The following is a 144,179-nucleotide window of genomic DNA, read 5'->3' on the forward strand; positions in this document are numbered from 1 at the left end:
CACACATCTCATATGTGTGTTAAAAGGACACACATGTCAATATCTCCTAAGTAAGTTTTATGTTGTTTAGGCATACATAAATCATATGACAGTAATATCCCATATACATCCTTCGAAAAAATAAAAATATTACTGAGTAACATGGTTATGATTGACATGACAATTATTCTACTATGATTGCCATTAAATCGACGCTGAATCCACAAGCACAATCAAAGTGAATTCAATCCCTACATTAATATAATGCAGTTAATTAAATATAACCTAGAGAATATGAATACAATTATGTTTTACAATTGTTGATTTTTTTTTCTCCATCGTGTAAAAAGAAAATTTCCGCTACATTCACACGTTCATTTGCAACATGAGATTGAAATGATGTAAATTTAGCAATACAGCAAACAAATAAATTAAGATCACTCAGAAGACATAACATCAAGGCCTATAACATACATATTTTTTCTACACCCCCGCCTTTGCATTTCAGACAGCAAACAACAATACCCACCAGCGAACCATTATCATACAAACCATAAATCTAGCTATCAAAGTATGAGCACAGACACACATTTCACATAACATTCCAATGACGTGTAGCAACGTTAGCTGTTTGTTGTTTTACTTTTTTCTTGACGTTTGTGACTTCTGTTATTTCTGTCGGTGCTTCTGCTGCTGCTTCTTTGACTTCAACATCTGATTCTTCTTGAATTGTACTATAATTGTACCAATAGAAGAAGAAAAAGAAGATCGCGTGCTCGAGAATTATACATAATTTTATTGTATTTGACTTTTTATAGGAAAATAATGGCATGGCATGCTTATGCATCTGTCCTCTACTTCTCCTCCTTCGATGCCATAAAAATGATACATCTTTGAAAGTTACATTGTTTTTGGTCTGATTGTGTCTTCATGTTGCTTGTTGGCGGCAAAAACAGAAAAAATGAAAAAAAGCTAAGAATTATTCTTTTGTTTAGTTTGAATGATGAAAAAAATACGAATTTCTTTATTTTTTCGCTTCTTGTTTTTACGAGCCGGAAATGAAAAAAGTTTGTGTTTTTTCTTCGCTGTTACTGCAATGAAAGACAATCTAAATAACAATTCAGTAGCAACATAGTTGTTTTGGGGATATATAATTTCATGCGATGATAACCGGTTAAGGGAGTGCTGTGCATCCCATTTCAATTGAAGTTGCGTTGTTATATGCTGTGTATGAAAGGAAAAATTCGTTTGCCTTTAGGCAAATTGGAGGTAAAGTCTAGCGTAGAACTGAAAGGCGAATAATTTTATCAAAATCAAATTGTTATTAAATATTAGTAGCTTACACAACTGATAGAAGGGTGTTATACGTTTGGTTTGGGCCAAAAGTTTGTATTGATAGTATGAATTCAGATAAGAGATTTTAACAATAAGTTTGGGAAAAGAACTAAGTTTGGGAAAAATATTAAGATGAGCAAAGTTTGGATGAAATCGGTTACTCTCATCGAAAGTTATAGTGCACATCATCCGCTCGGATAGACAGGCGCACAGTTGTAAATCGACTCCAAATTGTCTGAACCGAATTTGGTCCAAAGAAACATGGGGTCTAAAACCAATATTTCGATAAGGCACATTTTCACCGTATCAATGTAAATATTCCCTCGTTAGCCATAAGGCTGAGGGTATAAAAATGATTGATATTGACCGAAGTTTTGGGGTAACCCCATTTTTTATTTTTGGGGGATGTTTGGTACGTTTTTTGATCGGAATTAGCTGTAATTTGGTATTGTCAATGTGTAGCCAACCTCTCAAGTATCAAGTTTCGGGGTAGGAAATCGATTAAGATTTAGATATAGCTCCCATATATATTATCGTCCGATTTTATGTAAATTGTGCACCATATGTTTGTTTGTGTGCTAGAATTCGATGAAATACGTTAGGTGAAGATATAGCTCCATACATATTATATTTTATGAAAATGGAGCATAATTTAAAAAAAAATCGATAGAATTTTGTACATCGTACCGAAATAAAATTGCTACAAATCGATTCAGATATGGATATAGCTCCCACATATATTTCAGATATAGAGTCAAAACCTCATACAAAATGTAGGATTTCTATTTATACCTAAAATTTAGGATTTATTAAATACCTAAAATAGCACCCATACACTACTAATAAGAACTCTTATATAAATTTAGGGACTTATTATATGAAGCGTCGTCTACCAACTGCCCTTGTCAATTGAAAGCTCACATCATGTCTTCGCTGAATTTCTTCCGGTGTTGCTGAAGAAAATTGTGCTCTTACTTGTAACTAAAACCCGGTTTTTTATACATAGTAGCAATCAATTATGTTATTAAAGTGGATATCTCTGTTAAGTTCTCCGGTCTTCTTCTCTTCAATGTTAAAGTTCAATTAAAATGAAATTTAGTTTCTGGCAGTGAAAGAAAGAACAAAAAAGTAGAGAATAGAATAAAAATGCAAGTATGTAACAACATCTCGCCCCGGTAGTCATTACCGAGTTATACACACATGAAAAATGCAATTAATTATTCTTTTCTATTTGGTCGTTGTCGTCGTCGCTTTTGTCATGCATGGCAGTCACAATAGAAATGCATCCCTCTATGACTCTGCGTTCGATGCGATGAAAACTCTTAACAGTAGAAATGAAATTCTTTGACATAAAATATCCTAGTTTAATGACACACAATTCAACGCCAGTGAGAGTTGCAGCCGGAGCTGCAGCAACAGCAGCACATAAAAATCTTCAACATCTTAATGCAGTCAGAAAACAAAGTGGCTGTTAAGTTGGGTGCTGCCACTGCTGTTGATTATACCCTGAAGGAAATGTGGGGTGTTGTATCGCCTTTGTCTACTATTGTGGCGACATGTCTCCATATTTTCTACAACTTGTCTACATATCATGTAATAAGAAGAAGCATTTGTTATGTTAACAACCAACTGAGCATGGTTATGCTTCTTCTTTTTTTCTTTAATTATAAATATGTTGGCGGCAATAGACAGATATTTTGTTAAAAACGCGAGTTTAAAGTTATTAATGGTAATAATTAAATTAATTAATTGGTGAAAAATTTTTTGAGCAAAAGAAATTATAAAAAATTTACAAGTGACATATGTGACCTTTAGTCTATATATACAAACTATTGACTTACTACTGACCGTGTCCACATATGCGACGCTGTGTCTATATCTAAAAACTACTGACTTACTACTGACCAAGTCACTAGTTCATTTCCAATGACAAGCACATGTTAAATGTCAATAGTAAAATGCATTGTGTTGGGTATAGTCGGTCAACAGTATTGGTGACGATGTCAATAGTAAGTCAATACTGATTTACTGTAGACATTTCCTACAGGGTAATGTCCAATATCCAATGTGAGTGTGTGTGTATGTATGTGTTGTAATCACAAATAACCGGCTCTCCAATCGACCCAAGCTTCTACTCATATCAATGGTTATTAATTCTATTGTTTATTAGCAGCTTGTGGCAATGTTGCTGTGGTTGTTGTTCTTGTTTGTCGGTTAGGTTTGTTGCATGGTGTCTTCATGGTGCTCCTCCACTGATAATGACATTCTATTCAGTCGAAGGTACCAGATTTTTTTGTTTTGTTTTGTTCTCTTCATCTTCTCAATTCATATGTTAATAAAAGTGTCATTTTGTGTTTTTCATCTCTGCCATGTTGAGCATTGTTTCTGAGCTGTCACATTTAATTGTGTCATAAATTCATGAGTTTCATTCGAATTTTCCATTTGAATCTGTATTTTGTTAATCTATATTATATTGGATTCTTTGAATATTTACACCTGCTGTGTTGTGGCGTTCTTTGTGTAGTTGTCAATCGATTTCTTGATGACCCAGAAAATGACAAAAGATTTAACGTAACTTTGTATATGGACTCTTTCGTTATCTATTGGAAATAGGTAAAATATGAGTTTAATTGGAACATAAAAAATCGTAAATTTTATCTTCCAAATAGAGTTAACTTAATTTATTACTTTGATTTAGATGCGTTGTTGGGTTGTTTCATTAGAAACCTTTGAACTGAGTATGAACATGTTAATGGGAATATTTCAATATAAGAGAAAAATTATATGATATTGGAAAATCCCGCAAATTGAAAGACAGCTGATTTTCGATAACCACATTTTTATAAAAAGTTCTTATTATGTAAAATACCTCCTATCGAGTTTCAAGGCAATACCTCAAAATTTTTGTCGGATATGTATTATTGATCAGATTCGATCAAATTCTATATCGATTTACCCATGACCGTCTGTCTATTAAAATTGCGATAGATCTCTCAATATTTAATACGGAATAGCTATGTTATACAAATTACAATCGAATTGACAGAAATTTGGTAATTCGGATTATTAAAGGGTAAAGTTTTATTCGCAGAAAATGTTCAAAATAGATTACGAGGTCTTATCAACAGATATAATCCACCAGAGTGTTTCAAATCATCGAGCACTTTTAAAATGCAATTTCGTAGTAAAATACATTCATCGATATCTTCAGTTTTGGGGAAGAAGGAAAAAGTCGGCAAAGGCAAGGTCTGTTGAATACGTTGCTTGAGGTATGACAACGGTCTTGTTTTACCAAAAACTGAAACATCGAAGTGCGAGCTAGTGCGTTATCAGGGTGCAATATACGAGTGGCGCATAACTTCAATGTAGAAAACCTTCACATTTGACCGAACTTGACGCTCTTTTCCCGGTTATCCTCCGCTTGACTGCGGCTTTTGTCTAAATGTTGACTGTCGATTATACTATGAACAGAACACAAGTTCAAAGGTTCTGTTCATAGTAGAATCGACAAATGCTACAGTCAATATTTCAAATGTGGCTTTGTCAATTTTTAGTTCGAATAGTTAAAAATCGACTAGAACCCCAAAACAATACTAACCTTCTACGAAAATAACATAAGAAAATCAAACATACGTTACTCACAAAATGTAAAAAAAAAAAAATTCAAAGGACCAATAAGCCGTATGTTTTTAAAATATTTTTTTCAAAGGACCAATAAGGCGTATTTTTTTAAATATTTTTTTCAAAGCACCAATAAGTCGTAGATTTTTAAAATAATTTTTTTCAAGGGACCAGTAAGCCGTCGATTTCGAAAAAGATTTTTTTCAAGGGACCAGTAAGCCGTAGATTTCGAAAAAGATTTTTTTCAAAGGACCAACAATGCGTAGATTTTTAAAATAATTTTTTTTTCAAAGAACCAACAATGCGTAAATTTTTATTATTTTTACTAGTTTAGGTTCTTTTGTGGTTCTATTAAAATATTGTCCCAGTTGTAGATATTATTATGCATTCCAGGGTATAAAAGAAACTTGGCGTAATTTTTTCAATATCTATCAATATTGTGATATATCCCATATATAAAATTACCTTCCCATTTCCCAAGTGTATGCAATGTGGTAATTAGATTTACCATAGGATAATGTCAGGCATTTTACATGTAAGTCCATCGGTTTAAGGTATGTCGGTAAGTAAGCAGACAGTGGATGATTTGTTGTTGTTATTCAGATACTTCCTACCCTATATACACTGAACCGAAATAACCAATTCTGATCTTTCTATCAAATATTGAAAATATCCCATGCAATCAATATAATCGTGTCCAAAATATTCCTACCAAAAATAATAATTATTAGACCACGTTGGGATATGTAAGCTCTAAACGAACGTCACCTTTCAGTTTTCGATATATTAAAGATTTTTATTAAGGTTTATATATCCAAGTGAGATTGAAACCTTCATTGCAAAGAAATGTCAGGAGGGTATAAAAAGTCCAGTCCGGCGACCATAACGCAATTTGACTCATTTCCAAATTTCTTTTATCAGCGACATTAAATATCGAAATGGTACATTTGTACCGTTATTGGATGCCATCAGTTAATTTCAAATAATCTCGATTAGTATAGACATTAAAAGTCCCCAGTTTTCTTATAATTGAATTCTATTATAATCTATATAAAACAAGCCGAACGTTGACGAAACACACAAAATATATTCCGCTAGTATTATAGTAAACGAAATAAAATATAAAACGTGATAAATAACCACATATTAGCATATTAAATGTTCTCTTGTTAGGGTTTTATTCTTGACAAAGTGCTGCTGATGTTTACCAAATTGGTTAGCGATCTGACACCATCGTTAACTCTCTGCTAATGAAGAGTTGTTAAGTAATAATAACAACAACAATGAAAAGGTTGGAATGTTTATTTGTCATTCCAATAACAGAATAGAACATTTTTATTTGTAATCGTCGCCATCATCACAGTGGGATCCATGACGAAAAAATGTATCCAAAGATTTGAAATAGATTTTCTGAGAGTTTCACATTTGACAGATTTTAGCAGACTATGCATAGAAAATCTCATATAATTAAGAATTATTATTAAACATTGAAATTCGTTGCGGATTAATGACATTGGTCCGATTTTTATAACTGCTATTAAAATCATCGATTGGATTTTATGAGCATTTCCAAAGAAAAAATGTAAAAAAGTTTTTTTTTAAAGAATCAATATTTCCTAAACCGGTTTAAGAATAATTATAATGCAATTTGGGTGTTTTATAGAATACATTTTGTATGTCAGCACCTCACCCAACCATTGCAGTAGTCACAATTTTACAACTTTCGAAAACTTTCTTTCAGAATCAATCTAATTATAAAGAAAAACTGAAAATCAGAAATGCATTTTACAGAAAGTGACAAGGCTTAGCATTGTGTTTTTGAACGATATAACGGCAATTCAAGATCAAAATGAAAATAAAAATGACAAACAGACACAAATCCATTATAAAAAAACACTGTTTTTTTGTGTTTAAATATTTCCCAAATTTCCCAAATCTCTACCATACTGAAATAGATGACAGATCATGCCAACAACAGCAATATTAGCTTGTTTTTCCAACGAAAACAAAAGAAGGCAAAAAGTCATTTTGATTTCCATTATACGACATGTATCGTCGTATATGTTGGCCGGGTTTTGTGAAGAATATGATAATCATGTCCAAAGACAATGGATGCTGTCGAACCAACAGCAACAACAACCACATCAGACAAAATAAACAACAAAAGTAAACAAAACAAAAATGAAACTATAGAACTGAACTTGAAATTCATTACCAATTCCAACAGACACAAGATCGATTTCTTTGCCTGGTTACTTCTTAGTGGCGGTGGCTGTCGCCGCTACACCATCATCATCAGTTGCCCCGAAATCAAAGATGCTTTAATGCCCACATTTCAAGTGTCAGTGGTACAATGTACCACGCCATACGTGGTCTATAGAGATATGCTCAGATGAGCGTAAGAAGGCATAATCATGATATGGATTTCATGTAGTTTAACACTGTAAGAAAATCCTCAAGAACAAACAGAAGAGGACAGATAACTCAAACATGTATCAATGCTTTGCGAGTCATCTGGTCGCATTGTGGCGAAAAAAGGGCCTGCCAGCCTTCCTGCGTCAATGGCCCGTCCGTCTTTACTCATCTCTCGTTATGGTGTAAGTAGTGGTGTTATTACCACTCTTAAAGACAATAAACAATGCCAACCAAGTAAATCCCATCACACAGGAATGATGATTACGACAGCCTCCATACCAATCCAACACACATGGGAGCCAACAACGACAAAGATCTTCCTCACATTCCTCATTATGATTATGTGATATTGGCATTGAATTTATGGCTGGATGGTTGGCAGTTTGATTGCTGGCAAGCTATACGACAACATACAGATATACAGAGATTGATTCACTAAAGAACGGAAGAGTGGCTATTGGGTGAACATAAGACGTATTGCCGGACAGGCTAAAAGATAAGTTTTATTTTGATTGTGATATTGGCACCTCTTCTACGGCTGTTGATCACCATCAGCATCAAACAATTTACATTTAGAACTTATGTTTGCTTGATCACCACAGTCACGCTACCCAATGAACTTTTTCGTCAGAACATAGTTTATGCTTGATTCTAATACCCCGTACTTAGTATGGAGGGTATAAAATATGGACATTCCGTTTGTAACTCATGGAAATAATCAATTCCGAACCTATAAAGAATATATACTCAGGAAGAAATTTTAATCCGTCCGTCTGCTGTAATCACACAAACTTCCGAAAGAAATGACATGCAATATAATATGTTGCGCAGACGCAAATAGGTTATATTCATTCGGAAATGGACCCTATCGACCCACGGTCCAAAATATATATATTTTTAGAATTTGTCTATTCACCCTTTTCAATTATTTCTGTTAAAAAGATTCTCTAAATGCAATCACATGCCTTATATTTCTCTTGGTTATAATAAAGTTAACCAACCATGCGCCACCATACTCAAAAAGGTAGACAGACATCTTACAATACAATCAATCCAGTCAATCAGAACAAAAAAGGCAGTTATAAACTGTACTGCAAAACATTCCATTTCGAATGATAAACTCTGAACTGAGCTGAGCTGCGCTACGAACAGCGATACGAAAAACACTTTAATACCGAATCAGTCGATGCGATAGTTGGTTAATGCTATTGTAATGGCAATAAGTTAGCCAGGGAACATAGATTGCCTTGAATGTGAGGAAACTTAACTGAAATGATAAAATAGTATAGTCATCATCATCAACGTAGTCATGGGCAGTATTAGTAATGGTAGTGTATACTACTACTCTGTTTATCCGAACACCAAATAGAAATGGAAGCTGCCACTACTCCAGCGCTACTTTGGCAAAAAGGTTCTTTTGTTTGTTTGAAATATCCCGATTGCAGGAATTTTTGTGTTAACCAATGGCTTCTTGATTGGATGTATGACCGACCAGCCCAGAGAGGAATGGAATGAAAAAAAGAAAACAAAAAATGAAAAGGTATGAAACTGTAACTGGATGAGTAGGGTTTGGGGGAAATGGCCAACAGCATTAAATACGGAAGTAATCGATCGATATTGAATCGTGAGGCTTGAGTTTTGTGTACAAAACGAAAAGAACAAATGCAACAAAAACAACACTTCAACATGGTATAATAAGTTAAACGCACAGTATAACAAATGTATATACTCGTATATGATTTTCTGTTGAATGACTCCTGGTGAATGAAATATTTGTAATTGTATGGGACTTGCGTCGTTAGAATTTAAGACTTCTATTTTAGTTAAAAATAAGGATTCTCATAATTATATATTTATATGATTTTTCCGACATAGACTTGAGAGTTGATGGCCAACAACAAATGGTCTATCGGCTTTAATTCTTGAGTCATATTTATTTGGTAAACGTTTAAAATACGAACGCAAATTCGTTATCTAGTGCTCCAATACGAGTTTCTTGCAATCGGGATATTTCAGGTTACTTTTGAGATTAAATGACCGCAATCAAATCAAATGACAAATATTTTTGGGAAACTATACTCCTTCTATCTGGAGTCCTTGTGCGACTTTTTTGTCCTTATTTTCTTGAACCTCCTCATTGACATGAAATCCATATTTGTTCCATAAGCCGAACTTAAACCAGCAAGGAAAGTAGTACAGTCGGATACCCTTCACCACTATATTCTACATATGTATCCTGAAATTGAACGAACTTAAATATGTGATCCGACTAACATCAATCCATACAGATTTTCTTCTGCAACCTGTGCTAAATTGCATTTCGTTTGAGCAGATTATGTAGATCGATTAAAAGCAAATTTGACACACGCTATCCGATATGCTGCACTGTTCAAAATATAATCTCACTCGGATAGCCGTTCATTATTTGCTGTACAATTAACATGAAGTCGGTCGAAAATATAGGGAAGCTATGTCTGTATCTGCACTAATTCTAACAATACTCAAACACGTCATTCTAGTCTCAATTTGATACGTTGTGCAAAATGTATTGCACCATTTATTTAAAATCGGACGAAAACATATATGTGAGCTATATGTAAGTCTGAACCGAGTTCCACCAAACTTGACACACGTAAGGCTTTCAGTACTTTAGTGCACATTTTACGTAAAATCGAAAGAAAATATATATGGGAACCATATCTAAATCTGAACCGATTTTCACGAAACTTATCACACATCATTCTAGTCTTAATTGAGTACGCCATGCAAAATTTCTTGCAAATGGAAATAAAAATAGGGGCTTTGCTGCACAATTTACATAAAATCGGACGAATTTTCACAAATTTCAATAGAGTTTGTCCTTAGGCCAAATAAATGAGCTGTACAATTTAACATTAACAGACGGATAAACATGCATGAACCTACTCAGAAAGTGATTCTATTCATTTCGAGATATTTTTTCACTTGATCGAATTCTTGTCCTTCCGCTTTGCCATGAACCGTCAGTAGGCTCGAGCTTGGACATCATCAGCGCACAATATGACCTAGCTGCCGCAGTTGCTCCATACGACTGACAATGTCGATGTCCGTGTATAGATGGTATAGCCAACCACGATATTCACCGTCGACGTTGATCGGTCCATAGATCATTCTCTGAAAGACTTCAAGAGCTGACTCAGCAGCTTGCACAAGTATCCATGCTTTTGATCTATATATCAACACGTGTAGAATCAGCGTATTGTACTGTGTATGTTTGGTCTGGCGAGAGATGATCCTCTTTCAAAATTGCTTAGTTAGACCATAGTAACTATATGAAAGATGTAGTTTTTTAGATCCACACTTGGTCCACTAAACTTTACTATCATCAGCTTGATCTTCTCAACTTTTACTATTAGATACACTTTGGCAGATTCCTTTTCAATTTATTCAAATGATTTGTATTCAAATGATATCGTCCTTTAGTTGTCATTCCGTTTATAGCACATCGATATATTCGAAGCAGTTCTCATAAAGTATTTATATTTTTGATCACAATAAAATCCTGTGACGATTTAGCAATTTTCACCTGGATGTATGTCGATGTAGTCTTTATATGCAAGTTCCGCTCAACTTTAGGTGGTTTAATGATTCTAGATTCATCCGAAGTAGTTTTAATTTGGCAGTCTGGGTTGATTGTGGTTAGACAACTTTTCTCTTAATTTTCCAACTGAAGTAGCTGTTAGTGTCTGGTGAAAAACATTGAAACACTTGTCCATGTTTTGATGGTTATACTCGCAACCGGTAACAAAGTGTGGTGCAGTGTTCACTGATGTACCTTCTCCTGCTTTAAGTCATTTACGTTGTTCATTTGCCACAATCGCCAAAACGTTAAATTAACATATAATAATAAGCATTTTAACCCATCTCAAAACACTGTACCAGATTATTAGAATCAATAGCAACTCGAAAAATCATCGAAAGCAACACGTACTCGCAATAAATACCACAAAACAATGCCAAAGTCATTTCTGATTAAGTCACGGTCAGTAATGGATTTTCTGTTTCATAATCGAAAGAAGAAGAAATATGGCTGGTGCCCTATCTTCGAAATTTTTCATTTTGCTTACTGGGAAAGGAGTACCTTTTTCATACCGCTTGAATTTCAGGCAATTTGCAATTTAAGAAACCAAAATAAACAATGGCAACAAAGAAGTTTTTCAATTAAAATTTCATTTAAAGATAAAAAACTCTATAAAAATTATTCCGTTTATTTGGTGGGCCCACTACGATTTGTTGCTACCTACTACCAATATGTTTTTAAGATGCATATTTGCTTGTGGTATTGGCTATGTGCATACCCATACATATATATGGTTATATAGATGGTGTTAACGTACACCGTGTTGTAAAGTATATGTACTCATTGTTGGCCTACGGTTTTGTGTATTTTTTTATTTTTTTTTCATAACAAAATACTTTTATTAACTTAACAAAGTTTGAATTTCTCAGAATGCAGGGATGTCGAAATATATGTGTGTACCGAATATAATAGAATGTACATATAATAAAACGTATGTATATACGATTGTAAAGGGTATTTTGGAGAAAACAAGAGTCATTTTATTTTTCACGTGGATAATCTTGTACGAAATATTTTTGTACTTTAGAGGGAGGAGAGAATGATGCCTCCTCTAATGTTTCTTTGAAATAAATTTCTTTTCATAACACAATCCACAGCCTCACAGAAGAGAGGGCGAAATGTTTTTATGTAGAAAACATGACTTTTTAATTCTCTAGTGTTAAAATATACATTTTTTAATTAAGATAATTTATTCGAATTTTTATGTTTACACTTTATAGAGTTACACCCTAATATAAACAAATATTCATAGAATACGGAGAAAAAATTGTTAAAAACAGAATTGGAAGGCGGAGGATGGTAACTTTTCATAAATCAACACTAATAGTTTTAAAACACGATCATTACCACGAACATAACAATGCGTTTACGTTTACCACTGTGTGACGTGTGAGCATGCGGTGTTTGTTGTACTCGAACCAGTTGCAAGCCTACAACTTATCTGTGTATGTCTGTCCACATATTATGTATGTACGTACATATTATAGTCATACACTTGTGTGTGTTTGTTTGCTGTTGGTGTTGTTTGTAATCTACGCTGAGAGTGTGAATGTGAGCCGTGTTAATGTGTTGGCCACAATTCCATATGGCCCATTGGCACGAGAAGAATATGAGATACTATCTTGTCGTTGAATAGGCTTTCCAGAGAATGGAAATGGTTTAGCGTTTAACACCACAATTTGGCTAAAGTTCAAAGTTGTGCTTTTTTTGCTTCTCTCAGACAAAAAAGAATGTATCTATTTCCGTTATTCCAAATATAAATACAGCAGCAGCAGCAGCAAAACAACAATTATAAAACAAAAACCGCAAATGGCTGGTCAATGGTTTATGAGACACGATTTAATTTTTGGCCAAAAGGGTTAGTGGATGGTAGTCGCAAACAATGCGGCCAGTAATTAAAGCAATTGTCAAATTGTGTTCGTCGGTTGGTCGGTGGGTTGGCTGGAGAATGGTAACCACAGTGAGAAAAAAATTAGGTTAATGTTTGATTATGGATATAAGAGTTAGCAAAAGAATAGAAACAAGAATGAAAAAAAAAACATATCCACGATAATTTTCATGCTCTTATTATTGAACTGTCTATTTAAGAGAATAATAATCTGATGAAAATATTAATTGAACTAATTCTGTGGAATGTTTTCCTTTGTTCTAGTACAAAATGATTTAAGTGATTGGATTTGGAAAAGTTCATTTATTTTTCAAGTTTATCTATAATGAATTTTTAATAAAAAAGCGAATGCCAAATCCTAATTCTTGGGATTTAAAAGAAATGTGTCCAAGCTTATTCTAAAAAGTAGTGAATCGATATTAATTTTTCCACGAATTACATGGAAAACTTGTAGAAACTAATCTGGTGCGGTATAAAATAGAACCTGATCCTGTATTTAATTGTCTTTTAACATAATTTATTCAAACTAACATGTTGTGGTATAGCTTTCGTATGAAGATTTTGTTAGTTTTTTTATTTTTATTTTTTTTAATTTTTTTTTTGTTGGAAGGTAACTTCTTGGTAAAGATCCTAACCCACTATAGAAAAACTATTTTTGTATTAAACATTATCTAACATAAAATACGAAACGAAAAAAAAGCCTCAATTTCGAAGATTACATTTTTTATTCTACAAAATTTTCCCAGCTAAAATTGGGAGATATGAGAACGGGCTATATTAGTGGAGGAGAACATATTGCGAGTGCGAATATAATTTGACGCCCAATTTATGACGTCAAATACGATCGCCATCTTCGTTGAACTCATCATCACGCCGGAATTCTGCGAGCCATTGGTGGTTGACTTTACTTTCCATTTCAAATAATGGCGCGGCTAAGAAAACTCTGTTGACATTACAAGTCCTCTTCTTCCGAATAAACCTTTTTTAAAATCGCTCGGGATATTTATATAGAGGCTGTACAAATTCTATACATTGTTTACGGCAATGTACATGCCCGATTGTTTTCCGCTTTCTTTTCTCTTCATTTCATAGCATCGGTTTTTGGTAAAGTTTTCCCAGTATCACGACAATAAAGATTATGTAAATACACATGTTAAAATATCGGTTAGGACCTTCATATAGGAGCTAAACTGTTAAAATATAGACCTATTTTGAAAGTATTCTGCGAAGAACACTAAGAACTCAAAATGCCTAATTACAGCCACTTCTTCACTACGCCAAGGACGATAAAAATACTCAATATAGTGCTGGGCCATATTAAATAATCATAAATTTAAATTTCCTAGGAATATGTTTTCAGTCGCATCTATAGAAAAATTCGGCCAGGATCATTAAGTTACCTAATATAAAGTGGGACAATAAATATGGTGATATGTTGACATTGCTTAGGAGTTGTTGGGCTCAGCCCACTGTAATACAGATCTGCTCAGATTAGCTGCATCGACGTATTAGTTTCAACTTCTAAACCCATGGGTTTTGATGAACAATCCTGTGTTGATTGTGGTACAGTCATTGATCCCAAATTAGCATACTACAACACGAAGTTTTGCCTTAAAAACACACATTCATAAGAAATGTTCAAGTTACATTGTGATCTTTGGCCCCAGAAGCAGGATAGTAAAAACGATCTACTTTTTCCCAAGCAAATGTAGACCAGGAATACAAACAAAAAATATCAAAAACAAAAAACACATTAAATCGTAAAGGAAAATTAACGACTTCTGCGAACAAAGTGACAATGGAGAACATTCTTTTTGTTCCACAAGATCTTAGAAAAGGTTTCCCTAACATAACAAAAAAACATTTTATTTCTTTAGGGAAGAAAGCATTTGCAGCGACCACATAGGATGCCGCATAGTCATTAATAAATTGCAATATTGCCCTGAACAAGAATATTATGTCGCAGACATGCTAAACACCAACGTTAATTATGGACTAGCAAATGTTTTTTAGTTGTTGTGTCCAACGAAATTGGTAGTCAGACACACACACACACAGACACACTCACAAAAACGTTAAGGAGAAGAAGAGAAAAATTGTTTAACAAAAAAAAAAAAACAATAACTGATCGACATGTAGTACAAAAGTTCCAAAGTGAAGTGAAGTAGAAGCCGATAAGAAAGAGGATACCATAATAATTACCACACAGAGTCTATGTTTAAGTACACGAACAGGAGGAACAGGAGTACGATTTTTTTGTTCTTGCTTGCTGGACTTCATTTGTAATTTGAAAACAAACAAAAAATCCTTGCAAAAAGGGAAAATTATAATAAAACAATAACAACATTAATAAGAGCACCAACAAAAATCCATAAGCAACAACATGGAGAGCATGTCATCGTCAATTGAACCCGTCGTTCCACGTACCGCCAATTTGCTAGCCTGCAAACAATGGTGGCGTGTTTGTTTCTTGTACGGCGATCAGCAGAAATATTATCGACAGGTTTACAGCAAGGCTGCGGCACAACGACTGGCCTTATCAGCGGCCAAGTCCGCTTCGATGGGCTTAACAAGTGAGCAAAATAATGAAAATGACAATAACAACAATCCCGAGACAGAGTATGATACGGTGGCCATAGATTTTATCGAGACGCAATTAGACGATGCAGACGACGCTGAAGATGTTGAAGATGCATCCCGAGATAGTATGACAACAATGACGATAACAAACCATATTAATGCGCCATCTAAAACAACTGCCAAAGAACAACAGCATCACCAAACGCCAGTGGCTTTATTTCCCTCAAAATGTGAAACAAATGCCGAAGGCCAAAGCAATAACAACGGCAGCAGTGGTGGCGGCAGTACTTTACGTAAAAGTAAGCGTCTTTTACGCTCTTTACGAGGACATCGAAAGGGCGGTGGCGATACAAATAATGAAACAACAAGTACAAGTACAAACGAAGCAAATAGAGCACCCTCAGCCCACAACTCGGCTCCACGGAATCGCCTGTCCAGTCACAATTTGCGCGATACATTGGAGACACTTAAAACTTTAAGCCTTAATAATCGTCAACAGCAACCAACGACGACGACGACAACAACAACCACATCCACGTTGGACAGTAGCCAATTTGTGGCCGAACCCACTAAACAAAATGCCAAACACACCCTGCTCGATGATCCGTTTCTTTTCGGCATCGATGAAGATCATTTGGGCGATTTGATACGGGGTAAAACGCTTCATAATTACACACCACCAACGGCCATCGAAAATGTATCGAAGTATTTTAATTTATTCTCTGAGGCAGAACAAGATGCTTTGAATAGTTTAAATCCCGAATGTATGGCATTGGAAATGCTAGTCGATGAAGAGAAGCCGGCACTGCCACCAAAACGTGGTGGAACACAAAAATCAACAACAACGACAACAAAATCTACAAATAATGAATTACGACTCAGTGAAAGTGATTTAGAATTTTTAAATTTAAATTTAAGAAATCGTAGTTTACCGCGTCACTTGCTAAAGCCCGCGAAGGATCCTCATGACATTAGTTTTACATTTAAAGAGGAGAGCGAGGAAGAATGTAAGAAAGCGTGTGAACTCAAGGAAATGGAAAATCCGGGTACTATTGTTGACGATGGCGGCAATGATAATGAGTAAGTAAATATGGAATTATGAATAGTTTAAAATTTCATTTGCAATTTATAGTAAAATATTTCGAAGATATATTGGAGCTTTTTATACCCTCTACTATGAGGTGGCCATTTAGGAGAAAGCTGAACACACCGAAAATGAGGTTGAAAAATAAAAAAATATATATGTCCACTGAATACCGAATAGTGGGGATAACGTTATGTGAGGGTAGTGAGTTTTGACACCAGCATTTTTAACGCCTTAAAAATATTCTTTAAAAATTAAAAAAAATCTATTCTTAAAATATCCACGCCTTGTGTAAGACCTTGAGAATATTCTTTAAAAAATATATTCTTAAAATATTCATGCCTTCTGTTAGACCTTGAAAATATTCTTTAAAAAATATATTCTTAAAAAATCTACGCCTTGTGTAAGACCTTGAAAATATTTTTTAAAAAAATCTTTTCCTACAAAATTCCAAGCCTTGCATAAGGTTTTTGCAAATATTCTTTAAAAAATCCACGCCTTGCATAAGGTTTTTGCAAATATCCTTTAAAAATACACGCCTTGCATAAGGTTTTTGCGAAAAGTCTTTAAAAAAATCCACGCCTTGCATAAGGTTTTTGCAAATATTCTTTAAAAAAATCCACGCCTTGCATAAGGTTTTTGCAAATATTCTTTAAAAAATCCACGTCTTGCATAATGCTTTTAAAAAGTATTTTTTAAAAAATCCTCGATTTGTATAAGGCTTTTAAAAATATTCTTCAAAAAAACCTCGATTTGTATAAGGCTTTTAAAAATATTCTTTAAAAAATCCACGCTGTGTAAGGCCTTGGAAAATATTCTTTAAAAAATCCAGATGTAGGGTAAGGTCTTCAAAAAATCCACAACTTGTTAAAGGCCTTGGAATAATATTCTTGATTTGATGCAGCTACAACAAAACCATTATTCCGTTAAGCGAAGATCATTCCGCAGATTTTTAGTTGCTACGGGTTACTGACCTAAATTTAATATTTGAAGAAGAAATTTCCTCTCACAATTTATGACAAACTTTCAAAGATTATAATAATTCTTTTTCTCTTAAATGATCTCAGCATGATAATAATGAATCATAATTTACTAATTATAATTATGGTTTATAAAAACAACAACAGCAATTTACTGAACATTTTACCACCATGGAGAAATCAGTAGTTGGTTCGGAATTACTTTCCTGCTGTTTGGCATTCATGTGAAAAAACAAAACACCTCAGTGTAACATGATATTTATATGCAATGTTAACCCCATCTACAGGGACATAGGGTATAATCTGAAACTTTAAACACAAGCTAAGTTACAGGATGTAGTCAGACAAAGAAATTGTGTTTCACAAGGCATGCGTGTCAGATTTTCAATACTTCTGTTGTGGCAAACAGAATAAAGTTACAAAGCAAAAAATTCGTATGTCACCACACAGATTTAGTTTCAAAGGGTGCGTTTATTTTGTTTTCTGACAAAAAACGCAGGTCTATATTGTCTTTGCCAATAAAAAGACTAACAAAAACTTTGTGGTGGCCTGTTCTTCCTTTCCATGCTCATTTTTATTTCGTTTTTTATTGAAAATTGCTTTCTTTTGTTTAATCAACAAGTCACTTTCATGTAAGTTGTGGTTTGCTTGCAAGTTTTCCAAGCTCACTCATCCGTCGATGAGTAGTTGATGGAAGATATAAAAATTAATCCTCTAGAGATAGTTTTGCAATTTTAACACAAATTGATTTTGACCATAAAAATCATATAACATTTTTAAAGCGATAATTTAGTGTCATTTTTATTTTTCTTAAGTGGATATATTTTTTATTGGTTTCTATTTTTTAAAAATGTAAAAGGCTAGATATTCTTACTGATCTTGTTGTGTAGAAAATATATTAGAAATGTATGCATATAATACAATTTTCACAATGGAATAGAATACATTCTATTTTTCTTGTACTTACTTCTTGCAGTATTCATATGTGTTTATAAATACATATAACATACAAATCGATTTTGTCCCCTTATATTCATACATACGTACACCAAGGGAATTGCATTGTCTGCTCTGAAATTATGATTAAAACCATATGTTTTATGCAAATGCTTCAGCCACAAGAAGAAACAAAAATTATGCATTTCCCCTTTTTCCTAATTTGATTTATAGTTTAGAACGTTATGCATCTTATAATGACAGTCTTTGCTAATTTGCATATCCTATGTAATGGCATTTATGTAAACCAGTTCATATTTTAAATGTATTTTCGATGGCAACAACAACAGTACAATATTTGTGGAGTGCAAAAAAAAAAAAAAACAAAAAAAGGGAAGGGCCCACTATACCTTTTCCATCGTTTTGTTGTGCACAAACATTTTCAATCGTCTATTATGGACAAACATGTTATAACACTAATATTTATAATATTCTCTTTTTTTATTATTCTTGATGGAACCAATGCTTTAAAGATTTCTAAATAGATAAGTAAATATTAACTTCAATAATATTGATATTTTACAAGATTCATAGTTTAAAAAGTAGCAGAAACGCAAAATTAAGTCAATTTTGTCCTCTGAATTGGGTTGCGGTCTGGATGGTAGACAACTCCAAATTGCATTATTCGGTTTTGAAGTTCCACTCAATTGGTTTTATTTTAGAACCAAATTTTCCAAAATATTATCTCAATCGGACAACCGGTAATTATTTGATGCACAATTTGTCCGAAATCTGTATGTAAAATAAGACAAGAATACATAGGAGCTATATCCAAATCTGAAACGATTTTAACAATACTTATAATGCGCCATTCTAGACGTATCAACACCCAATGCAAAATTTCATCTCAAATATATGAGAGCTTTGTATAAAAATCTGAACCGATTTGGACTAAACTTTACTCACCTCATACCAGGCTCAATTTGGTACCCTGCATATTTCTACCCTTCGAAATCATATTTGTACCCTTCACCACACTGTGGTACAGGGTATTTATATATTTGTGAATATGTTTGTAACAGGCAAAAGGAAACGAGATAGACACAAGTTTCTATTTGAAAGCATTCATAGAATCACTTTCTGAGTCGATTTATGCATGTCCGTCCGTCTGTACATGTTAAATTGTAAACAAATTACAGGTCGAATTTACAATCCCAATTGGACGAAATTTGTCACAGCTCATTTATTTGGCCCAGAGACGAACTCTCCCATATATAGTTTCGTCCGATTTGAACATAGGTTGCAGAATAGCATACGTATGGATTGATGTTAGTCGGTTTACATATAGATGAAGATCACATGTCAAAGTTCGTTCAATTGCATGTCAATATTCTTTTGAAAAGGCGAAGTTTGTGCGGATACATGTATAGAATATATCCAAAGTGGTGAAGGGTATCATATAGTCGGACTGGGCCGACCGACAGACAAGCGGGCATAACTTACTCGAATTTGCGGATTCTCTGACGATTATTTCGAGGTACATGGGCTATATTCTACTCCGAAAGTCATAGGGTGTCATATCATGGCTGTACGGCGACCGATCAATACCGCGTTTTTATCGTTAAAAAAGTCGCCGGTTTGAAATCAATAGATTTTTTCCTGATTCATACATTGTCCCTACGAATACTATTATTTATTATTTTAACTGAATTTCTCATAATTTTCAAAATAAAAGAAAAAGAAGGAAACATTATAAAAAGTATAAATATTTTTATTATTTTATGCTGTGATAATATTTAAGAATATTTTCAGGAAAAAATGTTACATTCACAATGCGATAAGTGCCTGCAGGAGCGATTCAATGCTTTTGTCTTACTGGTGTATCGATAACCTGAAATGTATGACAAGGTCAAGGTATCTGCTATAATGTGGCACAGGTCTGAGCAAAAAGCCTTTTTTGCTCAGTACAATCATAAAAATCGAATACTCGAAGTGCCAATTAATATTTGTTTCCTTCTATACTAATCGCTCTGACCTAATGTGTATCGATTTAAAAATCACATTATAAGAAACACATGCAACAATGTATTTTCTTAACATCTTCGCTATATGTGTAGCTTTCCTTTTCCATATAAAGGACCAACAAAGACCATATTGACATAAAACACCACAAACAAATTCCTCGAAAGGGAAGACTAGCATACGTTGGAATGAACATAATCGATTGCAGGGTGTGGCAGCATTAACGGAAAGCAGAAACTAGGAGCCATGCAACTAATTCAGAATGTCTGGATGTTGGAAATGATATACAAAGGGATTGCATTTAATAATTTTACACATACTACATTTAATACCTTGACATGTAAATAAAAACAACGTACGGCACATATATCGATTACTTACATCTTTACATATGTAGAATATAAAAAAAGAAAAAATAATAATAAAAAATTGCTAATGAATTTTTATCTCAACAAAACAACCGATAGCAGAATATTGAATACATTCAGCTACCACAACCATTTTATTAAAATTACATTCGTGTGGTCCAAGATCGTATTACTGTCGCCGACACCTACACGAATGTTCATGTCACCTATCATGTTTGAGATTTGTATCTTTGCTGTTGTTTTTGTTGTTTTCTTTAGTTTATCGCATGTAATTGAAGGCTTAAATAAAAGCGGGCACAAATACACCGACACATACACATCTAAATATATATTCTGAAGATGTTGTCGTTGTTGTTGTGGGTTTACCTTTCCATCTCTTCTATCGCTTTAAATTCACATATCTATGTAGCCACAAAAATAAATAGCCGGATTATTTGTCTAATATTCTCTGAAGCTGTTTGTTGAGTGACATTCACATGACAGTTGGAGGTCTTACGGAAATATTAGAAGTGCTTATGTGGTGGCAAAAGTGTTTGAGTTGGAGAATATGGATTTAACACATTTGTGTAATGTGGAAATGAATGTATATTCGTGTGAAGTTTGTTTCTTAAGTTTTTTGTTGTTGCTTTGTATGACAACTGAAATGTATCGAATTCATGGAATTCTATTTGATGTGAATTAAATTACAGAGGAATTTGTTTTTTTGGTAATTTTGCATGATATGATCGATAAGGGAAAGGAATGGCGTATTCATTGAATTAGCAATATAACGGTAAGCATATATTGTTACCTATTAATAATAATGTGAAATAGACTGTTTATAAAACACATTGTTTCCAAAATAAATTCGACCTCCATGCGTAGCAGAATGAAAACCTGTAGCAATATAGGAAATTATACTTATAGGTATGAGGGCATAATGCATTAACTTGCTGAAATATTTTTTTTTTCTGATATTTTCACCTGATATATTTTTTTGCTAACATCGATTCCGAAGTGCGTTAAGACTACAAGAGTGCAACAAGAGTCCAACAGCATTGTGATTTGATGGTTTAATGAAGCCAATCGTGACCAAGGCTTGCTAAAAGGCTAAAGTCGTCGTATCGAAGAAAATTGAAAAGAGAAGACGAATCAATGTACACCAAGAAAATGCGAACTCTTATAAATTGGTTCAAACCAGCGCCTTTTTACCAGCTAGAACGTGGGATTGATGTGTCATCCGACGTAACATGGCACCCAATGACTTATTTTTATTCCAGCAGATAAAAATGCAAGAGCAATGGGTTTCTTCGCAAGAATATACGATTGAAAATTTAATAATCCATGTTAGGAGGTGTCTCAATCGGTGTTTAACAAATTACTTCGGCAATTGGTATCATCCTTTGAAAATATTGGATAATACTTAGAAAAATACATAAATATTATTTGGCGTATATATTTAATAGAATATGTGTATCAAATGTTGGTAGTGGCTACTTCTCAGATTTTTGATGGCACGTTCGATCCTTTCGACTTGTAACTGACGAATTATTGGTTATAATTCCTGAATCGAAACGGTTCCGTATAAACATAAGATTTCACATATTCCTATAGGACAAAAGTCTAAAAGGGTGATATCACACGAGTGTGGCAATCGATGGACTGAATGTAATATCTCTATTACTTAAAAATTTTCTAGGAATTTCGATACGACAATATTTTTTATCGAACCATTATAATTTTAAATAAATTTGCGGATGGAAAGAATTAAATTTTCAAGCCAGAAATTCAATGAAATTGTATTTTTTCTCTTTTGAGTATTCAGTGTTCATGCAAAGTTGTCTATATTTTTATATTCCAATAAATATCAAAAAGGGTTATAATAAATATAATTAAAATCTATTTATTTATATAAACATAAATAGTGCTGCAACGTATAGTTAATTTGCCCCGACGTTAGTCCGGTCCTTACTGGCTTACCAATATACAATTTCAGCCCGCCGAAAATAGCTCAATATTTTATAAGAATAACAAACTTGAAATCCGAGTATTCCTTTAACGCAGGTTTAAAAATCAAGTTTATAGCTCAATGTCACTGTCACATTATGAACTGCCAATATAGAAAGTCCACTACATCCACTATTTTGAGAGTGGATATTTCTATTCAAAAAAGTGTATCATCTAAAACTATCAATTTGATAGTTTCCTCAATTCTGCGGAAATTTTAATGTTCCCATCAAAATTAGATTAAAGATACATTTAATGTGGTAATTTGATATGCATTATCCCCAAAATGTAGAATATATCAATGTCAGTTGTGACAACCGTTTTCCATTTGTGAAAGGAATTTAAAAAAAGCGTAGTAATATGCGTTTCGTGTTTTTTTTCGATTCAATTCAAATCCTGTTACAATGATTTCCTACATTATTTATGTCGCTCTTTGGTTTTCGTTCTTTCCATATTTGCTCTAGTTTTTGTGTTTTTTCTTTCACATGTGATGATGCGAATAAATTACTGCCACGACAAGATTTGATTTTGGACATTGCAAACTTGACACTCTAGATTTGTATCGGAGTAACTAGACCATAGCCAGCATTTACATATGTATGTCACAGTGTTAAATGCTTTTTGTTTTTTTTTTAGATATTGTCTGCATTTAGAGAATCTCCTTCATGTCCATTTACAGACATTCGTTCGTTTCTTTGCGTTCGCTTTAATTAATTTGCAAAACAAAAAATGTTAACAACCCATTACGATTCCGTGAGCGATGTTAGCCATACGATCAAAATGGGATATCGCGATTTGTGTGTGCAGGAAGGCGATGAGAGCGGGACATCATCCGCATAAATGCATAAACCAGAAGTACAGCATAAATAGAGTTATTAACAAATATTACACCGTTTACAATAGACAATCCCAGATAGACAAGACAACGAATTGATGTGAATAAGGCAGCTGTGCTGCATCATCTACCAACAACCAGAAGAACGCATAAATGGTCAGAAATATAAAAAAAAATAATTCTTCCAAAACAAGAATCTGCACGAAACATCTATGGTGAGAAAAAACAACGAACTTAGGCTTGAAAATTATGAAGAAGCGTGCTTGCTTCCTGGATGGCTAGCTGGCACAAACCAGAGCAGTGGCAGCAGCATCTGTATTTGCACCACTTACACTCATTTTACAGTAGTTGTTGTATAATTCCAGTTCTAATTGCTTTTGACTATTTCCAGTAGTAGTTATTACGACAGAAGCTCTTTACTGCGTTTTTTGTGCTTAAAGTTGCTAACGGCTACCATCCGAGTTGGACCAGCAATGGTCAATGGCCCCATGAGACTGTTACAGGAGATGACGACGACGACAATGTCGTTTAGTTGGATTTCTCAAATTTATTTATAATTCGTTCTGACAATGTGTTGTTATTCGAGACATGTCAATCCTTTCATCATACTTTTAATGTTATTTGGAAGAGTTCATATAAAAAAATTATTTTAATTATTTTATTTATTATTTTATTATTATATTTATAAAAATTCAAATTTATAAAATTTTGCTATTAAAGTGCTTTAAATTGCATTTCAAACGCAGCGTCATTTTTTTTTTGTGTCTACAAAGTATCAATTCTGCCTACAGAATCTACCTTGATAATAGAGCTCTTATTAAAAATATTGAAATTTATGGACTTTTAGGAGATCAACAGAACTGATTTTTTATCTATAACATCGCAGACAAGCAGTATAAAATTCTTTCTGAATAAAAAATCGTTTAGATGTCATATCTCCATAAAAATCTAAGTTGTGCTATTGTTTTCCCTCATTTATTCAATATTTTACTAAGCAGGACAAAACGTTTATAAAGTAATTTTTAAAAAAAAGTTTTACTAACCTAATTTCAAACATGAAATAAGTAGAACAGTATTCTTTAAAAAAATATTTCTGTAATTGTACCTGGTGAAACAAGTGACCATTATAATAAGTTCGTTGCTGGTTTTATTTCTAATCATTAACTCAAGTATACCTTCGTTATTATAATTCATGTTCTCGGCTATGCCTTCGGCATACTTGAAGAAAAATTCCAACTTATTATTCTTTGTTTTGTTTCTTCTGTTTTATTTCTCTTTTGACATACCTTGGTAGGAATTCTTATTTTTTAATGCTGCATTCTGTGTTATGATTGTGTATTCTTAGATTGTTGGCTTAGGGTTTGCAAAGTTATTTCGAAATATTACTCCAATCAGTATTTTTATTGTATTACAGTCATTATTATTTTTAAAGTTGTGTCCTTCACATGCGAATTGGATTCAATTATATGTTTGAGGTGAACCGTCGATTGAAACCATCAATAGATTTTGTATGAATTTTTCGTCCAAATATATCATTAAATTAAAAAAAGAAGTGTGCACATTATGTTTTGTGATTCTCCGGCATGACCGTCCTAACTTGAATCTCTTTGCATTGCTGTATACTGTATATATAAAAGTTTATTGGGCCACACATTATAGTGGTTATTTCTTGTTCGTGTTTTATCAGCATTGCGTGCTGCGATTATTATTTGTTATTCTCTGGATTTTTGTTGTTTATTACCTTTTATCTGTGTTGCTCTAATTGTTAACACGAATATTTAAGCAGACATTGTGTGAAATATATTTTGTTGAAAATTATAATTTCAAACCGGTTATAAAAGTACTCAGTAGTAAATATATTTATGTTTGATGTCATTTCGAATTATATTGATCAATTTAAATATGTTGTTACTATAGAATGAGAAAGGTTGTATAAAATGTTTTACCTCAGGAATGTGGAATGGACATACATCATATAATTGCTAATTTTGTAGGAATCTATAATATACGAAAATCAGCTTTTCAATTGTTGAAAAAAGATTGAATTATTTTTCAGAGCGATATAGCTAACAATCGAGTAATGAAGCCGAGGGTCATAACTTTATTACTCCGGAATTATTAAAGTATATGAGAAAAATTGAATAGTCTTGGATTTATTGATCTGCCATGCAGATCAAATCGCATATTGTATTTGCTTAATCACAATGGTAACTATAACCAGTAAGGAAAGTAGAAATGTCGGACTGGGCCGACTATATTATACCCTTCATCACTTTGGGGATATTCTACATATGTATCCTAACAGACGTCGCATTTTCTAAGAAACATTGAAAGATATATAGGGACTTTGGTGCACCATTTACCTTAAATCGGACGAAACTATTTATGGGAGCTATATCTAAATCTGAACCGATTTTCTCGAAACTTGACACACATCATTCTGGACCTAATTCAGTACTCTATGCCAAATTTCGTGCAAATCGAAAGATATATAGGGACTTTGGTGCACTATTTACCTTAAATCGGACGGAACTATATATGGGAGCTATATCTAAATCTGACCCGATTTTCTCGAAACTTAACACACATCATTCTGGACCTAATTCAGTACTCTGTGCCAAATTTCGTGTAAATCGAAAGATATATAGGGACTTTGGTGCACTATTTACCTTAAATCGGACGGAACTATATATGGGAGCTATATCTAAATCTGACCCGATTTTCTCGAAACTTAGCACACATCATTCTGGACCTAATTCAGTACTCTGTGCCAAATTTCGTGCAAATCGAAAGATATATAGGGACTTTGGTGCACCATTTATGTTAAATCGGACGAAACTATATATGGGAGCTATATCTAAATCTGAACTGATTTTCTCCAATTTCAATAGGGTTCGTCCTTGGACCAATTAAGTGACCTGTGCCAAATTTCATCCAAATCGGATCATAAATGCGACCTGTACATTGTTAACAAAAATACATGGACGGACGGACAGACGGACATGCATAAATCGACTCAGAAAATGATTCTATGCATATTCTCAAAAGGAACCATGGGTCTATCTCGATTTTTTTTTTGCCTGTTGCAAACTTATGCACAAAGACATAATACCCTGTACCACACTGTGGTGAAGGGTATAAAAAGACCAAACGTGTGCTATGTAATGATTTGTCTAAAATAATAATATCAAGCAAAATACTTTTTGTTGATAAACATTTTTGGTTTGGTATCGATTTCGGCCGATATCTTCGAGACCAATAGGTCTTTTGCAGTGATTCTTACAGAAATACGATCTAAATATGTCCACAAACATATTCCATCATACATAATTCATTTTTCATCTTTAGTATGCTGGCTTTAGGCGTTTATATTGGAATTTTGTTAAATTTGTATTGAGGCAAAATACTTATTACACTTACTGTATGTATATTAAAAAAAGCTTCGCTCAAACCAATTGGCGAAGCTCTTTCTCCACTGCGAATGAGGCAACTTAAAAGTATATTCCGTGCACGAAAAAATTGTTTAGAAAAGTCATTATATTTCATATTTGGACCGGTAAGGAAGGCGCTAGCTTGAGCCGATGCTTAGGGTTCGTAATGTGTTTTTCAACATTTTCCGAAAACTTGACCTCCTAAACCTACTTTGAAATGATTCGTCCCCAAAAATTTGGCCCTTTTTCAATAAACGTCTTCCGAAGCACAAAGTGTATAGGGAAATTATATTTTTTTTTTCCTTGCATCAACTAATAATGCTGAGGGGCCATTGCATCAAATAGCAACCATTAGTATTTTTTCTATTCGTGTATTACTTGTTATAACTTTCAATATAACCCTAACAAGACAAAACAATGGCATTATTTAAAATTTCAATGTCAAGTTGATATTTCACGTAATATTTTTCACATACTTGTCAAGAAAGACCAAGGCAAAAATTATATGATCTTTCAACAAACATATCAACACGGCATGAATGATCTATCAAACACCTGCCGTCATTCTACTCTCAACACACACCTCAACAAAACTGCAAATATAGATCTCATAAAAATTGGTATGAAATTGAAACACGAGATACAAAAATAAATTTATTTTTTTACCATTCAATTCAATCTTATTGCTTTTGTATTAAATGTGAACTCATATTTCCTTTAGAAATACAGGTTTTTGTCTTAAGTCTTTTGTTAATGCCGCCATATTATTTCATTTGTGCACACACACACAAACATGCTTTATCAATTACAGTAAAACATTTCCAACAAAATCATAAGCAAGAGATAATTATGTTCGATTTTTTGTTAAGCAAAAAAATAAAATAAAAATTGTGTAAATTTATGACATGTTCAAAATTACATTTAATTAAGCCGGTATTTGATTTTCCGCTTTGCCATAATTGTATCTCTGAGATAATCAACTGGTTTTTCGAAGCAGTTTTCATTTATTCATAGCAGCAAATGTTTTAGTTTACAATTTTCACTTGCAATAATAAAAAAACACACCTGTGGTGATAACATTCATATACATAAATAATAAATTTATCGATGGATAAATAATTTTTAATTAATTACCTTATAAAAATCATTTGAAATTATCTGCGTTGTATGTTTTTGTAGATTTAATGATTAGAAAAAGTTGTGGTTTTTTTATTTTGGTAAACATGCAACTGGTTCTTCTTCTTCTCCTTCTGCTTTGAAGAATGAACAATTTCCTTGATCATGGCATAGGCAGCAGCTGTGTGTGTGTGACAGACAGCTTTCTATGATTTGACTGGTATGGAAACCACGTCAATTGAATTTATTGCCACACCAACCAATTGGATCTCCTATGTTTGTGTATGTGATGGAAAATCAATACCAAGTAGGCTTAATGCGTTGCATTAAATCAGCCAAAAGCTGATGAAGACTATGTCTGTTTAGCTATGCATTAAGCTAAACATGTGAAAATCTTGTACACTTAACGCCTCCTAATGTGCTGCCTGTTAATGTGGCCAGCCAGACGGCCGACCAAACGGCCAATGTGAGAAGGCCACAATTTCTAGCACGGCTTGCGGTAAAAAAACGAGGTGCAGAACAAAGAGAAAAGAAACATGCAAGGAATGCATGAGGCTTTTTTCGTTTTCTTTTCTTACAAACGCTCCTCATGTCTGCCGTGTCTGTTAATGAGGATTTTGTTATGGCTTATAGCCTTAAGAGGCTGCTCCTACTACATGCTCGGCACTATATGTTGATGGGGTGGTGGCCATTCCGACTTGGCAGCAATTCTGTGTGTGTTGTTTTCTTTGTAATAAAACTGTTGTCGGCATTTTGGAGGTTAATAAATTTATTGAACAGCTCAATTCTGGTTGTGCACATTTCCATGAAAATTCTATTACGGGAAATCATTTGCATATTAAGATAAACGTCATGGCCGCCAGAGGTATTTATTCACTTATCGTTGTTAACAGCCATAAAAATAACAACTCGACAAGTGATTTAATCAGCCATGGCTTGATCCGATTGGCAAATAGCTAACTTAAGTGTATAATCTTTAATCTCTTTTGTAAATATATTTAAATAAAATGTTTTTCTAATCATTTATGTTTTTTTCTTCTTCTTTTCTTTACAGGTAAGTTTGTTTAAACTATTTTCCGCGACAGAGGTAATAGTGCTCAATAGCACCAATCAATTTATCATTACGTCCCTATAAAGATAAACATTTTCCCGCAGATCAACAAATACACAACATTGTTTGTTTGGCAATGTGTTGAATGGCCGGTTTATAATCAGATACATGCGTATCTTTAACACCTCACCTGTAATTCGAAACTCTACTTGAAGACGTTTAAATTTGCAACAATGTGGCAAGAAACAGACATAGACAAAACGAGAGAAAATTTTGTTATAGCCTATTTTTTTATTGTATCTTTAATTAGATATGGATCAAAAGTTAATTTAATTTATTATAATTGCCATTATCAGCAACATTTCAAGGTTTGAACTGTCGGAAATTAATTTATGCAAGTATGATATGTTTTGGGTTTTTATTTAATTCAATGAAAATTATTTTAAAGCATTCAATTATATATTTATTTTAATAAGTTTTTAGTGATACTTGTGTGAAGATAATGATCTACGTCATTGTTTCAACTAAATGAACACTTGCAACAAAGTCGAGATCATGAGTGGTGGAAATTTCATTATAGGGATGAAAGCCCTTGACGAGTATCTTGCATGGCAAATTTATTTGAGTTTTAATCGGTCGATTATAACCCGTAAAAAATATGTTATATTATTTAACAAACCAAAAACGATGTTAATTTCAGCCCGGCCGAACTTATTATACCCTCCACCACGAGGGTGAAAATCAAAATATCTAAAATTAATATGGGGCTCCTAAGAGAAAACTCGTGTTATTAGAGGACTTTGAACAGACCGACAAATACGTGAGAAAAATATGATCGAAACTCTCAAAATATCTAATAGTGGGGCTACGGTTATATGGAGCTATAATAAAACGGAGATGAATATTGATTTTATTTGGCAGTGAGATTTGACAGCAAATGACAATACAGAATACCAAGTTACAGCCAATTCGGCTGAAAACGTGTCTCAATTTTTCAAAATACCGACTTGGGTCAATATTAATAATTTTTAGTGCGGAAATGTGGTGATACCGTAATGAGATACTAAAATACCAAAACTCAGTCAATTTGATTTGAAAAACGTGTAAAAAATCCCTATAATACCGAATACTAGGGGGTACCGTTATTTGGGGGATACCCAGAGACTTGGGTCAATACTAATAATTTTGGGGACAGTGATGTGCTATACAATGAGAACCCAAAATTACTGCCAAATTCGGTTGGAAAAGTGTCCAAAATCCCCAAACTACCGAATATTGGAAGGTATCGGTATGATGGGGCTACCCTGGAACTTAGTCAATATTAATAATTTTTGTGCGGAGATGTGCTATATAATGAGAACCCAAAAATACCAAATTACCGCCAATTAGGATGGAAAAAGTGTCCAAAATACCGAATATTGGGGGTAACGTTATTTTTTCGATCGTTCCCACGCCACTCATTCCCGCCCCTGCCGACCGAGGGGGCCACCTCCTCATAACGAGAGGAGCACGTACACCCCATAGTCCGGACTATGGAGGGATATGATAGTAGGAAAACTACCGGCTACAAACATTTTGAACCGGTCATATATGTATTTGCTACACCCATAAGTGGAGCGATATATCCCATTTGCAATATCAAACATTCTAGAAGTACTAGCAATGTCTGTGCAAAATTACAGAGCTATATCTTAAATATTGCGATCTCTATCGTGATTTCAACAGGGGGATGGACATGCATAAATCGACATAGAATTTTAATCTGATCAAGAATATATATACTTTATGGGGTCTTAGATGAATATTTCTAGGTGTTGCAAACGGAATGATAAATTTGATATACACTCAACCTTATGGTGGAGGGTATGAAAATCCATTTAAAAAATCTTACAATCCGGATCTGGAGACAGATCTGTAATATTTAGTGTAAACATTTCAGACTAATCTTTATAACGTATATTTATTTATTAATGTTCGTAGATATGAGGTTTTCTGAGCAAGGATCTGTTATAGTTAGTTGTATTTGGCGTTTTTCCCCACCCATAAAATACATACAAATCATATTTAAGTTCATTTGCAAAAATGTATTGAATGCTGTACGGTTATTTCCTAAAAATAATTGATTTTCGTAGGACGGATATGACACAAAAAATTATACGGACAGCTCATCTCAGAACGAACATATCCATTTCCCTAAAATCTACATCTTCAATACAAACATACATAACATTCTAAGGACATCCAAGTTTGGCTCTGGTGACCAATTAAGGGAACGTATGGAAGTAACAATTAACACCGATGGCGCACACATGGAATATAATAAACCTTTCGAAGTGGATATGCTTAAGGGACATATTCCTTAGTTCTATAACTGTGTCTTTATTTCGCTGAGGTGAGACAAAAAGAGGGCAGGACTTTTTCGTCGTTATAGCCGATATGCCTTTAAAATATCTTTACCAGTTCATGTATTGTGTAGCACAGTGTATTTTGATTCAAATGGTAAAGTTTCAATAAATGAAATACTCTATTTTAATTTATTTCATTGTTTGTCGTCTTTATATATAAGAGACGTTTGGTCATTTCTTACTTTAGTATATATATATATATATATATATATATATTTAATATTTCATATTGGCAACCCTGTTCTCCGTCAAATGGTATACAATTAAATTTCTATCTGTATATAATGTCATATCTCCATTTCTTTTAAATATGACGTATGGAGACAATTTCAAGACCACATAACCAATGACATTAGTTATTTATATTTGCTCTTCTTTTCTTATAATTTCATTATATGTATATTTATCATCAACAACTATCACTTATTCCACCCAATCATCGAATCTTTGATTTCCTGTCCGTAATAAACTAAATTCGTATCGAGTTTTTTGTCCTCAGTTATAGTTGTCTGTTTACGTCGTCATGTCTAATCAGTTTGAAAAGCATAAATTACAATTTCTGTACCATTCTATATTCATGGATATCTAAACATGTAATATTGTTGAAATATTATATTCATATGCGCGTTTAGACCTGGCGTCGTGTACGCATGCGTACCGGTTATACATACGTCCTCACATGTGAAATGCCAGCTCGCACAGCCGCAATGTGAATAAGTTGTCCTTGTTGTTATGTTTCTTTTTTGTGGTGCCTAGCTTCAGTTTACAATAACATCTCATCTTCGACAGAGTCATAAATTTAACTTTCCATTTTCATTTTACGTAGCCATTTTTTTATTTATTATTCAACATTTTGCCGGCGATTTCTAAAATCAACTCCCCATAGTTTGGGGAAGCGAATTGCTATTTTTACCACAAAGATAGGAAAAGTACACCACTGCGCCACGTCGGTCATCTCCACATATGATAATGTGAAATTTATTTTCCATATGTGATGCAAATGAAAGAAAACCAACCATGAAATAGTATCTACTTCCCTGGCCATGGTAAAACTGGAATACTGATTGTGTATGAGTGTGTGAGTTTGTGGATTTGTGTATGGCGGCAATACGCATTTATATTAACATTTGTTTTCATTTCAATATTGGCACATGCTGTGGCACCAGGACACTCACTACGTTCCCTTTAGGCTCCATCGGAGGCTATAGGTAAACTCAAAAGAGAAATAAATAATTCCATAGACTTCTCAACTGGGGTTCTTCCTGCATCTATGAATGCTAAATGTGAGTGTGTAGAAATGCAATTTCCTATACGAATCAACAACAACAACAGCAGCGTTGTATTACCATGTTGAGAGCATAAATTTTTGTTCATCACACTTACAATGGATTTTTGTTCGAGGTCGGTGCCGATTGATTGTGAATTATGTTTTATGGCAACTGATATGCATATTAAATTGCCATAGTAATCCGTTTTTTCCTTTAGCTGAAGAAAAATAAGTCCTAAGCATATATCATAATTCGGATATCGAAAATATTTTTGTGGGGAATTTATTTGGGGGTTTGAAAATTGATTTGGCATAAAAAAATTTGAATTACATTAAGAAGAAATATATTCTAAAAATATAAAATGTTTTGGAAAATAATATTTAAAAGGGTTTTTTCTATTAATTTTTATGAAATTAGAAGAATATGTTCTGCCCTCTATACAATGATGCAGCAAGCAATGCTCTCGAAATAAGAAAATGACCGTAATTTTCCGATTCCAATAGCCTTTTTTCATTTCGATGACTTCAGCCAAACAAATTGTGGTGTATCCGAATGACCCATCATTCCACGTATGGACAGTTAAAAATGTTATGATGTGATCAGATGTGTGGCAGCTCGTTTTTGCACAAATAAATATCCGATCAGATTCCGCTATAAAGATATAGATTCTTGTTTTAACATAGCCCCTATAATTCGAATTATCTAACCTAAGTTGCTGTAATTTTTGATTTCATAGTTATTGATGGAAAAAACTTCATCCAGAAAGTTTTCAATATGGGCTTAGGGTATCATGGGCCTCTATCTTCATTTTCTCACTGATTTGGCTTTGTAATTCCGAGTTATGGAAGAGTGAACAAATCAATGCCAAAATTTTTGGATATATATCGATGTTTCGACCGCACTTTCTAACCGTAATGGCATGCGGTGGTTAAAAAAAATTGGTATAATCACACGTATCGATATCCATTCTTTTAACGGTACCCCCACATCTATTTACTTAAAATTATTTCACTACCCAAAATGTTCAATATTAATCCCCGTTTTAGACCTATAAAAAGCTAGTTCCATGTTTTGGCGTAATTAAGGCTCAAAGTCTACCTTTACTTCAAATCTTAATAGGTTTACTACCAAATAAAGCATAACAACCATCACTCGAATTGCCTTTTAACGGTATGTCGCGTACTACCCTTTGTGCCCCGAATTTTTGTCCGTAATCATAGAACAATTTTCCGTTCAAAGATTTAATGCAACTATCCTAAATAGGATATGAACAAAATTTGACATCGCTACATTCTTGCATTGTTGTATATTATTTCTAAAAAATAAAAGTCCAATATCAAGATAACCAAATGCTAAATCGACGGAAATTTCACTTTTAATTACGCTCTATATTCCTTTTCACAAGAATCACAAAAAATTCTCGTGACAGAACTCGTACAATTCGAATACGAAGCGATTTAAATATTTTGGACTGTATACACAAATCAGTACTGTACACATTATTTTCCCCTCTTCTCTATATTGAAAAGCTCATAAATTTACTAAAAATTTGAATTTTTAATATTTTCGGGTCAGGTCAGGTTTTGACGTATGAAATTCAAAAAATATATATCTACAAGCTACATATTAAATATAAGCTCTAGGTAAATCAACTCTTACCTCTTGTACAATTTCGTAAAAATTGGTACATTATTACGTCGAGAGGGCACTTTTATCTAGAATGATCTGAATTGCTGAGAAATGGTAAACAAATGAATGGTATAGGCCCAAAAAAATTATTTCCAAATATGGTTTTTAAGCGTATTTAAAATCAATGACTACTTCAAAACATGTTAAGTAACTAGAATTTCATTTTTAAAAAAATCTATTCGCCAAGAAACTCATTCCCTCTTGTCATATAAACACTGACCCAAACTTACCGCAGAAAACACTTGTGTTTATTTCAGACCATTGTTTGGACAAAACAAGTGTTTTTCTGGCTATAAATATCTACCTACCTACATACATACACCTATATGTTATGACAACGCATATTTATATTAAGCACAACAGCACCAAACTTACATATTATAGATAGTACAAAAAATATGCATAGCTGCGTACTTCACACGGTCACTCAGACGCAGTGGTGAAGACATGTGGCCTTCTATCCTTCTCTGTCTCCCCCTCTCCATCGGGCAGTGCCAATGAATTGTAATTCTTGGAAAATAAAATGCACATGTTTCATGCTGTTGCACGTTGCAAAATTGCACGTACAATAAATGCTTTTAGGGGCAAGCACTAACATCTAGTATTTTGTCCAAGTCATTTATGTTTGTTTCTTTGTTTGTCCTGCAGCCACATACATACACACATGTATTGTGTATTGGCGTCTTCTCCTTGTTGTTGGTTGTCGTCGTTGTCTTCTTATACTTGGCCATGAATTGCCAATGTATTTCTTCACTTGTTGATGTGTTGTCCAATAGCATTTGTATTCCTCCTTGTCTTTTGTGGTCATGGATGGATGGCTTGGGAGAGGGGGAAAACTTTAATTTGTCGTCTGCCGTCATAAGTCGTCATTAGCATAAGCATTACCACTTGTCAATGTATTTGTGTCGAGATGTATGTATGTACTCGTAAATGCACACTCAGCATAAGCTGTAAAATGCTGACAGAACAAACTGCATCTGCATTGGCATTCAAGAAGACAAATAACATCACATTTAAGTGCATGGCCCTAAGTCGTGTTGGTTATGTGGCTGGATGGCTGACGGGTTGGCTTGCAGATTGGTTGAATGGTTGAGTGTATGGCGAAAATAACGACAGCTGTTGTTGGTGACTAAGCATTAAATTATTGTTATAATATTTTAATGTTTGCAATTTGTCAAATGATGTTGTTATAAAACGGTTAAGAGAGAAATTCCAATATGAACGTTTTTACCTAATGAAATAATATACCTGCAAATTGGCTATGGGGGAAATATGGGGATTTGTAGTATACAAATAGACTAAAAGTCAGCAAATACTGACAGATGGGTCCAACATGATTTATATTAAATTAGAAATCCTGAAGGTAATTATGTAGGTCGGGCTTATCATCAGTAAACGGTAAGGATATAAATTAGAATATCCCTAATACAATTCTCGGCAGATTATTGACATTTCGAAGGAAAGACTGTTTATGCTTTTTTGGTAGATAATAATAATCGTTTGTTTATTCTATAAACCCCACTTTGTGGATAAGATATATTTATATGTGACTATCCGCCTGACAATGTATTTTTGGAAACAACGTGTTGGTTCAGAATCCAATACACAGTGGCGGCCAGAAGTGTTCAGAACAATTTAAAACGATGTTAAATGGTGACTACCCTTATAATTGGGTCAATATTAATAATGTTTAGTATGGAGATGTGCTATAGGACAATAACCCAACATACCAAATTATAGCCAATTCGATTGAAACTTCTGTCGAAAATCGCATAAATGCCGAATATTGGAGGTAGTTTTGTGTGAAGGATTGCCAGAAACGGGGATCAATACTAACAATTATTGGTGCGGAGATATGCTACGCAATGAGAACGCAAAATTTAAAATTACAGCTTATTTGGTTGAAAACGTGTCCAAATACCAAACAAATTTCAGAGCCCTATCTTAAATATTGCGATCTCTATCGTGATTTCGACAGACTGACAGGCATAAATCGACATAGAATTGTATTCTGATCAAGAATATGTATACCTTATTGAGTTTCGGGGGAATATTTCCAGGTGTTGCAAACGGAATGATAAATTTAATATACACTCCTCCTTATGGTGGAGGGTATAATAAGTGAAAACGTGAAGCCGAGGCGCGTGTCTATTACAAAATATAGATCTTCAACGTACCGGTATACGACCTTTATATGGGGTATATATCAACAAATTGATTGAAAATCAACCAACAACTGAACCACAATATGAGAACCATACCTTATCGTACAAACACTACAATTTTCACACCTAAGATTTTTTTTTAATTTCCACTTAAAAACAACTATTTCCATTTTTCTTAAGATCGGCCATGAATCATTGTAGATATTGCCCACTTCACTTACTCCAAATAAAGCATAATGTTGTGTAATCTTCTTCTTTTTGCTGTCACATAACACTTTTTGTTCCTCGTCGTCGTCATCATCATCATCATCATCGCCGTGGTCTTCCTCTCCTTTGTTGTGCCGGACAAAGAAGGTATTCAAATAAATTATAAAAGAAACGTTTTAAGAATTTCAAGTAAAATGTCAAATTGTCAAGCAGTAATGTTGACATATTGCCGCGTACATGAAAACATTTGTTGGAACCACTTTATATTTCCTAGAGGCTCGGTTGGAGGCTATTGGATAAATACACACAACTTACACATACTTATTCGTTTGAAGACTATTTCAGTTTGCCAATGACGAAGGTTTAGTTTTCTAGAATAGAAGATAAATAGAATAGAGAAGGATAAGAGAATAAAGTTGGGGGGTTGGTAAACCTAAAAGAGACACACTTCAAATATACAGATTAAAAACGATTTATGTGTGCTCATGCACTTACACGCATGCGTACACAAATTGCCCGTTTTTGTATATTTTATCAGGGTGCGTAAATACTTTAAATTGAAGAATATACATTCTTGATCGAAATAAAATTCTATGTCGATTTTATGACCATAACCATAACACATTGTCTGCTACAACACCTAGGATGTAGCTGTAGTACAACGATACAGCCCATTTTTTAACCGACTTTTCCAGACAAAGGGGTTGTAATTTGTCATTTCATGTTTTTTGTTGGGTAGAAAGCTAATGTATTAAAGCTTTCAAGATAGGTCCTGGTTTTGGTATGACCCCATACAACAGTAGCGGTCTTTTTTCGGTATGTTGAAGGTCGTAGGTGCAATGTAGCGTATATTTAATATTTCTATAAGTTTCGATTTTTTTTATGGATAGAAATAATCCTGTTGGACTTTCGTCATTAAAAACTCCAATCTTCCACTTCGTTCTATGGAATTGAAAATAATGTTGCTTGAGAGAAACCAAACTCTGCTTACTAAAAAATATATTTTTCAATTACAAACCCGTGCCCTGGATTTTTAGCGGCAAATAAGAAAAAAAACACAACAAATCGCAATGCTACAACAATTTCACTATTCTGACAAAAATCACACATCTTTTGTGATATATTCGAACAAAAGAAGCGACAAACAAACAGAGCACCGCAACCGCAACTTGATGAAGATAAAGAGGAATTTTTCAAAGTGTTAAATTATCACGAGATGATGATCAGCACATCCCATGAATAAACATACAGATGTTGGCTGGTTGGATAGCGGGTTGGTTCGTTGGCCAGCAAACATCACCGACATTTCTCCAATCACACACACTCACAGACAACATACAACCTAACTCCATACGACCGCTTGAATGGACTACAAAGAACACTTGTTGTACAATAACGGCTAAGTGCTATTAACTACCCTGGCAGTTTATATTGCCTCCATGAATTCATTTCAATGAACCATCCAACCAACCACCAGCATTTCTATGGCAATGGTGATGATGACAATATTTTAACATCCGCATCTGTTGCTTGGTTTGGTTTATTCACTTTGTGCCGCCACATTTGTTTTGTGTGGGCCCATTGGAGGACACTATACACTGTTATTTGCGTTTTTTCTTTTTGAATTTCTTTGGTGCAATTTCTGCGGAAAAACTATCTTCGAGAGAGAGGTGTGAAGATTCAATTCAATTTTCAAAGCAAATTGTTGCCATAACAAGACATTATTTCATTGTTGCACGCAAATTATGCACATGCCAAGGCTGTTGGCAAATATGTTAGTTTTTGTTGCTGTTATCCATTGAGCTAATCATATGGGCCTGTCCATAGTCGTGAGAACAGAAGTTGACATTCTTTATTAAGCTGTTTATCAAAAATTATTGATCAGCATTCCAATTGGGAAAATTATTTTAGCAAGAAGTGTACCTATTTGGCTTGGGAACTTTTAATATCACAACAGTCAATATGCAGTAGCCGTTTTATAAAAAAATAGTTTCAAGGTAGACCTAGGTGTTTCTTTAAAAACTATTTGTGGAGAAAACTTTAAACGTCTACTTTTTTAAAAAATAATTTATAAAAAGGCAACTATAATCGTAAAATTTTTGAACAACTATAAGCGTAAAAGTGTACCGTAAATGAGTCACGCCCCTCTTTATATGGGGACAATAACCAGAGATGGACATACATCTAAAATATTCGGCAAACTTATTTTTCAAACAAGTTCAAATGATGACATTCAAAATATGTCACATTAATGGGGCGCCTAGGAGAACACTCATGTTATTATAGGATCTTGACTATACACTAAGGAACTTGAGAAAAAGATGATTACCTAACAGGGGCTAGCGTTTTATGGGGCTATACCAAAACGAGGATCAATATTGATTATTTTGAGTAGTAAAATTTGATAACCAACGACAATACAAATTACAGCCAATTCGGTTAAAAAACGTGTGAGAAATTCCTGAAGTACCGATTATGGTCAATATTATTGAAAAACGTGTCCAAAATCCCCATAGTACCGAATGTTGGGGTACTATGTACTTGGGTAAATATTAATAATTTTTAGTACGTTGATATGCCATACAATGAGAACTCAAAATACCAAATCACAGCAAACTCGCTTAAGAAGTGCCCAAAATCCATAAATACTGAATATTGGGGGTACCGCTGTGTGGGGGCTATCCTAAACTTGGTTCAATATTAATAATTTTTGTTACGTAGATGTGCTCAACAATGCGAACCCAGAATACTGAATTACAGCCAACTCTGTTGAAAAAAACGTGTTTGAAATCCCCAAAATACCGAATATTGGGAGGTACCGTTGTATGGGGAATGTCTGTGCAAAGTTTCATAGCTGTATTTTCCGTGACACGCATAAATCGACATAGCATTTCTGATTAAGAATATATTAGTTTGGGAAAAAGAAATCCTAGGCCGGTCGTCGAAAATGTCGATAAAATCGGAGAAATGATCTAAGTTGACCGGCATGTGAGCAGTCGTAACATCGTAACTGTTTTATACCAATTACACAAAGCTGGATTCAAATAGAAGCCGATGTTTGGTTGACACACCAATTAACAGAAAAAATAGGATAGATCGAATATCCATCTTCGAAGCTTTGGCCAAACGGAATGAGATAGACCCTTTTCTTAAACGGATACGAAAACAATCGTGGTCAAAGAGCGGTGAAGCACCTCAAAAGGTTGGCCTGGAAGGGATTATTTTTTCTGAGTTTTTTCCATACGCTAAATTCTGATCTCTACTTTCAACCATTGGACCGTTTGAAGATAGCAATTGACCAGAAACGGTCAGAATTGGCCAAAAGGAGAGGTGTAGTGTTCCACCAGGATAACTAGGCCACACTCATCTACAGTAATTCGCCAGAAACTTCGGGAGCTTGCATTGCAAAATTTCTTTAATGATAAAAAAATTAGTATCTAAGAAGGATTGTGAAAATCGACTGCAAATATAGAGTAAACTTCTATGAGAGAGGCATCTATGATGAGAGGCATTTAAATAAAGTCCTATAGTTCATATAAAAGCAATGGATATTTTTCCCCCCAAGCTAATATATATTTCATGGTGTCTCCGGTAAATATTTCGAGGTGTTTCAAATGGAATGACAAATTTAATTGAGTAGGGTATAATAATAGTCGGTGGGGAAACATCTTTAAAACCTCAAAAGTACGCAAATGTTACGGAAACTTTATCATATCATAAGGTGCAGTGCAAATTAAATTCGTTTCGTTATTTTAACAATTTTGCGTATTTTTTTTAGAAAAATGGATCAAAAGTAAAAAACATTATATCATCCACATCAACTACAGAATACCCACAAGTATCCTATTTATAAACCATCTGCACATATCCCGATTATATGGAAACACCCATTCTAAATATATATATTTTTTATTTTTATGATGATTATTTACATATTCGACAAAACTAAAAATTTGCAAACTCGAACATATGTATAACGTTATATTCCAAACTTCCCTTTGTGCCGTTACAATATAATGTTAACAACGGCAACTAATATTGGGTTATACGTAATACCAGCTACCAACGCCGGACGACAGACTACAGGTTGTTACCTCCTCTTTTTTTGTTGTTGTCACAATCAGCGAATCTGGTTACGGTCATGAATACAGATTTAACCAGGCACACACACATACATATATCCAATGTTCCACTATTCGTTCGTTCTTCATATAAATGCCTACATAAAGACTACTATCTCAATATAGTTATCTATGTTGAAGAGCATAAAAACGCACGACTGAATTCCTTAACAATTCTTCGAAACAAAAAGACAACAATAAGAACAGCAACACCACGAAAAAAACCGTCATATGTTAACAAGACAACAACATCAAAAGTCATTGTCAATTCAATGGCAACAAGCTGTTGCTGTCGCTGGCATTATTGTCATCATTTCACGGGTCCGCGCTGCTGTCCGTCCGCCATTCAGTCTGCCTTGTGTTATATTTGTTAATGAATTTGTGTGTGATGACTTGTTTGTTGCAATTCCACACGTTGTTGTTGTTGGGTGTATGTGTGGCATCAAGCTGGGCTGTATTTATGCAACGCCAATAACTGACTTGACCAGCATTAATTGGTCGACACAGACTCTTCGTTAAAACCAGAGCATCAACAGTCATGAACATTGTACGCAACAACAACAACAACACCAGCACAACTGTTACAAACAATTAGGATATGTTTCCAATATCTATGTTCTACGTTGTTGCTTCATTCCTAAAATTCTTGTTTACTTTGACGACAACAACAAAAATAGAAAAACAAAAAAAAAACTGAAGTTAACTTTGTGAAATGTTAAAATACTGATAGGGAAAATTGTTTCGAATGATTGGAAAATGCCTTTGTGTGTAGTTTGAGAGTTTTGTAATTAAAACTACTCTTAAATTGACATGTCAAATAGAATCACAAATGCCATTCGACCATTTGCTTTAGGGCTGCAGGCTGACGTGACAGCAAGGATATCTACTCCTTCATGTTTTTTTTTCCATTTTTCGTACAATTTCCATTGATATCAACATCAATAATTTTGTCAGCACTGACTAAAATTGAAATGTTTTTGATATTTAAAAGTTGAAAAACAAAGTTAACAATTGCAATTTGTCTTTAGTTACATGGAAGACAAAAAACAAAGGTCGCTTACTTTTCGAAACACACAATATTCAATTGAGTTGTGTGTGTAGTTTAATTTAACAGTGGCTTGGAAAGTTTATTTTTTTTTGGAAAAAAAATATTACAACATTTTTAATAAAAAGTAGTAGTAGTTCGACCCGTTCGAGCTTTTTATGTGATGTAAATTCTACATTTCATTAAGAAGTCGGGCTTTTATAGGGAGACAATTATAAACTGTCTGCTAGTAAGTAATCGTCTTAGAGGATTACCTACTAGTTATCGACACTGAGGTTGGAAAATTACTCTAGGAACAATAACAAAGCTAACATTAAGCGGGGCCTCTATATGTATTTACAAATATTAACCTTTTTTGAAAATTTTCTGAGGAGAAGTATTTGCTTTACCAGGAACCTGGAATGCAAAATAACAATTACAACCATTTCGTGTAGAAAATAAAGCTAGAACACCGAAAATATGAATCCATTATATAGGGTCTATATCAAAACTGTGACTTTTGATGATCATTTTCTGCACAGAAGTATATCATTCTCTAAAATCCTGAAATGCCAAATTGGAGCCTTTTCGGTATGAAAATGCGACTAAGCCATCAAGATTCTGAACATTTCTGAACCTCGAAGTTTCAAATTAGAGAGCCTTTTCGGTAATGAAAATGCGGCTAAAACCTCAAAATACCACATATTGGTAGGGACGTTTATGTGCGGGCGATGTCAAAACATGAATCATATTCTCAAATACCGAAAATTCCGCGCAGCTATGTCAAAACATGGACCTGCGTTATTAATATTCTGAAAAGATATATTTGAATTTTTTTCGGAGCATTGTTTTAAAAATTATTTACATTTGTTTTAGAAACAGCAACATATTATCAACAAATTAATTTTTATAGTTTGATTAAACCACAGTTTCATATCCAAAAATTTGACAGACTTCAATATCAACTCAGTGTAGGTGTGTTTTGTTTTCCAAGTTTTCATGGAAAGTATATGGATGTATAAAAAGTTGATGTCCTACAGCCATAAAATGAAGCTAGTCGTGATGTTTATATGAGTTTTTTTTTTTTGCTCCAATTCAGCATTGAAACACGTTTCGTTTATTGTCAATTCAAAAATCGTTTATGACAATCCTTGCTGCATGTACCGAACATAGCAAACACATATTTTTTATTGAAACTCCCAAAGTGGAAATAAATAAAAACAAAAACATATGAAATGATTGCGACGAGTGCTACACACACAGAGAGAGACAGAGTAGAGAGAAACAATAAAAATGCCAACAGAATAACATACCTTCATACCACCTCATTTCTATGGTTATAAAACAATAAACATTTATATGTGAAAGTGGTTCCTAATATTCCGTCGCACATATCTTCATAAAACGATGTGCCACACATATAGCAATGCACAGAGGAGCTACCGCCCTCATGTCACACAGAACACAGGAAATTCCTGTACAAAGGATATGAATATGCGTTTCTTGTTGTCATGGTTTTTCGTTATAACTACATTCCTAATTACGGTTCCTTACTCTGTGGCATGTGTTGTAGTAAGTGAAGTTCCATAATGGTTTGTTATCCATAGAACAAAGATCCGAAAACACAACTTGTCTGTGGCATTTTGTTTTTTTGTTTTTCTTTTTTTACTTTTGTTCTGTTTACTTGATCGTTGACAATAAAATGCATAATTGTTGTACCCTATGCCGGTGTGTTCATACACTCAGTTATAGTAGGAACCTTCGGATGAAGGCCTTGTGATATGGCACTCGATGTGAAAATTCCGGGGGTCATCATCTGGACAGTTTCCAGAGGGTATTTGTGACCATGAATGTTTTTCGGAATCAGAGTATCACATGACGTATCTACTTTTATTGAAGGTATTCGTTCCAACTCCATATAATTGATTTAGGATCCGATTGAAATTATTTTGAATATTTTTGGGTGTTGTCTTTTATTTGGATTTCAATATAACAAACCGCGTTGTACCACATATACCTAGGCAGTAAGTTCTCCAGTTTTATATATTACTATTCTCAAATGTACTAATAGCATAAGTGCAATTTGCAGTGCATTGAAATTGCTTCATGACCAAAGAAAAAAATTCTTTTTATATTTCTCCCCTGTAATATGAACAGAGAAAATTCAAAACTGTGTTTGGGTTTTATCTATTCATATTTTTTGCAAAAAAAAAAGGGAGAAAACAACTCCTATAACAAGACAATAAACAAAAGAAGCCAAACCAGTCTCAAAGGTATAATTGCCAAGAACATCATTTTATAACGCACCTGTCGTCGTCTTCGGTGTCTTGCAGTTTAACCCTTAAAAATGCAACTGAACGACGTAAGATGTTAGAAAAGAATGTTTTTTTTCAAAATGTGTTGGTTATTCGAATATTGGTGTTGTTGTTATTCTTATTGATATGTGTGAAATATAACAGAACGATGAAATGACACTATTTGTTTGAGAGAGCGTGAGGGTATTTTAAGCTGCAATGCTATTTGTATTCCATATTATATACTGTCCAGCACGTATATAACGATCACCGGTTAAAACGAACTTTTCTTATAGCGAACTTTTCTTTACTTTTCTTTCGCACTTTTACAAAAAAATGACAGCAGTAATGTGAGATTAATATTAATTAAGGTTAATATTACTTTTGTCATTCCGTTTGTAACTCATTGAAATATTAATTGCCGACCCTATAAACTTAATATATTTCTATGCTCTAGCCATGTCCGCCCGCTGTTCGTTTGTGATAATTACATTATCTTCTGAAGGAATTGAGATAGGGAGCTGACATTATGAATAGGGTTGTCTTTTGACAGTAATTTGGTACTTTGTACTTTGGTACTTTGTATACGTATATTGTAACAAATCTCCCTACCAAAATTTGTTAATATTCGACCTATTTTGGGGATAGTCTACATATAAACCCCTATTATATAATGATTTGTTCCGCGTATAGTTCACATATAGTTCATTATCGAACCGTACGTTCTAGTTTTTTATCTCGAAAAAAAATCAGATAATTATATTAATATAAAAAATGGGGTTATGTAGGGGACTACGCCTAAAAGGGGTTGACTATTAATAATTTTTTGTAGGGAGATGTGTTTCCATATACGGCTACAAAATACAAAATTTCAGGGATTTCGGTTGAAAAACGCGCTCAAGAACGTCAAAATGCCGAAATTTGGGGGGTACTTTTATATGGGAGCTACCAGAAAAATTGACTTATATTTATAATTTTTAGTGGAAATATTTGGTACCCAATAAGAACCCAATGTACCAAATTTCAGCGAATTCGGTTGAAAAACGCACTCAAGCACCACAAAATACCGAAAATTTGGGGTACCCATATGTGGGGGTCTACAAAAAAAAGGACCTATATTCATAATTTTTTGTGGAGTGATTTGAAACCTATTAAGAACTCAAAGTACTAAATTACAGCCAATTCGGTGGAAAAATACGACCAAAACCCCCAAAATACTGAAAATTAAGAGGTACCGTTATATGGGGGCTACCAGAAAAAGTGGACCTATATTTATAATTTTTTGTGGAGACATTTAGCACCCAATAAGAACACAATGTACCAAATTTCAGCGAATTCGGTTGAAAAACGCGCTAAAGAACTCCAAAATACCAAAAATTGGGGGGTACCCTTATATGGGAGCTATGCTTAAACGTGGACCGATATATCCCATCTTCGAACTTGACCTGCCTGCAGACAAAAGTCAACCCTATGCAAAATTTCAGCACTCTATATCAATTCCTTCGGAAGATAGCGTGATTACAACAGACGGACGGACATGGCTAGATCGTCTTAGAATTTTACCCTGATCAAGAATATATATACTTCATAGGGTCGGAAATGAATATTTCGGTGAGTTACAAACGGAATGACAAAATTAATATACCCTCCATACTATGGTGGTGGGTATGAAAATAGAACGTCAGGTTTGAGAATGAATTATATCGGCCCGAATTTAGGATGATGCATCCCGATTTTCGGTATTTTTAATAGTTGGCGAAAAGAAAGGCATTGTGATACAAAACTAAAATATTTGTTGTAGTTCCTTTTAATTGACTCATAAGAGTCGGCGGGTCAGACACGTAGACTTTTTATCGCACTTATTTGGAAAGGAATGTATTCTTACTTTTTCATTTATTTTTTTACCCAACGAATGTAATTTTCTAATTCTTGTAGCCTTTAAAAATACATATAATATTACATACATATCCATGTGTATAAATTCCCAATACGTAGCTCATGTACGATTTATATTCCATACACAAAAGATACATGCATATTGAGAATTGTTTACTAAGAATTACAACGAAGGTAATATAATTTACTCAAGAAAAAAGTACAAATAACTGTAATAAAATTAAGCATAAAATAAACAACCCAAACTGGACAGCAACCTGGGGGATAGGAGTGGAATGACAACAACAGCAGCAGCCATATGTCCCACAAAAGAGTTACAAATGTAGACATTTGGCCAAAAACTAAGTGCTGCGCCACCAGCATCAGCGGCACCACCGCCACCACCACGGGTACGACTGCCAGACACACACTTGGATCCAGTCAAATTGTCTGACACAATTACTTAACAAAGAGTTGGAAATGACTCTGGTGGTCGTTCGGTTGGTTTGTTACTTGCTTGGATGGTTGTTCGATTAATACTTTGTGGGGGCAACTGTGAAATGCAACACCTCCTACATGCATTTTCCGATTTCTATTCTAATCCGTTTTGGAGGGGTTTTCTTGAACAGCATACAAACAAATACCCCAACAATCAAAATAAAATAACAAAAAAAGCATATTTACACGAATCGGTATGGCCTAGATGAATGTATTGTAATGGTAATTCTGGCTGGTTGGTGGGCATGGGAAGGTAGTCTAGTTCCCCTCCCCATATGGACTGAATCCCCAATTGGCCATGTTCATTTCAAGAATTCGGTGTCTGGGAAAGAGAAAAGCAAACTAAGTTCAATGAATTTCAACTGGTATGCTGCTATATTCCGGGGTTAGCCAGCAAGTCACCAAATTCAGTCTTAGCGGAAAATGATCCCAATGCTATTAGATTGCCTCAAACTGTGCGAATTCATGCAGTTTGTGTATTGTTGTTGTTGGTGTTCATGGCATATGATCGAAGTTGTCGTTGTTTTTCCTACAAATTCACCATGAATTTTTCCTCTCCATTTGTAATATGTAACCTGCTGTGAGGCAGTTTTTTTAGTTTTGTTTCAATATTAGAGTTATTTGAAAATAAAATATTTTTTCCATGTGGCCTGTTTGCACGTGCTTGAGTCTTTTTTCCACCAATTTGTTTTTGTTGGACATTTTTTTACAGTTATTAATTTATGTTTGTGTGCGATATACTTTCAAATGGAAACGTTTCAAAAAAACCGAAAAATGGAATAGAAATATTTATGGAGACACATTATCTTAACTCATAGTGTCGCCATGATTTAATGGATATGACAACCGATTACAATGAGTAAATTTTTTAGTTAATGCTAAAAATTTGGAAAGCGAAGTAAAAAATATCAACATACCATTCTTTTAAATTTACACATGTAAGTGAAAATTGAGTTTTTTTCTGAATTTAATTTAATAATTTAATCAAAGGAAATTAAAGCATTGAGGGATACTAAAAGGCGTAAATGGATATAGTTTTAATCCTTTTTTAGAGGAACAATATTTTTTGGAATATGCCGACCATTCGATTTTAGTTTTATTTGACATTCCGTTTGCAACACCTCAAAATACTTTCTATGTTGCCTATCTCTGTAGAACTAAAATATTTAAGATATTTTATGTTATTGATAGAACCATGTTTTGTTTTTAGGTATTTCACCGAAGTATCTATATTTTGACATTATGGATTCTTTGTCCATAAAAAAGCGTCTTTGAAAAAAATTTGAAAATAGGCCCGTAGTAACACTAAGGATATTGAAGTGTTGGTGTCAGTTGGTATTTGGTGTTGTTGGATGAACAATATCTTACATTTTTAGGCAGTTTATCCGCATTTCCCACCAAAGTGGCTGGAAAGGTAATTTTTTGTGTCTGGTATAAATGACCAATTGCCCATACAGATTTAACATTTTTTAAATTTTATTGACGCATTTTTTCGTGACCCACTCGTTAAAGATTAAGAATTCTATCACAAATCTCACAAATACCAAAAATTATTTATGTTCGCCTCCTCTTTGGGGTATTTTTTCTTCCGTGTGTTTGGGTTGTCCCCATATAGGCGCATTCCACCATATTGTCTGTTTATTATTACTAATATGTATCGTCGTGGAAGGTATTGAGATACAAAACCAAAAGACTAGGTTCAAAATTGAACTATATCGGCCATTAAATAGGCATAGCCCCTCATATAATGATAACCCCAAATATTCGCTAAGTCCTACACGATGTAATCAGTATTGGTCCATCTGTAGGTACAACCTCCTGGGACTTACACAAACGATTAACATTTCAAATTGAACCACTGACCCACACACATCAGAGATAGCCTCATATAACTTCGCTCTCTAAAGTGCAGTATTTTGAGGTTATTACACACATGGTTCATCCTACCATGCGTTGTCTATAACCGTCCACGTTTTGGGGTTCTGGAATTTTAGGAAAAATCTCCACTAATAATTGCAGAATTTTGTATTTATTGTACATTTTGGTTACAACAATCGCTTGGTACAATTGTCGGTATAGGTTTAATTTTTGGTTTGTTCCCTATATTTTAATTTAAAGTAACTGCCAGTATTCCAAAGGTATCTAAAGTTCGGTCCGGGCCAACTTAACTTTTTTCACTTTTTATATTTTGGTATTTCGGATTCCTGATAAAGATACGTCATCCCAGAAAATTTTCAATATAGGATCATGTTTAACGTAAAAAAATGTAAAAGTTCCGCTTCATTTTCAGTATGTTGAAGTTATTTAATATTTCATTTTCAACCTACCTACGAAGAATTTACAATGACATAGTCTCAACATTTACGCCACATGGTGGAAGTTATAAAACCTTTCGCCAGACCTAAATTAAGGACGTTTTTATTTTTTATATTACGAAGTAAACAATATCCCACTAAATTCAAAATTCGGTTCGAACTCCGATTAAAACAAAAGATTTTCTGTTTTAAATTCCAGAATGAAAATTTAATTCTAGATGTCTCTCCTATCTGTCATCTGTTTCCAGTATACATATTTGGTAGATTTCTATTCTATTGGTATAATACAATATGACTTATAGAATCATTGCCAAGTTCTCCCTAGAATGAATTTCAGTATATATTTACCGAACCGAGTCCTTTATAATTTTGGTGTACTATGCATTTAATTATTAATGAAATTGGCAGTTTAAATACCTTCGTGTTTAGTTGTTGCATTTTATTGTTTTTGAAATAAAATTCGAAACAACTGTTTCAATTGCATTGTAACTAATGTTGTTTATCCTGTTATCATTAAACGAATGTGTTCGACAGTCCACACCTGAGTTCGAAACCAATTAAAATGGTTAAATTTCAATTTGCGGTTATTCCATTGTGGAATTCTTGTTGTTGTTGTGATTTCACAACATTGCCAATTGTTGTGAATTTCGTTTTTATTTTGGACTTTCTATGGAGGCCGCTGACAAAATGAAATAAAACATAAAACAGCTCCACAATACCGAACTGTATTGTTTTTGTAGCCACACAAAACAACAACTACAAAAACTGCCTGTAACAATATTGACACATCAAAATGTTCGGCGAACTAGAAAAACAAAAGCTAGCATACGAATATTCTGTGGCTGTTTATGCAGGCCACCGCCAAAAATACTCCAAGCTACCATAAACGTGTGGGCAAACATGGCCAGTCATTATTGCGGAAAACGAGATCCCTGTCCATGGCAGCGGGATACAGACAATAAACAATACCAACTCCCATAGATTATGATACTGATGGAAGAGACATCGACATCGAGGGAATGGTGGACATGCGAATTGGTTGTCTGCCCAAATGGAGTATTGTCATTGTGTTGGCAACATTGTATGCGCAGTAGAAATTGTAGCGAATGCATGCAAATAATAGGAGGAATTTCCTAGACTATATTAAATGTTTCATGTTTCGGTCGTAGTTAAGGTGGAATTTGAATTCATTGTTATGGCATTCGCTTTAGACTTCTTCTTTCCGGTAGCTATTATGAGTAAAAGGTACAATAATTGATCGATTTTCTCATTGGGTGCAGGGTATATTCTTTTGTAAAAAGAGGAGGACTGAATTCCCTGCAGGTCGTTATTTCTTTGCATATAGGAACAATCTCACATATTTTCTAAATTTGTAAATTTATAAAGGAGGTCTTTTATCCTTTTGGGGATAAAAGACCTTGAGTGAACGTAATACGAACATAGAAGACAAAATCGCCATAGTTAAATTTTTCGCGTTATGGTGTGAAACGATGTCTTCCTTACTTTGCTTCATAACGAAAACGCCATTGCCCTATACAGGAGACGTTCTTTGTATCAAAATATATAGATGACTTGCAGAATGAAGTGCCCAAACGGTCATTCATCTATTGGATAACATATGTAAATAGATGTCACTGTTCCTCCAAATAAAGTTCATGGTCGAGGAGTAAAAATTAGCTTTGGATGTAAAGGACCTTGGGTGTGTGTAATACGAACCCACACGTTATGGTGTGACGATTTCTTGCTGGTGGCCCTAATAGTTAAATTTTTGAGATGACATATAATTTGAGATCATCTTTAGAGATAGAGTAACACCTCGAAATATTCACCGGGTACCGAGTAATAATTTATGTATCGTATATATTCTTAATCAGATGAAAATTATTTGTTGATTTAGCCTATACAAATCAAGATAAGACTCTCAATAATTAAAACAGACTTTTGAAGTTGTACACATACATAAGCACTACACCTAGGATGTTTAATATTCACGGTAGTAGTTTGGCATTCCTGGTTGTTGGAGGGTCAAACCACACATTTGCAGACCCTTTTCAATAAAAGTTCACATTTTGACATAGCCCTCATATACAAGTCCCACCCAATGTTAAATATTTTCATAATTCTAAGCCCATTTTCTAACCTAAATGACTGCAATATTGCATTCTGGGTCGCTAATTGCTCAAAAACTTCCTCGCAGAAAATTTTCGATTCAAGACTAGCCCCAATTATCGGTGCATCGAAGGTGTTATCCACCTTTTCCCACCCAAGTGGGATTCGTGGTGAATAAGAAGTTTACTCACAAAAGATTTTCACTATGGCAAAATGTTGTGTACGGCCGTATTACCCAAATACGTCGAATCCGTATCTTGAAGCAAATAATACAAACCGCAAAACAAAAGTGAAAATTTATTAAATTAATCCACATATTTTTAGTTTCCATTCGAGATTTCCAGAATGTTTTGTTTTTGTTTTCAACAAAAGAAAAAAATTAAAAATGCGTTCTGTCAAAGTTTAAATTGTTCACCTTGAAATTTTGTACGTTCGACGTATTTCGGTAACATTCTACTTTTGTGGTGAAAAACGTCGAACGAGCTAGTCGAATTTTAGGTAAGGCTGTATGTCTATGTTGACTTGTCTAATTTTCAGAAAATATAAATATGTGACATTGTACTTGTCTAGCTTTTCTAATCTATTTCCAAAAGTTGTACAATAATAAAAGTTAACATTCAAAAGGACACCCATTTTATAAATTATTTTTATATGCTCGCAGTTTACACTGCAATAATATTAGCGTTGCTAAATTCCTTCTACATAAATTAAAGGTACATATTCGACTTCATGCAGTCAGGGTTTAAAATGCAGCATCCAAAAATATTAGCATTAGTCTTACAGAGCTGCTGCTAAAAAATATTGACATTACGACTAAATCAGCAAACGGCTAGCTTTTTTAGTTCGTAGCATCCGTGCTAAGCACGTATTGCACATGCGAGCTTTTTTTGTTATGACTAATCGGTAGTACGACTACATATTCATATTTCGCTGCCGACGAATAATCAGCCGAGGGTTGTTTTTATGTTTGTGTGTTGCCAACGCAAAAATTAAAAAAAGACATTTCATTTTGTGCGTTTTTAATTAATTTAAACTTGTCAAATCATAATCAAAAACTGTAAATAATATTTCTAAAAATTAAATAATATATTAAATTAAACTCTTTAGCAAGTATTGCTAATAGTCCTTGTTCGAAAAAATGAAATTATCATAATCGCGATTTTTAATTCTCTCATATAATTTATAAAATTTCAATGGGCAACACTGAACTCGAAAAATGCTCGGGTTTTGTTTGCTAAAAATCTTGCTAAGCAGCCACAGTCAAAGTGCTTAGTCTTCGTTGTATGCATTGGTTGTTAGTCGCGTTGACAATTATGTTGTAGTTGTTCATTGCTATTTTGTAGCTGCTGACAAAATCAGAAGCTTTAGTTTTGCTTGCTAAAATTATTCGTAATGCATTGCTATTTGTTGCACTTGTGCTTTGCTGTGCTGCATATTTTGAGGATGAATTTAGTTAGCAGTGCGGCAATTTTCTGTGTTTTTGCTACTTTGGCGTTAGCATTTTAAACCCTGCATGCAGTACGTTGCTTCACACAAAATGAACCAATCAAGCTAGTCGATAAACAGAGACTGGCCATGATGTCCGTCCGAACAGCACTAGTTTAACAAAATGCTCACGTTTACAATTTAATTAACTTTCGATTTGTTACGGTCTAACCCTAAAATACTTGCACATTCTGTTAAGGCTCAAATGATTTTCCTTTCATATTGTGAAAATATTGATAATATTGCTTGGATTATTTTTGTACGAGCATATCTGACCTTCATTAATCTCTGGTACATTTTTTTGCTCAAATTTAATTTATTTTCTATATTTTTTATTCTTCTTACAGACCAATCAGTCGAACGCCGCTTACACAGGTGTCGTATCTGCAGAAAATACCAACATTACCGCGTCATTTTTCACCAAGTTCGGCAGTATCAGCAGGGTCTGGTGGGGGACCATCGGCAAGTTCAAACACACCACCACCATTACCCCCGTTGGGAAGTCTAAGACATCTAGGACAAAGTAATGTCTCAACGTCATCAACAGCCGCAGCGTCATCAACTTCGGGGCCAATGCCCAGTAGTTCGTCGGCTGGGGCTTTATTTAATCCTGCCGGTTTACCAACTTCGCCATTGCCAATGCAACGTCAATACCTTCAACAACAACATCAGCAGCAGCAGTTACAACAAACGCCTCATTTGCCACCATTACCACCACACCAGCAGCAGTTACATCCTCATCATCACCACCAGTATCTGCCACCACATCTACAGACACATCAGCAGCCACAGCAAACATCAACTGCATCGCCACATCACCATCAGCAACAACAACAGCAGCAGCACCAGCCATCACAATACTCACCTGCGGCATCTGCATCGTCATCAATCTCTAAGTATTCCTCATCATCGCTCAAGCATCCACCTCATCACCATCAACACCAACAACAGCAGCAGCAACAAACACAACAACAACATCCACACCAACAAACCCATCAGTTATCACCGGCCATATCTTCTCCATCACCGCCCTCTCTGTTACACCACCCATCCGGCGGCTTCCATGCACCCTTTATGGTGGGACAACACCTCGACATCCAACGACAATCACATTCAGATGATGATAGTGGTTGTGCTCTGGAGGAGTATACATGGGTACCGCCGGGACTTAGACCGGACCAGGTATGTTCACAATGTTCTACTATGACCTCTCTTGCTCTGTAATCAGTGTTAGAAAATATCTTTAGTTGAGTTTACTGTGATAATTATATTTGCCCTCCTGACACTGTTTTCTTTTTTCTTCTTTTGCTCTCTCAGCAATCTGTCTATTCATCTTTCACAACGTCATCACCATCAGCAGCATAGCCTAGTTGGATGTTGAAAAAATGGGTGATTGCTGCTATGCAAATGAGTGGTTAGACATAAATCAATTATATTTGACCATAGCCAGGTTTATTTTATTTTGATTCATTTTCAGTTTTTTTTTTCGAAGTCACAACAGAATGAAAGTAGTGCAATGAAATATTGAAAACAGGTCATGTTCGTTATAGGAAAATAGGTTGCTATGACCTAATTATTTGTTTCTTCTTCATTTTACCCACCACCATGAAGTAGAGTAACTTTTAAATTTATTATTACATATGCAACATATTGGAATATTAGACTATATATTCATGATCAGAACAACATTTTGTGTCGATATCTGTTTGTTTTTGAAGTCACGAAACAATACGTAATATTTAACCCAATTTTTTAAATACTTCTACTACTACTACTGGTGCTCAATAATTTTTAATTATCTGACAAATTCTAACTTCGGTGCATAATTTCTTCACTGATTTTTACCGTTAAAATATAAGTTTTTAATAAATAATTCTGCACATGGACGTATTTAGAGTACACCGCCCTAGAACATCATAGGGTGTTTGATATTGTAAAAAGAATATTTTGGTCCAGATATTCCCATAGGCCCATATACAGAAATGCACAATATTCGGCATTTAGCCACCACCATATGGATGGTATATTATTTGTCCGACCCTATAAATCCTACGTACGGTGATGGTAGCCTCATATAACTTTGACTCTAAATTGCAGTTTTTTGCGAATTTCATACACATGTTCACCATACCATGCGTTGTCAATAACGATCCACGTGTTGGGGTTTTGAGATTTTAGGAAAAATCTGCATTAAAAATTGCTGAGTGTCAGAACAACCTAAAAATTATGCACATAAGTCTATTTGGGAATTTTTAATTTCTCAATGGAAATTTTTGGACCAAATAACAAATTAATAAATATAAAAATTTGCCTTCAGAAATTGGATTACATGTTTTCATATATGGATCAATATTCCAAGAATAAATTATTTTCTAATATAAATTGTCCTAATTTTGATGCATTCATTCATTTACATTGTTAGAAATTTAAATCTGAGCCCAAAAGTCAGCCAGGAGTATAGTTATATTTCTGTGTTGGAAAACATTTTAAGCTTTATGTTTTCTGTAATTAGAATTGCTTTAATATTATTTACTGCAGATATTTAATTAACAAATTATCACCAAAAAAATGAACAACCATTATCCTGTTTTTCCAATACTACTCATCCATCATCATCGTTGCCTATACCTGATTGAATATATCAAAGCACCAAGATTTTTTTACGATTACGTTGATTATGGTGAAATACAAATTCACAAAAGGATATAAATTCACCGAAACACCCAATAAAATATCAAAATATCAATTACAGGATTTGTATCTATAAAGAAGAAGCGACCGAAAAAAATGTCGTATTTTTTATTTATTTAGTTCTATTTTTAAATGAAAAAAGATTAAATACTCCCAATAATACCATACACGTTGCACATACTTAGCACTGAAGTGTGGGGTTCCATTACAAAAAAAAAAAAAAAAAAAAAAAAATGCAGAATAACAAACCTGACTCTAAATACAGCTATGAATGAAACCCAGCTGCTGCTCCTGCTGATGATACATGAACTACGTTTTCAGTCAGCTAGTTTCATTCAATCTCCCCAGAAATAAAATAACAAAAAACCAAAAAAAAAAATGAAAATGATTGTAGCATAAATTATTGCCGTGAATTGTCCAATGCTGTAAAATAAATCTTCTGCAATCTTGTTCCCTGTTGCCTTTTTTCCATGATGTTGTTTTTAACTCTTTTTTATGACCGTCGACTCTTCTGTTTTTGGGGTTTATTTTTTATTTTGTCTGGCACTGCCATCAGCAGGGTTGTTGTGGATTTTTTTGGTTTCGTTTCGTTTTATTACCAACATCATGTCAGTCAAATTCGTTTGATATACCCTCATAAAATACGGTTTTAGGGTCTTCTCCCTCCCTGTCTCTCCCATCGTCCGATATATTCATTTGAACAATCAAAAGACTCATTCGTCCGTTCACAGGGCATTTGATTGTGACATACAAAGAACCAACAATATTTAATCAAATTTATATATGAATCATTTAACAGAACCAAAAACAAAACTGTGCAGTTTAATAAAATATTTGAACGAAATGAATCTATGATGCTTTTATAAGGCACGTTCGTGTGTCCGAATTTATTAAATCGTTTAATATATTCCGAACATTGCGATATAATTCGGCAGGGGTATGACCAAAGGCAAATTAATATTGAGACCAGCCTTTTATTATTTTTTGATGGTCCCTTTGTTTTTGCCTTTTTATACGAAATTACCACATGTCTCTGTCGTATATCATGAATTAAATACATTTCATGGACTGGTTTCCAAACATTTGTCCATTATCTCGTTAAAAATATCCGGCAAGGCTTTCGTTTAAAGTTTATACGCAAATTTACCGGCAATTGTCCAGTTAGTATGTCGGATAAAACAATTTGTCACATTGGACATCAAGGAATGTAAATCAGTCATGGTGACATTAAGAAAAGGTAAAGGGAAATAAGTGAATACGGTTGTAACTAGCGATATATGTAAAAGTGTTCTTACACAGATTGTTATTTCAATTACTGATTTAAAAATCCTGTGTAGATATGTGGGAGAAATTTCGTGTAAAAGAGATAATTATAAAGAGAGAAAAACATGTAAGAAGATCTTTAAGATCGTTACCGTGTGGAGGACAATTAAAATAACTTTTATGTGTCAGGACCTTTATATCGGGACTGTCTCATTGTGAATATGCTCTGAGATATTAAATTCCGCGTTACAGATCGGAAAAGTGGGCTAGGAACTTTGACAGACGGAAAAATAAGCGGGAACTTTATATGTTTAAAAAACATAGACATATTTATAAAATTTTTTGAATATACGTTTTTTTTCAACTTTTGTTTGGAATTGCATTGGAATGATAAATTCCAGCCCCTTAGATTGGGAAATGTGTGGGAAACCTTCAAAATAACGAAAATGGGGATGAATTTTTTCCATGAGGACTATGTCCAAACATAGACCTACAGTGAACTTTTTTTTGCAAATATGGTTTTCATTCAGTTTTAGATATTACGTTTCACTACTAACGTTTAAAAAAAATATCAAAGTTTTTGAAATATAAATATTATCATAATTTGTGGGAAATATACCTGAAGAAATTGACGTACACCATAAGTCTAAATATACGTTCCATTTCAAATGGGATACTAGCTATTATTGAAATTTTGAGGTGTTAGGGGCGATTTTTGTCCTATCTGGGCATTTCGATACTAACGTATAAGATGGACAGAAGGTCTATTGTCTGAAACGGAATTGGTTCCGAAACACTTGATTCGATATTTCGATGAAGCATTTTTATCCTAAAGGCTGAAGGTAAAACAGCCCTTATGGTTCACAGAGTGTTTTTATCACATATGTTTCGGATTTAATGTTGATCATTATTCAATTCGCTTCAAATTAAATTTATACGTCTATAAAATATTGAATTATTGATCTAGATTTGAAAAGGTAATTGATTGCGCAAAGTTCGGTTGAAATCGGAAATTTCATTCGCCTGATATTGGATTTATAAATATTGAAAATGTTGACCATTTATGGGGGAGGTACAAGCAAGGAGTGGACCAATGGGTCCCATATCTGGACTTGATATAGGCTAGATAAAGATAATATGTTGTACAAAGTTTGGTTCAAATCGCACATTCCATTCGCCTGAATGGATTTATCAATATTGAAAATGTTGACCATTTGTGGGGGAGGTACCAGAAGGAGAGGACCAATGGATCATATCTTTGGGTCTAGGCAATAATAACTGGCTGTGCAAAATTTGGTTCAAATTGGACATTCCATTCGCCTGATATTGGATTTACAAGTATTGGATATAAATAAATTTTAAACATTTGTGGGGGAGGTACCAGAAGGAGTGGACCAATGGACTTGATCTACCCTTTTAGTTGTTCCTGTTGCCAGGTTGTCTCATGATTTTTATACCAGATAAAGATTTAAGATTGAGCTCTTAAATTGCTAGTACTCCTAGGATGTTTGGAGTTGCAAATGACAAATATCGGTCCACGTTTTGGTGTAGCCCCATATAACGTTACCCCCCAATATTCGGTATTTTGGGGATTTTAGACAGATTTTCCAACCGAATTGGCCGTAATTTTCTATTTTGGGTTCTCATAACGGTGCCACCACATCTCCGCACTAAAATTATTAATATTGACCCAAGTCGATATTCTGAGAATTTTAGACACTTTTTTCAGTCGAATTCAGTATTTTGACTATTTGTATTATGCTTTCAAATTTTGTTTCAAAATTTGCCACCGAAATTACCTCCTTTCAGGGTGACGGGAAGTATACAAAATCGACGAAATAAAGTGGTGGGGAAGATATCTTCCGATGCATTGAGTGCGACGTTCGACATCTTGCCAATATTTTAAGTTTTCTTTATGACCAAATACTTAAAATTATAAATTATTCGCATTTCCTTTATTATGGGGCTTGTATTTTCGAAGCAATCAACATACACAGAAGGCGGGCCAAATTCGAAAATGCGCTATGTCAATTAATATTTAAGCATATACTCAATAAAATATAATTTTTAACTGTAATTTACTATTTGCAGTTCTAGTGGATATGAAACGTCCGTGTAGTTCCAGTTTTAGATTTTCCCTCATGTAACGAGCTATAAAACCGAATTAAAAATAATTTGTCATTTTGGGCATTGTATTCCCTACAAAAATATTCTACATACTTTTCGGTAATATCTGAGATTTAACATCACCGTTTGACCAATACGTTATTTAATAATCCCGCACGTTTTTCATTAGCTGCATTATATTTGCATTATATATAAGAAGGATTTCAGTACAAATTCAAGTCACCTCATACCATTTTTAATACAAAGAATAACAAATTCCCGCTGTAGATAACCGAGTTTTACGACCTTCAATAAAATACCGCCATATTTCTATATATTTTGTTAAATGTATTTCTGGTACAGGTTTCATGTTTTAGTTTTCTAGGAGTATATTAATTCTCTAACCGAAAATTAAATGCCAATGTTATTTAATTATTCAAATTCCACACCTTGGTGTGTCCATTTGGATCATGAAATGTCGAGGGTGTACAAAGTTCGGTCTGCTCGAACTTCATTTATTTTATCTCTTATTGTCTACCTTGACCTCATATTGAATTTTATATGAAATTAACAGCTATTAACTTTCCAATTATTTTCGTTGCAGGTGCGTTTGTATTTCTCACAAATCTCCGATGATAAAGTGCCATATGTCAACAGTCCCGGAGAACAATATCGAGTACGACAATTGTTGCATCAGCTTCCGCCGCACGATAACGAGGTAAGTGTTACAGTAATTTACTAAGACGAAATAATACAAAAAAGTAGAATACATTGCAGTCTCAACAATAAAATATTGTCTCTTAATTAAAGTAATGCCAAACACAATCAATTTTCATCAGTGAATGCACACCTCCATGTGGAGAAATTTTGTGTTTTTATCTTCTTTTTTCGTTTTGTTGTATTGGATTAAACTTTACATTCTATAATAAATTGAAATTGTAATTCCGATTTAGCTCTAGGCCATTAAAATGCAGATTTAGTTTGTTTCAATTACATGTACAACAGGATACAAATAAAAATATTTTAGTATTAATGTTGTTGTAGTTTGAGTTGCCATGGTTGTGGACGTTTTTTAGTCAGACTCAACATTGGCACCATAGATAGCATCACCTGTGACTAACACCCACTTGGAAGATGTGAAAAAGAGACAGTATCCATGTAACAACAAATGACCATGAGAGGGGTTATGATGCTAACAAACTGTGGCATACATATTAAATCTGAATTCTAATTTCAATATGCATATGGGCATGGTGTTGCCAGATTGTTTATATAGAAGAGATTACAATGAAAAAAAACATCTGGAAATATCTCAATTTCTTCAGGAAAATCTGAGATCTTTTGTCACATATTTAAATCCCTATCAAAAATAATGATTTTCTGCAATAGGAATTTTGTGAAACAAAATCCCGAATATCCTCATTCGAAATTACATGGCAAGGTTAAAGAAGTTTCGCACTTTGATGTTGTTGACTTTTTTCTGACCAACTACTTACATTTCTGCTAATGAATTTTTTCCCACAACTAACGAGCATTTTATACAATATTTTGTACGTAAATATGTAAACTCGTTGCTTACATGTGTTAGTGTTTATGTGCATACAAATACATACATAGATGCAGAGCATAACCATATATTACAAATACAAACGTAGATGCAAAGTATAACCACAAAACAAGTTAAACTCTAAAGTGAAGCATAGTAGAAACATGTCTATGTGTGTGTGTGGGTATGTTTGTGCGCAATAGTGAAAAGAAAACAAAAATGAATTCAAAAATTTCCCATATCAGATAACTTCATTGATTGGAATTGCCATGTTGTTAACAAGCAAAACCAGAACACCGAACAGAATTGTAATGGTTGAAGGAGCCAAGCTCCAAACAAGAGTGAACTCAACTGAACTGAACTTGGATGTCTGGTCTGGCTTGTTGGTAAAATCAAACTGACAAACAATTCTCTTAACATCGAGCCTGCCATCACTGTTGGGGCTACCGCCAATGGCAACAATAAAACCAACAACAATAGCTAAGAGAACGCCACTTACATCAGCAGCAAAAGTCCAACAAAAAATGGTATCATATCAATACCACCAATAGGCCAAAAACAACTACAACAACAATGACATCAATGTGGAGCACTGATTTTACTCCATTCCGGAAATGGACGTATGAAAATCTATTGACAGACTTTATAGCACAAAGATATCGACGAACATTTTCGGACAGTGGTTGCGATGACATGTTAAGTTCAGCCATGCCGAACTCTTTATACCCTCCACCATGTATATCCTCTTTATGTAATTGAAAAGTGTGTGCTAGGAAAAGTGTTTTCTTCCCAGTGGTCTATGTATAGACAAGGTTCTTCAAAACTGTTTCTCCCCCTTTCCAGTGCGGCTAAACCCTTCAAAATATAAACCAGTGAGCGGAGCAGTATAGTCAAACGGGGTCTATAGTATGTTAACCTACCCAACCACAACCGAACTCTAATTTTCTGCAGATCTTAATCGATTAGAGGTCAACAGCTCCTCTTTCTTACCCCTCTTTTATTCTACACACAAAAGGCTTGGCGCAGTTGACCCTCTAAATATTGACTTATCTGCGTAAAATTTGTGATGATCGGCTTACAATAGAGTCCTCCGTTATAGAATGAAAATTTTATAATTTTTCACACAAATGTCTGGATCCATTTTAACCCCAAAAATTGGCCGATCTTCATCAAAATTCTATGGTCAGGCCCCTTTCTCTGTGTAAAATTTCGTGATGTTCGGGTCATAATAGTGGCTTCTGGAGCGACAAAAATAAAGGTTTTGGTCCATATCTCCGCTAAATATTAACTGATCATTACCAAAAACAGGGGATCATTACTAATAGGAGTCTTCATTGGCCAGATCACGTCCTACATGAAAAATTTCGTGGAGATTGGTCCATGGTCCTGTATCTTGTTTACAAATTGTAATGGGACACACATATGGGAAATTAGAAAATTCTTTTAAAATTCCATTAAAAAAAATTTGAAAATTTTTTTTGCGAGCACATTTATGATTTTTGGTACATAGATTAAGAAAAATATGCTTATTCGAAATCTGTTCCCGTTCACAAATTCGGATGCTGCGCACAAAAGTTATAGCGGTTTTAAATCTTGTAATTCAAATATAAATTAAATTAATTCCTATTTGTTGTAATTCGCGAATTTCTTCACAAATGGTTAAACAAATTTGTTTTCTTTGCAGTACTAGTCAAATCACATTGAAATATGGTTAAATTGTCGCGAAAAATAAATTGAAACATGAAGACATCTGAAAATAAAATAAATTAATTTTTTAATTAAATCGAAATGTTTTTTGAATTTCCGATTTTTTTAGTATGGTTAAGGGAATACGGTCTTTCCCTTATCTTATAAAATATGCAACTCTTTTTTCTTCAAATTCTTTTAGATGATTGTTAAATATCGGTATATTCATCTGATAACAGTTTCGACTGTAAAAATGACTAAATATATTGCAGTTACAATATATACAAATTATCAATATTTAAATGCATGCAATTCGCGTATTAGTTGAAATCAGTTGATGCGCATGCGGTTTTTGTATAAACCGAATCAATGTCTTTCAATAATTATGAATTTTTCGATGTTTAATTTAGCGGTCAAAGTGTTCCGCTCGATGCACTTTACTGTGCAAAAAACCTAAAAATGATTAAAAATCACGCAACGTGCATACGATTTTTATGCGCATCCGATTTCAGAAATCTCCTATGAAAATACACAAAAGGACACCCATTTTAAAAGGATCGGTTAAGAACCGCGGATGTGCCTCCACAATCGATTTTGGATAAAATACGCATATTATTCGCGTATCGATATATTTCTGACATATTTTCACACAGATTCGCGAATATGATAACACAAGAATGAATGTAGGTAAAATCAATTCGAAGAAAAACGCGATTATTTACGCGAATTTGTCAAAATAAGTTTTTGCAGTTTTTCCCACATTCAAGGTACCTATATCCGCCGGTACCTATATCATTAGATCCGGCACGTAAAAAAACTAAAATCACGCGGGGTTCCACGGAATTTGAATGGACTTTCTTAATTTTAGACTCAAAAAATAAGTTTTTTTTATAAAAATGTACGCACCAAATTTTCGTCTTTGGAACCCAATTACAAAGAAGCTGCGGTGAGCACATTCATGAGATATACACCAAACGAAGCCAAATCGCGAGTTCTACAGTCCTATAATTAGTTTAGTTCATTATCTAGATACGCATCCTAGTTATCAGAAAAATTCAAAAAACTCCGAAAATCTGGCTTCAAAATGTCAGCATTCATTTTGGGTGGATGCAGTGATTATATCGAAAAATCATACATTAGAATCATATTGTCCATGGGGTATTCTGCAACTTAGTCACTGATCACATGTGCATGCGTTGTGTAGTATAGCCACAAATCAGGAACGAACACAAAAAACACGTTGGCTTCAACACATTTTCACCCATTTTTTTATATTACCACCATCACAGCTTCCACCAAACTTATTATTTATTACCAATATTTTAAGATTTTGACAAGATCACTTCATTTTATAGAAATGAATTTAAATTATATGCAATATGTTCATATTTCGCGAGTTATAACCTTGCAAACCTCAGTTTCAAGGAATTTAAAAGAGTTTTGTAATTTCCCATTTCTAGTCGTGATATGACGATCGGTGTACTAAAATTTTGGTCTAGGACTAAACCGAATTGGCTCCAATCCGATATTTTGGATTCTCAGGGTTGGAAATCTCCCTACCATAAAGCGGAACCATCCATTTGGGCACGTATTTCAACCGAATTTACTATAATTTGATATTTTGGGCTTTATGGCACGTCTTCCCCCCAAACAACTTGGTTAATACTGGTCAACTGGTCCGATAGAACGGTACCATAAAATTTTTGGTATTTTGAGGTTTTAAACCACATTTTCCTACCGAAGTAAGTGTAAATTCGCATTGCGGAGTTTAGGAGCCTAACATACATTTATGCAGCAAATTATCAGTACTTGGACATTGACCCCATATAAAACTATCCCCCCTTATTCTATATTTTTTTCAGATTCCTTTTGAATAATACACTTCTTTCCACAAAGTGTTCAATATAGCTTTTTGATGTTTTCATGGCTTCCAAACAAGGGAACAAGGACATTGTGGTATCGGACGAACTTAACGACGTTTTTCTTGTCTATATTGATGTATGTCAGCCTCGAAAAACTCGAAATGTCAAATTACAGCCACTTTGGCAATAAAATGAAGCAACAACTTTTAAAATCCCGATAATGGGCGGATTATGTCCATTCATGAATCGATAGTAATCATGTTCTATATAGATGTATGTCAGCCTCCAAGCACCCGATATTATGAAAATGAAAAAATCTGTGGGGCACTCCAACGTCACCTATAAATGATAGAAAGACTGGACGAATCTGGGCTAATAATTCTACGTATTATTATGGAGAATCATCCGACATTCATCGAATCATCAAAATTACATTGTAAATATTTTTCGTTCGAAGCTGAAGTAGAATTAGTTAATTTTTGTTAGGAAACATTGTGACCAAACCAAAATGTGAGCCGAAAGAACAGATCTTCGATTTTCAACGATACTCATATAACTATAAAATTTTTACAAAAATTCAACAATCCATATCAATTACTTCGTCTAAATCTCCATAGAAGTTTGACTATAGGTCATACAAACAGGATTTGTCTGCCTCACATTGTAATCTTTCAACAAAAATGCCTCTTCGAAATCACAGTGCTGCACACACTTAACAAACAGGAATCTATGTCCATAATAATCAAATAAAGAAATTGAGGAAAGCCCTACCAAAGTGTAAAATGTTTAAAATTTCAAAAACAAAACGACCATTGAGCGTCAAGTCTGCATATCTTGTCGACAAACATACATATGTATATCTGGATGTGTGTTGCTGTTTGGGCTTTTGTTCGGGGACCAGTGTGGACAGTATTGAGATGGCAAACAAATCATAGGCTTTAGGATTAAAACTATAAACACCATATATGCATCCAAGTGTGTGCGTGTGTGTTTGTGTTACAAATGCTCAGAGGGGAACTCAATGGCCTGGCCCGTAGGCCATGAGTGTATGCATCGCACCATCAGCTTTCGGTTGCGATATCTCCTGTCTGTCTACCAAGGTTCATGGTTAGTCTTTTTAGGTTTGTCTGTGTGATAGTATTTGCATACAGCTGAAATTGTTTCGGACACATTTAAATCTAACTGACGACGACGTCGACGATGGAGAGACTTTGGCCAAAATGGTTATGTTTGTTTGGTATGACGGCTACTGTTTTTGTTGGATATAACCATACGAATAACAAGAACAACAACAGCAACATTTTGAAAACTAACACTCAAATGCAAGAGTCCCCGTGAAAAACAACATCCCAAAGCAACTACAGCAACAACAACCACACTAGTAGCATTCATTGTTGGTCCAACATCTAACGCCTTAACCATAACACATTCACAATAGCCTAGTCATGGCAACTACAAATACCAGAAGTTTATCATTAATAATATGGTGAGACGGTTAGTACGGCAATATTTTATGCTATTTTATAACATGTGACGATACCAATGGGCAAAGGAATAAATTTCAAAACTGAGAGCATAGGAGCATCCTTTGGACTTTAGAATGGGAAGTTTATATTTCAAATAAATTGTAGATCAAACTCGAATTCCTCTTAGGTATTTTTACCATTATGTCCTTTTGAAATATATTTTTCTGCAGGGAGTAAAATTGGAAAATAGGGTATATTTTAATTTTAAGATATTCGATATTTGATTTTGTGTGAACTTCGATAAAAATTGCCTCGATTGTAGATAAAACCAGTAGTAGAAAGGACAAAAGTCGGAAGGGTCAACTAAATAAGGATAATCACCTTGAATAGTGCATATATAGGAGCTATATCCAAATCCGAAATCTATATCTAAAAAACTCAACGCTCCTCATTCTAGTCTCAGGTCGTCTCAAGTTTTCATGAAAAATTTCGTGGGATCACAAATTTTCTTGTTATTGTTGTATATGTGTGTTATTATAACCTACACAACTTTGTTGCAAGGGTCTTATAGCTTTGTGTAGCCCCAAGAGTTTGTAACGCTACGAAACATTGGTCCTAGGCCCATCTTTTTGTATACCGATAATCATATTTCGAGTAGCTGAGTCGATCTAGACATGTGTGTTCGTTCGTTGATATTTAGGAGTTTAAATTTGGATAGGAGGATTTGAAACCCAATGAAAACCAAATTAAAGACATTTAGGTTGAAAAAACATGGTCAATCTCCAAAATACCGAATAATGGGGGGCTATCATACCGTTATGTAGGGCTATCATAAAAGTCTTTACTACCCAATGGTAGGGTTTTACCAAAACACGGACGCAAAAATATATTTCCCTAAAATATATTCTGCTTAACTAAATGTAGGGTGCCTGTCAGAATATTGAATATCATGATGCATAAATATGTCCATGGACGAAAAAGGAATATCAGTTGTTGTTGCAGTTTTTCATTTTATGACCAGTGTTTGATAGACATTTTGCTATTGGCCATAGTTATTTTCGTTTGTTTTGTTCTTTGCTCTATTTATGTTTTGGCTTATTTTGATATATGCAAGCAGTCCGAATAGTTGTAGTCCTAGAAAATTCATAAATGAATATGATCATTACTGAACGGAACTGCTGCTGTGCATTTTAGTTGGCGTTGTAAAGATGTCTTTGTTGATTTTTCTTCTTTAGTAAAAAGAAAACAATGTTTGTTTATTTTCTTAAAATCAGATGTAGTTTATGTTGCTTTTTCTGCGTTACAGTTGCTATTCAAAACATTTTACTGGCATTTATTATTTAACAGTTGATGGTCTAGCTGGAAGAGTATTTTCTGTTTTTCTTGTTCGGTCCGAAAGTTTATTTCATTGTTTCCCTCTTTGTCTATCTGTCATTTCAGGTTCGTTACTGTCACTCGCTGACGGATGAGGAACGCAAAGAACTTCGCCTATTCTCCACACAACGTAAACGTGATGCACTTGGACGTGGCAATGTCAGACCACTGATGAGTGCACGTCCCTGCGATGGGGTAAGTAGATGGATATTTATCGATTTAAGATTAAATTTCAGTGCTCTCTCCCACCTCTGTTAAGCTGGCATGAAATTAGTTTGTAATTTTTGCATTTTCCATGACGTTGCTAGAGAGTGGGAGAGAAGGTCATTTTTTGTGTTGCAAAAAATGCAAATGCGGAAAGTGGCACAAGGTGCCGTTAAATTATTTAACGGCGATGGTGGCATAAAAATTGGCACACTATGGTACAATATAATTAGTTTTATGTTATTATGTTCGGTTTAGATAATAAAATTGACAAAGAAAATATTTATGAAAATTCAGAAATTGGGAATATAGTAGAAAAAGAATATGGAGTATTAAACTTTTGTTCACATTTTATGATGGATTTCTATATGATATATTTCTATACGAAGTGAGAAAATTAATACACCATATTTCATATTGTTCTCAGAAGATTTTATACTTTTCGAAAACATCACTCTGGTGTATATTTATAAGTTAGATTTTTATAACTTCATTTGGTCTAATATGTTAACCTTGTTAGTATAATGTTATAATGTCCCCACAAAGAGTCAACATTTTGAAACATTGGAAATGTCATGTGGAGCAAACGGAATATCCAATTTCATCTAAGCTTTAAAAATGGTATTATATTTACCTTACATAGATCAAAAGAATTCAACTTTTTGGTCAGCTTTCTGAAAAAACGTATACCTGATGTTCGGCCTAAAATAGTGGCGAAATGTCATCGAAAACGACAGACGTCGTCCTTGGCCATAACCGGAACCTCATGTAAAATTTCATAGCGATCCGTGCGACATTTTTGCTTCTAGTGTGGTTACGGTAATATTAACCAAATCAAAATATGTATGCACCTGTAATTATGTTAGTATAACTCCCAAATTCGAGTTCACACAATAATACATTTGGTATCAATTTAGAGATCAACCACTCCTCCCGAATATGCTATCAACTTCTCGAGTTAGTGCCCTTCAGGAGGGGATATACGCCATTGTCATTTTTCACACAAAAGTCTAGGTTAATTTTACTCACTAAAGATGGACCTTGGCCAGATTCCCTTCCTGGAGTAAAATTTCGTGGTGTTCTGTTCATAATTGTAGCCTCTATATCGACCAGAAAAACAGACAAATCAGTTATTGTCCATTTCATTCCCTACATATTATCGGATCATTCATTGGGCAGAACCCGTCCTGCAAGCAAAATTTCGTGACGATTGGTCCATAACTGTTGCTTGTATCGTGACTAGATTGACTCAGCTAGTCAATTGGTGTACTAAAAGATGGGTCTAGGACCAATATTTCGCGGCGTTACAAACTCTTGGGGAAACAGCAAACTATAATAACCTTACAACATAGTTGTGTAGAGAATAAACAGTAGGAATGTAGGAACCCATAATAAGTTGAAGTAAATAGTATATCACATAGCTATATCTAAACTTATTATGACGGTTTCATTCTTGACTCAATTATTTCACAATTTATTTATATTAAATTGGTCTCATTTATGCGTAGAAGTTATGTCGGAATCTGAAGTGATTTTTACCATGTCTGACATTAAATCGGAATCTATGAGTCGACCAATTTTGCCACAGAGGAACAAAATCACACTACTCCAATTCCACACAAAAAATTAACTAGCTGCCACCCATCCGTAAATTTTAATTTACGAATATGTGGTCTGACTATGGTCAGACGCTCATGAAACAATCATGAAACAATCTGTATCAACTTAATATAAGACATGGTAAGGATTTTTTTAATAATTTTCTGAAGGTAATTTAATAAATTCTGCAAAATATTCAATTTATTTCATAAAAAATAATGAATAACAAAAAACCTGTACACAATTAAAAGTTACTTCTTAGTTAATGACTGGGGTGTCGGATAGCAACATTGCTAATGCTTCAAACAACGACACATCCCCCGTTTGTGACAAACAAACCAACTTAAGTTGCAACTGTCAGCGAATTGTTAACCCAAGTGTCATGACATGTGTTCAGACTGATTGTACATGGCCACCTACAAACTTCAAGTGGCCAAGAGAATGTCGTTAAGAATGCTGCTGTAGACAATGTTTGAAAAAAAGTTACCTGCAACCGACAAATGGAAGCCAACCAACAAACTTAATTCAACTTGACTTTGTTAGTTGCAAGAAAGAAAAAAAAAATAACGAACACCTTAAAACATGACTTGACCTGGCTAACTGGAGGGTAATTGAATGATTGTAGGTAGCTGGGATTGCAGAGACATCAGCTGCACTAGATACTTTGGCCAAGTGTGAATGCAAGTCATTCTGAAGTTTATCTTTAGCCGTTGCAGGTATGCCATTAGAAGCGCTGAGAAAAGTTACTAGGAAGCCAAGTCACAACTGCCACAAACAAATAGACAATGTAAATGTTGACAGTCGGTAGGGAGGTCAAGTGTTAAAAGTTTTTCATTCCTCTTTTCTTTGGGGGGTTTCTTCGAAAATATTCAAGTACTTTTTAACGAGCTCTTTCCTGTAATTTTTGTTTTCTTCTTGGCCACCATTCATATTTGGAGGCAAACAAGTTTTTTCCCAGCCTTTTAGTTTCTTTTACCAAAGCATTTTATGATTTTGATATTAATTTAATGTCTCATTTTGCAAATCTAATTTCAGTGCGATGATTTGATTTCCACCGGTGACATGGCAGTATTTGCTTCGCGTTTGGGCCCAAATGCCTCCTGGCATCCTGGATGTTTTGTATGCTGCGTTTGTCGCGAATTACTTGTCGATCTTATCTACTTTCATCGAGATGGACGACTCTATTGTGGCCGTCATCATGCAGAAACTTTGAAACCACGTTGTTCAGCCTGTGATGAGGTAAGTTTTCATGGAACTTTTTCTTCTTCTCCTTAAATGTATGGATAAAGTTTTTTCTCTCAGATGCGAATTAATCAAGTTGAACGTGCCATTAGTTTAGGTACAATGTCACTTCAGGAAAAAGTTAAAGTAAAATTGAAGAGCTAGACGGTTTGAAAGTTATGGCCATTTTGATTATAACTTTTGCAAAATAATTTATTCTGTTAAAGGCTTTTTTTCAATTGTCGCAAGGTTAAGAAACATATGAATTCATAAATATTGGAGAGATAAGACTAGTTCCTAATCAGTATCTAGCTTATTACCACTTTTTTAGGCAATGAACAAAAATGAAGAAAATATACAATTCCGTTTTACCTTTAGTAGCTGTATCTTTTGCCAAATAGAGGTCTTAGCTTTTATCTAATAACGAAACGCGCTTTATCAATATTTCAATAGTTATAAAAATCTCTAATCAAAAATTTAATGATACAAAACTTTTACAAACTCACGACCATAGCACGCACTAAACTATGAAGAAATTCCAATACTTTCGCACTAGTCTATGCTTCCGTTCACCTTCTGTCATAAATAGTTAGTCGTCCTGGGTAACATTGCACCACTGATGAAGAAAGTTAGTTTAAGGATTTTCCATTCTCTCTTTTTTTGTATTTCAAGTGACATAAAGAAAGCTCTAGTCATGTAACGGAATAACCAAAAACTTTTTCAATTTTTTTCATTCCTCTATTCTGTCTTTCAGATTATCTTGGCCGACGAGTGCACCGAAGCAGAAGGACGTGCTTGGCATATGAATCATTTCGCCTGCCAGGAGTGCGAAAAACAATTGGGTGGACAAAGGTACATTATGCGTGAGGGCAAACCCTATTGTCTGCTCTGTTTCGATGCGATGTTCGCTGAATACTGTGATTACTGTGGCGAGGCAATTGGCGTAGATCAAGGACAAATGAGTCATGACGGCCAGCATTGGCATGCCACCGATGAGTGCTTCTCTTGCAACACATGTCGCTGTTCGTTGCTGGGACGTGCATTCTTGCCCAGACGTGGTTCCATCTACTGTTCCATAGCCTGCAGCAAAGGTGAGCCACCAACACCGTCGGACAGCTCGGGCACCGGCATGTATACCACACCTACACCACCCACTCAGAGAGTAAGACCTCAAACGCGTATTCCGTCAAGTCATGCCTCAAGTTCGCCGCCAATGTCACCTTTGCAACAGCAGCAGCATCAGCAAAACTTCAATAATGCCATGTATCAACTGCAAAGTCAGCAAATAGCGGCTGGCATTTCGAACAGCAGCAGTGTGAATGTTGTTGGAGGTTCCAATGTGGGTTTGGTGGGGATATCCACACCATCAGATGGTGCTAAGCAAAGCTACCCCACTTCAGATTCAGATGCGGGGGTGGTCAAGGATATGGAACATACTGCGGGTGATTTTACTGACTTTTCAGGCGGCATTAACTCGTCATCGTCACAGAACATGTCGCCATTGACATCGCCGGGAGAATTTAACCATTTGATGCCAAAGCCCATGGAACTGAAACATGAGGGTCCTTATAATTTCAATGAAATGGCTCTCAATTTAGATTCAACCTGGCCAAATAAGCCGATGCTGTCGGGAGCCAACAGTTATAACCTACAACGGCAGCTGCATCAAATATCCGAGGTGGAAAACACGAAGACATCCAGTATGCCTGAGCTGTCGATACAAACAAATACTTCATTACCTCAAAATCCCAATGCTATGAACCCTCAATATGGCAACTGTCCGGAATATTCTCAGCCATTGCAACCAAATCAAACACATGGTATCACCTCGGCACCACCATCTGAAGTTCCTGATCTTCCAACGCCAAATTTATCGGTGGCTTCAACAGCTTTACCTCCCGAGTTGATGGGATCTCCAACAGCCTCTGCGGGTGAACGCTCCATTGTGTCACATCAGTCGGGTCAGTCTGGTACAAATCCTCCCATACATCCAGTATCTATTCTGAGTGGAGCTTCGTCCTCATCGCCGATGAGTGGTGGTGGCGAAAGCAAAAAAGCCAAAGGTGTGCGATTCGAAGGCATACCCGCCGATACTTTACCACGATCTCGTAGTTATTCAGGTAATGGTGCGGGAACAAATCGCGGCAATGACAACAGCTCTGATACAACACAACGACATGGCGGTCACTCTTCCCGGCGACGAAGACGTCGAAAATCCCATCGTTCAGGCAGTGGTCATCGTTCCAACTCCACAACTCGTGCTGACACCTACACCACAACACAACCACTGTCTTCCTCGTACCAAGGACCACCGTCAATACTACAGTCGGCAGCGCTAGATCCTACACGTCATCATCATTCATCACAAACTGTCATGTCCAGTGGTCAACATGATGACGATTCCGATGATGCGTCCAGTGTCTGCTCGACCTGTTCATCCAGTTCGTCCAGTTCGGAGGATTATATGATGTATCAACTGCCACAGCGACGTCATTATGGCGGTGTACGCGTTAGCTATGTACCGAATGACGCCTTGGCCTATGATCGCAAACGCAAGCCATCCGATCCGAACGACAAAGACAAGAACTGTATCATTTCGTGATTTACAAGCAAATGCGTGAGCATCGATGCTGCTAAAAAACTGGTCTGCGAATACAACATAACCACTGCCGATTGCATCCGCATGCAAAAAAGCAAATCAATGCCTCCTCTACTAGTGATACTGCCGCCAATGGCATAATCGATACCGCCGTCGCCAATACCACGCCACAACTGCGTAGCTACTAAGGCCATTATCGTCGTTGCTACCACCACCACCATCATCACCGTCATCTTCTTCACAATAATTTATGCTGTTAGAAGCAGCTACATATTAATTAAGGATTTTTGTTTTTGTCTTCGAATGTGTTTTTTCGTGTTGTTGTTGTAGTTTGCATTTGCCGTTTAGATGTTTTTGTACGAATTAATGGTGCACAGTAGCATTCACAGTGAATATTTATTTGAAAGAAATTAAAAAAATTAGATGGAAAACCTATTTCTCCAGTTTCATGATCGTCGTTAAAGGCGACTTCTGTTATCTATATTGTAATGTAAAGTCAGAACAAAAATTCTTCGACTTTTTTAATATTCCACAACAAATATATTTTATAGCCATCCACGATAATGGTCACTAACAGAGGATAATTGCTGGAAACAATGGAATGGAATTGTTGTTCTGAATATTTTATAAATTTTGATATATCTAATTTTGTCGATGAAACGACCTACCAATGGACTTCTATGAGTAGAAGACCTTTTGGTGGACTTATGACAATGAAATGCTCTTCGATAAATGTTTCTGAAAATGCCGATAGTGTTTATATTCGATGGAGACTAAATGTCCAAGCCGATATAGTACGATATACCGTATCACAAATGGGAATGCAGTTTCCTATAAGAAGAACTTTTTTCCCATTGCCTTGTAGTCGAAGTAGTTCTATGTGGACTTATCAGCGTTTCAATAATATTTTCTACTAAATTTCTAATTTGAAAAACACTGTGCATCATTATTGATTTTCAATATTTATCTCAGGCAGTAGCCTCCAAATGGCAACCAGACAGACCGGTAATTTGGTCATGCTGGTATGGTCGATGTGCATGCAATAAAATAATACGTTTTGGCATCATTTAATCATGGCCTTTGGCTAGACGGCTTCTTTTCTGTTGCTGCTGTATTTCCATTTCTTTTTGGCGTTACCATTTTTGGCAAATGCCCGCTTTCTTATCTTTGTTCAATTGAAAAATAAAATGATTTTTTTTTTTGCTTTAATATACATAAAACTAAAATTGATGACTTTCGGCTAAGATAAGTATTTCGTGTGTATGTTCAAGGATGTAAACTTCAGCTTCAAATTTTAAAATGTTATGACATATCTTAGAACATAAAATGATTTATGTACCAAATATGCTAATGCTTCCTAAAGGATGTAGTTTAAAAAAAATGCAAATAAAACAAAAACAAGTTTCTATATATTAGTACATAGCACTTAATAATACACATACCATTGTAAATACTTTCACATTTATAGAAAACTAATCTATACGAAAGTGAATACAAAGTCTAAAGTACAATTCTCAAAAACTAATTTTACTTCCATTATTTACATTAATTACAAAATACATATGAACATCCGAATACAATAACTATGGTAAAGAAATAACAATAATGAGAACAGTAAATAAAGCAAAGCAATAACTTTTAATAATAATAAAGAAAATCTTCTAGTTGTAAGACAATTCGATTTAAGGTAATAATTTATATGTATCTGTATGGTTAAAAACAAATGAAACTGACTACATATTAAGTATGATATACACTCTTACACATATATACACATCTATATTTATACATATATAACGAAAAGAATGTTTAACTCCAAAAACTATGCATATTTTTAAACCAAGTTTATCTAAATTATTGAATAACTAACTTTTAGCTGTAAGTTTAATTTTATTTGAATAAAACAAAATTAACCGAAAAAATAAATTGTTGTCTTTCTTTTAAAAAGGGATTGTCGAAAATTGTATATACATTTTTGTGTTGAACGGATATTGTGATGCTGTGAAGGTAGTATAAGGAAAAGGTTTAAAAGGCGAGTAAAAATCGAAAACCGCGAGCAATTTGCAAAAAAAAAAAAAATAATAATAAATATTATGAAGCAAATTTGCAATTCCACGAATTTAGAATCGAGCTATTCTGATTGCACCACGTCGTATTTGTTATTTTGAGATATTTTGGGCTTTGGGCCTTCATTTGTCAATTATTGAAAATTTTCAAAATATTTTTTTTTTCAATTGGGTTGACATTATATTGAAAATTTTTTGTGAGAATACAGGAAACAATTGAGAAGTATGTATATACTATTTATATTTCATTATATGTACACGTTTTCCATAAAATGCACGTACATTTTGGGACAAACGCAAAGATGAAATTCAGAAGACATTCCGATTATATTTCTTAAAATAATAATAATAATAGTTCCATAGGGACATATTGTTCCTCAAAGTACCTCATGCCACGGAAAATATCAAATCAGGTGGTACCATTATATGGTACTATATGTCCAATGGTTGGTCAATGTTTTTGAAATTATAAACACTACACCTCGAATATGTGCAAAATTCTATCAATAAGCTCATAAAAAATACTCTGTCAAAAACATTTATTATAACAAAGAGTCTCATGATGTTACCTATTCAATATGCCAGGTACCTGTATATAGAGCATTATCTAGTCCATGTTTTGAAAAAATAATGTTCAAAATTACTGGGTAAGAACTTACCAAAAATTAAACGGAAAATATGTGTGGCGTTTTTTTAAAACGTTTACCTACAGTGCATAATTTCTGGGAAGAAGTTTTTCATTCACAAAATCTAAAGGAAAATTCGGTCGAAGTCTTTATAATACAAAAAAATAGGGCGGGACCTATAAGTATGAGCTATATGAAAACATTAACCTAAATAGAAAAATTTCAATATCCCGGAATTACATATTACCGTTGCTACAATGGGAATGGATATATATTTATTTTTGTAAAGAAGATTTAACACAACATGAGAAAATAATGAACTATGGCCGATACCATGGTTACTACCGGGAAACTTGAACCAATATTATTAATTTTTTTAAAGAGGTGTTGATCATCCAAAGTTAAAAATTACAGCCACTTTGGTATAAACACAGGACCAAACTCGCCAAAATACCGAATGTTGTGGGTACCGTAATATGGGAGCTACCTAAAAGAGTGGACCAATATTTATAATTTGTAGTATGATTCATTCAACCAAATAAAGAAACCAATACCAAACTTCAGCTGATTAGATTAAAAAACGTGTCCAAATCCTCACATTTGGAGTACTTTACATAAAGGGAGATTTTTTGCTCATTAAGTGCCGTTATATGGGAGCTAAAATATTGAACATTTTCAATACCAAATATCCTAGGAGTAGCAGTAATATATGTGCACATTGCAAAGTTCTATTATAAATATATAATAAACATATATGTGCACGAATTCAAATATTAAAGAACTTATAGCCACAGAAAGTTTAGAAGGCATAAATAGCAAAAAGACTCGCTCATTAACATCAAATTGTAGATATTCAGTACTAAGGTTACTTTATGTGTGCTCTGCTAAATGCCAAGGTATTACAAAGACTTGTACATTCCACTTTATGGTGTAGGGTATAAAAACAAATCTAAAGTGCCGAAAATTATACATTACAAATGTGCTACGCAAGACAACGTTTGCCGGGCCCGCTAGTTTAAAATAAAATTAATATTCGAAATATGCTTTATAGGGAAGTTCCCAGCCCCACTGGGAACTATTAGTAGACCTATACCGACATTTTTTTCCAAATGGATGTCAAAACACCAAACATCGGTAGCATCGTTCTATGGAGGTACCCTTAAAGGAGGTTCGATAACCATAATGTTTATGGGGAATATTGAGGGTAGCTCATTTGGGGGCTACTCCGAAATGTGAACCAATAATGATAATTTTTGAAAGGGAGATTTGCTACCCAATAAGAACTGAAATATCAAATTACAGTCAAATCGTATTAAACCTGATACCAAAATGCTGTAAATACTGTACTTAAGGTGTACCTAATTACAGAAACTTAAAAATCTGGAAATTGGGCTTGGAACTTCAACACATTTGATGAGTAGATAATCAGATGATCAAGTTATTAAACAATGTTTTACTTTAATACAGATCATTTGTTAAATGTTAAATTCGTATATATTTATTAAAAATATAAATAATTATGTTGATCATACGTCCTCTTTTTTTTAGAGGGCAATCATCAATTTTAACTGACTGACTGACTGACTGACTGTATGTCTTTCTGTAATCTTCTCTTGTCTTTCTGTAATCTATGTTTATAATCTGTCATCTTTCGTCATCTATATTTTTAAAACTTCATTACTATTTATTTGTATAAATATTCACTTATTAAGAGTTTAAATTTCGTTACACTAATGGCCAGTTTCAGAATCTACGAGAATCTTCTATTGCCGAAAAAATAAAATAACATTTACTTTAAATTGGACGAAATTGAAAAAAGTAAAGTCGAACGGGGCCGACTATATTATACCCTTCACCACTATGCGTATATTAAAAAGATGCATCCTAACAGAAGGGCCTTTAACATGACATTGGATAAACTGAAATATGTGACCATTATCAAAATGTGAACCGACATAGATCAATCCATAAATATGTCATTAGTTTGTTACAATTTTATTAAATTTTATGTAAATCGGCCTAACATTGAGTCTATGGAGCACCAGTTATTTAAAATCGAAAGAAAATATATATGGGAGCTATGTCTAAGTCCGAACTGATTTCAGCAAAACTTGACACATATTATATTACACGAACTTTAGTACGTTGTGCAAAATTGTGTGGCAATCGGCTTAACTTTGGATATTAAAATCGGTCAAATTTCGTGCAAAATTAAAATTAAATTCGGCAAATATATATGGGAGCTATATCTAAATCTGAACCGATTTTCACGAAACTTAACACACATCATTCTAGACTTAATTCAGTACGCAATGCCAAATTTTGTGCACATCGAAAGATATATAGGACTTTGGTACACCATTTACATTAAATTGGTCGAAAATATATATGGGAGCTATATCTAAATCTGAACCTATTTTCACGAAACTTAACACACATTATTCTATACTCAATTCAGTACGCTATGCTAAATTTCGTCCAAATCGAAAGATATATAGGGACTTTGGTAAACCATTTAAATTAAAACGGACGAAAATACATGTGGGAGATATGTCTAAATCTGAACCGATTTTTTCCAATTTCAATAGGGCTCGTCCTTGGGCCAACTAGACGAGCTGTGCCAAATTTAATCAATTCGGATCATAAATGCGACCTATACTTTGTTTACAAGGCCATTAAGGAACCGCCACCGAAATATCGTATTAAGAAATAACGATATATAGCCACGGAATGCTTTATTTGACATTTCCATGTTGTCGGATGAATTCAATGGAGTACGTTCTATGCATATTCTCAAAAGGAACCATGTGTCTATCTCGTTTCATTTTGCCTTTAACAAACATATGCATAAATACATAATACCATGTACCACAGAGTGGTGAAGGATATAAAGATGTATCGAAATCTAAACCGATTTCATCGAAACTTGTCACAGTTTATGTTATACTAATTTCAGTATGTTTTGTGAATATCGGCCACATTTTGGGTTATTGGTGCATCATTTACTTAAAATCGGTAGAAAATATACATTGAAGCTCTATACAAATCTAAACCGATTTCAACGAGACTTGGCAGAGATTAATTTATATAAACATTCATTGTACAAAATTGTGTGACAATCGAACAAACTTTAGGTCTCTAGTGCACAATTTATATATAATCGGAAGAAAATATATATGGAAGCTATATCTAAACCTTAACCGATTTTCACGAAACTTACCACACATAATTCTAGACTTTATTCAGCACACTATATAGGGACTGTGATGCACGAAACTATATATGGGAGCTACATCTTAATCTATACCGGTGCACCATTTACTTAAAATCGGACGAAACTATATGGGAGCCAAATCTGAACCGATTTTTCCCAATTTCAATAGGATTCGTCCCTTGGTCAAATAAATAATCTGTGCCAAAATTCATCCAATTCGGATAATAAATATGACCCGGATACCATGGATAGATAGACGGACATGCATAAATCGACTCAGAAAGTGATTCTATGCATATTCTCTAAAGGAACCATGGCTCCAACTCTTTTTTTTTTGTCTGTCATTTCGTGAAATCCATTCAATTCAAGACAATTTTATGCAACAGAGTGTCACCTATCAAAAGTCGTTAGAGGCTAGTGTGATTATAATGTGATTGTCTATCGAAGTATTTCAAACGGAACGGAAACGTAAACTCAATTTACCTTTTATTCTATGATGACGTGTATAAACTGACGCCCAATATCGATGTTATTTGACTGGGTCAAAAAAGATTTATAATACCCCAAGAGCGTAGTTCTTATTAGATATAAATATGTATCAACCAAAATAGAGTACATGCAAATACCATACCAGCATTCTACTGAAGATTATACACTTGCCAAGTGACTTTTGTTCATCTCTGGGTTATAAGTCAACCAACGATCACCCTCAAATTTAATATCAAGTCATCAAGAATAGAGTCTTTGCCAAAGTATTAATAATAAACCAGTGTAATAAAATATGTAACCAACCTCCCCAACATTAATAATCTACCATTAATTAAAAAACCTCATAACATTGGTCCGTATCAGTAATTAACTTATTACTCCTTTTTATGGTTCAGTGCAACATTTGGTCTAAGTTCACTCATGTTCTTCCCTACCTTAAACTCCTAGCAGATTAAATTCTATAACTTCGACACGATGCTATAGAATTTACGACATGAACAATACAGCAACAGCACATACCAAAAAAGTGTTCAACCAAAAACCAAGAACCACTAAGCCTTAGATATCATAAATTCATAATAAAATACGACCCCAATTGTGAATGACCGACCATAAAGCGATAGTGAATGACCGACAGGGCTAGGCCAGTCAACCACTTGCACAAAGGACATAATGACCGTAGTCCAGAGTGCAATAAATAAACTCGCTCACTCTCGCTATCTAAAACGCACACATACTAACTTTCTGCTCCCATTCAATACAAGTTCAACATGTACTCTGTGACCAATTTCCGGCCAACAAATCACCACACACACACACTCGCTCAAAATGCACATTTGTGTTATGTGTAGACGAACGAACCAATAAATAGTGCCCAAAATCTTCTCTATAAAAATTCTATCACCACCTTCAGTTGTGGTACTAAAATGACCCCATGTGACAATGTTCATTGTCGGTATATGGCCGTTGGTAAAGATGCTACGCAGAGGTGGGGCAGTCGTAAAGAATACCACCAATACAACACAATGGCCATCATCGCCGTCATTATCACCATAACTACACAGTCCTAACGCAGCAGACACTTTGGCAGCAAGTTGTTGCAAATGCCAAGAAAGGAAATAACTTTAACGATTATTTGGACTTTAGGAAACATTTTTGTGTGTCGTGGTTTTTGTGGTAAGCCTTAAGGCGCTTTGTTTCAGTTTCATGATGCCAGAATGTAAGCCTTTCGAAATGCGCAAAGAAGAAAAAAAAAATTATATGTAAGTAGTCTATATTGGTCTGGTTATTATTAGATGAAATGGGGGGGGGGGGGGGGGTAAGAGCAGGTTCCACCACAAAAAAAATTCAATCTTCAGGGTCTGAGAAACAAATTTGATTTTTGGATGCTGTGTATTGTTTTACCGCTTAAACTAAACCAAAATATTAGGAAAGACAATTTCAATGAGCGAAACACTATTACTAAAATCGGTAGAGCTGTAAACCAAGTATCACTGCCAAAAAATTTTTTAAACAACCAGTGCACTATGTTTTTTACGTTTATTTTGGCATTAACTCTAATTTTAAAGCTATTGAAATTTGGTTTGTATAAATTTTTTATGCTCCCAAGATGACCTACCAATTTTCATATGCTTTGGGACACTATCTCATATAGCTGCCATATAGCCGATCTGCCCGATTTTTCCCGAATTTTTTGTTTATAAAGCTATTGAAGTGAAATTTGGTTTTATACATTTGTTATGATTTGGGATACTTTTTCATATAGCTGCCATATAGCCGATCTGGCCGATTTGCACAATTTTTTGTTTATGAGGCTATTGAAGTGAAATTTGGTTTTATATAATTTTTTTATGCTCCCAAGATGACCTACCAATTTTCATATTTCATATAACTGCATATAGCAAAAAGTTTGTTCCTTACTTCGGCTATATTTCCATTACTGACTGCTTTATTCAAAACAAAGGCCATGTCTCTGTCGTTGGATATTTTGGCTGAAACCGTAGCAGCATGGACTACCAATGGTGTTGCATGTTTATTTTGTGAAGCAACTTCGGAGGCTAATTTCCTTTTTAGTCTAGGTCGAGCATCTTCATAATTTAATTTTGGGCGACCTATTTTGTTTGCGGAAACATACTGCTCATCCATTACTATAATTATACTTTTGCTAAGCCATTTTGAATGTTAGGTTTAAATCGCTCTAATTTAGGTTGAACTTTGGCAAATGTTTTTTATGTAACACAGTGACACATTTTTCAACATTAAAATCTTGAACCAATCGAGACCCCCAAAATCTTGAAGCTTGTGATGGTGGAAGAAAATCCCTAGCTGGGTTTTGCATTATTAGCTAAGGATTTCTTTTAAATTAATTTTTAAAATATTCGACTGGGGCGGATTTTAGCACAATTTTCGAATAATACGTACTTATTATTGAGTCTATATCTCGTGAACTATTCGAAATATTGCTTTTCTCTCTTAAGCAATATTTTTCCTCTTAATTAGGTCTACAAATTTTCTCTTGAGATAAATTCAATAAAACTACATCATGCTGAAAATAGCACAACTGCAAAAAAAATTTAAATTTAGACATACTTTTTCCATGTTTTTCACTCTTATTTCAGAAACTGCTACTGACTCGGACAAAAAATATATGACAAAAAGATAGCCAATAGCAAATCAAACAACTCTTCTTAAAACCCCGATTTCATTGGTTGACTCCTTCACATAGTTATAGCCTCACAAATTCATCAAAATGAACCAAAGAAATTCACTCCCAATTGTATGTTTATAGAAATAAAAATTGCTATGCTTTTTTCAATAAATAGGTACAAAATTGAAGTAAAAATTAAACATGGAAAAAGTAAGTCGAAATTTTAATTTTCTTGCAGTTGTGCTATTTTCACTATGATGGTGTTGTTTTATTGATTTTATCTCAAAAGAAAATTTTTAGATCTAATTAAGAGGAAAAATATTGCAAGAGAGAAAAGCAATATTTCGAATAGTTTACGAGATATAGATATAGTATTATTGGAAAATTGTGCTAAAATCCACCCCCAGTCGAATATTTTAAAAATTAATTAAAAAAACTTAGCTAATAATGCAAAACCCAGCTAGGGATTTTCTTCCACCATCACAAGCTTCAAGATTTTGGGGGTCTCGATTGGTTCAAGATTTTAGTGCTGCACAGTGTAATTAACAAAATCTCTAACTTGTTTTGATATCAGTCGCATTTTGTCTTCATTTAAGGGGACCCCCCTCGGGGTCAAAAATTTTGTTGAAGATATAGCCGATTTATTGTGTCAGCATCAAGTGACGGCTGAAGGGCTTCTCAAACTTTAAACGCGTTTTTCTCTAAGCATTTTTTTGTGAATGGCAGGCACGATAACTCAAAAACTAATAACCCAATCGATTTCAAATTTTTACAAGCCAATAAGTTGAGTTTTGGTAAAAAATCGGCGATTTTCTAAAAATATTTTTTCCAAGGTCCACCATTTTGTTAAATTTTGAGCGAAGTCAATAATCCTAGTTCATACGAGAGCCAGACATGTACTCTTTCTAACACCGTTGGAATTTTCGGATTCCGATGTTCCAGTGAGGAGTTATCATGCCCGCTGCTCCAAATTTCAATAAGCGCTGCAAGGGCAAACACATGTTTATCAGTAAAAACATGTGTTGGCAGAAAATAGAACAAAAAAGGCTAGATACAGTTTTGTTAATAACTTGGCATTTACACCTTCTTGCAATGCTTTGCCATTCACAAGTTACACTCCACGGAACAAAACTACAATTTATAGACTTTATATAATGTTATACATAAACAAAACATTTCACAGTATTACAACAACAGACAAATATGACAAAAAGGGCATCTCGTCTTAATTTTACATACCTGCACTAACGTTTTCCATAATTACACATTTTAATATTTTTTCAATTTTGTCAAACTACAAGCACTCGAACTTAGCTGATTTTTACAGCCAGTTGTACCAAAACAATGTGACTTACAAACTGCTGACTTTTAAAGCTCGCCAGCAAAATAATAATATGGGTATCTACATTTAGGAAATCAGTTACATTTCAAAATATGAAAACAAAAAAAAAATTGACTTTATGCCAAAAAATCATACTTTTTACCCATAGTGCAGGGTACGGAGCAGTATAAGGAAGGTACAGGCTGATCATATAATACCCTACATAACTGCCACAGAACTTTAATTTTCTGTGGATCTATTTTTCGAGCTTGGACAATATTTTGCAATATTTTCAACCTGTTGACCAATAAAAGGTTGAAGATTACCCTGGCATATTTTCAAAATCGTGATTTAGCGGTGTGGACATTTACACCATAATATTCATTAGTCATTTTTGTAATTTTACACACAAATTATTAGTTTATTTGATCCGCTAAATTATCAACCCTACAGATCCCCCTCTCGGCTTATAACTGTTGCGTCAGCCAAAAGTAAAGTTTTAGTCCATTTCATCCCCGAATTATCATCTGATCATCACCGAAAATTACAATATTAGAATAGGTAGACCCTTGTTAAGTATTATTCCCCCATACGAGTACATACAACGATATAATTGGTATAGATTTAAATATCAACCGCTCCTCTTGAATATATGGCCAACTTATGTGGTCTATGTCCTTCGGGACTAAATATATAAGCCACATATTTTATTATTTTCTACACCAAAGTCTGGGACCATTTGGCCCGAAAAATCTTGATCGATCTTCATAAAAACTGTCATGCTTATTCCAAGGTTAGGTGAAAGAATTGTTGATCCACGACACACTCTAGCCACGTCGCTGATGTTACCCATATAACGTTCCCACACCATGTTCGCTATTTCCAAGTTTTTATCATAATTTTCCCAATAAATTTGGCATACTTGCGGAATGAAGGATATCTTCCCACACATTTTGTATATAGCCCCCCTTTGTAGACGAGCTGAAGCTTAGCGAATCTTTATAGACGAGCTGAAGATCAGCGAATCTTTATAGAGAAATTGATACGTAGAGCCTTTATACTGGAGTTGAAGGCCAGCAAGTATTTATAACCGAACTCAAGGAACCTCAGTGAATCTATACATATGACCTGATGCGCAGGAAGTCTTCATAAACGGTTTTAACGTCCCATACAAAGAAATCCAATCGATTCAAAAAACGATTCCTACATTGACTTGTACATAAAAACTTTAAATGTTCATCGATTTCGGCGACCAATATCTCATTCTGTTCAAAAGTTATGTGGTTTTACATGGAATTTTGGATTTGGATTTTGTTTGACCTTTTTACCTACAATTTTAAATCGTTTCTGAGAATCATAACACTTGTTTACATCACCTGGAAAGGACAAAATTGAACAAAATATAAAAGATTCAGGTTCAAAACAATATTCCTTACATTTTTCCTGTTTAAATAAATGGGACTATGCCACTATACCTCGGTCTGTTGTTACAATACCATAACAACAATCTATTGGAATATTTCTAAAAAGAATATGTGAATTAAAGTATACAAATTTATAGTTTATAAAAATCATAAAATTTATTTAAATTCAATCAATTCTTGTTGGCCCAATTATATCGCCTATATTCAATACCATAACCGACACTCTCGTTCATTCTATTTTACACAAATGTTAAAATTAATTAAAAACCCATCTGTTTCAATTCCAATACATATTTTATATATATTCACCAGTTTAATGAGAAGTCATAAATTACATACGCACACCCACACACATGCCACCCCGTGTACAAGTGATTGCAATTTTCTTAATTATATTACTTCCCACAACCCCCACACCCCCACAATATTACCCACATCGAAGACATATCTGAAATTATTAACGCTATTAACACGAACACTGCGAAACTAACAGTAAATGGCGCATAAAAGTTGATGGCGAATATGTGCAAATGTCCTGCACTATAGTTGCGAATCGTAATGAATCATAAAAGGCAAACATTTCGAACAACATCCCTGTTAGAAGTGTAACAAAATGAAAACCTTTTTTATAGCACCAAATACACAATGTTGTGGAGTTTGATGTTGGTTGGCGGTTTATTGTCAAACAACACCTTAGGAATATTAATGTGTATCGAATGCACCCTCCATTCGGTCAATATTAAGTTAAGTGATTCTGTGACTGATTTGGCCTAATGTAAAAATCTTTGGGTATCTCACTTAAAAACATAGTTAAAATAATGTAATCATGAAATGTAAAATTGACACAATGATTCCACACTCGAAAAATGTAGAAGTGATTGGCTGACTTACGGACTGACAGACTTAAAGATGCATCAACTCACAGACGAAATCTTGAAATATTGGGTGAGGATCAGTCTTAGTTCGAGGATGTCAGATAAGGCTAGGTTTTTGGAAATTTGTACTAGAACGGCACGAAAGTACTAAATATGGTACCATTTGTATTTGGCGAACCAGTGGAGTTAGAACTCTTAAATTTGAATTAGGTCACTGATGGAGTATAGGACAGATGTACCAAAGGGGTTTTTTTTTAATATTCGAACCATAAGTATCCAAAAATTTGGAATGCGAATCAAAGTTCAGAAGTAGTGTCGGTAGGTAGGGTTGGTTTTGGAAATGTGTACTCATGTATACAAAAATACTAAACAGTACTAAGATAGGTACAATTTGAATTTGGAGGAACGGATGGAGCTGGAACACTAAAATTTGAAATTAACATTGCCGACAGAGTGTAGGATTGGAATCTGTTTTGAAAATTTGTATTTATGTGTACGAGCAGTATTATATGGTATTATATTTGGTAAAATTAGATTTGGTTGAACCGATAGGGTTGGAACACTGAAATCTGGAAATAAGATTGCTACTGCATTTTAGAATAAATGTGTTCATATTTAGATATAACTCCCATACATAGTTTCGTCCGATTTTATGTAAATGGAGCACCATACTGCCAATATTGGTCCGATTGAGACAATATTTTGCACAGAGAACAGAATTAGGCCCACATTGATGTATGCGAAGTTTTGTTGGAAACGGTTCAGATTTAGATATAGCTCCCATATATAGTTTCCTCCTGCACAGCTTACCTCGGGGTCAAACATTCTCGGGGTCAAACATTTTTTTTGATTTAATTCGAATCTACACTAATTCAAGAATGTCCCAACAAAATTTCAAGTGAAAATCTCAAGAACTCTTGAAAATATATCCGATTTATTGTGTCAGCATCAAGTGACGGCTAAAGGGCTTCTCAAACTTTAAACGCGTTTTTCTCTTTTGCGAATGGCGGGCACGATAACTCAAAAACTAATAACCCAATCGATTCCAAATTTTTACACGTTCCTCTGTGAGTGTATAGCTATCGTATGAACTAGGATAAAGCCAATCGGCGATTTTCCAAAAATATTTTTTCAAAGGATATAGCTTCCATATATATTTTCATGCGATTTCATCAAAATAGTGTACCAAAAAACTAAAGTTTGTGTTAGTGCAAATCGAGATAAATTTTGGATAGTGCACTGTGTTGCAGCATGCCAAAAGGTGGATGCCATGGTAGCTCTAATACGTCCATTTATGCATAGATCTTATACATATTTTGGTCGATGACTGACATTCAATTTTTCATAAATTGCAGATTGGTATGTGTATTGGTTGTTTTAACTTAGTTCAAATATCTATTAACTTCACGCAGTTAATTTCGTCCGATTCCATTTCAATAGTCCTCCAAAGATGCTATGTGTATTCTGTCTAAAGGATATTGTACATATGAGCATCTCTTGTATGTACCCAAAGTTGTGAAGGATGTCATATAGTCGGCCACGTCCTACTTTTGAACTTTCCTTACTAATTGTATGTTGGATCTATTCAAATTACGAAATTTTTGAAAATGTACTAATGTAGATTATCAACGCCCAGAAACGGTATAAGCTTGAGTCTTTAAATTTTATCTGTGCGTCAGTGTAGGTGCGTAGGCTGGGTTTGTGGAAATTCATATTATAAGGGTACGAAAAGTACTAAAAAGATTACTTCCAATAAGAAATGACCAGAAAAAAGTATGAAGCTAGTCTCCCGAAATTTGGTATTTGGTTCAATATTCGTTTGAATTGAAATTCGTACTAAAAATATACTACAAATGGTTGCATTTATATTTGATGCACAAAAAATACTGAAATGTACCATACCAATAATTATTGGGTGTACAAATAATACTATTTGTGGGTTGAAGTAAGAAGTCGTTTTCGATAAACTGTAAGAAAACTACGAGATGCTACTAAATGTGGTTCCTTTGTTATTGGTTGGGTGGAAAAAGTTGGATCTTAGATAAATTATATTGGGTCATTGTTGGTGTGTATGTTTGTAATAGAAGGAGGTTATTAAAAAGCACTAAAGTGTCCGAAGAGTAATAAATGAAACTGATTTTAGAACAATATACACTTGGTAAATGCATAAAGATAAATTTTTGAAAACTTCGATATGACACTTTTGAGATAGAAATGCAATTTTTTATAAGCTAGTGGGGTAAAAATATGAGAGAGTTTTACGAAAATCTAAAAATGTAAAAAAATACCTAACTGTACTAATATTAGTACGTTTGGTATAGATTGAGCGAATACAAAATGGCATCTTTAACCTTGGTATGGGAACTGAGCTTAGTGGGTAGATTCGTACTTTATGTGCAAGGAATTAAATAATATTTTCAGATATTCTTCAACCTTGACTTTAAAAAAATATTACTATTGGCAACATTTAACTAAATAAGATTCATATTTTCACTAGACTAAAATTTTCCACCAGTTTTATGAAGTGATTTCATGCTTCGACCAATACCTCCACAGTACAAAATTAGTTCACATCTAGTTGACGTCCCATAATGAGATAGAAACAATAACAACGCCACAAAATGTAACTACGCATTAAGTGAATTTTATACGAGGTTTGCCATATTAGTTCCTACATCCTTTCGAAGAAGCAAAGCAGCATTTGCTAGGACATGCATACTTCATAAATTATTCGAACCACAACAAGGCCAGAATATAAAGCATCCTTAAATAGCTCCGAAAATGTTGTTATTGAATCTTTGTGAAAGTGTGTGACCATTTATGTGTTTGTAAATATTTCATGCGTGTGAGAGCATGATTGTATGTATGTGTGCGTGTATTAATTAATAGAGGGTTAAAAGAAATAACAGCCCACATCTAATTAAATATATTTCCCCCTCTCATTGGCAGAGGTAGAGGGTTGATAATAATGACTGATTTGATTAATGATAAGGGTTCTATTTTAAGGTTCAATAAATCGATATGATTTTGGGAAAAATGTGAAATTTATTTTATATAAATATGTACAGAATTTTAGGTGTACGTTTTTCTAAATTGTTTAAGTTCAAAGAAAAATATGATACCAAGCCCTCCAATTTAGAAATTAGTCAAAAGTGAGTTTAAATAGCACATTGTTCATAACCAGAAATATATTAATATACTACCCTGACCACTTAAGTTTCATATCATATTCGTGGCCTACCCCTTCTGTATGAACCATCAGACTAGGTGGTACTAGATGGTAAAGCTCGTGGTTGATTCGACGCCCACATTCACCGTCGACGCAGTTCGACCCGTAGATCTTTCGGAGAATTCTTCTCTCAAACACTCCAGGAGCTGCCTCATCTACTTCCGCAATTACCCATGTTTTACATTACAAATTGTCACCTTGTCTTGAAGGAGACTAATTCCTCTATAGTTGTCACACGTCGTATTGTCTTCTATACTGGACACGGGATTCAGAATGCTGAGGATCCTATCATTGGGCATGCATTCCTTCAGCCAATTGTAGTAATCAGTTGGCCTTGAATATTTCGACTTGTAATCCATTGCCACCTGTTGCTTTATTATTCTTCAGCGGATTATTTGCTATTATGACCTTATTAGTTCTGGGTTTCCTCCTTCACCGTTACTTTTTGCTACCACAAGCATTACAAAATACTTTCCAGATACTCAACACGCTACATGTAGCTATGAGGATGTGCCTGCACCAAAACCTTGTATTATAGGTTGCATAGAAATGTCGGTATAGGTCCACTTTTTGGTATGTTCCCCATATTTTCATTTCTAGTACTCATCAGTATATCTATAGTGGAGGGTATCCAAAGTTCGGCCCGGCCGAACTTAACGCTTATTCACTTGTTTTACTTTTTTTAAGAAAATACATTTATCACCTCCCCTTTTCTCCCGATAATTTACTCTCGTATAGAGTGCTGTTACTGTTTGTAGGGTTGCCCTATACGCTGCATTTTCACCTCAATAGCATTACGACACTCCTGATCGTACCATGGGTTTCCTGATCGTGGTCTTTGGTACCCAAGTCTTGCTTTTGCTGCAATTTGTATGAAGTGGGCCACTGTGCTTCTATTTATTCTCGGGAAAAGACGTGCTAGCAAGTGGGTAACTTGAGCAGAGTAGGCTTATGCTACCTGTTGCTTTTCGACGTCGAGTTTCCGTGTTGTGATATATCGCACCTTTGCGATACAAGACAAGTGCGAATATTAACAGCTACCAGGTGATGACCCAAATCGATATTCGCTCCTCGGATCGATCGAAGGTCTAAAACACTGCATGAATGCCTTCCGTCTATCACAAGATGATCAATTTGATTTCTCGTTGTTTGATCGGGAGAAATCCAGATGGCCTTGTATAATAGAGATGCTTGAATCTGGTGCTGCTACCTATCATGTAATTTGCTACCGAAGAGTCAATCAACCTCATATTGTAGTCAAATGTTGCTTCATGTAGGCTGAATTTTCCGACGGTGGGGCCAACAATATTTTCCCTTCCGATTTTTGCATTAAAATCTCCTAGCAGCATTTTAATATCATGTCTAGGAAACGCTCATATGCTGTTTCTAGGCGGTCGTAAAATATGTATTTGGTCTGCTTATCTTTGTCTTCCGTCGGAGCATGGACACAACTGAGACTGATGCAGAAGAACTTTACCGATTATATTAATTCACTCCATCAAATGCATTAATTTATGGAAAATGTGATATCATTAAATGCTAAATTTAGTTTATTAATGTTATACAAACCTTTAATGGTAAAAAATAAATACATTTATTTGTAAGTACCTGAATTCTTTTTTATTTTTAACAATAACAAAAATTTAAAAATAAACGATTTTGCACCTTTTTTAACCTAATAAAATTATCTTTAAAAAAATAGGTGTTAGGTAGACTATAAACTGAAATTTTAATAATTGAACATCTGGTACGAACCTTTAGTGGTTAGAGTATTTATTTCAACAAAAATATCAAAACTAAATATTTTCACACTTGCATTCTATTGAATTTAATTACATTCCCATCTATTTTGTTATGATCTAGTAAAATGGGTAGACCATAAATTACTGTCAATTACAGATGCACTCTCGGCCAACAATTACATGCATTGAAGAACGATAAAATCAGTGAAATTAATTTTTATTTAAGTTCTAACAACATTTTGAATTTTTTCATAGCACACTTCATACACTTTCGATGAATGAGGCGATAACCAGTCATATATTCGTTCAATTGAAGGATGGGATGCAGATTGGACAAACATGTTATTACATTGGGCAGAGAATGTCATAACCAAAGGCACAAAACAAAGCGGAGATTTATTATTACTCCTCCTTGTGTTAACAAAAACAAATGACAACGTTGAGGTTAGTTAGATAGTCATTTCAATGAAGAATGAATAGACAGCCAATGGACCCGTATATTTTTGTGAATTTAAAGTAGAGGAGTACCCAATTGCGGATGAAACTGTATATTAAGGTTGGGGATTTTTAAATAGTAATATTAAAAGTTTTTATATAGTGAAACGACAATCTGGATGAGTATAATTAGTATCCTGTTCGAAATGAGAAGTGGAATTATGTTAATCGTGCGCGTTTGCTACAAATATCTTGAATTTTGTGATTCATAAAAGGTTTTAATGCATTCGCAGTTCTACATTTTTTAGAACTCAAAACTTAAAAAAAACAGTAAGGAAAGTTCAATATTCGGACGGAACCGACTATATGATACCCTTCGCCACTTTGGGTACATACATTTTTAACAACAATATTTTTTACCGTCGGTTTGAATTTAAATTTGGTTTCATCTTACACGATCTCACATTTTAAACAATGTTACACGGACCCTTTTTCAATAATATAGATTATCTTCACGTCGTCCACCGACTAACTGGTTTGACGATTATTGACAAAGCCTATTTTGATGTTTAAAACTTATCTATTACCAGCTTTTTATTCCCTATAAAACTATGTTGTCAGGGTATTACAGCTTTGTGTTACCCCAATAGTTTGTAACGCAGCGAAATATAGGTTCTAGATCGACATTTTATTATGTCGATCGTCATGTGCCTTCTAGCTTAGTCGATGTAGACATGTGTTTCCGTCTATTATAATTTGTAAACACGGTACACATGCTACAGTTATGGACCAATCGTCACGAAATTTTGCATTTAGGACGGCTTTTGCCAAAGAAATTCCCTATTGGCTTTGGTAATGTTCGGTTAATATTTAGACCAAAAATGAAATGGACCAACAACCTTTAGAGGCTACTATTATGACACGAACACCACGAACTTTTACACGGGGAAGGGAATCTGGCCAAAGAACCAACATGACTGTTTTATATAAAATCGGTCAATATTTAGCGGTTCAAATAGACCTAGACTTTTGTGTGAAAAAATGACAAAATTATATTCTATGGCGTATATATTTATTCCTGAAGTACATTGACCGAGAAAATTATAGTATTTCCAATATAAGTTGTTGACCTTTAAATTAATACCAATTACATTGGTGTATGTTCTCAGATGTGGGAGTTATACGTATATATTCAAGGGGTAATACGTATTATGAGATGGTTTAGTATTACCATAACCACACTAGAGGGAGGAAATGTATTGCTGATGGCTAGGGAATTGTGCATGAAGTTCTTTGATGATGATCAGATTATATTTCTGTAATGAAATTAACCGAAAACTCTATTATTGTCTGGTTTTCTAGACTCTGTAGGTGCTACAATCATAGGCCGGACATCACACATTTGCCATGGGGTAGTCAATTATACCAACATATTCGAATGGTTGAATTTTGAATATTGCGAAATCTTAGCCAGGCCCGGAATATGGAGTTCGGTTGGAAGTTTTTATACCTTACACAACTAAGTTGTCAGGGTATTATAGCTTTGTACAGCCCCAAGAGTTTTTAAACCTGCGAAATACTAGAACCACCTTTAAGTGTACCGACCGTCATATCCACTAGCTGAGAAGACATCGGTTAATTTTTAAACACAAAAACAGTTATTTTTGAAATTTTGCATATAGGATGGGTTCTGGCCAATGAAGATCGGTAAATTTTTAAGACCAAAAACTTTATTTTTGTCTGATTTTCTGGTCGCTCCAAATAACCCGCCAACACTACTGAAGTTATAGACGCAGGCAAGATTAAACTGTTTGGTTTATTGCTTTAATACCAACAACAACGTTATGTGCATTCGACACAAAGTGACGACACATAGCAGTGGGAAATGTATTGTAGCTGTCCGCTAATGCCTTGTTGAGCACGAAGTCAGGCACAACGAAACGAACTTCACATTGAGGTCGTATCGCTGGTAACGTAAGTACTTCGAATTGTCACAAGAGACATTTGGGTATGGCAGGTTTTTGTAAAGAAGAAATAATTAGCTTCTGGTGAGAATATCCCTACAAAAAACCAGTAAGGAAAGTTGTAAAGTCGGACGGGGCCGACTACATGATACCCTTCACCACTTTGGGTATATTCAACATATGAATCCTAACAGACGTTGAAGGACCATTAACACGAAAAGGGATCCATAAACATGTCATTCATATATATGGGAGCTATATCTAAATCATTACGCTAAGCCAAATTTCGTGCCAATCGAAAGATATCCAGGGACTTTGGTACACCATTTACATTAAATCGGACGAAAATATATGTGAGCTATATCTAAATCTGGGCCGATTTTCAGGAAACTTAACACAGAACAAATTCAGTACGCTGTACCAAATTTCGTTCAAATCGAAAGATATATAGGGACTTTGGTACACCATTTACATTAAATCGGACAAAAATATATATGGGGGCTATATCTAAATCTGGACCGATATTCAGGAAACTCAAAACACATCATTCTAGACCTAATTCATTATGCTATGCCAAGTTTAATGCAAATCGAATGAAATATAGGTAATTTGGTACATCATTTACATTAAATCGGACGAATATATATATATATATATATAGGAACTATATCTAAATCTAAACTGATTTTCAGGAAACTTGACACACATCATTCTAGACCTAATTCATTGCGCTATGCCAAATTTCATGCAAATCGAAAGATATATAGGGACTTTGGTATACCATTTACATTAAATAGGACGAAAATATATATGGGAGCTATATCTAAATCTGAACCAGTTTTTCCCTATTTCAATAGGGTTCGTCCTTGGGCCAATTATGTGGCCTATGCCAAATTTCATCCAATTCGGATCATAAATTCGACATGTACTTTGTTTACAATTTAACATGAACAGACGGACACGCTTAAATCGACTCAGAAAGTGATTTTATGGATATTCTCAAAAGGAGCCATGTGTCTATCTCGTTTCCTTTTGCTGTTACAAACTTTTTGGAAATTGTATAACGAAAAATTGGAAACCAATTTAAAAAATATGATTTTCAAGTTGCCCTGAATAGTTAGATGGATAACATATACAAAATAGAAAAATTTTTCAATATCGATGACACATAGTAATAATTTTAATTTACATAAGGCTGCGGGTATACTTATCCATTAAAAATTTGAATTATGGTTTACATAATCGGTTTGTAGAAATTGCGGTAGAGGTCTACTTTTTGGTATTTTCCCTATATATATTTATTTCAAGTACCTGTCAGCATATCAATGGTGGATGGTATCCAAAGTTCGACCCGGCCGAACTTAACGCTTTTTCACTGCTTTATTTATTTTCAATGAGATTTGTGCATTTTCCTTAATTTCATTGTTACATACTACATCCACCCTAATATTATGTTAATTTCAGATTTTTACACATCTGCACCGTTTTAATATAGGTGCAGCATGTGATTAGAGTTTTTCTTGGATATTCGAAAATATCACCAGACATGTGCTATCACATGTAAAACTATAGAAAAAACTAGAAGAGCTCATGCTCTTAATATGCATCTAATGGCCGTGTAATTATAACCTTGTTAAATGTGTTGCTTTAAATCATGCTATCGACAATAGCCTTGGCAGTCTGCCACCACTGCTTTACTGTGCATTTGCCGATATAACAGAACGCAAAAAATCTGGACATCACAGCGAAAGAGTAGCTTGCAAAGAAAAGTAGAGCCGAACAATTTCAATACGGCAATGACTGAGATAGAAGGCAAACCAAAATTGCATCATAAACTATGCGTTCATTGCAAAGATATTATGCAGCCGTCTAAACTCAAAATTCCATTGTAATAACACACACACATACACACTCAAATACACATCACGCGCAAACAAAACAACACATTTTGACGAAATACTGCTGCAAGCAATTATAGAGGGTTTGGAAGATTGCAATCAAGAAGATCTTACGGTAGCCGGTTGTCGTAGCTATTACACGTAATGCTGCTGCTCATAACCAGATACATACATATGTGTGTACGTGCGACATACCATCGCAACGCAACAGACAAATACCACCACCTTGATAAGACAACTATTCGAAGTCTGGCATCGATAAGCCCATCACTGTGCGGGTATAGCAGCAATAACAATTATTCGCATAAAGGATTCCAGCTTACTTTGAACATTTTTGAGGAATTTTTCCATTTTGTACAATTTTACCAAAGAAACAACATCAATTACATCCGATAACGAAGAACATATGAGAACATGTAAAGGAAGATGAGTTTTGAAAAAAAAGAAAATACACACACAAAATATTTCACTCATACACGTACATTTACGTTTCATATTTTATTGCTTGGCATTTCCGTTTCCGATTCGGTTTCAACTTTACTCTTTGAGTATTACTGTTAGTGTGTTTGCTTATTTCTATTTGAAACCATAGACTGTAGATAGGGCTTAGCGTACAATACTTCTAGGGGAGCTACGAAAAAATTAAAAGGAAAGAATTATAAAAAATGAAAATGAGAATAATAAAAAATGATTTCATACACAATTCATCACAGAATGATGTAAGCTTAATCTAAGCTTCGGAATTACTTTAATTATTTATTAATTATTATTCGTAATTATACCCTACATAACCATGTTGTCAGGGTATTAAAGCTTTATTGGTCCTAGACCCACCTTAAGTACACCGATCGTCATATCTCTACTAGCTGAGTCGATCTAGACATGTGTGTCCGTCCGTCCGTCTATTCATTATAATTTGTAAACTCGATACGGGCCACAGTTATGGATTCAGATATTATTTAGTAACCCATTAGCACACTGGAGGGCGAAGGTATATAGGGCTGATCGTTACATGAGGTTACAGTTATGGTCAAGGACAACGCCTATAATTTTCGGTGATGAACGAATAATAATTTTGGGATGAAGTGGACCGAAAACTTATTTTTTGTGTTATTTTCGAACAACACAACCCACGGTGAACGTAATAAGAAGTAATTAGAAGGATTGTACTGAATATTAGTAATATTCAGAAAATTTGTCAATGTAAGAAAGCGGTGCTGTTGACCTCTAATCGGGCAAGAGGGTGCAACTATCACGAAATATTGCCCAGGCTCGGAATAAAAATCCGCAGAAAGTTGGAGTTCCATGGTAGTTGTGCTTTAACTCCTCATTCTCTTATCCACCTGTCTTGCACATATTATTTATATCCGAGCACTCCTGATATTCTACTAACATCTAGTTTACTTTCTAATATCAAGTTCGTTGTTGTATCCTTATGGGAGCACCACCATATTGGAGTCTCTCTGCCTCATAATACTTTTTTAAATTCTCGCTAATTGTGCAAAATTGATAAATTCGGGTAATATAAAAATTACTAATATTTTATAATTTGTTTGTCCTAAATTGACGTCTATACAACGGTATATACATTATATATACCGATTTTTTTTCAGTGACTTATGCTAAAATTTTATGTATAATATTTTTATCCTTTATACCATTCTTCTGAAACCATATCTAGTCGGAAAATTGGTACTAACTCGGAATAACCCTAAAATGAGTTTCATATATTTAAAATGTTTGACGTTTATGCTAATTTTCGAGATTTGGTCTATTCTGAGTCTTGAAGTAAAACCTTATGGCGAAAATTTTTGTAAAATATTCTGACCTGCTATAACTCCGTTTTAAATGAGTTTTCAATCATTTCGACTGAGGGTTAGCGTATTAGACAAAAATATTGCCAAGGACACCATATACCTAAAATACAAGAAATCTTAATCCGAATATTTTGAAATGTCTTAGAAATGGGAAATATTTTTAGCCCTTCTATCATATTTTTTAGGAATTTCCCAATTATTAATTTTTGGATATAGCATCCATATACATACAGATATAGATATTGTGCAGGAAAGCCCTATATTTGTTTTGGTGGTTAGTTTTGTTGAAATCAGTTAAAATTTAGATAGATCTCCCATATATATTTTATCTAAATAGTGCACCATGTAACCCAAAAATTGTCCGATATCAATTAAATTTTACATATGGTGGCTTAGTAACCCAAAAATGTCTTGTATTAAATTTCATTCAAACCGGTGTTCTAAATTTGCTTAAGCCTCTCAGTGTCAACAATTTTTTTGTCGGAATAAAAATCTAAAAGTTTGTATTTAAAATCAAATAAAGGCACAGAGTTTAGAAAAAAGGCAATTTGTATTTTAAACCTCGGACAGTTTTGTCCGTGTTTCAGCAAAAACTAAAACATAAATTGTAACGGTACATAGTATAACCGAAAAATCGCAAATAAAGAGAGAATTTTTAAATGTCGAATATATTCGACAAAAACACTGAAAGGGTTAAATCGGATCAGATTTAGATAAAGCACACATATATCTTTCAGATATAGATATAGCTCCCATATATTTTTTCTTCTGATTTGATCTTTTGGGCAAGTCGCTGTGTGCAACATACAGATTGGCATGTCTCAAGTTTGCTTCAAATCGATCCAGATTTACATACTCGTATAGCTATCATACAGAATTTTGTTCGATTCGATTTCATAATGATGGTACACCTAAAACTCTAAATCCACAAAATTGACATGAAATTTAGCATATATTTCAGAATGACATAAGTATGTTTTTTTGTTTTCTCTCATTTGTGCCAAAATTAATGTTTCGAATGGATAGAACTTAACCTCTTTCATACTTGTTTAAAAATTTATTTGGTCCTAAACTTTCCAGAGCGGTTTTCACCAATAGTTAATATACAATTTCACTTTTTACAAGACATTCCACTATATCCTTATATTCAAACCCACTTGGTATTTAAACGTCAATTGTCAACCCTACGATATGCGTAGCATGTATGTGATATGTATAATCCACCCGCATGCCAATATGACCGACCATACACACGCAAATGCGCTGCATACCAAAAGAAACCTTATGAAAAGTCCAAATAAAATTCCTGTCGAAACATTCACAGTACGCCTCAGTACATATCAATAGACCTCGGATTTTGCATATTTGCATATTTTTTAATAATGAAGATATCGAAATTCTGATTGGACACAAATTCGTTTCAAAGGATTTAGAATTATTTGAAGGGTTCATATTTTTTAATTTTTTGCATATTTGCATATTTTGCATATGCACGAGATATGCAAAAAATATGCAAAATATGCAAAAAATATGCAAAATATGCAAAAAATATGCAAAATATGCAAAATATATGCAAAATATGCTAGGTCGATATGCAATAAATATGCAAAATATATGCATAAAATATGCAAAATATATGCAAAATATGCAAACATATGCAAAATATGCAAAAATATGCAAAATATATCCTAAAATATGCAAAAATATGCAAAATATGCAAAAAATATGCAAAATATGCAAACATATGCAAAATATGCAAAAATATGCAAAATATGCAAAATATGCAAAAATATGCAAAATATATGCAAAATATGCAAACATATGCAAAATATGCAAAAATATGCAAAATATATGCAAAATATATGCAAAATATGCAAACATATGCAAACATATGCAAAATATATGCGAAATATGCAAACATATGCAAACATATGCAAAATATGCAAAATATGCAAAATATATGCAAAATATGCAAAATATATGCAAAATATGCAAACATATGCAAAATATATGCAAAATATGCAAACATATGCAAAATATGCAAAATATGCAAAAATATGCAAACATATGCAAAATATGCAAAAATATGCAAAATATGCAAAAATATGCAAAATATATGCAAACATATGCAAAATATGCAAAAATATGCAAAATATTTGCAAAATATGCAAACATATGCAAAATATGCAAAATATGCAAAATATGCAAAATATGCAAAATATGCAAAAATATGCAAACATATGCAAAATATGCAAAATATGCAAAAATATGCAAAATATGCAAAAATATGCAAAATATATGCAAAATATGCAAAATATATGCAAAATATGCAAAAATATGCAAAATATGCAAAATATATGCAAAATATGCAAACATATGCAAAATATGCAAAAATATGCAAACATATGCAAAATATGCAAAAATATGCAAAATATGCAAACATATGCAAAATATGCAAAAATATGCAAAATATGCAAACATATGCAAAATATGCATGCAAAAATATGCAAAATATGCAAAAATATGCAACCATATGCAAACATATGCAAAATATGCAAAAATATGCAAAATATGCAAAAATATGCAAACATATGCAAACATATGCAAAATATGCAAAAATATGCAAAATATGCAAAAATATGAAAAATATAGGCAAAAATATGCAAAATATGTGCAAATATGAGCAACATATTTCACATATGCAATCATTTTAATCAAAAAAAAAAAAAAAAAATTCAGGGTAGTTTTCGAATTTGTGTGCTTTCTTTATTTTTAACCTATAGAAATCTAATTGTGTATGTATGCGTTTCATGGTTCAACTGTTAGATTTTTGGGGCATTATGAAAAATTTGCTAAATATATGTATAAAACATGCAAACATATATAACCGTTATATGGCGATATACTGAAACGTGGACCGATAGTAATAATAATATATGTGCAAAATTTCAAAGTTCTATCTTTAATATTGCGACCTAGCATACCGTGCATATATTTTGCATATTTTTGCATATTTTGCATATGTTTGCATATTTTGCATATGTTTGCATATTTTGCATATATTTTGCATATTTTGCATATTTTTGCATATTTTGCATATCGACAATGCATATTTTGTATATTTTTTGCATATATTTATCGCATATCGACCTAGCATACCGTGCATATTTTTTGCATATGTTTGCATATATTTTGCATATTTTTGCATATATTTTGCATATTTTTGCATATTTTGCATATTTTGCATATCGACAATGCATATTTTGTATATTTTTTGCATATATTTATCGCATATCGACCTAGCATACCGTGCATATTTTTTGCATATTTTGCATATTTTTGCATATTTTGCATATTTTTTGCATATTTTGCATATTTTTTGCATATTTTTGCATATTTTGCATATTTTGCATATTTTGCATATGTTTGCATATTTTGCATATTTTTGCATATTTTGCATATTTTGCATATATTTTGCATATTTTGCATATATTTTGCATATTTTGCATAATTTTGCATATATTTTGCATATTTTTGCATATTTTTGCATATTTTGCATATGTTTGCATATTTTGCATATATTTTGCATACATTTTGCATATGTTTGCATATTTTGCATATATTTTGCATATTTTGCATATATTTTGCATATATTTTGCATATATTTTGCATATTTTTGCATATTTTGCATATGTTTGCATATTTTGCATATGTTTGCATATTTTGCATATATTTTGCATATTTTGCATATTTTGCATATTTTTGCATATTTTGCATATGTTTGCATATTTTGCATATTTTGCATATTTTTGCATATTTTGCATATTTTGCATATTTTGCATATATTTTGCATATTTTTGTATATTTTGCATATTTTTGCATATTTTGCATATTTTTGCATATTTTGCATATCGACAATGCATATTTTGTCTATTTTTTGCATATATTTATCGCATATCGACCTAGCATACCGTGCATATTTTTTGCATATTTTGCATATTTTTGCATATTTTGCATATTTTTTGCATATTTTGCATATTTTTTGCATATTTTGCATATTTTTTGCATATTTTGCATATTTTTTGCATATTTTGCATATTTTTTGCATATTTTGCATATTTTTTGCATATATTTTGCATATTTTTTGCATATATTTTGCATATTTTTTGCATATTTTTGACATGACCCCAAATATCGATCAATTAAAGCATGAAACGCCTAAATACAAAATTTGAGTCCAATCGGATAAAGCATAAAAAATATGCAAAAATCCGAGGTCTACATATCAATAACCCCGACTCCACTGCATGTTCCATACCGTACCGACAATCCCAACAAACAAATCATCAGATAAAAATAAAATTTATATTCGAATTTCCTCTGCACGTTCTTATCATCCAACCATAACCAGCAGTGCAACCGGATGCAACTTTTAAACAACACAGCAATGACCTGCGTGGATGCCAGGACATTGGCATTTTCCTTTTATATCCTTACTTTATATTTTCGAACAACATTAAATGGCTTCTGGACAAAAATAACTGAACATTTCATAGATGGGGCATTTTTATTTTGCTAAAACATGGAATGAGAACTGAATTTTTATGATTATTTTTATTATTAAATGGCAATAACTTTTGTGTTTGCTTTGTGCATTTAGCAAATACAGATATTTGCATATACTATGGACTTTGCCAGATCTCAATAAAAAGTGGTATGTACGAAGTTAATTATAGTCTGTGTATACAGCTTTTAAGAGTCGAACGATATATATAGTTCATATTTACGTATTTTGATTTATGAATATGGTGTTAACATCAGGTAGGGTAATGTTTAAATAAAATGATATTATGATACTTTAGAATAAAAATAACCTTAACTTCGATTAAGTCGAGACAAGAATTTTCCAATGAAGACTATACCAACGAATATTTGGCGGAGAGAAGATTATCGTAAAACTGTCTTTGAAATATATAATACATTTAAAATTTGTTCGAATGGCGATGCATATATTTCACATTTCATAGTACAATGCATGCCCAATGATTGGAACCTCAGCATCCTGTGTACCGTGAGACAAGACGATATGTGGCAAATATAGAAAAATAACTCTCCTTCCCATCGCATATGAAGTGTTATCCTGCCTACTGTGTGAACGACTGAAGTCAATGGTCAGTGATATTATTGGCCCAAACCGTTGCGGCTTCAGACCTGTCAAATCTAACATTTACCAGACTTTCACTCTGCGCCTAATCCTGGAAAAGGTCTTCAAAAACACATCGGCACATTCCATCTATTCGTCGACTATAAAGCCGCATTCGACAGCCCTATATGTTTAGAGGTGTTTAAAGTCATGTCTGCGTTTGGCATTCCTGCAAAATTAATACGGCTATGCAGGATAACTTTAACTGGCACAAGTTCAGCAGTTAAAGTCGGAAGGGACCTCTCGGAGCCCTTTAATAGCGAACGAGGATTCAGACAAGGTGGCAGTTTGTCGTGTGAACAGAATTGGCGCTCTGTACACCAAACAGCATGTATTACTCGCCTAGGCCGATGGCGAACATTGCGAGCGGTAAAAGCCACCTTTGCACAAATTAAACTGCCAGTAAATGGCAAGACGTCCAGTAGACTCGGTCCAACTGTGGAACTTGAAAACTACAGCTTCAAGGTAGTGAACGATTTTATATAAACTCGGTACCGCCATAAAGAAAACTAATAACACCAGCTTTGAAATCCGGAGGAGTATAGTGCAATTTAAGAACAAAACCACCTCTCGCCAGACCAAACTCATACTCTGCAAGACGCTCTTGGGTAGCTCTTGGAGTGTTTGAGAGGCAGCTCTTGGAGTGTTTGAGAGAAAAATTCTCCGGAAGATCTATGGACCAATCTGCGTTGACGGTGAAAATCGGTGTCGAATGAACCACGAGATTTACCATCTATATAGGGACATCGACATAGTCAGCCGGATGGTGCTGCAGCAACTACGGTGGCTAGGTCATGCTGTAGAAAAATCAAGCGGAGAATGACATATCAAAACATGGTCTTTCGAATTGGATGAGATGTGCGCAGGATCGACGTGCCTGCAAATCTTTTTTTAACTTCGGCTTATGGAACAAATATTCTGTCTCGAGCCAGCTAACCAAATTAAGCAAGACGAAACTTTTAATATTACAATAATATTATGTATGTATATAATAAAACCTATTTTTTGTATGAACGGAAATTATTTATTAAAGCTAATTAATAATTATTATATTAATATTCCCTTAACTCAATTTGCATAACAATTTTCTAACTCAATGCCAACAAACTACTTTAAAATACACAATGACCATGAAAAATGGGTGTACAACAAGAGACTTTTAATTATAGTCGATGTTCATCATCGCATTCTTGTTTTCAGCAGTCAGTCAGCATCTCTTGGAAACGATAAAACTTGTTTTCAAAATATTTAAATATCCATTCAACCATCCATCTATCCTGGAGCTCAATTGATGACAATTAACTCTCTCTTTCTCTGTCTCTAAACCGCATTTTAGTAAAGTTAATAAAAACACGTGGACTTTATAATTTGTTCTTCGCAAAATGTTATCGATGTCTGTTAAAGGTATTGACCACAATTTTTCTGTAGCCAGGATACCTGTTCAGCGATACTTCGTCCCACGCCTCTGCATACATAAGTTGTTCATCAACCGTTTACAACGTTTACTTTGGACGAAAAAAAGGGAAAATTGTACACCTGGTTTTAATTAAGTTCTCCGAGACAACGACAACAAAAAGTTTTTATCCAACCCACAAAGGAAAAAAAGGTTAACTACACTCTTCCGTAGAGTGAGTATCGACGGCTTGGCTTCCGGCGCACAAATGAAAGTAAGGAAAGTTATTGTGCAATACGTTCATTATCAGCTCCCGTGTCCTTAACACAATCTAAATAATTAAAATATGCAAATACGGTCTAATCCTCATCCACAATCCGTCGTAGATACAAAACGACCGACGTCAATGAATACCTTGTCGTAAAACTGAGTTACAGTCTACATGGATTGGATGTAACTACAGTGTTTTGAAGAGAAATAAAGAAATATTTTGTATACAGATCTGAAATAATTTAATGCCTATAATTCAGTTTTTGTCTAGATAATGACTCATGAATTCGTATAGGCTTTGAAGGTTTCAGCCAAAATTTCGAACCAAATTGGTTGGTCATTTCAGTGTTGCTTTACCGATACCCTTCTGGCTGTTTTTATACCGTTTGCAACACCTCGAAATATTCACCTTTGTCGATTTAGCATTTCTTGTCTGTTGGCCGACAATATTGAGTTCTCATTCTTTAAGATAGATCTTTGACATTTCCCATATACACTGCAACTGCTTTTATATTTTATAGTTTGGTATTGAAAATTGTATACATTGGTCCCACGCTTTGGTATAGCCCGTATATATTGCTATTCACAAAATCCGGCATTTGAAGTTTTTAGATCGGTTTTTTTAATTGTCTCTAATTTGATATTTTGGGTACACACAAGGTATATATATTAAGTTCATCCAGTAAGGTCAGCTGATATCTACATTTTTTGTCAAACCAAAAAGTGCAAAATAAATCAAAATTGTTTTCAAATATATTTTCTCCACAACAACAACTTTTGACAGCAGTTGTATATACAGGGTTGTTTATTTCCTGAAATTTGCCTTGTGGATGACCTGATATTTGAGCCATGAACCCACATATACCCAATTTTTGGTTGTTTTGATTTGATTTTGATTTCAAATACTTTTTGGAGCGAACTGGGTGTAATTAGCAATTTTTGGATGTCATTGGATGGCAAATTTTCTTACCAAAAATTATCAATATCGGTGCACATTTTGGTGTAGACACCATACAACGGTACCCTAAATTTCAGGATATTTTCAGGATTTTAGTCACGATTTTCAACCAAGTTGATATTTTGATGTTTCGAGCTCTCATTGGTGGGAAATCTTTTTACCTAAAATGATAAATATACGTCGATCTTTGGGTTATCTCCCATATAAAGATGCAGCCCTTAAAAAACTGCCTCTAAAGGCTTCTGTCGTCTAAAAATGACTTTAAAGACTTATATCGTCTAAAAAGGCATATAAAGGCATCTATCATATAAAAAGGCTTTTAAGGCATTTTAAGGCTTCTATCACCTAAAAAGTCTTTTACAGGCTTCTACCGCCGAAAAAGCCTTTTATGGCCTATAATGGTTTCCATCGTCGAATAAGGCTTCTATCGTCAAAAAATTGACTTAAAGGCTTTTATTGGTTTCTATCGCCGAAAAATGCCTTTAAAGGTTTCTATCGTCTGAAAAAGGCCTTTAAAAGCTTATATCGTTGAAAAAACATTTAAGGATTCTATCGACAAAAAGAGGCCTTTTAAGGTTTTTATCGACGAAAAAGGCCTTTTTTTCTTAAATAAGAATTATTAAATATTTTTCTTGGATTCACTGTATTACGAAAGAATTCATTCCATTTAATATAACCATTGTGTATCTTCATCAATGTCCCAACACAGAGGTAGAACAACTGATCCGATTTGTATAAATTATTCATAGCAAGTGAAATAATATCCGTTTAAGTTTTACGAGTAGAACTTTTGGAAAAAATAAAAGTACTCGAATCATTACTCATTCGTAGATGAATGGCTTTTGTTGGCTTTTTACAACCTTCATTATTTGGAATTATACTTCACTGAACTCCATCACCACCAGAACATTACAATGTGCTGCGATGTCATATCCACCAATTGCAGTTGTTTTGAAGGAAACGACAATAAATGAATCTGTTTTGTTTTCTGTTTTTTCTCTCCTAATAAATTAATTTACGTTACGCTACCCTACAGAAGGGGGTATTTAAACATAGATTGGGTTCAGATCTAAAAATTGCTAAAATATTACTTCAATGGTTCTGCGTCTTAAGGGACTCAGATTCTGTTTGATGAAATGCTGCGAACCAGAATAAAACTGGAGTGAGTTCCATAAGAAGAAGTAAAAAAGTGTCAGTCAGTATATGGTTTGCGGAGATCTTCGGAATTACACACAGGTTTAATTTTTCGCTTTATATAAGACATATATTATGTTGGAGAAAAATAAATCCATTATGTCAGATGGCTGTACTGATAGATTTCTCTTAAAGTATCGATCAAATTTCGTATTAAAAAGAATTATTTAGCTACTTTTTTTGTGCATTCAGTTGTTAGTTACAGGGTGTTAAAAATGGAAGTGAACAAGAATTTCTGATGTTAAAAATGCACCTTGCACAGGTAGGTCTGTCGTCGAAAATGTGGAAAAATCGGAGAAATGATCGAGGTTGACCGTCATGTCAGCAGTCGTAACATCGTTTAGGAGCTAAAAATCGACCATAGAAGTGTTTTAAACCATTTACACAAAAAAACAAATAATTTTTTTTTAATTTTAAGTACGATTTTGTACAATTTGTGGGGGGTAACAGAAGGACTTGAACTAAATTTAAAAGAAATATTTCGATGTGCAATGTTTGAATGAAATCAGTTACTCTTTTCGAGAGTTATCGTGCCTACCAGCCGGCCAAACAGACAGACGAACGGAAATTTGTAAATCGACTCCAACTTGTCCGAAACGGATTTTTTCCAAAGAAACATTTGTGGCGTAGCAAATTGTATACACCCTCATTAGCCACAAGGCTGGGGTTACAAAACTATCGAACTCTCTTCGAGAGTTATCGTGCCTACCAGCCGGCCAAACAGACAGACGAATCAAAATTTGTAAATCGACTCCAACTTGTCTGAAACGGATTTGTTCCAAAGAAACATTGGGTCTAAAACCATTTGTGGCGTAGCAAATTGTATATACCCTCATTAGCCACAAGGCTGGGGGTATAAATCTATCGAAAAATCCGAAAATCTCCCCTGCCCATCGACCACATCCCTTCCATGGAATTTTACAAATCGCAAAGTATCTGATATCAAAGTATTCTTTTACCATTGCCCATATCTTTCTCGTCAGCAATTCGAGATATAACACAATCAGCAAAATTTTCCCGTATGAAATGAATCATTTTAAAATGATTCTTCCTTGAAATTCCGATATATTTTCATTCATTTCAAGTTTCAGTTTTAACTGAACTTAAATTAAACCAAAGTCCTTATGGAAAATAGAGTGTAATGACGTTTCCAAAATGACCAGTTCCAAAGAAAAACGAGGATTGATTTGTTTGTGCTTTCCTTAATTGTAATCATTTTAATTCATTTTTTTTTTTGGAATCAATCTCCCTGGACGTTCCCTGCCTTTCCCGTCTTCAGTGGTAGTTTACCTCGTTTAAACGAAGCATACCAATTATTGATGGTTCTTGAACTCAGTGTCAGTCAGTGTCCTAAAACACATATCTTAAACTTCCCTCAAAATCATAAACATTTCTTTAAATCAGCTTTTGTGCTCTTTAAACACTACAATATATACGATAAATGCAATTTTCTTCGAAGCTAAATATTTGGTCATATTTAATTAATGATGGTCATAATAAAGTCGACTTAAGCCTTTAAGAATGTGCCATAGACAATAATAGAGAACGACAAAATGTTGTACATTAGTAATTTATATAAACGACATACATCTAAGGTATTTTCAACTATGCTGTCTCTCATCCCCTCTGTCATACCATCAATAACTAACTAGACACTGTCAGTTGCCCGTACTACGGAAAGAGCAGCTATGTTGCCAATATCTCGACCTTCAATTGTTGTTACTCCTTCTGCTCATTGTTCGCTGTGGCAGCTGAAATGAAGTATTACCTTGAGCAAATAAAAATCGTTTTTTTTTTTTTGGTTCATTGTAATGCTTAGTACTTAACGAAATTTACTTCTATCAAACAAACTGAAATAAAAATTGAGAACTTAATTATCTCAATATCTGCAATAGTAGTGCCTGGCTCTGATGTTATCTGGGGTGGGCGGGGAGTGTTACACTGGTGTAACTCAAATATTTTGACTGACATATTCTAAAGGATTAACAGTCGCTGTAGGTAAAGTCTGCGTCAGACTTGTGCTTAAAATGAAATAATAACAATTGTAAAAATGATAATAGAAACGAAGATAATTAAAAGATAATATTATTTTAGTTCTGTAGACACACGAATTTATTTTTAAAAGAAAAATAATTTTGGTTGCTCGTAAATTTAAATAAACATAATAAACTCTCTTTTAAATTTCTTAAACAAACAGCCAAACGTATTTGAATTCATTATGGGGCGTATGTTATTTTCGCATTACAATGCGACACTGAGAATTTAAAATATTTAAATCAATAATTAATCCACGAAAATTTGGTAGGGCTTTCGTCTGAAAAGATAGGACTTTGTGTCCAAATAGTGCAGATATTAGATGTGTCTGTTTACTCGATATTTGGTATCAATTGTTGCGGAGGAGGTCTTCGGAGTTATTCGCAGGTTTTATTACACAGGTGTCTGTTTACTCGATATTTGGTAACAATTGTTGCGGAGGTCTTTGGAGTTATTCACAGGTGTCTGTTTACTCGATATTTGGAAGCAATTGTTGCGGAGGAGGTCTTCGGAGTTATTCACAGGTTTTATTACACAGGTGTCTGTTTACTCGATATTTGGTAACAATTGTTGCGGAGGAGGTCTTCAGAGTTATTCACAGGTTTTATTATTCGTTTTATATAAGGATTATTTTTAATTAAATATGTTTCGGATTTTAAGTTGATGAAATATATAATATTGACCCTTTTTGTAGGATATACCAGAGGAGAAGGCAGACCTTCGACGGTGATCTAGGCTTGGTGATGATAACAGGTTGTGCAAAGCTTGGTTCAAATCGGACATTCCATTTGACTGATGTCGGATTTATAAATATTGAAAATGTTGACCCTTTGTGGGAGCGGTATCAAAAGGAGTGAAGCAATGGGTCCCGTCTTCAATCGTGATCTAGACTTTGTAAATATTAGTCTTGGGAAATCTCGTTCAGTTAAGTGGTCGAACGAACTAGATAATTTTTTAAAAGTGAACTAGGTCGTTTAACAGGTTCAGTTGCTTATATCGTTCAAATGGTTACTCAGTTGAATTGTCATGGCAGCGCATTCCAATCAAATTCTGGCAGTTCAACCAACCGTAAAGAATGATGACTTTTCAAATCATTCGATGGACATTTTTATCTATTTTCTCCATTTTTAAAGGGTGGTGGTCGATGACATAACTTCGTTATATTCGGCTGCAAACTTGTTTGCGCTGCAGTTGTTGCTCCGGACACCTTTGAATCTTTTCGGTGGTTTCCAGTTCCACGGTTGTCTATGGAGGTGATTCGATTTTAAATGTCGCTTCATATTATTTACTGACCCTCCAGCTATACTTAAAACACTACTGCAATATTCCATGAAATGGGAAAACAATATATTACACGTACCTTCATTCAATTTAACAGATTTTATATGAAATTGTTCTTTTTTGACGCCGTTCAGTTGGTCAAAGTCAGTGGACCTGTGAACAACACTCAAGGTGTAGAAGAAAATACAATGTCGTTCAGTGACCGATAGCGTTCATTGAGCAAAGTTTGGTAAACAAAATCGTTCAGTGAACGACAATAATAAAAACGGAACTATGTCGTTCACTCGTTCAGTGGACTGATTCGTTCAATTGGACTATGTCGTTCACGAACGATACAAGACTAGTAAAGATACTAGGTTGTACTAAATTTCGTTAAAATCGGATAGTCCGTTTGCAACATTTTGTGGGAGAGGTACCAGAAGGAGTGGACCGATATTCACCATCTTCAAACATAAACTAAGTTCGGAAGAAATATTAAGATGTGTAATGTTTGAATGAAATCGATTATTCCCTTCGAGAATTATCGAACGGACATGTGTAAATCGACTCCAAATTTTCAGAAACGGATTTCGTCCAAAGAAACATGGGGTTTAAAATCATAATTTCGATGTGGCACATTTTCACCGTATCAAAGTGTATATGGGAAATTATAATATTCTTTTATAATTCCATAAAAAAAAATTTGAAAATTTTTTTTTGCGAGCACATTCATAGTTTTTGGTACATAGGTGAAGAAAAATCTGCTGATTCGAAATTCGGATGCTGCGCACAAAAGTTATAGCGATTTTAAATCTTGTATTTCAAATATAAATTAAATTAATTCTTATTTGCTGTAATTCGCCAATTTTTTCACAAATGGTTAAACACATTTGTTTTCTTTGCATACTATTTAAATTTTAGAAGTACTGTCAAGATAATTTGATTTGTGGATATGCAGAAAAAAAACTAGATTTTGTTAAAAAAACGCTACAAATTTCAGAAATGTGCTAGAGAAAAGTGCAACAAATTAATTAATAGAAATGTGTTTATAGTTAATAATGAGATCTATATTTCTTAAAATTGCATTTTAACATATATAAATATGAATAAAAAAATCGCAATTCAATTTTCAAAAAAAAAAAAAAAAATCAAATTTTTATTCCCTACACAACTATGTTGTAAGGGTATTATAGCTTTGTGTGGCCCCGCGAAATATTGACCCCAGGTCCATCTTTTAGTATACCAATCATATCACGACTAGCTGAGCGATCTAGCAGTGCTTGTCTTTCCTTCCGTCAGTCCATTACAATTTTAAACACGATACAGGCCACAGTTACGGACCAATCGTCACGAAATTTTGCATGTAGAACCAGTTTTTACCGAAAAAGACCCCTATTGTTTTTGGTAATGATCGGTTTATGTTTATGTTCGGTCTTTCTGATCGCTCTAGTGGCTGCAATTATGACCCGAACACAACGAAATTTTTCACGGAGAAGGGATCATTCTTTTGTGTGAAAAATTGCAAAATTTACATTCTATGGCGTATAAATTTATTATAATTTTAGTGATGTATCCACTCGAATGTGGAGTTATATTAAATATTTACAGGCGTCTAAGTATTCTGATATTATTTAGAAACCATTTGCGGTTAGGGTCAACATTTTATTTTTTTTTTCAGAACATCACAAATTTTACACGGATTTGTACATGGAAAATATTTTTTGCGAATAGCCGATTCGTGAGTTATAGGGACTATAATCGTTGAACAAAATAGTGTGTCATTAATAGCATTCGTGACATGATGAATATATATATATATATATATAAAATTGCTCTAATTTTTAATCTTCGTTGTTTATAGATTGGATTGGTTATTAAATTAGCGATGTGTTCAACGGTTTATTGTATTGCTTTCAGAGTACAAAATAATTCGAACAAAAATATTAATATTATGATTTAAATGTTCAGGGTAAAAAGTATAAATTGTTGACCTCTAGTCGGTCATCATATGATTGGTATCATATGATTGGCCCCGCCCAACCGTACTGTACCGCTCACTGATTTAATAGTGAATTAAATTGCGTGGCCCACAAAGTAATACTCACCCACCTTAGAACGTCATATCTCAATGTAAATCCGGCTCTGACTAAACAAAAATAGGAACTGGTTAATATTTTCCAATTTAAATTGTTGCCATTTTTCTAGTCGCTATAAAGGGAAACGGAAAATGGACAACGAAATAGCATGACTAATTCTGTTCTGATCATGACTTATTAATATTTATCAGGTCATATTGACCAAAACTTCTGTGACAAATTAACACAAATTAAAAAAAAAACATTCCATGGTATTTATTTTTAATGTGGGAAAATGTTGCTAGTATGTTCAAGAGGAGTAGTCGATATTTAAGGGGACCTCCCCCATTCTCGGTGTCAAAATATTTTTATTTAATTCGAATCTACTCTAATTCTAGAAGATATAGCCGATTTATTGTGTCAGCATCAAGTGACGGCGAGATTGATTATCAAACTTTAAACGCATTTTTCTCGAAGCAGTGTTTTACGAATGTCGGTCACGATAACTCAAAAACTAATAATCAAATCGATTCCAAATTTTGACACGTTTGTCTGTGAGTGTATAGCTATCGTATGAACTATGACAAAGCCAATCGGTAAAGATCTTCCTTATTTTTAAGATTGGTTTGTGGTCAAAAATAGGCGATTTTCCAAAAAAAAAAAAATTCAAAGTTCCGCCATATTGTTAATTATTGTGCGAAGTTAATAATAGTTCATACGAGAGCGAGACATGTTCTCTTTCTAACACCGTTGGAATTTTCGGATATCGATATTCCAGTGAGGACTTATCATGCCCACCATCAAAAATAAGGTCTTTTCTTTAATCACAAAAACAACAACAAAAACAACAATTTTTTTGTAAATTATTTTTCTTCCTTTTTAAATCTTCCCTTAAGTGATCACTGCATCACTTTTTATTGTATAAACAAGTTTTAAAATTGATAAGTCTAGAACTAAAAGTGTTAAATTGGCAACACTGTCTGTTAATAAGATTGCCCACCTCAACAAGTTCGACAGGAACTAAGTATATATGACTTCCATAATTTTATACTGTCTACCAGAAGTTCTTTATCCTCTGATAAAGTAAATTACAAAATTGACATTATAATCGGTAAATTCAATTAACACCTCGAGCATATCGAACATGGAGCCGGTCTTTTATATGCCAAAATATTATACTATATTAAAAATAGCTTGGGATCTAGGTCAGAACATTTGTTGTAAAATGCGGCTAAAATGATCAAAATACCGAAAATGTATATTAGTAGTGAAAATGTGTAGTAGTAGTATTGTGTGATCTCAAAAGGCCGGCATGACTAAATCGGCATATAATTTTACTCTTATCTAGAATATATAATCTGTATACACCACCTTATGGTAAAACCAATATTAAATAATAATTCTCCTTGTTACAAAATCATCGTTATTTGGGGCTCATACCTGAAACTTGACTTTTATCGACAATTTTTTACTAACATTTTTCCTACCCATTGTTTTATTCTGGTCAAGTATATATGTCCTTTATGGGGTATACGATAAAATATATAAAATACACTATTGAAATCAAAATTTCTATATGCAGGGTATTTTATTAGAAAAAATTTCCAAAATCATCAACAATTTAATAATTGGAGTGTACCGTTATATGGATCTATACCTATAGGAGATAGGTGACGTTTTTTGGTTGGATGAGTTGCAAGACAATGCGCCGCATAATATGAAATTTCTGTCAATTCTGTTGAAAATTAAGTCCAAAATAGGGAAAATGTATCTATAGATATATGTTGACCCGTATCTATAATCTTTGCTAGGAATTTTTGCAAATGATGAGGGAAAGATCCGAGGCACCTAAGACTGATGAATAAATCAATAGGTATTGCATTAAAGAGCTTCTCTCCATTTAACCCGGATATGCAGAAGATGCAACATGCAGTAAAACTGTTTTATGTTACTGTGTTTCCTGCACATTTTATTTATTAATCAGCCCCCTAAGGCTCTTCAGAAAAATTAAATAACAGACACAGAGTTCTCAGATTCAGATTGGAAGCCAGGGTAGTCTTTATACCCAAGCCCGGCAAGCCTTCTAGATCAATAAGCCTGGTCTTTTGCAGAAGAGCCGTGGATTCTAAACAGAGTTTCAATCCAATGATCTATAAGAGCGTCATTAGACCAATTCTAATATACGTGACTATAGCCTGATGAACAGCGACGGACAAAAAATGTAAGTAAAAATTGGTAGATGTTTGACAATGAGGATACCACCAAGTAGAGCTTTTGAGACTATATTGTATATAGTTCCAATTAATATTTAAATAAAGTATGAATGAATCATTGCAGCTTTAAGTGTTAGGGCAATATGCGATTAGATCGATACCGGACACAAGAAGGGACTGGGACTTCTTGTGAAGAACCGGATGCAGAAATTTCACTTCGCCCACCAGTTCACATTATGATCCTACAGGCGGAGGTTAATGATATAAATTTAAAATTTAATGAATATCATGATAAATAGCTATAAAAACAGTAACATCCAAAAATATTAAATCCAAATCTGTTTGGAATATACATGACCATATAAAAATTCTTGCGCCACGGTCTTATACGTCACAGTCACTGTTAAGTCCGCACTATTGGGACTTGAGTGTCGGTAGGTGTAGATGCAATAGAATATTCCTTTTTAAAATTAAAGGCTAACTATTTAACTATTTTAAACAGCGATTCTTCCTTAAACAGTCACAGAGGAATAATTATGAATCACATATAAAGGTTATCCCGAAAAAAAATGTAAAAAACAATAAAGTGGATCGAAAACGGCGGTCATTTTTTTTTAAGTTGAACTAATCGAATTATTTTTTGTAGAGCTATGGACACTGATTACAAATGTAAAACAGATTTTGAAAATCAAATGAAATGAATCCAAAACGTCGGATCAAATATAAGAAAACAAACTTAATATTTCATTTCTTGGCAGTATTTAAAATCACAATATCATGAAATCGCATTTTTATATATTATGGTCTTTAAACTATGGCATACCTTCATTAAATTTGAATTATAACAAACATCGCTGAAAAACGTGCTCAAAGTTGATTTTGAGCTACCGATATACCTCGCACCCAAAGAGAAAATCTAAATTAATATTGATAGTTTTTGGTACAAAAACAAATTACAGCTAATGTGATTGAAGGTGAGGCTAATATCTTCCAATTTTATCATTAGCATGCTACTTTTAGGTTTATGATAGAAAACATATCAAGACATCGATTGATGCTATAACCATTAAAATAAATAAAAGTCAATTTTTGGGAAAAAATCATATTTATGAATTTTGTATACGAAATTGTTGATGATTGTCTTCAAATAACAAATGATTTTCACCTTTATTATAACCACCTGGCTTCTGTTTAATTGACCGTCATTATTTTGACGCATGTTAGTTATATAATATTTTTCAAATATAAATTATATTCACAAAAATATTATATTTTCTCATGTCATTTGTTAAATTATAAAATTTTACTAGCGTAAAAGTCCCCAGATTTCAAATAGAAAACACTTTATCGGCTCTACCTTAAATGGACTTTTTGCCAAAAAATTAGATTTCTGGCCCATAGTGCATTGATCAAAAGAATCATTGAACATTTGACGTTTTTATTTACAGTTCAGTGTAGGTATCTTATTCTAATAGAAGGCATATTTTTGTATGGAAACCTTTAATGAACTTTAAAATATAATACAAGTTCCAAAAAATCATATCCCTAATGTTCACTTAAATTTGTATATCTTTAATTTTACAAATTATTAAATTTCCTTGCACAAATAACAATAACAACACCATCCGATATTGGCTTTTGATTCCATTGAGACTATGAAGACATACAAATACCAATATATCCTTGACAACCACTCATGACTCAATGACTTTAGTTTAAAATTTTTAATTATAAAATTCACTCGCCCCTCTCTGTTGTTTGCCCACAAAAGAATTCATTATCACAGTTCGAGAACTTATTTAGCAAAAGGCAAAAGAGCAGTGAAAAGGACACTTCGACAAACAAGAACTGTGGGAAACTCCACCATGATGTCATAATGGCTACCAATATGTTCCTTACTTCGTGTTATGATAACCTGCACTGCTGTTGCCGCTTAAAAGCAACACCAGTTTAATGAAATAAAGATACCCCAAAACATACGTTCCATCCCCACCAGACGAACGGACGGACAAACTGACTGACTTGAGAAGACAATACAAAGATACTGCCACCTGTACAATACACACATACTGTTTGCTTTGCCTTGTTAGTGTTAACAGGTCCTTCAAGTGGTTGGTTGGATGGTTGGCTGGTGGGTTGCTCGTTTGTTTGCTTGGTAGTTGGCTGACTGGCTGGCTGGTTGTTGATTTTAATGTTGTTGGCTGGGCTTAAGTGGCGTATACTTTATATTCCATTATGAGGTGTCAAGTGGAAGATCACTATAAACAAAATTTATTTAAACAATATTCTCCACCCCTGGTGTTTGTTTTTTGTTCGTTACTGGTGCTTCAGTCAAGTTAATCGGCAGCATTTGCCAGCAGGACTACGACAATGACTTTGGTGATGACAACGACACACCAATGCAAATTCGCTTCTCTTGTAAATGAAAATGAAACCCGCTGTGAATAAAATTGAAAAAGCCCAAGCCAAAATGATTTAAAACGATAGGAGCCACCAGAATGAATGAACATCCCGAAAGCAGAGGCAGAAATTGCATAGACTAACATAAATTAGCAAGTGCTAGAGAAGAATGCTTGAACGTAACAATGGGGAAGAAAAAGGCTAAGCGACATTTGAATATTTATTTGGAGTTTTTGCTGTGTTTCTCGGAACGGAAGCGAGCACGTTTGTAGTCACTTCCGGTAGGCTTTTGGTTTTTATGGTCATTTTTTCCGGTTGCACCATCGTTTAACTTAAATTGAACTTTCAAACTTGGTTTCGGGCGAAGATTTTCAAAGAACTTGAATACAAATGAAATCAAATCAGGCTTCTTGAGGGAAAAGTTTTTACCGTTTTTTTTTCTACACAATAGTTTTTCTAAATCGAATAACAAAAACGACGACAGCAAAAACGACATGCATTCCCTCATCCATTAAATAAAGTTCATAAATTACTTTTAGTGTCCCCAGGCATAATTTGGTCTCACCTACAATCAATGGTTGCTGTTATGGTTTTGTGTCCTGGCACCTTTACAAAGACCCGAGCGCCAGCATGCATGCGGGGTATATAGGGGTATTTCGATTAAATTGGTAGTAGCACAAGTAGCCAAAGGCTGTTAGTTACAACGATACGAAGGCTGCAAGAGAAATATGCAAATTAGTCGGAAATGTAAATGTGGCGTCAACCACACAATCGCCATCCTCACAAAAAAACCAAAGCGAACCGAACCGGGCAAAAAACAAAGCAAACAACATAAAAACAACTCGACGAAAAATACCGTAAATGAAAACGAGGGAATTAACAAGAAAAACGACGACAATAAAAATCGCTCCTTTGCCAATTCTCGTAGAGCAAAGCAAAAACGACAAAAATGCCAAAATAAATAGCAAAGAATTTTGCATAAAATTAACCAAGGATACAATGTAGCGTTGCTGTTGCATGCATTTGTGGGGACAAACTTCAGTTTGATAGTAGTTGTCGGTCTAGAATAAAGTATTTAGCTGCATTTGATGTAACAATGTTTTGTTTTATATAAAAGGGGAGATGTTTAGTGTCATACAGAAGGATTCCCTTTAAAATAAGGAAAATGAAAAAATGTTTGTTCAAACAATTACTAAAAAAATATTAAATTCTTAAGAATATCCTGAAAAAAGGAGGATGTGTGGATCTATCTGTCAAATGTGAACTGATTAAGTATCTATTTTTGACCTAAGGCTCCTTTTTGTTTTTCGCAGCTAATCACCTCTGTAACATTTTCTTTCTGGCTTAAGTTTGTAGTGCTGGATTAATAAAACAAAAGGAAAACCCTTAGCACGTTCTGTCGGTTAACAAATAAACTCACAATCTCCAAAATACCGAAATGGGCCAATGTTCATAATTTTAAGAATTGAAAATAGTATATAATAGCCGATTTGGTAAAAAAAATGGCCAAACTTCCCGAAATATCGAATAAAGTGGACCTATATTGATTGTTTTTCGTTGGAACATATGCTACCTAATATGAACTGAAAATACCACAGCCACTTATCGGTTGAAAAGTATTACAACAAAATCTTCAAAATACCGAATTTTGAGGGTACCGTTATATGAGGGCTATACCAAAACGTGAACCGATCTATCAATACCAAATGTCCTAACAGTTGTAACAAGAAGGTGTGTTTTGTTTAAATCTGATTTTAGGTAAATGGTACAAAAACTTTCAAGGTGTGTCCGATTGAGACGACATTTAACATAGCTTCCATATATATTTTCGTTCGATTTTATGTGAACGGTGCTTGAAAGATTTTCGATTTACACCAAATTGTGAATAACATATATGGAATACTCACATAGCTGGTTTGGTAATACTCACATAGCTCGTTCCATAAGCCGAACTTAAAAAAGATTTTCGAGAGCGTCGGTCTTGTGCGCAGCTCTTCCAATTTGAAAGATCATGTTCCGATATGCTGTCTTCCAGTTGATCTTTCCATCGAATTCATGGCTTTTTATTTCTGTGTGAACCATAATTTGGCTCGCTTTAACATTTTTTTTGAGCTGGACATTCTCATTCATTCTCACAACATGATCTTGCCGACGTGGTCGCTCGATACGTCTGACAATGTCGATGTCGGAATATATTGTACAGTTCATGGTTCATTCGACGACGATATTCACCACAGATCGGCCCATAGATTTTTCGTAGAATTTTTCTCTTAAACACGAGCTGCCTCATCTGTTTGCGCAAGTACCCATGTTCCAGATCCATACAACAGCACGGTTAGTATCAGCGTCTTGCAGAGTATGAGTTTGGTCTGCCGAGAGGTGGCCTTGTTCTTGAATTGCTTACTCAGACCATAGTAGCATCTGTCTTGCGCGTTGTATCATCAGCTTGGTCTCGCCGCCATTTACTGCCAGTCCCACTTTGGCTCCTTCTCAATTCCTTTAAAGGTGGATGATACTGCTCGCAATGTTCAACCCACTATGTCGCTATCGTCGGCGTAGGCGCGTAGCATATGCTATTTGATGTAAAGAGTCCCATTTCTGTTCAAATTTGCATCTCATATGACCTTTTCAGCAGAATGTTAAAACGGTATCACGACTAACTTTCACCTTGTCTGAATCCTCGGTCGGTATTGAGATAAGTCCTATCTGACTATAACTGCTTACCTTGTGCCAGTTAATTTCGGAGGAGTGACGAATACAGACATGGTTTTAAACACGCAGAGCGGAATGAGCTGTCGAATGCGGCTTTGTAGTCAACGAATAGATGCAATGTGTCGATGTATTTTTCGTGGGTTTTTTCAGGGTTTTGAGTAGTGTGAAATCAGTGTGGATTTCCAGGTACAGCACACACTGGATACTACTTTATATGAGATGGGATATGGGATTGTCTCCTTTTTATGCACGGGACACAGGATGCTGAGGTTCCAATCATTGGGCATGCATTCCTCTAACCAAATTGTTCTAATCAGCTGGTACATGCTTCTAATTAACATCGGCTCATATTGACTAGGTGGTATATACTCTATACCGCCATCTCTTATTGGTTCTGGGGTATCTTCTTCATCGCCACTATTTGATACCAAAAGCTTTTCAAAATGCTCCTTTCAGATCCTCAACACGCTGTCTGTATTTGTAAAGGTTTCCTTCTTCATCCTTACAGGAGGATAGGCCCGTACCAAAGCAGTCGTTTTATTGTTTTACTCGTTGATAAAATTTCCGGACTTCATTCTGACTCCTGTGCATCTCGATTTGCTCACGCTCAATATTTTCTTGTTCTTTCTTTATATCCTCCACCATGTCTTTGTGCATATGTTTGTAACAGGTATGTTAAATTGTAAACAAAGTGTGTTAAGTTTCGTGAAAATCGGTTTAGATTTAGATATAGCTCCCATATATTTTCGTCCGGTTTAATGTAACTGGTATACCAAAGTCCCTATATATCTTTCTATTTGCATAAAATTTAGCATAGCGTACTGGATTGAGTCTAAAATAATGTGTGTTAAGTTTCGTGAAAATCGGTTCAGTTTTACATATAGCTCCCATATATATTTTCGCCTAATTTAATGTAGGGGAGACTGGGGCACCTTCGGCAATCGCGTTTTCGATATGAAGCTCTCCCCGTACTTCACTAGTTTCGATACATAGGTATCGAATATCGAAATAAATAACTGACACAAAGTTTGAAGTTTCTAGCTTATAAGCTTATTTAGATACGTGAGGTTATGTATTTTATAGGTGTTTCTGTAATATTTCAATTCCATTTCGTAAGTATTTCGTATATAAAACTTTTAAAATTTTTAAGACAATATTATTAAAAAGTGGTTAACTACGATGTGTATTATTATAGAAATATTTAAAAATATAATGTTTTTACAAAACTGATCGAAAAAAATGAAAAAAACTATAAAAGTCCATTCGGGGTACATTCGGCATTTTAAAGTGGGGCACATTCGGCCATATACAGATTGTGCAATATTATTTTCTTAAAATGTTTTTGAGTTTGTCTTTAAAACTAATCCTTTAATATAGTTCGAAATTGCATATATAAGTTCGATCTTGTATTTACCAAAATGCGATAGAAAACCCCTATTTCTTATGGTGTGTGCGACCTTCAGATGTAAACGTCCGCCGCTAGAAATTAAAGCCCTATAATTTAAACATTGTGTGGCGTATTAAAACCAAATAGAGCCTTTAGAGGATCAGAATGTCAACCCGACTGATAGCGATGGCAATTACCCGGCTATGGCTATGGTGCCGAATGTGCCCCATCAAATGCCGAAGCTACCCCGGGTTGGGGCACATTCGGCGAATTTGACTTTTTTTTACAAAACTGTAAACTTTTTTAACTAATACAATGTTTTTATATCTTTTTGGTACTATTTTTTATAATTAAGTGTCAGAGGACAATAATCAGCCATAAAGTTGTTATATATGTTGAATAAGTACTGAGATATAGAGCTCTAAAAAAAAAGTGCCGAAGGTGCCCCAGTCTCCCCTAAATGGTGTATCAAAGTCCCTATATATCTTTCGATTGGGACGGAGTTTGGCACAGACTGAATTAAGTCTAGAATGATCTGTGTTAATATTCGTGAAAATCGGTTTAGATTTAGATATAGCTCCCATATATTTTCGCCAGATTTAATTTTGATTTTTAATTTTGCACAAAAATTTGACATATCGTACTGAATTGACTCTAGAATGATATGTGTAAAGTTTCCTGAAAATTTTCCGATTTTAAGACCCAAAGTTAGACCTATAGCCACACAATTTTGCACAACGTACTGTGTAACACAAGTTTTGCTGAAATCAGTTCAGATTTAGAAATAGCTCACATATATATTTTCTTCCGATTTTAAATAAATAAACTCAAAGTGAAGTCGATAGATACAAAATTTTGCACAACGTACTTAAAATAGTATAGCCAAACGTGTGTCAAGTTTTGTTGGATTTAGATTTAGTGATAGCTCCCATATAGTTTCGTCTGATTTTTTCAAAGGCGTGGATTTTTTAAAAATAATTTTTCAAAGGCGTGGAATTTTTAAAAATAATTTTTCAAAGGCGAGGAATTTTTAAAAATATTTTTTCAAAGGCGTGGATTTTTTAAAAATAATTTTTCATGGTCTATATATAGGCGTGGATTTTTAAAAATATTTTTTCAAAGGCGTGGAATTTTTAAAAATATTTGTTCAAAGGCGTGGATTTTTTAAAAATAATTTTTCAAAGGCGAGGAATTTTTAAAAATAATTTTTCAAAGGCGTGGAATTTTTAAAAATAATTTTTCAAAGGCGTGGAATTTTTAAAAATATTTTTCAAATTTTTTAAAATTATTTTCCATTTTTTTTTTAAATTATTTTCCATTTTTTTAAATTTTTTAAAAGTATTTTTCAAAATTTTTAAAATTATTTTTCAAGTTTTTTAAAATTATTTTTTAAATTTTTTAAAAATATTTTTCAAATTTTTTCAATTTTTTTTTCATTTTTCTCTCTCTCTCGCCCTTACAGCTGGTCAAAAATCGATTATCATCAAATATTGGTTTGGTCAAACTACTAATCACTCTTGAATTTGGTTAAGATTTAGATATTGCTCCCATAAATAGTTTCGACCGATATTACAATATTGCACCAATGTCCCGTAGACGCAAACAGTTTACAGCGCACTATGTCGCGAGTTCATATAAACAGCGGCCAAAAATAGAAGGAGTTATCTTAAGTTAATGAAATTTGGTACACGTGCTTATTATTGGCCTAAAAAGCAACTGACAAAAAAATTAGATAGGTCGGACCAAGATTTGGTATACCTCCCATATAATGGGTCTTGAGAATGTCACCCTTTTTGGCCTATAAAATCTTCAATATTCAAACAAAATCAATGAAAATTGGCAATTTACATTTACTTATGCCTATAAAGCAAATGACCAAAACCTGGGTAGATCGGACCAAGATTTGATATACCTCCCATACAAAGGGTCTTGAAAACTTTACTATTTTGGACTATAAAATCTTTAATATTCAACTAAATTCAATGAAAATTGGCAATTTACATTTACTTATGCCTATAAAGCAACGGACCAAAAACTGGGTAGACCAGACCAATATTTGATATACCTCCCATACAAAGGGTCTAGAAAAATCCGATTTTTGGACCTATAAATTGTTTATATTCATCCAAATTCCACGAAAATTTTCATGTCTTCGTCCAAATTACATCAAATTTGGGCGAAGACAGTAATAGGTGTTGTAATTTAGTTGTTGGCCCATATTTCAGGTACCTACCATACCAAAAGTCCCTAAAAATGTAACTTTCTGTACTATAAAATCGTTATATGCAACTAAATAAAGTAAAGTAGTTTTATTTTTGTTATTTTTATTATAATATAAAAGATATTTGATATAGTTTAATAACTAATAAATATTTTTTTTTATTATTCACAACATTTTCAAAACACACATCAGATATATATATATATATATATATAATATTGTCTTCCCAAATGTACGATTTAGTATCATCCACATTATAATGTCGGGCCTTTACTTTATGGCTGTTTAAGGATATTACAAGGTCGGATTGTAATATAAAATACTAAATAAAATCCTTATTTAACTCGGCTTTAACAAAAGTTCGGGCTGCTACTAATTTTTTGTTGGCATGACTTGTTAGCACCTTGTGAAAGTCGCTCAAAAGGTATTGTACTGCACTTTGCGTATCCCATGTCATGAACTAATATTTTTATGTATGAACTTTCCACAAAGGTAATTCATGTGCGGCCTCTAAATTAGGATTATAAGATTATGTCTCAAATGATCTGATAAATAAGTATAATCTTCAAACTGACTGAAAATGTATTTAAAAGCTATATTTTAAAACCAATTCTCCCATATCTACCCCTCGAATACCGTTTTTACCACTTATATTTTATGTAAAATATTGTATTATTACTATGTTCTGAATCCAATTTCTCCTTCCTATTTGACCCTCAATAACTTATTTAATTGTATACATAACATATTTGACCATCCGCTTCTAACCATTTCGTGAATATGCCATATTTTTTCAAAAGGTGATCACCAAAAAAGTTAAATAACTCTTAGGACCGCAGGACTCCCCAGCTAATTTTTTTTATTCCTTAAATAACACACTTTTCACCACTCAAATAAAAAAAAATTAGAGCTAACCTTTTTTAAACTTTTTTTATGCTCCACTAATTTCAAAATTTGTTTTACAAATTTGATGAACTAAGTACTACAAGTGTGGACGACTGTATACCATATGTATGCAGCGAATTCTAGTTTTTAACATCCACAGAAACCAAAATAAAAACTTTTATAATAACCGTTAATTTGAATATTCAAATATTTGAGCATCAGGAAAACACACCCATTTTTCGAAAATATGGTAAAAAATCAGTTTATAAATAATTATCAGATTTTAACCTTTGTAGAGACAAAACTACTCGACATATCGATGTAAAATTTCATATTTATTCTAATTGGAGTATTTTCTATCAATCCTCATCAAAAAATTTGTCCTCCGTGGTACTTGGTTTTGACCATTTTTGGCCGCGGTCGTGACACTGTGCGATATTACAATTGTTATATATATCAGGAAACTTAGTAGCCAAGGGATACAAATTCAAAGGTCTAAATGTGTTCACTTTGTTTTCTATATTTTTGCAACAAAAATATACGTTTAGCTTTAATTACAGTCGCTGACTTTTATCAGAATCAGAGGAATCAGAATATATGGGATATACTTAAAGGTGAATCTATACCGAAGACTTTTCTTAACGAATGTTGTAAACCACAATGCACGCGCAATACAAATTTCAACAAATTATAATAAGGATTTTCCTAAAATTTTAAAACTCCAAAAATGGTACAAGATTAATAACGTATAGTAGGCTGGAACATTTGTCTAAAAATCCTCAAAATACTTCAATTCATAGCTATATGAGGCTATACGAAATAGGGGAGCAATATTGATTACCTCTGGTAGGAATTTTCCAAAATTGGATGTGGGGTTATGGCAAAATTTGGACAGATATAGCTAATTTTCGAATCTTATCTTTTAGTTTTGTATCTTAATACCCTGGTAAGGTGGTAAGATAACAACCAGAGATGGTCCGTCAGAAATAGTGACGTAAATGACATACATTTCCGACGTATAATACATACGTCAAAACGTCGGAAACCCACCAAAAACCATTCGGTTTTTGACAAAATAGCTATTTCCATTAACCAATTTCGAAATTACATAGGTTTTACTAAAATTCATATCAAATTTCAAAATTTTCTTCCCCAAAAAGTTTAAAATTTTTTATCAGTTCTAGTAAGGAATAGTCAGATAAAATTAAAAATAATATATACTCTTGAAAATAACAGTGTATTGTAATAATATTCAAATAAATGACGTTAACTACATTTATTACATTTTATACAGGTATATGACGTTTTCGACGTTTACACCTTTTTGACAGTTGAAAACCCAAATATTCCTCACATGGACCATCCCTGATAACAACAGGTGTACAGACGGACGGAGTTTTATACCTTATTGGGTATAAACGGACAATTTCAAGTTCAGAATATTCGCTATACTATGGTGGAATACAGTTATATAGGGACAACCTCAATACGAGAAAACCAATCAGTTCACTATTTTTATAAAAAAAAGAAGTTATCTAGGGACTACCCCCAAAATGGGGTGAATATTAAAATGTTTGTTACGTAATAGGAATCTAAAATATCAAATTAGAAGAAAACATACCAAATTACAAGAAATACGATCGAACAACTTGTCAAAAATCCTCAAGATCTGAATACCTTTATATGGGGGATACCCCAAAAATTGGAACAATATTGATCATTTTTAGAAGGCAGATTTGGCTACCCGAAAAAGTAGATCTATATATAATTTTTAAACGGGAGATTTGTTACCTAATGAGACCACAAAATACTTAACTCCAACTGAATCGGTTAAAAAAAACCAAAAATCTCTTAATTACCGCAAATTTGTATGTTCCGTTATATGGGGGCTAGATTTTATGCAAAATTTGAGACTATTGAGAATTCGTCGAATCTCTATCTAAATCTGAATTCATTTTAACTAACATTAACACATACTATTCAGTACGCTGCACAGTGTCACGACCGCGGCCAAAAATGGTCAAAACCAAGTACCACGGAGGACAAATTTTTTGATGAGGATTGATAGAAAATACTCCAATTAGAATAAATATGAAATTTTACATCGATATGTCGAGTAGTTTTGTCTCTACTAAGGTTAAAATCTGATAATTATTTATAAACTGATTTTTTACCGTATTTTCGAAAAATGGGTGTGTTTTCCTGATGCTCAAATATTTGAATATTCAAATTAACGGTTATTATAAAAGTGTTTATTTTGGTTTCTGTGGATGTTAAAAACTAGAATTCGCTGCAGTTTGTATGTATATAGTGGAAGTGATGCAAATGTGGTATAGGTTGGTAATGTGGTATAGTCACTTTTTTTGTAAACTGAAAATTTTAGAATAACTGAAACATGTTCTATAGTTTGCTGTTCTCAAAAAAATAAGATAGCAATGGCCTGTTTAATTTATTTAAATCACGTTAAGAATCAGTACCAAAAATAAATTTTTTCATGAAATTGACTTTTTTCGGTTGAAGTTTAAAAATAATTTTTTGTTTTACGGATGTACTTTAATCGTTATTACTAAAGCATTAAAATAATCAGTATGAACTAAAAATCAAAAAATATGCACCACATAATCACCAAATTGGAAAAAAACTAGACATTTCTTCAGTAAACACAAGTGTAGGTAATGTGGAATACCTTGATTCTGCATAACAAAAGGTCAGCACTAGACAAAATCTCATTACTATGTGAAACATTTGTACTCTACGAGAGTCTACCATGAGTCACAAGGATGAAAAACAAAGGCTATGAGTTTTAACAACTTCTTCATACAAAAATTAAATATTGCCATGTGTAGACATTATTATATACGACCAAAAATTACCATTACCGGCATTTTGGGTCCTACCAAGGACCCAAAATGCCCTTTAGGAACAAAACATGCATAAATTAGTCTAATCTTACCTGTGACAAGTTTCGTTGAAATCCGTTCATATTTGAATATAGCTCCTATCTATTTAATTTCATTCGATTTTAAGTAAATGCTCCATCAAACACTTTATGTTTTTAAGAATAGAATGGCGTAATTGCGTGTAGAAGTGCAGATGTAGCCCATATATATTTTTGACCGACTTCGTGTTAATTGGGCTCCAAATATTTAACGGGTGCCCGATTGATATTTGTATTAAATCGATATACAAAATTTTGTCCCATTATATCAACCGAATGTCATGTTTATGGATTGATCTAAGTCGGTTCATATTTTGATAAAGGTCACATATTTTATTTTATCCAATTTCATGTTAATGGCCCTTCTGTTAGGATGCATCTTTTTAATATACCCATAGTGGTGAAGGGTATCATATAGTCGGCCCCGTCCCACAGTGGGAAAAAATGCAGATCTAGCGCGCAGAAAATCAAAGTAGATGTTTTACTGTATGTTTATCGATATTTTGGATAAGAATAGATTTAGATGGACAATTTTAAGTATTTTATGAAAAAATTTGGCATTTTTTTTTTATTAACCCATTAAGCGCCGATTTTTTTTTTAGAAAAAGCTTAAATTTTTAGGTGAAAATTTGAGGCAATGGAAATATTTTATAATAAGCAATATTTTTCGTTATAACTAATAGTACTCCTAGAATGGAAGCTTCTTTTAAAAATTCGGAAACATTTGGAGGGTAAAAAGTGGGTTAAGGCCAAACACTATTGTTATTATATATATCTTTATTATTGTAAATATTACATATCTAAAACATTAAACTATATATATTTTACAAAATTTAGGCGTTACTTATTAAATACTAATCACATTCAGAATCCGAGTTTTGATCTGAATTAGTTGGTAGCATTGGATCCTCCAGTAGTTTAAGGACTTCTTCAGATAGTGGCTCACTATATCGATGGCTAAGAGATGTACTACGAGACAAACATGATATTTTTGGATCAGAAGAAAATAGCAACCTATTAAAAAGATCCCTCATTGTTTCCTCACGACTAATTTTTCTGGTGTACAGTTCCCTGTTGTTCCGAAAGTCCTTATTTCTGGATTCCATGGCTTCTTCAGACAACATTCCTATGGGCAAAGCTGCACATTTGATTATATCAGCTCCATGCACTAATATTTTGTGTATGCTTGAAGGCATATAGAACCAAGAATATAATTCCACGAAAAGAATAAATATTTCCTCAGTAAGTCTATTTAATATATATTCTTTTACATCAGAACCATGTTTAGATTTTATCCAAACTTCAAAGAGCTCTCTGTACAAAATTGACATTTTTCCACTTCACTTGTTTAAGAACTAAAATAAATCGCTATTCACTTGTTTATAACTTGTATAATCCCGTTCTTTGACACTTATTGAATGAGAAAAATCTATGAATGAACATTTGTTAAATGCGGATTTTTCATTCATAGGTAGAAAAATCTATAAATAATATGTATTTTTGCATTCATTCGTAACTGATACCTGTATCCGACCCTAACGAAATTCGCATGACAAAGTCATAAAGTCATCCGAAGTCATGTCAGTCATTGGAAACCCCATAACAGGTATAATAAAAGTCCATAAACTCCACCTCCACGAAAATCATAAATATAGGTAAAACAGTGTATATATGAATGTTACACCAATGATATTTTTCCATGGTTCATAAAGTGGACCCTTTACCTGCGGTATTTTAAAAGACTCTTACAACCGATTTCGTTGTAATTTTAATTTTCATTTAGAAAGACATTTGGAATAAATGTATATTCAGTGCATGAGTTTAAAATCAACGTTTGGAGCAGCTTACTTAAATCCCTCATTTTCATACTCACACCCAGTACTCTTGAACCTTAGGATGGACATTTTGAACTTGTTTTTTTTTCTTATCTGCTATGCTGTGATGTATTCCAAGTCATATTTGATGAATTATATCAAAAAAATTCACAAATTTTTAATTTTATTTGAACAAAACCTTAAAAAAGCTTCCTACACAAAATTGGCATTTTTTCAAAAAATTGTCATAAATCCGAGAATCGCAGGAAGTCGCAGGAAAAAATTTAGTATGATGTTCTAGACAGACACACAAGAAAAATAAAACAAAAATCAAAGCTGAACTCGACTGCACTCCATACTAAACCCCTATTTTAATTGAAGGAATTAAAAAAAACGGGCCTTACATATATTTAGCCCGAAACACCTAAATTAAAATAACTTATGGGTTATATAACTATACCATTTAATTAAATACCAATACTATATATCAAAAATGGACAAAATTTTATAATAATATATTCACAGAATGCACACGACCATCGCAATTTTATAGCAAAAAAATGCCATTTTTAACATTGGAAAAATTTTCTGTTTTAAATGTACCGTTATTCCGTTCTAGCTTATTAATTCGGATTATTTTATACGGACTTAAGTACTCTCAACACTCTACTTTAAAACTGCATTAATGTTTTAAAGTTTCCTTCAACTTCATTTTTTGATTTTCTGCGCGCTAGATCGGTATTTTTTCCCACTGTGCGTCCGCCTTTACTACCTTCCTTACTTGTTTTTTTATTTATTTATTTTTTATTTATATATATATTTTTTTTTTGAAAATGCGCATTTTTCCTTTGCTGCTACATTAAGTCCCCAATCGATATTCGCTCCAACCTTTGCTTGGTGTCTATCATCCCCTACGTCACTACATATTGAATTGTGTATAAAATAACGTGTGTTAATTTTTGTTAAACTTGGATCAGGGTTCTGGTTTTATGCAAATAACTCACTCCATTATTTTTATATGAACTATAGGACTTTCGGAATGTCCGATTTGGGCCAAATATGCACCGTTTTGTTGTATGATTTGTTGCAATTTTAAAGGTAACATTTTAATGCCTCTCTCATAGAAGTCCTGCTCTCTATTTGGAAAAAACTCTAATAGTCGATTTTCACAATCCTTCCTTCCAGGGTTATCGTATGCAATCCATTTCTCATCTCCAGTCACCATCCGTTTAAGAAATGGGTCTATCTCATTCCGTTTGGTCAAGGCTTCACAGATGGAAATTCGATCCATCCTATTTTTTCTGTTAATTGGTGTGGCACCCAAACATCGAACGTCTTTTTGAATCCAGCTTTGTGTAAATGGTTTACAACAGTTTTATGGTCGATTTTCAGCTCCTGGGCGATGTTACGACTGCTAACATGCCGTTCATTTCTCCGATTTTATCGACATTTTCGACAACCGGCCTGTGCGAGGTGCATCTGTAACATCAAAAATTTCTGAACGGAATCTACGAAACCAAAATTGCAAATAAATGGCTGTTACAGTATCGGAACCATAGACACCTTTAACAATTTTAGCCGCTTAGCCGCATTTTCGCCTTTGCCAAAGAAAAACTGTAAAATGTACCTTTGTCAAAGAAAATCAAAGAACAACTGCATGCACCAAACCCAAAAAAAGCAGCAAAATAATTCTTTTACTGCGAAATTTCAACCTTCCAACGAGCATAAATCTGAAATTGTACAGTACAGCGGAACAAAATAATGGATTTCTTTTTCCCCAAACTAATATTACTGTAGATTACAATAAATATATCTTGTATACACTGAAAGTGGTGAACGGTAGACTGTCGTTATTTCCTTATGAGAGATGGTCCGTCAGAAGCAGTGATGTATATAATACACATTTCCGACGTATAATACATACTTCAGAAACGCGAGAAACTCACCCAAAACAATTAGGTTTTTGGCAAAATAGCTATTTCCATTAATCTATTTTGAAATTACGTATACTTTACTCAAATCGATATCAAAATTTTATTCTCCAAATAGTTTGGAATTTTTTATCAGTTCTAGTAAGAAATAGTCAGATATACGTAAAAAAATATATATTCTTGAAAATAACAGTATATGGTAATAATATTGAAATAAATGACGTTCACTACATTTATTATATTTAATACAGGTAAATGACGTTTTCGACATTTACAACTTTTTGACATTCGAAACCCTAAAAATTAGTCACACAGATCATCCTTGTTCCTTATAAATTTCTTAAACGCCTTCGGTATTATTTTCGATACATGTAAACAAAAATTGGTCCTTATTTAGGGTGCGTTTTTTTCAAAACCTTTATCTGGTGAGAGTATTTGAATACTTTAATGTATAATACTGATTATTATGAAGCTTAACTGTATACTTGCATTAACATTTCGTATAATTATTTTTATATTATAACTAAATAGAAATTTGTGTTTGTTTGTTGGTGTTCTCCAAAATATGTATATTGATTTAATTTAATGTCATGACATTAACATCACCCATATAAACACTGTTCTGAAATGGATGTTTTCATAGTTGCCATTGTTATTTGTATGGTGTCTGAAAATGTGGTGACGGCACAAAGGGACGTGTTGAAATAATTGAATTCATATGCATCAATGATGCCACTTGCCTTCATTAACGTAACCAACCATCCAACCAGTCAAAGGTTCGAGACAACCACAACTCCACTGCCTGCCAGCCAAGTGAACAACCAACAGTTGCAGCGATTTGTGTGTATTTCAAATACTCACATAGCTACCAGTGTATCTATGTGTGAATATGTGATCATTGTGTAAATGTGTTTTTCCTGGGTCTGTGCGTGGTTTAGTAAATTGCGGAAATTAAAATAGCAGCAACACCGGCGGAATCTGGCTATGCCTTGGTTAAATGCTAAAGTTAATGTGTGCCCGTGTAAGTGTGTGTGTTTGGGAGTGTCTGTTGGTTGGTGTCATCCGTTTTAAATAGATTTTCAATTGTGGCTTTTAATCATTCTGCATAAATTATTTTAATGAGTTTCCACATAAATCCGGTTAAGTATGTATTCATCCGCCTGCATATTTGACTAAAGGTATTTGTGAATGTGTGTCTGTGTGTTGGTTGGCATTTGAAAGGGAAAACCTTTAGCACAATTATTATTTTTTAATTAATTGATGTCGGTGTTTTTTTAGTTAAAATAAAAGAGATTATTTGTTTAAAGTACCAACAAAAAAGTAAATTGTGGTAATGTAAACTTAAGTAAAGCATAGGTAAATGACTATCCATGGACTTGAACTTTCTGCAAAACTTAATATTGTTTTAATTATTTGTTTGAGATTGGTCCAGTAGTTTTTTATATAGATTGTGGCTTAAAATGTATATCATAAGAGTCCATAATGCTGGCATGGCAATTGTTACGTGAGATAATTATAATTTCCAACATTGATCTTTATAAAATTATTCATAGAAATATTTCTTTGGAATTAGAAATTAACTCAGGGTTGGCGAATTTCCTACTGATGTAAAAATATAACGATTTTTTATTTGATTTAGAACTCAAATACTGATTTAATATACAAAATTTCTTGTAATTCCAGTTATTGCCTTCATGTGGTTATTGAAAAAGATACCTTTTAATAATTTAAAATTGTTACGTTCTTGGATTTTACTTAATCCCGTGTAGACGTTGTTTTATTTCCCAGCACAGTTCGTACTAAATAAAACGCGGGTTCTTTCTGATTACGATTATTACAATGATTTTATTCACACAACTTTACTTTGCACGTTACTTTACAGCTTTACGTTACTTGACGCATTCAATTCGCGATCTGATTCACACCTGACTGACTGCCTTTCCATGTCCCCTATTTATATGAGCCTCGCCTGTCGCTACAGAAGTTTCTAGACGATCTGGTAACACCTAGATTACGAACAATCTACAAATGCAACAAACACATACAACCTTACAGTGAGTAAACAATAACAACAACGCATATACAGGCGAGGGGGTAACAAAGAAAGTGGAATTAAGCGATCATCAATGATGACGTTTAAGAAGAATTGTACGTCAACAAAAAAATAGACCAGAAAGAGGAAATGGAAGGATGTAGAAAAATCTATACAGTAGTTGTTGTTGTGAAGTTATTCAAATAAACTGCGTAGTAGAAATTTACGTTACAATTCAAATTCTTAAATTAACGGAATTCATCTAAATTAACTTAAATCTAAAGTTATATTCGTAACATTGCCCCCCGCTTAAGCCTGTTCGTCCCGAATAGGCACAGTTCCCGTTCCGTAGGGGGTCAGCCGCTCCAAATGTACAACTTTCATCTTCGACCTGGGACTATCGCTCCTCTGGATGCGATAAACGACGTCATTTATTTTCTTGACAATCTTGTAGGGTCCTTCCCAGTGCGTTTGCAATTTGGGCATAGTCCTTTCTTTCGTTGTGGGTTGAACAATAGTACCAGTTGCCCTTCTTGAAACCCATCGGTATTTGCCGCTCGATCGTACCTTGCCTTCATGCGGTTGCTAACCATTTTTATTCGATGTCGGACTGCATCGTGGACTTTACTAAAAGAGTTTTGACTGTCTTCATCTTGGTTCACATCGTCGTTTGGGGTAGCACCGAATATCAAATCGCCAGGTAGCTTTAATTCATTTCCGAACAGAACTTTGGCTGGGGTCCGGGATGTGGAATCATGAATGGCCGATCTATAAGCCAGTAAAAACTTGGGAATATGCTCATCCCAGTCTCGTTGGCCACTGTCCACCACTTTCCGTAGATGTTCTTCCAGGGTGCGATTGAATCTTTCCACCATGCCATCTGATTGTGGATGTAGGGGCGTCGTTCTGGTTTTCTTGATTCCGTAGGAGTCACACATTTCCTTGAAGATCGCTGATTCAAAATTCCTACCTTGATCGGAATGAACCTCAGATGGAACACCATAGCGACAAATCCAATTTTTGCTGAACACATCCACAATTGTCCTGGCTTCTTGATTTGGGATAGCATAAACCTCTGGCCATTTACTGAAGTAATCCATGACCACTAAGACATACCGGTTTCCAGAGTCGCTTGTTGGGAACGGTCCAGCTACATCCATTGCGATTCTTTCAAAAGGGGCTCCTGAATTATACTGCTGCATGTAGCCTCGACTCTTCCGTGTTGGACCTTTAGCTCGTATGCACCTTTCACAATTGGCGATCCAGTCGGCAATGGATTTTTGACAGCCGACCCAGTAGAATCTCTGCTTTACCTTTTCAGCGGTTTTTGCTATGCCAAGATGTCCTCCACTTGGCCCATCGTGAAACTCCGACAAGACATCTCTTATTTTGGAGTCTGGGACGACGATCAAGTTCCGGTGAGATTTACCGTCCTCACTTTCCCATTTGCGATATAGGCAACCATCTATTATAAGTAGACTGTCCCACTGGGCCCAATAGGATTTTAAAAGAGGGCTTTCGGAGGTAATTTCTTTGCGACTAGGTCGCTTCCCGTTTCTATCGCCGAAATTACTTTGCCCAGAATGGGATCTCTTCGTTGTTCCGTCGACCAATCTTCACCCGACTCAAACTGCAATAGTCGGACATCAACGATATTCTCTTTATTCTCAGCCTTTGAACAGTGCCTGCATTCTACTTTGCATGGCCGACGAGACAGGGCATCAGCATTACCGTGTTTTCCGCCTTTTCTGTGCTCTATTCTGTTTAACGATGACTCATTGGTGGACTGTTGAGCCATTCTTCTACCATCTTTCGTTAGAGGTGATGACGATGACCTGGATCGTTTGCGCTTAGCTCTGCATTCGCGCGCAATATGACCTGCTTTATCGCAGTTGTAGCATCTAACCCTGGGCTTAGTCATCCCTACTAACTTTGTTTCTTCTATTACCCGACTCATGGCGGGTAGACCGAATGTTGTGTTCGCAACATTCGGTCTCCAGTTGGCGAATCTTGTGGGTCTGGGGCTTAACAATTAGTCTTGCCGTCTCTTGGGCAAGGGCAAACGACACAGTTTCGGCAAATGACGCTTTTGGTGACGCATATGTTGCACACTTAATCTCAGGGTCACGTATGCCATTCACAAAGGTTTCGATTTTCATACGGTCCACCAATGGGTGATTCTCTCCTGGATACGTCATTAGCACCAAACGTTCCACCTCAGCTGCAAAGTCTTGTAACGTCTCGTTTGCCCTCTGTACTCTTCCCCTTAATTCCATAAGGTAGATGTTTTGTTTATGTTCGCCACCGTACTTACGTTCCAGTGCAGCAATAACATCTTCATAGTTGTTTCTAGAAGCGACAGGAATACTCTGTATAACATCAGCAGCACTGCCCTTCAATGCCAGAAGTAGTGCAACCGCTTTGTCGCTGTCGTTCCACGAATTTCTAGAAGCCACTGTCTCGAACTGTAACTTGAAAACATTGAATGACGTAGAGCCGTCGAATACAGGAGGTTTGATTTTTAGTGTGTTATCAGGAGCTCGCACCGGACCACCTTTAATTTCCAGTTCCGAAATATTCTTCTCCAGATTCGTAAACCTGTGGTCGTGGACCAGAAATTTCTCATCCACAGACAGAATCTTCTCGTCAACCGACTGATCTTTCTTATCCAACTCTTTAATTTGGACCTCCACGGTTTCCACTCTCCTTCCAATAACTTCTGTAATGTTCTCGAGTTTCTCGTTCATTATTCTCGAATTTTCATTTAACTTTCTGGAATTTTCTTCGAACATTCGTCTCGTGTTTTCTTCTGACTTTCTGGAATTCTCTTCGAACCTTCTGAAATTTTCCTCAAACATTTTGGCCAGCATTTCTCTGAAATCGTCACCCCTGGCAGCTACTGTCGAGACTTCCCCACCGTTGGATTCGCCCATTTCCGATAAATCCACTTCATCCTTACTGTCAAACTCATATGTATCGATGTTCATACCACGGCGCTCGAACTCATCCAACAGACGTTTTTGTAGTTCAGCCTTGTTGCCAGTAGAGGACAAATCCAATTTATTAAGTTCCTTCTTCAAGTCTTCCACTCGTAGATCCTTAAACTTCATCGTAGTATTATCGTAATCTCACTTCCGACACCAATTGTTACGTTCTTGGATTTTACTTAATCCCGTGTAGACGTTGTTTTATTTCCCAGCACAGTTCGTACTAAATAAAACGCGGGTTCTTTCTGATTACGATTATTACAATGATTTTATTCACACAACTTTACTTTGCACGTTACTTTACAGCTTTACGTTACTTGCCGGTTTCAATTCGCGATCTGATTCACAACTGACTGACTGCCTTTCCATTTCCCCTATTTATATGAGCCTCGCCTGTCGCTACAGAAGTTTCTAGACGATCTGGTAACACCTAGATTACGAACAATCTACAAATGCAACAAACACATACAACCTTACAGTGAGTAAACAATAACAACAACGCATATACAGGCGAGGGGGTAACAAAGAAAGAGGAATTAAGCGATCATCAATGATGACGTTTAACAAGAATTGTCCGTCAACAAAAAAATAGACAATGAAAGAGGAAATGGAAGGATGTAGAAAAATCTATACAGTAGTTGTTGTTGTGAAGTTATTCAAATAAACTGCGTAGTAGAAATTTACGTTACAATTCAAATTCTTAAATTAACGGAATTCATCTAAATTAACTTAAATCTAAAGTTATATTCGTAACAATATGTTAGGTTGGGAAAAAAGAAGTTCATTATTTTTATATGAACTATAGGACTTTATTTAACATGCTTCGGAATGTCCGGTTTGTCCAAGTATGTATTATATGATTTGTTGCCCTTTTAAAGGTAACTTCATAATGCCTCTCTCACAGAAGTCCTTCTCTCTATTTGCAAAAAAAACTCTAGTAGTCGATTTTCACAATCCACCCTAGATACTTTTTTTCATTAAGGGAACCCCTCCCATTCTTGAATTCAAATTTTCAAGATTTTCACTGTGCTGGTAAATCAATACTAAAGCTTGTTAAGGTTTGTAACATTGCAGATATATATTTGAAGATTTAAAGGAAGTGAATGATAATTTACAAAATTGTTTTTATTGTTTTGTTGTTGCTTTCTGATGAATTGGGATTATAGACTCCGCTCAAAAATCAACAAAATGACGAACCTGAACCTGAACAAAATGAATTTTTGAAAAATAGTATATTTTTTACCACAAACCAAGTTAAAAAATAAGGAAGATCTTGACCGATTGGATTTCTCCTAGTTCATACGATAGGTATATATAAATTTTGCAATGCACGAAAAAGGTGATAATCGCTTGGTGTCGAGTCCGGACTGTATAGCATAAAAACTTCCCAACCAACCTCCCGCAGTCAACTTCGATCATTTCTCCGATTTCATCGACGTTTTCGACGATCGGCCAATCTGTGCGAGGTGCACCTTTAACATCAAAATTTCCTGAACGGAATCTACGAAACCAAAACTGCACAAACTGGCTGTTACAGCATCGGAAGCATAAACACCATTTACAATTTTAGCCGCTTGGCTTGCATTTTAGCCTTTGTCAAAGAAACTCACAACCTGGGTGCGAAGAATGATTAAAATACACTCTTTCTCATGAATGCTCACGGGCGACAATTCGAATGTTTTCAATTTATCGCGAATGAGAATGTTAGAATGAATGCACAAGCATTTGCATTCCCTCGCGAATTTTCGCATTGTACGAAAAATTCACGAACGATAAAATTTCGCTGCAAGCGTCGTCGATTCATTCTTTTGCGAGCATTCTTTACTGAAGAATATTCTTTTGAAAAACTCAAAAATCAAATATTCGCGAATTCTAGCGAGCACTGTTAAAAACAACAACAAACTAAAATATCATAAAAACACATACAAGCAATGAAAGAATGTGTGTGGAACAGCGGTCGGCAACAAATACATATGCATTTGTTTGGTCACACAGACACAAAGTGTGTGAGAGTAACTCTTGCTCTATCGAAAAACTGCAATAATAATCAAAATCATAAAAACAAGCGATAACACACCGCCATCATCAACAGCTGAAACGAGACTGATTGGTGGTTGTTTTCTTTCACGAACGTTGGTTGCTGTTTTGAGTATTCCCGAGAATTCGGGAATGTTTGTTTTCGTTCGTGAGAGAATGTCAGAAAGAGTTTCAACCACCAAACGAAACGAACGAACGATGTTGTGTGCTCTTATTATTTTGTAATGTGTGTGCGAAAATTATTTTGGCGAATGCTCGTTTGGTAAAGAATTGTCTTGAAATGAGCAAAAAACGAAAAGAATGTATTTTGAATCATTCGCGAGCTAATTTTTGCGCACCCTGCTCACAACTGAATGCACCAAACAAACAAAAACAGCAAAATATTTTTTTTTACTGGTTGTTTTCTTTCACGAACGTTGGTTGCTGTTTTGAGTATTCTCGAGAATTCGGGAATGTTTGTTTTCGTTCGTGAGAGAATGTCAGAAAGAGTTTCAACCACCAAACGAAACGAACGAACGATGTTGTGTGCTCTTATTATTTTGTAATGTGTGTGCGAAAATTATTTTGGCGAATGCTCGTTTGGTAAAGAATTGTCTTGAAATGAGCAAAAAACGAAAAGAATGTATTTTGAATCATTCGCGAGCTAATTTTTGCGCACCCTGCTCACAACTGAATGCACCAAACAAACAAAAACAGCAAAATATTTTTTTTACTGAGAAATGTCACTCTTCCAATGAGCATAAATCTGAAATTGTTTGATCGATACTTTACGAGATAAGATACTTTACAGCAATCCGCCGAAAAAAAGACTGAAGTATTAAAAATGGTTATATCTGTTTTGTTTTTAACAATTTTTTTGTTTTGTCTTTTGCATGTTATTTACTAGTTTTTGGAGATAAATCATGGCTACATATGATGTCATTGTCATTTGTTGTCATTTTAATGTCCGAACAGCACCCAGTCACAACCTGATTAGGAACTTAGTCTCCCGTTTTGAGGAACACGGAAGGGTATGAGTGCACAATGAAACAGTGTACGACAGACTATAAACGAAGATCCATCTGCCTCTAATAGTCGCTCAAAAATCAACAAAATGACGAACCTTTGAAAAAATATTTTTGAAAAATAGTATATTTTTTACCACAAACCAAGTTCAAAAATAAGGAAGATATTGACCGATTGGATTTCTCCTAGTTCATACGATAGCTATATATAAATTTTGCAATGCACGAAAAAGGTGATAATCGCTTGGTGTCAAGCCCGGACTGTATAGCATTAAAACTTCCCAACCAACCTCCCGCAGTCAACTTCGATCATTTCTCCGATTTCATCGACATTTTCGACGATCGGCCAATCTGTGCGAGGTGCACCTTTAACATCAAAATTTCCTGAACGGAATCTACGAAACCAAAACTGCACATAATTGGCTGTTACAGCATCGGAAGCATAAACACCATTTACAATTTTATTAAAATACACTCTTTCTCATGAATGCTCACGGGCGAGAATTCGAATGTTTTCAATTTATCGCGAATGAGAATGTTAGAATGAATGTACAAGCATTTGCATTCCCTCGCGAATTTTCGCATTGTACGAAAAATTCACGAACGATAAAATTTCGCTGCAAGCGTCATCGAAAATTATTTTGGCGAATGCTCGTTTGGTAAAGAATTATCTTAAAATGAGCAAAAAACGAAAATAATGTATTTTGAATCATTCGCGAGCTAATTTTTGCGCACCCTGCTCACAACTGAATGCACCAAACAAACAAAAACAGCAAATTTTTTTATTGCGGAATGTCACCCTTTCAATGAGCATAAATCTGAAATTGTTTGATCGATACTTTACGAGATAAGATATTTTACAGCCATCTGCCGAAAAAATAATGGATTTATTTTCCCCAATCTAATATATAGGGTGACCCAAAAAAGACTGAAGTATTAAAAATGGCTATATCTGTTTTGTTTTTAACAATTTTTTTGTTTTGTCTTTTGCATGTTATTTACTAGTTTTTGGAATAAATCATGGCTACATATGATGACATTGTCATTTGTTGTAATTTTAATGTGCGAACAGCACCCAGTCACAACCTGATTAGGAACTTAGTCTCCCGTTTTGAGGAACTCCGAAGAGTGTGAGTCCACAATGAAATAGTGGTAGAGGCTGTACGACAGAGTATAAACGAAGATCCATCTGCCTCTATTAGTCGTTTTAAAGCGGAATGTTAAAATGTTTCCGTATAAAATTCAAAAGGCACAGCAACTGTTCCCCAAGATCATCAGCACGCCTGCAATATGCTATTCGAATAATTTCCAGAAATTGTGATTTTGCTTCACCAGATTTGACCGCTCCAGACTTTTTTGTGGGACTATTTGAAGGGAGTTGTGTATATCAATAAACCCCAAACAATTCAAGGGCTTAAACACAACATTCAAGCAGAAATAAGCAACTTCGAACTAGAAACTCTACGGGCAGTAATGGAAAATCCGTTTAAAACAGCCACTTTTTGTTTGCAAGAAAATGGACACCGTTTGAGAGATGTTATATTTCACACTTAAATGTAAACAATTTCCATGAATTAAATATTTAAAAACATAAAAAAATCAATAAAAAATAAAAACAAAAAAAAATAAAGTTATGTTAAATCCCTGTACTAGTTAACTGAACTAAATAATTTTCGGAATTGTTGGCTATATATCGGTCGCATACGTATTAAAACCGTACCGAACACTTATACGACATGATGGACAATTACAGCGTATCAGTGTCACATTTCCACTGCAATATGTTGGAATTTTTACTGCTTGGGTAGTGGCTACTGGTCATTGCAATGAAACTAATTAGAGGCAGAAAAAAATAAACTTAATTTCAACATTAAAATTCTCATTAAAAGCAACTAAAATTACTTCCGTTTTACTTTCCTATCTGTCAGTGAGTGAGACGATGAGTTTATGTGTGTGTGTGTGGGAAAAGATGCTTTGGATGGTCGGTCGAATTTTCTGTTTTGTCTGGCATCCCTTGTGCATTTGTAACGAAGTGGTGGAACGGAAATGGTTCCCTACTATGAATTTTAAGCTGCTTAACTGCAGACCTCAAATGACAACGATATAGTTGTTCAGCAAAAACAAGAAAAAAACAAAAACTTAACAACCGCACACACACACTCTCACTACTATCGTTTAACAATTTCTGCGGGGTGGGATGGAAATGAAAAAAGGCACAAAACATTGGTCACATAATAATGCAAACTTGAATACCCCGCACTGAAAAAACAAATAAACATCCTTTGAACAAACGTTGAATCGCATCATTTCAAAGAAGCATAAAATCAGGGGACGGACCGACGAATGTACCATCTGACAATATAAGCAGATAATTACTGAAAAGGCAACACACGGCAAAAGCACACGGCAAAGCACAGACACAGACAGTGCTTTTGGCGTTATTTCTGATGATGATGATTGCAAGGACAACGTTGTTGTTTCTATTGGTGATATCAATGACGGTGATGGCTTTGATGACACCACATTTTGTCAACCACAAAAAAAAGACGATTAGAAAAGTGGACAAAAAACGAAGTTAAGTAATCACAAGCGGAAAATTAACAATTTCCAGGGGTAGATGGACCGAAAGGGAATAACTAGTTAAAGAGCTAAATTGTTATGTATAAACAAAAAATATAGTTAATGGAAATTTAAACATATCTGTGATAAATATCTTATAATTTCAATCTTTGGTAACAAATATATGGGTCTATGTTTTCGAATACCCTCATTAGCGATATTTTGAAGGTCATATCCAACTGAAGTACGTGTAATTTCACATATCGAGTTTTCAGAGAGTTTAATACCTCCTCGCAGAAATATTTTTTTTTTTAATATTGGCTTATGTTTTGATATGTCCCTATGAAAAGTTACCGTTTTTATAGTGGTCAACATTTTTTACTTATAAATTATTTTTGGCTAAATTTCAACATTGTATTCTATATATTGTTTTATGTTTATTTTCACTATTATGAAAACATATATCATGGGGCGTTGTTATAAATCAAGCGTTTTCTAAGATGTAGGGGGTAGTGAGCATTACGAAACGAAAATAAAGCAATATGTAATAATTCCCAAAATAAATGTTTTGCTTGTTGCGGAATAAATTCTGTATATTTTATATAATTAAAAATTCAAACAAAATTATCTTATTGTGAAAAAAAAGTCCCCAAATATTGTTGTTTTTGTTTCGTGGGGAATTCTCCATACTTTGGTATAGGTCATTATGTGCATATATTTGTAACATGCATTATATTTGTGCATATAATGCATGTCCGTCTGTCTGTCCATATTAAATTGTAAACAATGTAAACATCGAATTTATGATTGGGAAAATCAGTTCAAATTTAGATAATGCTCCCATATATAGTTTCTTCCGATTTTATGTAAATAGTGCATCAAAGACCCAAAATATGGCTGATTGGCACAATATTTTGCACAACGTACTAAAGTTATGTATGATAAGTTTCGTAGAAATCGATTTAGATATAGCTCCCATATATATTTTCTCCCGGATTTAAATAAATAGTTCTCCAAAGGCCCAATGTTAGGCCGATAGGCACAAAAATTTACGCAGCACATTGAAGTTAGTATAACCTAACATATGTCAAGTTTTGTTGTAATCGATTCTGATTTATATGTATCTTCCATATGTAGTTAGTATAACTAAACCTGTGGCAATTTTTGTTCAAATCGGTTCAGATTAAAATATAGATCCCATAGATATTTTCGTCCGATTTTAAGTAAATAGGGCACAAAAAACTCAAAGTTTGGCCGATTGGTACAAAATTTGATAAAATGTACCGAAGTTAGCATGGTACATCTGTCCAAATGAAATGAAATTTGGCATAAATTGCAGAATGAAATGCGTAAGGAATGTTTTAAGTCGGTTCACATATAGATATATATCATATATATTTAAGATTGAGAATCACTCTTGCCATCACTTGATGCTGACACAATAAATCGACTATATCTTGAAGAGTTCTTGAGATTTTCACTTGAAATTTTGTAGAGACATTCTTGAATTAGTGTAGATTCGAAAAACTAAAAAAAAAAATTGACACCGAGAATGGGGGGTTCCCTTAAGATCGTTTAATTTCATGTCAATGGTTTTTCAAACATGCGACGTCTGCTCGAATGCACCTGTTGAATATACTCAAAGTGGTTAAGGGTATCATATAGTTGACCCCGTCTGCTATAACTAATTTCCTTACTAGTTTTTGGGGGTTTTTGGGGATTTCCTTATATTATTGGGGACTTCTTGTGAAACGCCATTTAATATCCATATGGTTTGCCCTTGTACCAATAAATGAGCAGTGCCAAATTTCATCTCCTTTGTAATTTGCCCACACTAATTAAAGGGTACACTAATTTACATGTTACAAACATATCAACAAATATTTATAATGATACCTACTTACTCTTTAAGGTGTATAATTTCGTGGCTTTTGTGTTTTTGTAAAATTATAAAAAAGACTCATATTTAAATTTTGCAGCAATTATCCTTTCTTCAAACATTCGAATGAGAAATATTTTTGTAAAACATGTCGTCCTTTGGATCTTTTAATACATCAGAGTGTAGCCTGACAAGCTTATCCAACTTGATCTAGTTTACTTTGAACTAAGATCGAATTGAATATATACATCTATATATGTTTTTTAACATGCTTAAGAATTGGAAGAAATGGTACGATATATTGGTTATAAATTCTAAAATAGACGCCCCGACTTTTCTAAATCAACTATAAACTGATAGGAAGTTTAAAACCGACTTTATGATGAGGCACCTTTTTGCATATCATTATACATTCTTTAGCCTATGTTGTATATCTGAGGTCATAAAAACACAACCATCCGCACAATATTTACTTTTAACAAAATGAAATAAACATATTTTTTGCATAATCAATATACTTTAATAGATGAATGCCTTAAATTTACGACGATATCAATTTAACGATGTCACTACCACTACAGATATGCGATTTTTCTTTCAAGTAAATTAAACGTCTGCACACGTCAGACATTGTTATCTTCCTTAGAAAAAAACATTTGGTAATAAAATTCCCCAACAAGAAAATGTTCCATTTTAATATTCAAAACATTTAATTTTTATTTGCCAGCAAAGCAACAGCAAGGAACAAATCAACAAGTAAACCTATTTTTTTCTTCCTTCAAAATGCTACGCTTAAATGATTTACAAATAAAATTTCCTAAATCACATCTAAGCCATTAAAATGATGATGATGTATTCCTTGTGAAGTTTTATGGGCCACATGTCATAAAACATACATTTATGCGAAGACGACGAGAAGTGGAGCATACCATTTCATCATGCCGCCATAAAATTCTCTGTATTTTGAGAAAAACTGAACCTGGGGAAACGTTTCCTTAAACCAATGCAGCCAGCCCCACCTGCTCCACATCAGATAGGTGGTAGAGTGAAAGTATTTTTTTGAATAAATACAAACTCAAATAAAAACAGAGACAATGCCAGACAGATACAGATAGACACCAAACACGTACAGTCACACATTCGTATATCCCAGAGCAGGACTCACCGTTCACATTCCGACTACAACCTGGGGCAAATGTATGTGCATAATTTTATTACAAAAACATTTATCTTTTTGCATCATCATTATCGCAGACAAACGGACGTTGCGACACATCTCTCTGTCACTGCTTGGGCTTTGGTTGCTGGGGTATAGTATTGATAAACCAACACAGATAGGGACCGACAAACGGACGGACGTAGCTACAAACCAAATATTTTACGACGAATATCCCTGTGCTGTTGTAACAAAAAAAATTCTCATATTCCCATTTTGCAATTCTCACCTTTACCCACTTGATGGATGGTTGTTGTTGGTTGTTTGTTTGTTTGAACGGTATGAATGAAGAAAGGGCGGCGAATCCGCAAATACCGACGCATCAGTAGAATCGTAAAATAAACGAATGCAAAACGAGAGTTAGTAAATTCGACATAAATATTTCATAAAAATGTAACAAAGTTTGATATTAACATTTTCCTTCTTTCAGAATGGAATTTACGGAACGAATTTACATTCAAACATAAAGCATTTTATTTTTTTTTCTTAAATGGCGGAACAAACAAGATTACTTAGTCATAATCCTTAAATCTCAGCGGATTTCATGTTTACAAGGTTTGGAAAACATTTTAAATATATACATAGACGATAAGATTGTATAATTTTAATTTAAATTGAATTTAACATAATTGCAGTGTCTCACAGTAAAAATGGGAATATAAATCAACATTTATAAAAATAAAGAAAAATCGAAAAAGTTCTATTTTTTTTAGAATTTTTTTTTATTTTTTTTTCAATTTCTTCTTGGACAAAACTAAAGCAACTCTACAAAACTCACTAAATTTTAGGTATTTTTACCGTTTATTATTATGTTTTTTTATCTATTTTTATACCCTTCACCACACTGTGGTACAGGGTATTATGTCTTTGTGCATATGTTTGTAACAGGCAAAAGGAAAAGAGATAGACACATGGTTCCTTTTGAGAATATGCATAGAATCACTTTCTGAGTCGATTTACGCATGTCTGTCCGTCCGTCCATGTATTTCTGTGAACAAAGTACAGGTCGCATTTATGATCTGATTTGAATGAAATTTGGCATAGGTCACTTATTTGGCCCAAGGACGAACTCTATTGAAATTGGGAAAGTCATTTCAGATTTAGATATAGCTCCCATACATATTTTCGTCCGATTTAATGTAAATGGTGCACCAAAGTCCCTATATATCTCTCGATTTGCATGAAATTCGGCACAGCGTAATGAATTAGGTCTAGAATGATATGTGCTAAATTTCGTGAAAATCGGTTCAGATTTGGATGTAGCTCCCACATATATTTTCGTCCGATATAATGTAAATGGTGCAGCAAAGTCCCTATATATCTTTCGATTTGCACGAAATTTGGCACATCGTAACGAATTATGTCTAAAATGATGTGTGTTAAGTTTTCGGAAAATCGGTTCAGATTTAGATATAGCTCCCATACATATTTTCGTCCGATTTAAAGTAAATGGTGCAGCAAAGTCCCTATATATCTTTCGATTTGCACGAAATTTGGCACAGCGTATTGAAT

General features: G+C 34.1%; 1 protein-coding gene across 1 annotated transcript; it reads left to right on the plus strand.

Moving 5' to 3' along the window:
- The first annotated feature begins 15,181 nt into the window (after nucleotides 1-15,181).
- Nucleotides 15,182-72,348, plus strand: LOC133321880 (protein prickle). The gene is made up of 6 exons (XM_061530953.1): nucleotides 15,182-16,517; nucleotides 53,049-53,883; nucleotides 59,366-59,479; nucleotides 66,762-66,890; nucleotides 69,534-69,737; nucleotides 70,474-72,348. The coding sequence occupies exons 1-6, from the start codon at nucleotides 15,241-15,243 to the stop codon at nucleotides 72,319-72,321; spliced, it is 4,407 nt and encodes a 1,468-aa protein (XP_061386937.1). The 5' UTR covers nucleotides 15,182-15,240; the 3' UTR covers nucleotides 72,322-72,348.
- The last annotated feature ends 71,831 nt before the right edge of the window (nucleotides 72,349-144,179 follow it).

This window comes from Musca vetustissima, unplaced genomic scaffold, assembly GCF_032173495.1.
Source record: "Musca vetustissima isolate MV318-11 ecotype Yass unplaced genomic scaffold, APGP_CSIRO_Mvet_v1 utg10644, whole genome shotgun sequence".
NCBI classification, from domain to species: Eukaryota; Metazoa; Arthropoda; class Insecta; order Diptera; family Muscidae; genus Musca; species Musca vetustissima.

Coding starts and splice junctions, on each gene's coding strand:
- LOC133321880 (XM_061530953.1), top strand. CDS start 15,241: ATGGAGAGCATGTCATCGTCAATTGAACCCGTCGTTCCACGTACCGCC. Junction 16,518..53,048: donor GATGGCGGCAATGATAATGA/GTAAGTAAATAT, acceptor TTCTTCTTACAG/ACCAATCAGTCGAACGCCGC. Junction 53,884..59,365: donor CGGGACTTAGACCGGACCAG/GTATGTTCACAA, acceptor TTTTCGTTGCAG/GTGCGTTTGTATTTCTCACA.